Here is a 126,092-nt window from a genome sequence, read left to right as displayed (position 1 = left end):
AAAAGTTAACTTTTCTGTGGCTTTAAAACCAAATAAATAAAATTATATACAATAACTTTATGCTTCTAAGCACACACATATTTTAACTAAACGCACTCTTTTAATATCTAACATTTATTTTAAAATTACTTTACCATCGACATATGTTTTTACTAGTCTATATTTCTATATAATTAATGTACAGCGGGATTGTAAGTTTGCTTGCAGAAAATCAACTAAAAAATTGCCAGACTAGTTATACAAATTATTTTTCACTGTTATGAATTTACATAATTCATGCTGAACGAACAACATTCGAACACATAAATTTGTTCGTTACCGAGGTTAGATGTTACTGAATGTAATGCACGTGTTAATGATACACGAAACCACAGTAAACTCGTGGAATAAAATCATATCAGTGTTAAGAAGACTGCAAGTATCCGCTCTACCAACTCTGGTTCTGGGGGTAGAGCGCCTGCCTTGTGACTTGTAGGACCCGGGTTCGCGCCCCGGCTCCTCCAAGGCGGATTGCCCACACAAAATGGTGGCATTTTCTCTGGTAGGAATACAATCCCTTGTAACAAGTCAGACTACCAATGAAACGATGGGTGGAACAGAAAAACACCTTCCAGGTGGCTTCCAAATGGGGAGCCCGTTTCTTTTCTTCGGCTCCCCATGCGGTGGCCATTCCGGGGCTTTCTCCGGGGGAACGTAGTTTTGCAAAAATTTTTTTTGTAGTTTTGTAGCGTTTTAGTTTTTAGTAATGTTTTAAATAAAGCTCAAACAAAAATTTAAAAAATTTAAAAAAATGTTGCCTTTGTACAAAAATATTTTAATTAAGTGTGCATCAGTGAGTGAGTGGTTGTGTGTTCAACCATTTATCGGTATATTTTTTTTAAGTATTATTGACGGATAAATTCTAGTCAGAAACCTTTGTTTTGTAGTATTTTAGCAGTTTTAGACAAAAAATATTTATAGGCACATGAATATTATTCCTAAAAATATTATTTCTGTAAAACCACATAGTTTTCAATCAGGAATATCGTATTTAACACACGCTTCATATATATATATATATATATATATATATATATGTGTGTGTGTGTGTGTGTGTGTGTGTGTGTGTGTGTGTGTGTGTGTGTGTGTGTGTGTGTGCCAGTATAAACCCAGATGTAAATAAAATATTATATTTATTTCAACATGAGCAAAGCCTTTGATACTTTCAACATAATCTTATGATTAGAAACTGTCAATTTTAGGCCTCGTCAAGCAATGAGTGGTATATATGTTTTATTTATGCTTTTCAGTCAAATTTGCAAATGCAATTTCATTGTATTAGGTGTTCCACAAAGTAGTAGTTTATCTCAACTAATCTTTAATATTTAATAAATTATATTCCAACTGTAATCAGAATTGTAAAAGAAAAATGCTGATGAAAAAAAAATATTATAAGGTAATATGTTTGTGAAACAATTCAGCAAGATATTTCAGCTGTCCGGATCTTATTTTCAATTTAACAAACATCTCTGAATTACGATAGCATTTATTGTGTAACCTTTAGTAAAAAACTAATTTAATTAATTAAATTATCACATAGTAAGTAATGACATTAAACGTGGCGTCCTCTTTTAAGACCTTCGAGTTATATTGGATGCTAAGCTTTTTTTCACCAACATGTAGATAATACTATTAGCAACACATGGCGACTTTCAGGTCTTATTAAATTTAAAATTTTCCCTGCATCAAAATATTATAATTAGAAAAGAATTGGAAGTATGCAGAAAAAGTTCTTAAATTAATATTAAAAAATTTCAGGCATTTAAATTATTTTGAATATGCTACATTCCTATATAACCTATTTGCATTTTCTATTTATTAGACGTTCGATCAGTGATGTACTTTTTACTATAAACATTTTATTGCCATTTTTGTTGGTTCAGACATAATGACTCGGTTTGGATAATAATTCCAACTTGCAATTACAGAATTAGTGAAACTTTAAACCATTAGTAACTATAAAATGTGTAAAAAATTATAACTCCTTTTAAATAATATACAAAAATTCCTTGGTAGCAGCGAATTAAATTGTGGGAGAGAAGCTAATAAACTGGTGCCATTAAATTGTAACTACTTATCGTTGTCAATGATGACTTTCCAAAGTTCAAGAGCCTGGGAAATTATTCAACCACATAAAAAAATAGATACTAAATTAATGTTATTAATTTAGTGTGTTTTCCCCCATCATCCTCATCGTGTTCTCGTTCTCTCAGACAGCAATGCAAGATCGATATAAAGAGACGACGCTTAAGATGAGGTGGACTGATTTTAGTCTTTCACGCATTGGCTCGTAACTTGCCGTGAAAACTGGCAAAAGCATGAACCGACGTGTACATTTGTTTGGACTCGATATCCCAAGAGCCCGCACGCCTTTTTTTTTTTTTGTGCCTTTTCATCACTAGCATGACACAATACAGATTAATTTAGAGATAATGAACTAATCAATCACAATTCAACTAAAATTTTGACAATTAACGGATTCATTATTTTATAACGTAAACAGTGTGTCAACGGTGCTGTTTGACAACACATGCCGATCGTATTTGGAACCAAAAATGTTATTTAAACGCTGCTAACACGCACGTTACAAACCATATTTCTAAAAAAGATTTAATCCCATACTATAATGGTTATTATTGTAATTTATCCTTGTGCTCTATGGTAAAGTATTTGGTCTTCATTCTTTATGAATTACCATAAACGCTGATACAACTTACTTTTATTTATAAACAGCAGCCTAAACACCAATTTCCATATGTCTTACTTGAAAAATGTCCAACTTCCGTACAAACTTTCATCCCCTATTGAACCCACTTAGGGGGTGAATTATCAGAAATTCTTTCTTATTGCTCACCTACGTTACATAAGAAACACCTACGCTTTGCTTTGCGTTGTCTGTCAATCAGTCAGTATTTTATATATTTTATTAAGTATATACGTCTTATTTACGCCGAACGCGAATACTATCAAAACGTTCAGCACCAAAGCATAATACAATTTTCCTTGCATAAAATTTGCTTTAGTTTTGCCTAAATCATATTTCATTTAGCAAATTAGATTTGAGTGAAGTATATTTCTCTGTGTCCGGTTTTATCCACGCGTGATCTCTTCAAGGCTGTTAAATATTTGTAAATATTCACCTAGAAGCGCACAGCAAACGAAGATTAAGCAACGAACGTGAACTTCGCCTAAGTGTGCTCGTACAAGGTCGAGATTACAACGTGATCCATCAACGTCACCTTATCATCCAGTGATGATCCCTTTGTTTGCTATCCAGCCTGGCGCTGGAATGGGTTTAGAATCGCGGATCTCACGAACATCAGATAGCGAGTTATCTATCTCGATTTGCGGAGCAGCTTCTCAAGGCTCTGTTACCCACCTGGCGTCACACGCGCCATTGCAATCACAATACTAAGTAGAAGCACAGCTATTTATTCTTCGCGTTTATTCTTCACAATTGTGCTACAAACTCGCTAACTTGACAAATATTAACGTGTTTTTGTCACGCTTTTAATTTACAATAATCTGATTGTAAGACAATTAATTTTGCGTGTCATTCGTATCTATAATATACCTTTAAATGATAACATTATATGATAATCTACTTTAAAAATAAAACATTTCGAGGCAAAAGTTTGTACATTGGATGAAAATATGAAAACCATATTGGAAATGAAGTAGCTTTGCTTCTGGGTTGTAGCCGCGTTCAAGGCGAATATATCTCTGACGTTTAGGTCGACATTGCAGTCGTCATCATCAGTGTAAGACTATGCTGAAGGTGAATGAACAGTTTTGTTTCCGTATTTCGTTTTTGAACTTCGTTTTTAGAAGAGTGAGAATGCCTAACTCCGGTGTTTTCAGAATAATATTTAGTCATGAACACCTGTTTCAGATTTTTGAAATCATTCAAGGGACTTGGAATGCACCTTTATCTTAATTTCTCCACCATACACAGTTTTCTTATGCACGACGAGAAGATTGCGCGTCAGTCCACAGCCTTGCGCTTAGAGGTGACACCGCGCTAGAAGCACCAGGGAGCGTGGCACTTATCATCCCACCTCACCAACACAAATACACCCCTGACTATGTGGGCCCCGTAAGTGTTGTACCACAGTCTCACATGGAAAGGCTAATGTTCCATAGTCTGCTGTCTTCGCGGTTAAGTTTACCACTACAACTGCAGTCTCGACTGGAAAGACACGGATACCGTTACACGTGGCAGTGGGACCCAGACGATGTTTAATTCAGTCCGCGCGGAGGACAGAGCCAGCTGTTCAAACGTGCGCAGCTGCTGACGTGTGCTTGCTTCAGGAAACGTAGCGTCTACAGCCACTTCTCTGTCGGAGATATTAAATGGAAATTTGAACTCCAAGCAAGTTTCGTAATTTTGCAGGGTGTTGTGTAGTGGCCATGCAATGTCTCTTTACTGCACTTCCATCACGCGAAGCTTCAAAATAGACGAAAATAAATTATTTAAATTGTTGAGTACTTACATTAAATTTATGGTAGTATTTCATTAAAAGCCACAATTTTGTAATCGTTTCATAACTTCTAACGCATTTTTTTTTAATCCATTCCATTCGAACACTCAAACGTTTTGGGTAATTTCAGTCAACAAAAAACAATCATTAAAAATATTTTTAACGAGAAAAATCAAATTATTGATGTCAATCAATGGCCTATTACTGAGTGTCGTGAGCACAGGAACCTCCGCGGTGTTAGCCGTGACGTCCCTATGCTTGCTTAGGCACGATGATTCCGCAGTGGTTTTCCATTGCCTTCTACGGTATGAAGGTGAAGGGCAATCACAGCTAACAAGTCCTGAACTCAGGGAGAAGGTTTGAAAAAAATTTAATCGCAGAAGGCGAATAGTAAGGTAAGTGGTGGGGGAACCGGTGGAGGAGGAGAGTGCGTCAGCGGCGACGCCACTCCAACGCATGCGCTAGCGGTCGAAGGAGAGTACAAGGGGGAGATAGGTACGTAGCGTAGCATGCTGTATGCTACTTGTAACAGCCGGAAGGGGGCCGGCAGGGGAGAGGTGGAAATGACGCAGCAGTGATGATAAGAAACTCTCATAAGGTTGCTTGTTTGTCTACTTCTCAGTTTTATTTCATTTGAGTTCATAACCGCATCCTTACTATTCTCAATTATTATTTCTTGTTAAAAAAAAATACTAATAATTTATCTTTTTCTATACCTAATAAGCAAGAAGTTTCACTTCTGTGCTTGTGGACTCCACACAAACACTTTTTTTGCCTTTGATTTTATTGACAAATAGTTTTAGGCAAATGCCAAATGGTACACCTACATTTGTTGGCAGAGGCTCTAGCGCGCATGCCCAAACATTTCTCAATTGACAATCACAAGGGTTCGTAGTTATATGTACCTACAGATCAAAAGAAAAAATATATATAAGGCTTAAGCTTTCATTGAAAAGTTTTTTGGTTTTGATCATAGTCCATCGGACGTTAGACCAAGTGGACGGACATATTCCATTCATTATAATATAAACGTATGTTGACGTTCGATGGAGTGTAAATTTGTGAACTTGCGCCTCAAAATGTTAACTAGAGACATTTTTTTTAAATTGTATGTGGGATAAAAAAAATTAAGAACTTGTCTGCTTAAAAGAAACGCATGTGCAATTGCGTTATTATTTACTTGTCTGAGCGAGCTCATTGAGCGCTATCAAAAAATATATGTGGCGAGAGCAATATGCCAGTTTATCTTTAATGTAGCTATTTTCGCTAAAGAGTATCACGTAACACGTTAAAATAACATTTTGCAGCCACCTAAAGTATTGTTATGTGTTTTTATCCAGCTAAGCCCGTCCTGCCATAGTCAGGCACGCAAACACTATTTAATAGTAGTTGAATGAATGTTACTATTTGTGAAAACTTTTAAGTGATATTGTGTTATTTACTTGTGTTTAAATACAAAAATAATATCATTAAAAATCATTTGCACTTATAATTATTTTACGCCCTTTGTTTAAGGCCATGCCTATATATCAAACAGCAGCCAACCAACTGCGTAATTAACGTATCTGAAAAATAGTGAACTACGGTTATTTCACAGTTATTCATAATTTTTTAGTGTTTGTCTATAAGTATTCTCGCTGGGTCCTTGAATTCGTTTTCTTGATTCAATGCAAGTTTTAATAAAGCACGTTAGCTGAAGCGACCTTTTACGAGAACAAAGCCTCGCGATGCACGGAAAGCTGAGTATTCTGTGAGCTTATCTCGCCAACCAGAGCACGAGACTAGCGTTTCCCTGTCTTATTTGCGTCGTTCCCTTTCGTCCGCGTTCTTCCGACAAAGCAAGGTTTTGGATTTGTAACATCTCAGCTCTCGGCATACAGCATTTGGTAGGAGTAATGTAGTACGGAAGTCGCATGGAATGGAAATATGTAACTACAGTTCTGCCATCTGTGGCTGAAGGCGCGAACCTAAGTTCACAAAGCCAAGGGGAAATATTCAAGTATTAACTGCTTAGTGAATTTTAACATGATAGGCAGTGTTTTAGTAAAATTCCTTGTCGAAAATTATATCCAAATCTGGGGTTTAGTTTTTTTTTCGAGGGTTTTTTTTTTTTTTTTTTCACTTTTATCGGAGCCGTTTCTAATAGTTTAATATTGCCATCTGTTTCGTGCTGCTATCTGCGCGTGATGGTCCAACGTTCACGATTCAGCCAGCGAATTCTAGCGGCGAGCGCAGAAAGTACGTGAGTGATTCCTGTCCAGAAATGTTGATACTTGAAACGCGAATATTTAATTTATCAGCACATTTATCACACTCTTCGTTATTTTAAAGAGTTCTACGTTAAATTTTGTGTCCGAGTTTCGTATTATAAATTTATTTGCAAAGTGAAATACATGAGAATACACCAATTTGATCGATACCCAGGTTAGATGTTTACACATCACTGGCGAGTACTGGAAGAATTGCTCACAGTTTCTGTTCCCTTTCGAGTTGTGGCGACGCTTTATTGTCACACGTTTTTCGCCGCAATTGCCCCGACTTAAGGGTAAGAACCGAAAAACGCCATATTAGTTTCGACTGGTCTATTGAAAAAAAACTCCTTCGTTAAAGCATAGATCACTCATTAAGAGTATTCACAAAGCATAGTTATATCTAAAGTATTGTTACAGTTGTAAACATTCTCAAAAGCCAAAAAATCTTTACAGGAATAACTATTTTGGACATCCTTTATCTTCAGGCATTTTATAAACATGTTTTAAAGTTGGCAAATCCTGTAAATATTAGGAAAATATATATGGCCTGAAATCTATTGGAATTAAGATGGTGTCTTGCAGATTCTTTATTTCCCTTTAATTTAGTTTAATTTAGGTTTTAAGTGGTTTCTCGAAAGCATTTCGACTATATTTTGGAATGATTCCTAACGTAGCCGTTGTCACCCACAATTTTCCTTGATTCTTTTGTTACAAGTATCCTTGGCTAATGACGATGTTGCAAGACATGAAAACAATCTTTTTTATATCTAAGAGATAAAGGAGGCCATCCAGATACGTAATCAACATCGAATAAAGTCTTGTCTAGACGTTGCTAGGTAGACACATGGCTCAGCAAGCTAACTATGTACCGTGATTGGTTTCTTTATTCTCGTTCTCTCTCTCTATCTCTCTCTCTCCTTCCTTGTTGAAATGACCCAGCCACTTATATATTGTAGGCCTGTATATATGTGCCACAGTAGGTTTAAGTAAAATATTGTGCCTGATTCATGAGTAATAAAGAGTCACTACAATCTGAAAATATCAACAGTAACCTAATATATTAATACCCTTTATCTTCCGCGTATTACATACTTTTCCTTTATTGGTTACATGGAAAGACAAAACCAAAAACAGTATCAACTGCAAGATTCCATGGCTCTCTATAAGAATCGTTTGGACATACATGCGTGCGACATTGATGAATTTTGTGCTTGAGTCTCCAATATAAGTTGATTAAACTCTCATATTTTAAATATTATTCATTTTGAAAATTATTAAACCTTAGGGGCTAATTGCGAACTTTCTAAGCATCGGCAGATAGTATTAATTTTTACTAGTAGACAAAGTTGTCGTTATTATCTGACAAACCATACACTGCGGTAACTTACCGGTTGTCCCGTAAAGCTGATTACGAACTTGCTAAGTATCTAGAGGTGATAGTGTTATTTTTTATTTATTACGAAGAGCGAACTAGTGAAAATTTTCCATCTTCGTCTTATAAACTAGACTAAATCGTCGAACAGCAGACACTTATTTGATGGCAAGTCCAAAATATTGCAATCATATCATTGACAACTATATTTTTAACAACTATCCGGGGGGGCATGTATTTTTCGCAAAAACAATTAAACGGATGCTTTTGAGATTGCAATAAAATATTGGTGTCTACAATAGAAATCAATGCCGGCACAATATTGCTGATTTGTGTGTTCGTGTGCCGACAGTATCTATGGACCCGTTGGAAACACAACCTGTCACAAAACACAGACGATGGGGCAATGTTTTGACGCACAACTGGTATCGAAAATCTTTTCGCGACGTAAAGGAAACACGCCATCTTGGTTTCAACCATTTTTTCCAGCCATTTTTATATCATTTGACACTATAACATCATAAGCATATCAAGTAATTTAATGGAATGCCTTGTTATTAATAGTGACCAACTGCTATAAATAGTTTTTCATGTGATATATCAATTAGTATTTAACACTGAAACTTTTTCAGAATGACTACAAATGTAATAATATTGTCCATAGACACTATTTTAATATATTTTCTAAACACCCAGACCCCCAGAAACAGGTATATCAAAAACATACTCTTATAACTCACTTTGTACCCCCTCTTCCACAATCCTGGCTACGCTCGAAACCCATTGCGACTGAAGCGTGTTTGGTTTCGAGTAGTTCTCGTAGTTGTCCAACAAAATACACATGACGGTGCACATCCCTCCACCACTTGCTAATTATTATTATTTTTTAATTAGGAAGAAATAATATTTCGAGCTGACGAAACTGACAACACGTGCTCACACGTGAAAGCGCTGAGTTGGCAGAACAGAGACTCGGGCAAGCGTACCTGTCCCACGACCCGGCTAAGAGCTTTCGAGTCCGGACAGAGCTTCAGAACAAACCTCGCGACACAGTGGTGTCTGTTGACAGAAAATCATTTAGGAATGCGCTGAGAGCGGAAGATGGTTCTGTTTTTTTCTTCTTATTATTTTGTTTTTTAAACTGTGTTTTTATACGAGAGCGGAAATAGCATGAAACATTCGGTATGGATACATGAAAACACACAAGGGCCTTGCGTTGAACCTTCATCTTCATTTATCCGCCATCTAATGTTATGGCTGCAGCTCAGATCTCCTGGTTGTCCTATGCAGGACGAGAAGACTGCGCGCCAGTCCTCGGGATAGAATGTACTGCGCTAGAAGCGCCAGCGAGCGTCTCACTAACACAGATACATGCATGACTAGGCGGGAACCTTACTGCTTTTTTTTTTCGTTTCACTTTCGAACTCGCGGTTTTGCGGTGTCTGCTTGTCGGGAGGAATGTGCCTTTGGGACCGACTGCGCCTTGAACGGGGGAAGGGAGGGGGGAAAGTAAGGGAATTGCGTCATCACCGTGCCACGTGGCAGGCACGCGGACCTCCACGTCTGGTGACTCAAACTCAAGCCGCCGGCAGCAGGGAACGGCCATTGAGTCAGCCTACAAGGCATGATGATGGAAGAAGAGGGGGAAAGGGGGCCCCGGATGGAGTAGGGAAAGGGAAGAGGGAAGGAGAATGACAATCGATAGCGCGACTTGTCGCGGCTTCTCCTGAGGCGCGCTTCAGTGCGAGCGGCTGTCGCGCCGCGGGGATTTGTCGCGAGCGAGCCGTCGGCGAGGTTCGAGGATCGTCCTGAAGGTGAGTGATGACGTGGGCCCCGCGCAACCGCAGCGCGCCTCGCTCTTAGTCTGCAGGACAGAGCGAGTGGCGCACACTTAGGCCAAACTGATAACTGCCCGGCTTGTTGGCATTAGAAATATTACTGATGTGTAACATCTTAGCTTTCGGTATTAACGGCATTCTGCAAGAGTAATTTCTTGAATGGAACGGAAATGTGTAACCACGATGATGCTATCTGTCCAAAGTTCACAAAGCCAAAGGGAAACTTTGTAGTTTCAACTGTTTCATGAATTTTAACCAAATCCGTGGTTTGGCAATTTTTTTCGCTTTTATCGAAGCCGTTTCATTACATAGCGTTAAAATTTCGCTCTGCAAATCGAATGAGTCGGCAGCGAATTCTAGCGGCGTTTGCGGAGACTACGTGTGATTCGCGTCCAGTGTTGTAGTTGAAAACACAATTTGCGTTTATTTATCACGCTCGGCATTATTTTAAAGAAATTTAGTTAAATTTTGGGTCCGAGGCCCGAGTTTCTAATTATAATTGTATTTGCAAAGTGAGAACACATTGATTTGCTCGTTACCGAGGTTAGTTGTTACAGCGACTACTGTAAGACTCGCTCACATTTTTTAAACTTTCTGCTATTTGATGGGTTTTTTTCTAATATATTAAAATATTGTCTATGGACAATATAATAACATTTGTAGTCATTCTAAAAAAGTTTCAGTGTTAAATACTAATTGATATATCACATGAAAAACTATTGATAGCAGTCTATCACTATTAATAACAAGGCATTCTATTAAATTACTTGATATGCTTATAATGTTATAGTGTCAAATTATATAAAAATGGCTGGCAAAAATTGTTGAACCAAGATGGTGTGTTTCCTTAACGTCGCGAAAAGATTTCGATACCAGTTTTGCGTCAAAACATTGCCCCATCGGCTGTGTTTTGTGACAGGTTGTGTTTCCAACGGGTCCATAGTTACTGTCGGCACACGAACACACGAATCAGCAATATTGTTCCGGCAGTGATTTCTCTAGTGGCCACCAACACTTTACTGCAATCTCAAAAGCATCCGTATAATTTTTTTTTTTTTTTGCGAAAAATACATGCCCCTAGAAATATGTATTTTTTTTGCCCTAACTTTGAACGCCTTCATTTGCCTTCATAACTGTCATGAAACGTGTTCCATGGAGGATAGTTTTGGCACGTTGCTTGGGGTTTTTAAATTTCGTATCATGAAATTCCTCAGTTCGATTGCAGTACATATTGTTATTTCATTATCAGTATATTAAAAACTCGTATTGAGTTCAAATACAAAATGACACCAAGAGTCGATGTCTTTTGAGGAGTACCGTCTGTGAAAGAACGCACGTGCCATTGTTTACGCCGATTGATTTTGTCCGTTCTGTTCGCATGATGGCACCACGCGTAGAAGAAACTGATTTGTCTGCATCATCATTAGTCTATTGTTCGACTTGGGGGAAACGGCTGCTGCGCAAAATGGGTTCTTTCAACGACAATGCATGTGTCGTGGCCTCAACCTGGCATCGAAGACTTGAGACAAACACATCTCCCCTGATTTTAAACACATTTACTTATTTAATTTGGAATATCGGCAGTAATAAAAGGTGAATCGCCTATACATTTATGTATACTTAAAATTATTTAATTTTATGGCCAGTAGGTACACAAATCTACTTTGAACCATATTTTCAATACTTCTCACAATATAATATTTAATGTTTACACTTTTTCGGCAATGTAGGTACGTATAAATTATTTTCTAATGCTTGAAATCGTATTACAGTTGATACAACAAAAACACTTTTACAACCTTAAGCACTAAAATACTGAATTAGATTTTTCCAAAAGAACTGTTGCACACAGATGTAACACTTTCATAATAAAACTTTTTGATGCTGACTCAAACTACGGTGTTGGCATCAGAGACAAAGTTGGGTCCATACTGGTATTTAACTCTATAGTAAACGTATATCATGACATAATGGTTTTTTTTTATCGCTGGCTGGTTATCGCTTTTCTGCGTAGTCTTTGTGTGGTTTCCTGACTGATAGCACAAGTCTTCCCTTTCGCCTTTCAACAATTTAGCTTGAAGTATGTATTTCTCATTTGACCTAAATGACACTCACGAAATAAGTCTATTTAACATTACTGCTCACAATTTTAAACTAAATACATGTTTGATTAGTATACCTCTCGTTAAGCTAGCTGCTAATACAAGAAAACATTTCCATGTTAGGTACATATTTGAGTTTTACAAAGGTGTATTGTTCATATTTCTCTTTCTCTTCACTTAAGTCAATTTATTTTCGCTTTATGCAATCTAAATCAAGACATTAGGCTTGTCGACGGTGTCGCCTGAGCTCACCACAGTGTCATTTTTTTATTTTTATAAATGGAACAGAAACATTCATGTAAAATTACAGATATGTTTACATTAGCATATTTACTTGAAAACTGTATCGCTACAAAATAATGTTTACAGTAATACTGGCTTCGGATTCCCTCCCGGGCATTTATGCTTTGTTTTTTCCCAGTACCTCTAATAGTTAAAGTGATTTGTAAAACGTTCCCTAAATAGCTTTCCTGTATTCACTTACCGCATTAATAATCATAATGAAACAAAAAGTCAAATTATTTAGTATTCGAATATCTTTTCCATGATTTAAAATTATTTTGGTTGAATAAAACATCAATTAAAATATAAAATTATGGCCCAATTTTCATAATAAATACTCAGTATTATCTCAAAAGACATATTTAAAATATGCATAAATAACCATAGCCATGTGTTGTACAAAGTTATAATTTATTTCTTGTAGTATTACAAAATATTTCTTGGAAACTAGTTTCCAAAGGAATCATTTGTAAAAGTAGAGAAACATTTTTTCCTGTGTACCAGACGTAGAGTTAGGTTGCTGTGCAGTAACCGCCTTGTGGTCCCAACACTTATGTGATTGATTGCCAACAGAAATGTCAAAAGCACGTGTCTCGGAGTTTCGAATCTCGCAGCGAAACGTGACCGCGCTCTGCATCAAGTTACAATTGACAGCCTCAAAATTACATCTCTGAAGACGAGAACATTTAGCAGCATTAACGTAAGGCCGGGGTTATATGCTACGCAAGGGACGCAACAACGCAACACGCTACCAACGCAAGTAAATAATGGTCGTTTATGAAGCACGAAAGTCGCAAGACGTCACCAACCCTACAAACCCCACAACTTGAATTTGTAAAACAGCAGAAACAAATTTCTTCCACTAGGCTTGTTTTTGATGATTCCGATTTATCATGAAAATAAATTAAATTGTTAATAATTAGATTTAAAAAGGTTATTTTCTTTGACTGTGAGAAAGTTAAGCAAGTGAAAACGTGATGTACATAATAACATCTACATCGTTGCCTTCTATACACATAACGTCCGCGTCTTTAAAGGTTTTCGGAACACTCCACTTCAAATATGGAAGTAGAAAACGCAAGAAGTAAAGCAAGAATTTGAAAGTTGGATGGTTGATGGCGTAGTTTTCTCGAAGTGCATAGGGAATTTTTGAGATCTGAGAACGTAATATTTAGACTGTGTTACTAGTAAGTCCAAATACTAATGACATAGAATGACATAGCCCCTTGCACATAAGTTAGTTTGCACTCCAACCCGTACTGCGCCGCGGATGTAGGTTTGAATACCCGGAGGAAAGCCAAGCTATATACAGTGGGTAGGATTCTGACTTAAAAGGGGGGCGGGGGCGGATGTACGACTTTGCGGTGTACTAAAAGACCCCCACTTTTTTTTTCTTTTGTTCTTTCCATAAGAAAGCATTGATTGTATATCATGACCACAATGACAGGAAGAAAAAAAAATTCTGTCGTTGCCTAAGAACGGTCCGATTTGTTTGGCTTCGCTTTTACTCCTACATGCTTTATCCAGACTCTTCAAAAACATGACGGTATCAGTCGTAGTAATATAGTCTGTCTCAAATTTGACGGTTCTCGAAAGTAGTAATGTACAGTGGACGACACAGGAATTTCTTTCAGGAAGGGGTAATTTTTAAAAATTAGGCAAAAAATAAAACTATTATTTGTGTTTTCAAAACACGTCAATAACAGAGGGTTTGGTCAGTTATATTATGAATCTCAACATGAGTTACTTCCTGTGTAGTTTCCACGTAACTTAGAAACACACAACTCCAATTACACAACTTAGAAACGTCTAAACTTAGAAACGTCTTAACTTAGAAAATCATAACATAGTAACACACAGCTTATAACTGTCATCACTTAGAAAAACATAACTTTAAAACACACAACACCGAACGTATATCTGTCATATCTTGAAAACCTACAACGCCGAATCACATAACATAAAAACGTCAGAACTAAGAAAAACGCAACTTAGAACAGGCATAACTTAGACAATTATTTATTGTGTGTTTCTAAGTTACGTGTTTCTAAGTTGTGTGTTTCTTGTGCCAGGTGTCAGGTGTTGTAACCCTGCATTACTAAAAATAATATACCTCCTTTACAGAAATCTTAACAAAATTTTAATAGCTTCTGGGGAGAGGGGACTTATCTCCCCCACCCCTCCTGCTTGTGTCCGCCACTGAATCACGCATCCTTCTGTCACTCTGGTTCCGTCAACAGTTGTCTGTAAGCGACTTCACGTGGTTGTAAGTGTGCGTAAACAAACGTTGTGTGCTGCGTTGCGAGTGGCAGTTGGGAAATGGGGGAGCGCATTGGTGCTACTTTGAAAACTGTCAGTTTGAGGCAAGTTACGCAACACGGAGCAGCGATCGCGGTAGTACGTGGCATCAGTTGACGTTCGCAAATTTCCGCCAGTGACTGTTGATAGCGAGGCAAACAGTAGCAAGCCTGAAATAAGCACGAAACATCAAAAAAAAAAAAGTTGTTCCAAGGTCCCTTTTCTTCTGTTCGTTCAATGCGGAGAAACAGAAGGCGATAAGCTGGGTGAGTGGCCTCGTTGTAGGGAAGCGCAGCCTTTGTTCTAGCGGTTCTCTGTGACGTCACGACGTCGCACACACGCAGCTGAGACCTCGGCGCAGCCTTTGAGCGTTAGTCACCGGCGTAGGCATGACAAAACCACTTTTTCTCTCCCTCTCTCTTTTCTCTCTATTTCTTACTATTTCTCTCGCTCTCATTTCTCACTATTGCTTTTATCTCTCTATCTTTATCTCACTCTTTCCTCTCTCAATTTTCCTGTCTCTATTTTCCTCTCTCTTTCTCTTTTTCTCTCTCACTCCCCCTATCCCCCATTCGCCGTCTAGGACACACGGAATTTAAGAGGAGCGTGGAGAACAAGTTAAAAGCTGCAGCCTACAAAATACTCGATTTTTTTTATCGCTAGAAGTCTTCGTAGGTACTTTTTTTTCCTCTCCCGTGAACTATTTGTTATTACACCAACCAGTGACGAACGTGCTATAGTCTGCTTCGTGTAACTTGTATCAAGTTTGAAAGTTATCAAAAGTTGTACCTTTGGTGCCCATTTCACAACTCTCACTTGAAAAGAAACTCTGTTATTTCTTGCTTACGAACACTGACAACCACATCAGTGGTTTACAAACATAGAACAACAGTGACAGAAATATACGTAAACTAAACTGTTGGCACTGCTTTCGAGAAGTGTCAAATTTGAGACAAGTCACATGTCATAGACCATACCATAGTAATCCGTTTCTCTGAAAATTAATTACTGCTGTGAGAGTCTGTTGTGAGCGTGTCTCCTTCAAATAATTAGTAAACGTGGCGAATAAATACTGGCATTTATTTCTAAGCTTAGCTTCTATGCAACCCAAGTCAATGAAACCAACAAGCAGAGACCCGGGGAATTCGTACGAGAACAATCAATGTCCCTGGAACACTTTATTTTTGTACATACATACAACAACCAACACAGATACGTATACATGAATTTATTTTCGGTGTGGGGATTCGGAAAAAAATAGCGCGGCTAACTCAGTACACGTGATATAAATGAAACTGGTTTGGCATTTCAAACTTCGACTCCTAAGTATATTGTAAGGGGTAAAACGGCAAAGAGAGAAAGAGAGAGAAAGCGTGAACGCAGTCAATTTTCTAAATAAACATGATTTAACAAAATTATTACTTGTTTCAAAATAACTGCTTAGGATATCAATAATTATTGGTTATTCAATAATGATTAATTAATATAAATAATTATCATTCCACGCACAGGATTTGTTTAAGTTTTTTTTTTAAAACTAGAATATTCTTATTTGGACTTTACATATTTACACGCTCGTGGGCTCGTAATTATAATAAAGTGTGTGATTTAGTTGATCAAATAATTCGTGACAAATAATTACCCTGTCAACCTAAAGCGTGTAAAGCAATGTACCAGCAAACAATTTTAGTTCCCAACTAAAACAGTACGCGGTTTAACAATACTGATTTACACAAGTAATTAAAATAATGCGTACTTGAAAGAACACCATTTTCTTGTGAATATGGCCCACAATAAGCTCAAACCACGTTGTTTTTTCCTCTGCCCAAAGATTCTCTTACTAGGTGCCAGCAAGTCCGATAGCGTCATGCGCAAACGGGTATCTACGGCCGCGACCCGCCTATCCTTGCAGCATGGCAACTTTGCATTAAAATTCTGCCTTTAAATTTTACTCCCATTGCGCCCAAAGAAATTTCACTTCTAGAAAATTTCAAATTTGAACAATCATGTACAAAAAAATTTAAAATTACTCTTGGCACTAAAAAATTGACAATGTTCGCCTACAGTTGTATAGCAGCCGTAGGCGACGCGCTTCTCACACATTTGGAATTGCAGGAGTTGAACAGTTCGCCTTGCATCACCCAAAATAACATAATGCATTCACCGATGTTTTGCAAACATTTTGCCCAACTTCGGGGTTGGGAATATATCATCCTAGGTTCGTCACTGAATCAACATAATAAGTATAAACTAAAGAATGATTCGGAAATGGCTTGTGATGAGGAACTGTTCCAAACATTGGAAGTAATTTTGGACGACCATGTTGAAAATTCATCGAAATGGCTGAAACCAGAACACGAACCAATGTCTCCCAACTTTTTTACTGTTCAGATTCGTTCGGTCATGTTCTTATTTTCGGGAACATTCCGTGCTTATCGAAGCTAGTAATGAATATCTGTAATAGAACGAAGGAATCAAATACAACCTAATTCTCAGGAGAAGAGCAGCAATTTGTGGGAGAAATGGCAGTGGTTGACGGACGATACCTATACATTGTCAAGTCATATCTTTATTATTAAATGAACTTGTGATTTTACAGGTCTCAACTACAAATACCCAAACATATGTAAAGGCTGAGTCTGATTTGGACCGACAGACTTTAGCTGCAGGTTTATCATAATTTGAAGGGAAAAAAACTGTAGGACTAACGGTCTACAGTGCTTCCCAAATATGGTATACATCTCTGAAGTTGGGCTAAACAAAATATTTATTGTAAATAATAAAGTATTTAAGATAGAACACTGTGCGTCGGGATTATGTTTAATTGAAGTTCTAGTACTATCGTGAATTTTGTAGTTGTTGAAGAATTATTTCATTGAAATAATTGGGTGTAGTAAACACATTACAAAAATTTGCGGAAAACAAAGTCGTTACTTCCAATTATTTCAATGAAATAATTTTGCTAGGCCACAAAATTCTCTGTGGTTGTAGAACTTCGTTCATTTAAACATAATTCAGACTCTCGGTAGTCTATCTTAAATACATTCTTTATTATTTACAGTACATATATTGTTCAGCTCCAGCTTTGATTAGGGAAGCACTTTAGACCGTAAGTCGTATAAATGTTTTGTTTTCAACTTATTTTGTTGCCAGAAGTTAGTCGGTCGAATTCAGACTCGACCCGTGTATTCCAGAATGCCGCAAGTAAGCTATCTGAGCAGGTAAAAGCTCTGCTATTATAGGACCATGATGCTACTTGTTGCTCTCGATCCCGAGATATGATTAAACTACGTCACACGTGACCTCATTTCGCCGTGCTGCGCCACTGGGTCCAGTGACGCTAACGTTCGAGAAGGCCAACTTTCATCTCAAGGCCGGCAGACGTTGAGAGCAGAAAACACCAGGCGCACACGTGATTCATCATATTTCGTGAAATTAAAAGACGTCATTCCCTGGTAGTTTAGGTTAATGCCGCAGATTAAAACATGCAACTCGTGATTTATTAGGCCGAAAACGTAACAAATGTTTTTTTTTTCTGATGTTGAAATTTAGTGTTTCTTATCCTGTAATTTGTTATTTATTGTTATTCGGTACATTCATTTGTCTAGTTAAAAATCACGGATGCATGTCGTCCAAGCCCCAGCACAACTCATTGTAGCTCGCAAGTCGTCGTGACACCGGCATGGCGCCGGAAGTAGCATAGAACTATAAGTTAACACCGTCATATTGTAACAGGGACACCTAATAGTTATTTTTATCTCTCTTTGTTGCCATTTTCGTTCTTTCAAGGGTACCGTGGAGGATTGTTTGCATTTTATTAAGCACTTCTGGTAGATTATGTTAAGGAGTAGTGATCTACTAACGTATTGTTCAAGATAGTATAAATTCATCACGGAAAAAAGAGCCTAAATTTATATTCAGTTTAGATGTAGCAAGTATGTTAGAAAAATAAACATTATTGAGAATAAGTTAAAAGAGGTTTCTGAGCAGTAATTATATATAATTTGATATTTCTAATCAAAGTTAGAAATTACTTGCAATTAATTTTGGAATGTGAGCAGAGTTTTTATTTCATTCACAATCTCTCAAGTATTAGTGTGAATAAAAATAAGTTTCCAAAGCTTTATATTTTTTTTCGAAAGCTAATTACCTGCTTTATCATTAAGCAAAGTCAGGGGTGTGTCTGTGTTAGTGAGGAGAAATGATAAGTGCGACGTTGGCTGGTGTTTCTAGCGCGGTATCTCCTCTAAGCGCATTATTCTGAACTGGCACGCAGACTTCTCGTCGTTCATGGGGCAACTATGAAATTTCAGCAGTAAGCATACATTATATGGTGGGAGAAACAAAGATAAAGGTGTAATGCAAGGCACTTTGGTGCTTTCAAGAATCTTCATCGGACGTTTTATATCTAAAAAAAATGATGATGGAACACGCGTTTAAGCCCTTTTCACTTTCCTAATAACACAGTTCAAAAATTAAATACGAAAACAGAACTAATCTTCCGCCCTCAGCTCATTTTTAAACGCTTTTCGTGAACAGACACCACTCGGATATTTTGAGTAGTTTTCGGATTGCATGGTTTCATCTGAAACTCTGCACACTCTATGCGTGCCCAGGTAAGGCGGACCCTTGAGTGTTACGGATCGCTAAAAGTATCCATCATCGGTCGGAAAGTTGAAAGAAATCACCTTGATAACGTTTCAAGGAAAAATGGGGGCAAAGGTTAATACGTAGTAATTACCTACTAGTAGAATAAATATTTTTCAGTAAATTTTCTTGCTCGCTTCTAGAAAGTTTTTGCAGAGTGTCAAAATGGGAATTTTACTGCAATATTTCACCAAATGTTCTTCATTGGTTACTTTCTAGCAAGGGCTCTCGAATGGGTCGTATGGAACTCACTGCACGATGTCTTATTCGCACTGCTTTTTTCATTTTTTTAATCAATTCTGAGATGAAATTCTCGCATTGTACATTTGTTTGCACGAATAATTAGTGAAAGTGTTTCTCAAATCGCTCCGGTGGTTTGGGGAACAGTGAAGTAACGATTTGGGAAACTCAAATCTAAAACCTCACCAAGTCGGCGTATTTTTCTAACCTCTGACAGCTGTTCTGTCAAACTTTTGGGCGTACGCTACATCACTATTTCAGTTAATTTACTAGACTTGCCGTCCCAGTCCATTGTGACTGTATAAAAATTTGACATTTTTCGAAAGCAGCATCGGTGGGGGGGTACCCATTACTCTGCTGTCGCATAATTTTGTTTACGAACTTTGACAACCAAATGAAGTTGCTTACATACACTGTTGACAGAACAGAAGTGGCAGAAGAAAACGTGGACCATTCGTCAGGGGCTAAAGCAGGGAAGGGGGGGTGAGGGTTACGTCCCATCCTCCCCCGGGAATTCTAAAACATCTGTCATTCCCTCCACAAAAGGAAAGTGTCTGAAAGCAAACAGCGGGCAAAGTGGTTCTATTCCCCCTCCCCCAAAAGTAAATTTCTGCGTACGGTCCTGCCATCGGTATTACTTTTGAGAACTGTAAAACTTCCGACAAGTTACATGACACAGCGTATATTCACGAAGGTATACGTGCATGTTGTATGTGTGCGTTTATGCAAGTTTGTATGCATGTATGTGTGTACGTTAATGAATGTCGAACACAAGTATTCTGGTGGTAATTGTGGGAAAGTATATCGTTTTGAAACATGTACGTTTATTTTCAGATACGAACGGAATAGCTTTGCTTTATTCATCTACAGTTTACAACCCTGCTGACTGCGGTAGATTATACGAAAATTAATAATAACTTGAAAAAAATAATTTTCCTTTCACATTCTAAAATTATTATTTTTATGTTTGGATAAACTCTCGAATAAGATATTGTATCTTATCTACCTCTTTGAAACCTGTTGTGTTCTCTTTGTTCCAGGCACTGTTTTTGTACTTGGCTTAACCTTACATTGCACGCGTACATAAAATGTCCACTATACAGTAGAAGTAAGACTTAAGGAGCGGTTGTGCGCAAACTTTGTTGAGCTAATAATTGTAATGATAATGAGAACTGCCCTACTATCACCCAAAAGTGCAATGAATTTTGTTGTGGCTTGGTGACTTATATAAGTATTATTTGTATTCAATTTTGACGGTGAAATAGTTGAGCTTTTATGACTTTCGTAGTCGCACGCGTAAATAAGTAAATTACTTCCACTCGATGCATTTAATTTGCATGTTCTACTTACTAGACGTCCAATCAGTGATACACATTTTATTATATAGGTTTTTTTTTCCATTTTTGATGCTTTAGACATAATATCTCGGTTTTGATTAAGAATTCCAACTTGCAATTATAGAATTGGTGACACTTTTAAAACCATTTACAACTATAGAATTTGTAAAGAAAAATTATAACTCTTTTTGAATAATCTAGAAACATTCATTGGTAAAAAAAATTGGTTGTCTGTAAAGTCGGTTTACGGACGATAGTTTTACGTGACAACGTCATAACAAAACATTGATGAAATGATTGCATAATTTTATGAATAAAATTTAATCATTTTTATTGAATTATCACTATTTTGTATGGATACAAAGAAGGAGTGAAATGAAATCTACAATTTAATTGATAAATTTACTTTTATTTGCACTCATTAATTCAAATATCTTTATTACTTTAACGAAGAGATTATTTTAACTATAACTTTCATACATGTTTGCTATTTAACTTCTTCCAATCTGTGTTATTCTGTTAAGGATAGGACGATGATAGGAAAAGTAGGAAACGAATGGGAGTGTTACAAGTTTAATGTGCCTCGAAAAAGTCAAATCGATGGTTGTTCCAATTGAGTGAAAGAGAGATAGTTGCGGCACAAGTGTATAATGAGCGTAACGGGACAATGTGCGTAATGGGACACTTTTTCGTGCATGCAGCCGGCGTTCATCGATTTATTAGACGTTGTCACGTCAAAAACTTAAGCAATAAGTTATCTAAAACTTTTATAATCTACATATTTAATTTGTATACTCCATTTTAGTTTCTGTTTAAATTTTTTTTTAAAAAACCAAAGTAACCAATTATAACCAATTAGTTAATATGAACTTTATCAATCTTTAATTATATGTGCGTTGTATCGTTTCGTGTTTTGTCGTAAAGTTATTGATATGTATCAGTGTATGTCTTGTGTTAATGTGTTTTGGTTGTTATTCTATGTGATTTTATGGTTACTATTTTATGTATGTGTCATAATTCATTTATAAGTGTTGTAAGGCACGAAAAACTGAATTTCAATTTAATCCGACAGTAATATAAAAATACTTAAATTTCAGCAGAGTTTATTTTTGAATGACTGCAAGTCTGTGCAAAGCCCCCCAGCATTCCATGTACGAGCCTATGTCTCCCCTAGAGCGCCTGTGCTGCTTGCCCTGTGCCAACAAACTACACTACACAAAAATATTTCCCTCGCATTTCAGCATCTTAAAAACATTTTGTAGACTTTAAATAATTTAATATGGACATCAAAAATCTTAATATCTGAGTTTTTTGTGTTTTGTCACCCTAAAAATGAAAACATTACAGAAGAAAACCCGTGAATATTTGCGTTGGATTTGCACCCATTAAATAATGATCTACAATTACTTCAAGTACTCCAGTGTGCAAAAATGTAAATTCTATAAAGCTAGTTTCATTACGATTTTACGAGTAAGGCCGTTTTCCTCATTCCGTATAATGTACATATAAGAAATTTTGGCAGAATTCTCTTTCGTTATTGGAAAATTACCAATGTATTTTTTTTTGACGTGACAACGTCTAATAAATCGATAAACGCCGGCTGCATGCACGAAAAAGTGTCCCTTTACGCACATTGTCCCGTTACTTTGTGTCCCGTTACGCTCATTGTACGCTTGCGCCGCATCTATCTCTCTTCTACTCGATTGGAACAACCATCGATTTGACTTTTTCGAGGCACATTAAACTTGAAACACTCCCATTCGGTTCCTACTTTTTCTATCATCGTCCTATCCTTAACAGAATAACACAGATTGGAAGAAGTTAAATAGCAAACATGTATGAAAGTTATAGTTAAAATAATCTCTTCGTTAAAGTAATAAACATATTTGAATTAATGAGTGCAAATAAAAGTAAATTTATCAATTAAATTATAGATTTCATTTCACTCCATCTTTGTATCCATACAAAATAGTGATAATTCAATAAAACTGATTAAATTTTATTCATATAAGTATGCAATCATTTCATCAATGTTTTGTTATGACGTTGTCACGTAAAACAATCGTCCGTAAACCGACTTTACAGACAACCAATTTTTGGACGTGACAACATCTAATAAATCGATGAACGCCGGCTGCATGCACGAAAAAGTGTCCCATAACGCACATTGTCACACTACGGATGTCCCACTACGGATGTGTCCTGTTATGCTCATTGTACGCATGCGTGGCATCTCTCTTCGTGCTCATTGTACGCATGCGTGGAATCTCTCTTCCATTCGATTGGAACAACCATCGATTTAACTTTTCAATCATATTTTCGTCGTTTGAATTATTAATATTATGTAATTTACGATCGTCCACCGATTTTCAGCACAATTGGTACGGCTATTTAAGGCCGGGCTTCAACCAAATTCACTCCGGCCGCGGTATAGGCATTTACATGCAAAACAAATTCCCGCGCGATTTCTACAATTTTTGTGAAAACGGCGTCAAACAAAAGCTATGTTGTAGATTTTGAAGACCTTAACAGCGCTATATCTTTAAAAGTTTTAATTTTTTATTTCAAGATGGTGATATTATGTGATATAATATTCAAAGTATCATATTTTTCAGGCTATTCATTTAATCGCTTAAACGGCTGTACTGGAACCTTGACTGAGTTGAATTCTTTAAAAAAGTCAGCGGGACTGATACTCTATCTTTAAAAACATAGTCACAGGATGATTATTTGTAATGGAAACATTGAGGCCGCGAGGCCCAGCACGTGGTTGTGGGCGAGGGGTGCCAGGGGGGAAGAGGATGACGCGCTAGGTGGCGGAGACAGGCTGCCGTGTTGCCAGCTCCTTGGAAGGTCACCCACCCCTCGCGACTGTGAGCCAGGGAGACGAACACGGGCTAGTCATCTGTCACGCCTTGCGCGCGAGGTACTGACATTTCTGACAGTTCTGCATTTACAACTTCACTGGTTAGTGTTTAACTCTTTACAGGACAGAAAATAAAAACAAAAACTGATAGCATGATGGTCATGTATTAAAAACAGTATAAATTGTTCTCGCGCAGTTCGTCTTCACAAATTAAATTTGTTCATTATTTTAAATAGCTTTTTCTGTGGTCGTTTTTTCGTATATAATTTAGGAGGATTTTATGTCACACTGTTATGCACACCGGCGCTTCATCGAAACAATCCTGTCTAAACCAAATGTTTATTAAAATTTTTAACTTCACATTTATTGTGACACAGATCTCAAATTCCTATCTGAATATCTACACATACTTGATCAATTTTTATTTTAATAACGAGTTTAAAAAATAACATAGAATAGCTTTTGCTATCTTTAGGTTTAGGCTTCTCCTGAAAATGCAAATGTTTCTGAAGACGCACAAACTATTACATTATGAAGGTTTGCTTCAAACTTTGATATTATTGGTAGACCTGAGTAGATAAAAAAATATAGCGACACTCACATTCTGTCAATTAGAACTTTTTGTAATAAATTTTTTTTATGGCGTTGAGGCCCGTGGTTAGTTGCGCCCTCGGCTACCTTGCATGAGGGGAAGGGATGGGGAAAGGTGTTTGGCGCCAGCGTCTCACCGAGGTCACTCATTCTCTCTTTTTTAGTATTAGTGTGACGCTCGACTACGTATGACTTATTCAATGAAATTTATCAAGTCTTGGTACGCAGTGTGCGATTATCGGCAGCACAAAATGTCTCAAGAAACGGCCACAATTATCAAAGCGAAAGAAATCCGCAAAAAAAGAAAATGCTTCTGGCACGTAGGCCTACTGCTAAAAATAAAAAGTATGTACATGTGTTATATATATATTATATATACACGGATATGAGACATTTATATTTGACATACTGTAAAACTTTTAAAATATTATTGAAAACAGAATACTGGAAATTAATTTTTAACATTTGTAAGAGTTGTTAAATATATTTGCTCTAAAACCATTTCAAACGAATTTAACGTTTCATTTTATGCGTAAAAATAAGCCTATAGTTTGAAAATGTATTAATGATACATTACACATTTGTTCTAGTGACAATGTTAGTCGTAAAATTGCGGATGCATGCGGGGCAATTTTGATTTTTATATGCAGCTATAAATACCATTTTTATTAGGATGCAATTTTGTCTATAATTTTTTTGTAATCTTTACTGTCAATTTTACGAGCTGGCACTTATTTTCAGCGACAATAGATTATAAAACAGAAACTGAGAAAACAATCCCGAAATATTTCTGTAAAATATGCTTTATGTTATTCATTTTTTAAATTTTACCATGAATAAATTATTTTATACGTCTATGTAAAACAAACATTTTATTAAAAATTTTAATTTAATGTAAAAATCAATTTACGTTAAAAGTAGTAATAATTTAGAATTTCTGAGTTTCGGTGACGCCTTTGCCCACTCACCGATGGATTGCCATTGTGATTATACACACGTCTTATATTTACTATAATGTGACTGAAAAACGTTATATAATTAACGTTTATTTTTATTTAATAGTAATGAATAGTATTAAAAATGTATATTATTGTCATGTTATAATTGCATGTCTGACATCTAACAGGTGCACAAGTTAGTATATTTAGGAGTATTATTTCTGTGACAAAACAACTTATGTAATTAATGTTGATTACATCGAATCACTGCAAGTCACTTTTGGAGAAAGAACTAATATCGTGAAACGAACAAAAATGCTAGCTGATTGTGAGCTATGGCACAAAATGAGACGTGTGCGGTTAAAAGTCAGTAATTTCGGCGTTGTTTGTCGCCGGAAAGAATCTATGTCCTGTTCAAATCATGTTAAACAGTTACCTACTTTACATGCCCCCGTTTTCGACACTGGCAATGGAGTATGGTGGTCGCAATGAGCATATTGCCATTCAGAGGTTTCAAGCACAAACCGGATTAGTTGTACAGAAGTGTGGTTTATTTTTGGATCTCTAATACGGATATTTCAGTGCTAGCCCTGACGGACTTGACCAAGGGCTCCAAGAAACTGCAATAAGAAAAAGAAAGTTTTTTCCACGTGTCAATGAAACGGAAGTTTAATTATTAAACGTTCACACCTTTATTTTTATGAGCTGCAAGGGACTTTAAACATACATAGCGCGAATACTGTTACTTCATGGTAATGTCTGTTGTTCGTCAGAATTTACAAGTAGAAAGAGTAGAAAGAGATGAGCTCATGCGGGAAACAGAAATGTTGCCGAAACTGACTAGATTTTATCGTAGGTGTTTTCTGCCTGAGATAGTGGTGCCAAATCAAAGCATAGACAGAGCCATTAGAGAACCAGGCTACATTTTGGAAGCTGAAAGAAGCTTGGCAGAGAAACAGCAATCAAGACGTCAAAAACTGACCCGGAAAAAGCAAGGGATAAATGAATGTAAATATAATTGAAGTAAGATATTTTTGTTCTTTGAAACTCTAGACGATTGCTATAAAATGTTCTGTTGTGTTCAAATTTGTTCTAACATCGAAAACATTAAGTTAAACGAAAGAAAACAATTTTTTTGGAAGTAACTGTACATGAGTTTTTATAAGGTTATAATTTTATCTGAAGTTTATATTTTAATTCTGTGGAGACATACCTTTTAAAATATTGTTTACAATGAATTCCGAAGAACTGATTATAGTTGTTTATTTTGATTATAGTTATTTATTTGTTTTGTATGTTGTAGTAATATACGTGTCTTTTGGTCTCTATGCTGATATAAACTGTGTTTCTACTATCAGTTATAGCCTATGGTTTTTCTTCTCATTTTTCTATTTTGTATGATATATTATACTGAATGAGTAAATGTCACTATTATTTTGAATTCTTTGTAAAATATGAAATATAAAACATGATTTTCAAACCTAATGTATTTTCTTTAACTGTGGTTCACATTTCGCAACAACTTAAGAAGTGGTCATTCTACGTAATAACTATTTGTAGTATCGGTAAATGTAATAATTAATACACGGTTACCATTAGTTGTAGGTACAATCATTAGCATTAAACATTATGGCAGAGGGAACATACATTTTTTAAAGAAAAGTTAATCTAATATTGTGTTAATCCTGATTTAGACACATTTTTCACAATACCAATCTTTTGAGCATTGTCATAGCCACATCCTCTGATAAGATCCTTCATAAAGATTAACTCATATCGCTGAATTTACTGATCAATAAAGAAAAATATTTGTAAAATTTACAGCTTTGAAACGTATGGAACCGTATTTATGTTTCAAAAATACATAAAACATTTCTTGTAATTATTTTGACACATTCTCAGCTGATATTAATTGCCTGAAAATAATTTTTGAAAATCAACGCAAACAACTTTAATTATTATGTAATACTTTAGCTGTGAAGTTATATGTGGATGAAAATTATACAAATTCTGGCAGGTTTCATTAATGTTTTATTATTATGAGGTTTTTTTTCTTGCAGCAATTGAATATTAAAAACGTAAATCGGTTTCAGGTAAAAATGCCCTACACTTAACTGAAATTAATGATAAAAACATATAAATACGTTAATGTGTAGTTCTTACTAACTTATAACAAACTTCTTTATCTTGGAGAGATCTCAGTTTCGCAAAAAAACTTCGTTTTCAAAGTATAGTTATATTTCAATGATACATACAAACACACACATACATATATATGTATATATATATACATATGTATATATATGTATATATATAATTATTTTTCATGCATTAAGCACAATTTTACTCTACTGAAAATCTCTGTGTGTATTAATAAATGCTGATTTATCATTATTTGCTTGGTAATGGGAAACTAGAAGGAAATATATATTTTTTAATGAGGTTTGGATGGCCACTTCTAGAAAATTGAGAAAATGACAAAGTAAATACGAACCTTCGTACACACGTACTGATTTCACGTTACTTCTATGTAGGGACTCGGAAATTTCGTGAATTAATCTGGAATCAGGATAGAATTAAATGTTTTAAATGTGCTCAACCCATGTTTGCTTTTCCTTTGGCTGATTTCTTATCCTAGTTGATCAGCACTACCTGATTTACTTTTTTTTCTTCTCCTAGTTGGGCATCGCAGAGGGGTAGCTAATAACTATCGCCCAAAAATGAACTCAGTGGAACAGTATAAATGTTTTCATACTAGCTTGCGACAAAATGAATGCGCGAAATTTACCTATCTCTATTTATAGGCCTATACAGACTGATAATACTGGCTGTGATTCGATTCGCCAGTAGTATAGGAATGTATGTCCGGGCACAGGCGCCAGGCGCTGGTGTCGGTGCCGGGTCAGTGACCGACCGACCTCTGACGTCACGGCGGCCATCTTGGACTAAAAAATTCCTTAAAATTTCTCAGAAATGACTCAAAATGACTCAAAATGTCCCATTTTCCAGGGAAAAATTCCCGTCTCGAGGGAAAATTTACCGTTTTTAGATCTTAAAAATACCAGCGGGTAGAAATATCCATATTGAGGCTTAAGCATCCATGTATACAGCTTCCGATAAGCCTCTGACGTCATAATTTAATATGTCATCATGTAATATGACGTTACAGTTGCAATTTCCGTTACGGCAGCCATCTTGAAAATCATTATTTATTATCCTATTTTAATGAAAAAATTAAAAAATTAATAAAAAAGCTATTTATGAAAAAATTTAATTTTTTTCATTAAAATCGGATAATACATAATGATTTTTAAGATGGCTGCCGTAACGGAAATTGCAACGATGACGTCTTATTACATGATGACATATTCAATGATGACGTCAGAGGCTTATCGGAAGCTGTAGACATGGATGCTTAAGCCTCAATATGGATATTTCTAGCCGCTGGTATTTTTAAGGTCTAAAAACGGTAAATTTTCCCTCAAGACGGGAATTTTTTTCCCTGAAAAACGGGAAATTTTTACAAATTTTGAGTCATTTTTGAGGAATGTTTAGTCATTTTGAGGAACTTTTGAGTCCAAGATGGCCGCCGTGACGTCAGAGGTCGGTCTGTCATTGATCTGGCACCGTCACCAGCGCCGGCGTCTGTGCCCGGACATACATTCCTATACTTCTTTCGCCTCTTTTTACTTTTCCGTCCCTGTTTCAGGTAAGAGGTTTAACAGATTTGGTAACCAACCTTGTTTTGTCTAATCTGGTATTTGTCAGTCTGCATTTATTGTAGGTCTTGTCCGCACTGGCCTGTAGATCATAAAAGACCAACTATAAAAATTTCCATGTTTACATATTATATAGTTCGTTAGGAACGCTGCATCTGCAAAGTTGTTGACAGCTCGTCAAGCATAACTTTACCGTCGTTACAGCCAATATATGACTGAAACACTGTTGATTCTTATACTGGAAAGCTTAGACAGTACTCTGTAATTTTTTTTCAATCAAACTGAAATATTCATGCACACAAAATTACAGATATTTGTAAATATGTACATTTGCACGAAAGCAAATCGCTGCAAATGTGGGATTGTATTATTGCCCGGGCATTTATTCTTTGGGTTGTCCCAGTACCTGAATTAGTTACAGTTATTTATAAACATTTCCCTGTATAACTTTCCACGACTAAATGCGCACGCACAAAAGCACAATAAACAATTATGAAGTCCAATTGCTAAATATTATTACATTTTCCAAGGGTTAAAAATGTACCCTTGTACAAAAAAGTCGTAATATAATATTATATTGCAATATTCGTAAGCGCGACAGTAAATATCCAGCTTTGTTTAGAAAAACGCAAATCATAAATTCAAAAATAACCATAACAATGTTTTGTAGAAATTTACTATATTTTCTCTAGTAATATTACGAAATATTTCTTGGCAACCGATTTCTAAAGGAATTTTGTGAAAATGTCCAAAAACATTTTTTTTTCTGTGTAAGGAATACTATATTTAATTATAATAAATTATTTTTATACTACTAATTAACAGATTACTTCAGTTTACAAGTTTGCAAGCTAAGAACACATATCCATGAACGATACGGAGTACTTGATTTACCTATTGTACTTGCACTTGGCAATTCTTTTATAAACTTAAGTTTTAATACATACTTGTATTAGGTCCTCATTTTTTACATTTCGTTACATTGCCAATGTGTAGCAAGTATATGTATGTATGTACATCGTATTTTATTTCTTACGAAATATTTGTGTCTTGAAATAAATAAATATATTTCAAGAAACGCATCTCGACTACTGTTAAATTTTTTAATAAATGACAAATTGTTTAATGTTATGAAAATAGTCCTGCCCTATAACTCGTATATATATATATATATATATATATATATATATATATATATATATATAGAATCATGTTTATATATAAACATAATTCAAACCTTTGGTCACAAGTGTAATATTCGCATACATTATGTGGATAAGTTAAAATATTTTTAATTAAAAAAAATAGGTTTGTTCATAAAATGAAATGTGTGTGTAGGAAAACCCGCCAGAGTGACGGGGCTTATGTTATGGGACTTGTAAGTGCATGTCATCCTTGAACGTGACATGCAATAGATTTCAGTTTAACTGACCATTGGTTGTAGGATTATAATTTAAAAAAAACGTTATCAATGTCGTATTATCAGAATTCATCTCCAAAAAAATCCTGCTCTATATGATGCCTAATGAAGATTCCGGCTGTCCCGGGCACCGGGCTTCTAGTGCTGAAGCTCTGCTGAGTGGGTGTGCCTCGCCTAACCGTCCGCCCCTAGCTAGGCACGCGGCTGTTCTCCTCAGTTGGACACAGAGCTGGCAACACCGGATGAACACCTGATCCCGCCGGCGCCCCCCTTCCACCCTTCTGCTCACTCGCTGCCACGGTCTTATCTCTGTCTGCGATCTCTCGCTCTCAGCTCCACCCCAGAGCTATCTGGTGACCGTGATTCACAACCGCGACCTTGAAGCTTGCCCTTAAAAGTAATGCTAAATATTCAAATACGTTTTAAAACTTCCACAACACAAAACAATATTTATATATATGATATCTGAAACAATTATTACCAATATGGCCTCGTGGCCGTGCGGTTAGCATCGCTGACTACCCTTTCAAAGGTTGACGGTTCGAGTCCCGGCCGTGGCAATATTAATTTTTGTACTTGTAAAAATCAATACGGCACGCGCGACACTTCAAAAGTAATAAATATATTTGAATTAATGAATGCAAATAAAAGTAAATTTATTAATTAAATGGTAGATTTTATTTCACTCCTTTGTATCCATACAAAATAGTGTTAATTCAATAAAAAATTTTCAATTTTATTCATAAAAGTATGCAGAGGTAGATTGTATCATACAAAAGATAGAAAAATTTAAAAAAAATTCTTCCTCAAAGAAAATAATAATTTTAATGCCTAAATGGTTTGGTTGCAAAAACCTATTACGGCTCAGTCTCAGGCCGAATATGATATTTCATTTTCTTCTGGATCAATCATTTCATCAATGGTTTGTTATGACGTCACGTTAAACTATCTTCCGTAAACCGACTTTACAGACAACCAATTTTTTTTTTAATTTGATTGAATTTGTACTTTACCAAAAGCTTTATAATATCACTCCAGTCATTTTATTATTTTAGTTTTAGTAATCATTTTCATGCAAAGTTAAAGTTTTTTTTACGCCAAGTAAGTACATATAACTTCTAACGTACGCACATAATTACAAAACCCATTTTTTAATAGGGGGCTATTACTAGCCCCCAAGCCCCTCTCCCTGGTACTAGGGCTCTGAATAAGTACATGGCCCAGGGGACAAAGACTAGGCACTGCATTATCTATGCTTCACTTTAATGTTAATCAAAACTCATATTCCTTAGAATATACTCGAATGAAACCTATGTTCGAAGAAGCACATACTCAGGGCTCGGGGGGCTATAATGATTAAAATATAATTCGAACCCCAAACCCATCCTGCCTTGCCACGTTAAAAAAAAATAAAAAAAAAACTGTCACTGACATGATTCTTCCTCTGAATTCATCGTATCCTCAGGATTAGACTAACTTAGGAATGCTAGGTTAAAAAAAAAACTGCACACCGTAGCAATAACCTGTTAAATTCGTAAAAGTAAAATTAAACTTAAGCTAATAATAATGTGAATCTATTCAGCAAGATATTTCAGCTGTCCAGATCTGGTTTTCAAGTTAATCGTCTCTGAATTACGATAGCATTTATTGTATAACATTTAGTAAAAAAACTAATTCAATTAATTAGAATTATCACATAGTAAGGAATGACATTAGACGTGGTGTCCACTTTTAACACCTTCGAGTTATATTGGATGTCAAGTTTTTATTTTTCACCAACATGTAGGTAGTTTCCCATAATACAACTCTTCCGCGCTTCTGCAAACACGACTTTCCTCAGCAGCGTGCGTCACGGAGTCTCTCCGAGAACACACACGACTGGATCGCAGCGATACCAGAGCCAGCTGCTCGACAGTAACCTTAAAAACCAAGCGTACCACTAAGTCGTCTACGCCGTGGTTCGTTCGCGCTTGAATGAACGCTTTTTGAAAGCCCTGCTCGATACATTTTATTTATATTTTTTTTTTTTTGCATGATTTACACGATCCCAATATTCTTACCAGGAAATTTAAAACTTGCAAAATCAAGATTGTGTGTGGATTCTACTAGTCTATTTATGCTACGTGAGGTGTTTTTGACTTTATTAAGCCTATGATGAAAAAAAGGGGGCTCGTGTACTTATGTACGCACGTTAGAAGTATACTTACTGGGAGTAATAAAAAAACTTAATGAAATGTTACATTCAAATAATTAATAGAAATAAAATAATAAAAGGATTGGAGCGATATGACCAACACGGTTGGTAAAGTATAAATGGAATAAAAATAAAAATTAATAAATACACAGTATTAAATATTAACATAATCACATGTATAAAATTAATTATATATTTTAGTAAAATAATCAAGATAAATTTTAATTAATAATATAAATTAATAAATATTCTGAATATTTATTGTATTTTTTATTTGAAAAAAAGTAATATAATAATTTACCATGCAAAGGAATTATACATGCGGGAACGTAACCTCACTTATATAAAAACACTTGAAAAAGTTTATAAACTCAATATCTATTACTTATATTCACAATAAATATATATTTTTATTATGTGGTACAATATTCAATATTAATCACTCACTAAACTATATAATTAAAAAGCGCATATATAATTTTTATTGTGACTTTTTTTCATCCTGTCAATTTTTGTTGTATGCTGCGTGCGACCCGTAAAAATTCATTCTCATAATTTTTTCATAACGCGCCTAAAGATGTATAACCTAATTTTACTTATGTAAATACACTTGAAAAAGTTTATAACCACAATTTCTATCACTAATATTCATAAATAAATTTAATGATATGGACCAGTATTCACTATCAATCACTAAAGTATAAGATTTAAAAATCAATAATATATATTTATTCGTATTTAACTTTTTGAAGTTGTACTCCTTTAGACGCGTTATAAATAAATGGGTGCGTGTACTTATATGTACGCGCGTGAGAAGTTATACTACTTTGGCATAATTAAAAAATAGGTTTTAATTGCATGCAAATAATTAATTACAATAAAATAAAAAAGGGCTGGAAAAAGATAGTCAACAATGTCAATAAAGTTCAGTTTAAATTTGAAAAATTAAATAAATAAAATTTAGAGAATAATAAATATTTATGATTATTTAATATTTTAAAAGAAAATAAATAATTTTAATAATAAATTCAAAAAATTAATTTAACTTTATTAATTTTTAACATATTTCTTATTTTCTTATTTTAATATTCACTTTTCGGTTTATCAAAAAGTTTTTATTAAATTTGCTAATTAATATTTATTATTTATTAAATTTAATAATAATATTAAAAATTAATATTTTAATTTGATGTTTGATTTTAATTTTTATCACAATTTTTTATTAAATGTTTTATTAAATTTATTTTTTATTTTGTAAATAAAAAATAACCAATAATAAATATTAAACATTAATAATTTAATAATATTTAGTATTAATTATATGAAATAATATTTTAATTTATATCAATAAATAATACATACGGATAGTTAACTTCATTTATATTGGAGCACTTTAAAAAGTATATAAGCACAATTTTTTTTACTAATATTTACGAATAGTAAATAATATTAATCAAAATATTCAATTTAAATCACTACTGAATATAATTTATTAGCACATATATAATTCGCACTTGTATGAAACTAATACACGTGTTGTGAATGTAGAAACTAGAAACATGTGGATAAATATTATAAATATGAAAACAGTGATCAGAAGTAACGAGCGTGCCAACATGCGCGACTAATAGAGGTTCTATTTCTATTTTGTTGGTAGCTTTTTTTTCGAGACTTAATGAGCGGTTTAGCGGGCAGCTTCAACCTGTTAATTTTGTGTTACAGTGATGCGCGCGCATCTTAAATTTCACTCTCATAATTTTTTCAAAACGCGCCTAAAGAAGTATAACTTCAAAAAATTATGATAATTTTTACGATGCACGCTCACCATGCAACGAAATTTCCAAAGGCTGAAAAAAGACTACATACAATGCCTTTAATGCCTCGCATGCTAAAATTAATATTTCCATGAGTAATGTACATCCGTAACGAAATAAGTACCAATCACGTTGCTGCTATCTGTGGGGGATGGAGTGAAACAAAGTACACAAAGACAAAGGGAAAAGTTATAACATTAACTGTTTAATGAATTTTAACAATAGAGAAAGTATTTTAATAAAAATACTTAGGTTTAGTACTTTTTCTAGTCTTTTTCCATGTCATCGGAGCCGTTTCACTATATAGTTTAAAATATCAGTCTGCAAATGGAATAATTCAATAGTCGACGTAGCTGCTCCGGCAGAAAATTCTAGCGGCGGGTGCGGAAACTACGATTGATTCACGTCCAGAAATGTAGCTGAAAACACAATTTGCGCATATTTATCACGCTCGGAATTATTTTAAAGAATTCTACATTAAATTTCTTGTCTTAGGCCCGAGTTTCGTATTATAATTATTGCATTTGCAACATGAGAACGAGGTTCGATGCTACGTATCACTGGCGATAACTAAAAGACCCGCTCGCATTTTTTTTAGATAAAAGATAAGAAACCTGACTGATTGAACTGATAAAAATTTAGGCTTTATCTTTCCCTAGTTTATACAATAAAATGTTGCAATGCATACAACTTAGCTACCCAACCTGCAAACCAAACAATACAGCGAGGTCAGGCAGTTAGCCAATGCTACCAACGTCACACCTAAAGTACACTGAGCCAGATTGCATAACAGTTTGTCCAAAGTCTCTCTGTTAGCAGTGCAATCATGCCGGTGTTGTAGCAACATCGTGGGTGCACGGATCGTAGAAGAGGTCTACGAATGGCTAAGTACGAAAGAGTAAACTTACTTTAAAACCTGAAGATGCCTGTAAAACCTAAGTCCTGCAATTAGGAAGCTTAAATATCAGACGAAGATTATGCGAGTGGAAAGAACCAATGGCGTGGATAACGCATTATTGCCAATCTCAAAACTATTTTAAGCAACCTAATAAAAACTCTGCCTGTAATTAAAAATATTTTTAACTGTAACACTGCCTAGTCGGCAACGAACTTGAGAGAGTGAATGCTAATGTCTTATTTATAGGGGCATGTATTTTTCGTGAAACATTTCGAGACTATCTGAGAGTTAAAACACTGTAGCCTAAAATTTTAAAATATTAATTTAAGATTTTTTTTCTGCATACTTTCAATTATATTACAATCAAAATTAGTCATTTAATTCCCAATTACGAACCAATATTCTACTTCATAGCTAATCAATTTGAAGAACAAAGTATACAATCAGGTATTTATGCAGAGAGAGTTATAAATTTAATAAGACCTAACATCTTCAAGTCCAGCTAATAGTATTATCTATATGTTGGTGAAAAATAAAAACTTGGCATCCAATATAACTCGAAGGTGTTAAAGGTGGACACCACGTTTAATGTTACTTACTATGTGATAATTCTAATTAATTGAATTAGTTTTTTTTACTAAATGTTATACAATAAATGCTATCGTAATTCAGAGACGATTAACTTGAAAACCAGATCTGGACAGCTGAAATATCTTGCTGAATAGATTCACAAATATATTTTCCATTTTTTCATCAGCATCTTTTCTAGATAAATACTGATTACCGATGTAATATAATTTATTAAATATTAAAGAGTAGTTGAGATATACTACTACTTTACGGAACACCTAATACCATGAAATTGCATTTGCAAATTTGAATGCAAAGCGTCTATTTGTAGGATAATTAAAACATATATATATATATATATATATATATATATATATATATATATATATATATATACATACACATAATACTGTGTGTGTTAAAGACGATATTCCTGATTGAAAACTTTGTGGTTTTACAGAAATAATACTTTTAGATATAAAACACATGTATATAAATATTTTTTCGTCAAAAAATGCTAAAATACTACAGAACAAAGGTTTCTGACTATAATTTAACCGTCAATAATACTTCAAAAAATATATACCGATAAATGGTTTAACACACAACCACTGACTGATGCACACTTAATTAAAATATTTTTGTACAAAAGCAAATTTTTTTTAATGTTTTAAATGGTTGTTTGAGCTTTATTTATAACATGTTGGAATGATAAAGCTACAGTTACTAAAAACTAAAACGCTAAAAAACTACAAACAAATATTTTTGCAAAACTCCGTTCCCCCGGAGAAACCCCCGGAATGGCCACCGCACGGGGAGCCCAAGAAAAGAAACGGGCTCCCCATTTGGAAGCCACCTGGAAGTTTTTTTTCTGTTCCACCCACCGTTTCTTTGGTATCCTGACTTGTTACAAGGGATTGCATTCCTACCAGAGAAAATGCCACCATTTTGTCTGGGATATCCGCCTTGGAGGAGCCGGGGCGCGAACCCGGGTCCTACAAGTCACAAGGCAGGCGCTCTACCCCAGAACCAGAGTGGTAGAGCGGATACTTGCAGTCTTCTTAACACTTACATGATGTTATTCCACGATTTTACTGTGGTTTCGTGTGTCAATAACACGTGCAGTACGTGTAGTAAAATCTAACCTCGGTAACGAACCAATTGATGTATTCTTATGTTCTTCGTTCAACATGAATTGTGTAATTCCATAACAGTGAACTATAATTTGTATAACTAGTCTGGCAATTTTTAGTTGATTTTCTGCAAACAAACTTACAGTCCCGCTGTGCAATAATTATGTAAAGAGCTTGCACTGTCGATGGTAAAGTAATTTTGAAATAAATGTTAGATATTAAAAGAGTGTGTTTAGTTAAAATATGTGTGTGCTTACAAGCATGAAGTTATTGTATTTAATTTTATTTATTTGGTTTTAAAGCCACAGAAAAGTTAACCTTGTTATTTCACTTTTGGCTCTTTTTTTGTTTTTTTGTTTTACCGTGCTTAATATGCGCATCTAATACTGGAAAGCTATTCAAACAACGGTTTGCAAATAGGCATTTTCAAAATCTTAAATTAAGTACTTAATCAATGATAGTGTTGGAGATGTCAAATTAAAAGATACATTTCATACTGACATCGCCGGAATATTAGGTAATTATGGTATTGACCTTAAATCGATCATTTTCTGAGGATGACACTAGTTTTGTGAGATTTGCTTACTTATTGAGAAATTTTCGTTTTATTTGAATACAACTATATTTTATTGGAACTTTCAGTACTCCTGAGTACAGAATTCTTGGTAATAGCCTACATCAGGGTTAATAATTTCGTTACGAAATTAAATTCTCCATACATACTACACTTGATATTTTGAGATTATTACGAAATAATACAGTGGAATCCGTTTATAATGACATCGAAGGGAACTGACAAACTCTTCATAATAAGCGAACGTCATACAAAGCGTTTTGTGAAAAGAAAAAAAAACCTTTTTTAGGTGAATACGTATGTACTTAATAGAGAAACTTAGCATATAAACACGCGTACAAACATGAATCATCCTATATGTACATATTTTTAATTTTTAAATTAAGAAATCTGTAATTTTTGTCTGCTTCTGTTTTTTTTTTTTTAATTTTATTGTAATAACAGTCTCTAATACTATTGTGTATAGAAGACATTGTCATGGTCAAATTACTATCATTTTCAATATTGCTATGAACAAATCGTGATAATAATTCTGCAGCCTTTAATGCCTCTTCTGCGGTAGGTAATGTTGCTTCCTCGACTTCCTCTTCCCTTTCCCCATCACTTACGAGGTGTTCCCTGGCATTAAAATTATGGCAGTATTCAGTTATGGTACTTTTCCGCCTTTTTTTTTTTTTCGAAGAGACCAGGCGGAATACATCCATTATGGTAGTTTTCCAGTATGGTAGTCTTCCGTCGCCCCGCCCGGCTTGCCCTGCCTTTCCCTGCCTTGTAGCTGCCCCCCTGCTTGTATGGTCAGGAAGATTTGCGAGCGCCGATGAAGAGGGGGGGGGGGGGGTTCCTGGTCGTCGGGCGCAGATACGGGCCGGCGACCTCGGGGTCTCGTCGTTCCCGAAGCGCGTGACCGCTGGTGTTGGGGAGGGAGGGGAGGGCGGCTGACGGCGACCTTGGCGAGGAGTGATAATTCCCGACAGGTGGCGTTATCAGCGGCGCCGTCGCCGCTCAGTTCGCCCGCGGCTGCGCTCCTGGACGTACCGCGCAGCACGGCCGCTGCTCCGAGCTCTCGCGAACAACAGCACAGCGAAGAAGACCGACTGCTGCGGCAAGGTGGGCCCCTCGTTCATTCCTCCCTCCCTCGCCGACGCATTACGTCAGCCCCGCGCGCTCTCGAAGGAATTCCCGCATTTCCACTCCGCTGCTCCTCTGCCAGAAGGCCCTGTTCATGGCCTCCGCATTCGATTACGGGCCCTGCGTGGTTCTTTCTTACCTATACTCTTTTTAGAATGTTATTTGACCTGAAAACACAGGGTAAAAATTATGGTTACTATTTTACAAGTCCAAACTAAGCTTTATTTATAAAATGATTTTACTTTAAAATACCCGCAGCGAGTATGTATATGTATTTCACACGCTGAGATAAAAATAAACAGGTCTGGGTCCTGGACCCAAGGGTCCACCCAGCCCCACACTTGTGGGGGCAATGGCCCTGTCACATTGTCAAAACACTTGTCTCTAGCGCATCTGGCAACAGGGCTGGGCGGAATGTGTGGCTCCCAATTCTCTCCATCAAAAAATTTCGACACACAACCTCAAAAATGGTTTGAATCGTGTCTTTCTATCAGAGTTTATTTTTGGTCTGAGCTATCTCAAACTTTCAATTTTAATCTCAAAAGTGCTGAATGGAAATGGTTTTTAACTTGTTATGCTATTTGAGCATTTAAAATTGTTTTTCAACGTTTATAAAATTAATTCACAAAAATATTAGTTACATAATAAAAGTAAATGTTCAGTGATTTTTTATTGCGTCTTTAATCTCTCATTGTGTTCTTCGCCAATCGTTGTTACAGAAACGGGTGTCATTTCCGTTTTCTCTAGGCACGACTTTGATTAGCCTATGGAAACTCAGTCGTCTAACTTGTCAAACAAACATGGCTGCACTAGTTAATTTTTGGTGACGTCATAACATCCAACTTTATTTGACACAACATATTGGAAGATGTTGGGGCGAAAATTTGACAGTGTGACCGGCCCTAAGGTATTTTCTTTAAGAGATAGATAGCAACCGAAATACGCCTTCTTTGTTTGAACAGTTTCAAGGCAATGACAATTTTACTAACGTTTAATATTGAGAATTTGGTTTCGTTTAGGTATAGTGCGTCTCATGCCTATATTGCAGTACAGAGTGAATAAAGACCACTGTTGCCAGATTGATACTACCCGGCTTGCTAACTTTAAAAATCTTATTTTGTATACCAACGTTTATTATGTTATATTATGTTTATTTTATTATTTATTGATATACCTAAGCTCATTAAATAGTGTCTATTAGCAGTATTATTAAATTTGGTATAATTTTGAAAGGAAAAAAATAATAATTCAGTTTTAAACACGAAATATTTCACTGAAGAAACTTTCTGCAGCAGTCTATCTCTTAATACTAACAAGGCATGCCATTAAATTATGTGATATCCTCAAATGTAGCCAAATTTTTTAATTAATGGAAACGGTATAAAAATTTGTTAGCAAAAACATTTGAGATAAAGAAGGCATCATTCCAAATTTTCCTTTACAAAATACAATTTTGCAGGTACATTTTAATAAATTTTCTTGACATTAAAAAGTTGTGTCTAAAACTTTTGTCCTCTATGGCCTATATATCTGGCAACAGAGCACACCGAAACAATGACAGAGGTAGTGGCATAAATTGTGAAATGGGAAGAGATAGTGGATGTCCACTACACTGCACACTGCAAACAAAGGAAGATACAAGAGGTCACACATCATCATTACAGTTGTCATTCCCGAAGAAAAAACAATTATTTACTTAACGTCAGTGACTTCACAGAAAAAAACTATTTGTAGAAGCCAGTAGTAAACTATACCCTTTATCCCAGAGGAAACAACGAGCCACTAGCAACCAAGCCAACGATGACCGTGTAACGTGAAAAGCAAGAAATGGGATGATATTGTGGAATTAATTAGGATTCTCAATAAAGGGCGAACGAATGGGGACTATATCCTCACCCTCCCTCCCCCCCCCCCTACATTTTTCCCAAATCCTAAAAAAATATATGTTTCCCAACCAATAAATCGAAAGAATTTGAACGCAAACAACGGGTAAAGTGGTTCTATCCCCCATCGCCAAAATGAAATTTTGCGTGCGCTCCTGTTCCTAGTGTATCTTTATATAACACCGCAGTAAATGCTTTTTTTCATACGTGCGTAAACACTGTGTTTACATTTTTAACATAAGTGGAAGTGAAAAATATTAATAAGCCAAAAATATAATAACGAAAAATTTCAAGAGATCAATTAAATATTTAAGGGGTCCTACCCAGGCACACATGCGGTGTGCATAGCTTCAAAAGAAACCACGCATTTTAAAAACTGCTCAAGATATCTGAGTTGAGTCTGTTTACGAAAAGCATTTAGAATTCTCTGAGGACGGGTGAGTAGTTCTGTTTCCCTCTTCGTTTTCAAACTGTATTTCTAGGAGAGAGAAAAAGGCTAAAACCTGTGTTTCCAGAATAATTTTTAGACAAGAAACGCCCCGTAAAGATTCTTGAAAGCACCCAAAGGGCTTTGCGTTATACACTTTTATCTTCATTTATCCACCATATAATGTTATGGTTACCGCTCAAATCACATAGTTGTATTATGCACGACGAGAAGACTGCGCGCCAGTTCAGAGACTTGCGCTTAGAGGCGATACCGCGCTGGAAGCACCAGCGAGCGTCACACTTATCATCTCGCCTTACTGACAGAGATGGACCCCTGACTAGGCGCTTAAATGTAAATTATTTATCTTTGTTGTTATTTAAGTGAAAGAATTAGTTGGTAAATATTTTTTTTTACTTATGTATATCTTGGCGACATTTATGCGACGCAACTGAATAGACGTAATATGACCACTAAAAAAGGCTGTGCGGTTGAGAAATGCTAACATCAAAAATTAAGTTTTAGATTTAAAGGAAACATTGAAAATTACATAGAAATAATAACTTAAATAAGAAAATAATTTTCCAAACATCCTTAGATCAGAATTTATGGAATTGTGGTTTATTGAGTACATATAATGACAAAATATTATACTCTTGAATAATTTTTTATAAGTTTGATTTATCTTGGTAAGAATGAAAAAAGCATGGCTGCCATGTGCATCTGTGTAGACGTGTGCATGTGTTTTTTTTTTTAATTTAAACTGAGGTTATGGTTCTCAACAGTCACACTTTGCGGCTATGCAGTTTTTATTTTTATTTTTTTAAAACAACACGAAAAGCATTTTCACATATGTAGTGTTTTGGTTTTCCGTATTGCAAAATAGATGGTCTTAAAACATTTATGGTGAATATTCCCAGCAACGAACAACCACAAAAAAAAATTATCAAGCGTTTCAACATTTACTTTCGAAACGTTAACGACTTTTAAGTTGTTGGGTTGCCTATGAATACCGCACAGTCCGCAGATTATTACCAAAGAAAACAAGAGCGTGAACTGGGTTGCGACTCTTGTTAACTTCCTTGCTTCGTGGTTTTCGCAGCGGTAGCGCGTGTGGACTTGCGCTCCAGGCAGTCCTCTCACGTCTGCACGTCGGGGTCCGTTATCCCTGCCTCGCCCCAGTCCACTCGCGTCAATACTCGCATACCTGGCGGGCTGCCGACCTTCAGCCGAACGGCACCAGCCACGGTCACCGACAGAAGCAAAAAGCCCGGGTCAAATAACGCGTACATTATGTACCACTGCTTATGATTATATGTCCTAGTGTGTGGGTTTGAAGACATGACTACTCTCAATTTGCATGGTCAGTGACCAAAAATTAGGAAAATACACGAGTTATTACCAGATGGTAAATAAGTTGCATTATTAATGAAAATAAATCTGACTTTCAGGGCAGCCGTTGCCCGACCCTGCCCCTCCCAAACTATGTCCTTGCAAAGAGTTAATGAGCTTTATCGCCGAGCAGATTGGCGCAGTCGGTGATTGGCAGGCCAAACAGTGGTGTAGTTGGTGATCGGCAGGCCTTGCAGAGTGACGCAGTCGATGATCGAAAGGCCAAAAATTGATGCTGTCGATGATCGGTAGGTCGAACAGAGTGACGCAGTCGATGATCGGAAGGCGAAAATTGATGCTGTCGATGATCGGTAGGTCGAGCAGGGTGACGCAGTCGGTGATCGAAAGGCCAAAAATTGATGCTGTCGTTGATCGGTAGGTCGAGCAGAGTGACGCAATCGGTGATCGGAAGACCAAAAATTGATGCTGTCGTTGATCGGTAGGTCGAGCAGAGTGACGCAATCGGTGATCGGAAGACCAAAAATTGATGCTGTCGTTGATCGGTAGGTCGAGCAGAGTGACGCAATCGGTGATCGGAAGACCAAAAATTGATGCTGTCGTTGATCGGTAGGTCGAGCAGAGTGACGCAATCGGTGATCGGCAGGACCCGGGTAGACTCCCACTCCATCTGTCGTTTGTCACGTGTCATTTAATTATGTACAGCATGACGAATTATATTAATGCTGGTTGGATGTCTCGTGTGTAGAGGTGACCGATTCACCATTTTTTCTAAGTTTAAAAGTAGCTACAAATAGTTCAAGTATTTTTTATTTTTTTTGTACTTCCTGATTTAAGGATAACCCGAAATAAAGAATAATAATCTCAATGTACTACTTTTGTAGCAATTTTTACGAAACCGCTTAGAGGATTTTAATGTTTTTTTTATTTCCTTGTTTATATTCTACTCCAAAATGTAATGATTATTGTTAAGAACTTAGTTTCATGTATCGCCAACAACCAGAGTTCATGCTTTCTCAGAAACTGCCTACATTGTGCTCGTTCCATTTTTTTTTTTTATTCCTGTGTGTTCTGTAGAATCAGTTTTTTTTTCGATGCTAACTATTGTTAAGCATGTGGGTAATAGTTTCCAATGTGGTGTTTGTTTATTTTATTATTATATATTTCGGCAAATGAATGTAGTGGTTGCCAATTTGGTGTCCAGCTCAAAACTATAAAAAAAAAGGAGTCGGCATTTTTCATAATTTAAGCTTTTTCATAGGAGAGCAGAACGTATGGTATCATACGATAATAAACAATAAAAGAAAGAAAAAAAATACATTTATTTAAATAAATTTAACACCAAAATTAGAGGATTAGTTACAAAATGTATATCACTAGTTACATCTCCTACTCTTTATTTATTTTTATCTTTTAATTGTTACGCCCTTGGTATTAACCCAGGAACATCATCAGTGTTCACAATGAATCTAAAGTTGTAGTCAATGGTGATTCAATACAGGATGGCGCGAATAATGTAGGTTGCCCTCCGTCCTCAGTCGCGGACGCAGACAGATACGGAACTGGGTCCGCTCCGCTTCACAATGCTGGTTCACCTTGGGCGACGTGTCGAGATAAGCTCGCTTGATGTCGCCGCCGAGTGACACTTGACGTGGCCCACACAAGCCACAAGCAAGCCACAAGCAAGCCACAAGCAAGCCACGTGTACGCCAACCGAGCCGCCACAGTTCAGGGTGTCTGCAGGTCGCCAGCAAGTCCCGAAAGTCACGAAAAGGTCACGAAACTCAAGGACTGGTCACGGAATTCGCGAACAACTCCAGAAATAAACAGCAAAAGTACTGGAAGTTAATGAAACTTCTAATATCAAGCAGCCTTTGTGGTAATTTGCACTGTTGCCTCAATTCAGTCGCGAAAAACTCCAGGAATAAACATCAAAAGTACTGGAAGTTAACGAAACTTATGAAGTCAAGCAGACTTTTTGGTCATTTGCACTGATGCCTCACTTCATTTTACAGTCACATATTAAATATAAATATTTGGAGACTGTTCAGTTCATTCGTGTGTTAGTTTTCTGATATGAAATTAGGGACGTTCCTGCAAATAGTATTTCCTAATATGTTTAATTATGCATATAAAGGGGAGACTGAATTTGACCGATAAATTTCAGCTACAGCTTCATCACTACAAAATAAGTTGAAAACCTCTATATGAATTAGGGTCTAACGCGCTTCCCAACTCTTTGAAGTTGGGGATGAACATTTCCCAATAAAATAATACGTTTTTATCTGTTTGAATTTTTTTTATTTCTGTCGAAAAATATTATTCTATTAAAAATTAAAAAAATAATAATGTTTATTCTGATAATAAATAAAAACCAGTGTAGATAAATACTTGATGGAATTTTCGTAAATGTTTATTTCATTCAGAATCTTACCTGATTACGTAATTTAACTATTCAAACAAATTTAATTTGTACAATTAATAGTTTTATTTTGCGGGAAATATTAAAATAATACTTTAAAAAAAACAAATGGTCATCGAACCCGAACCCATAGATATCAGCCCATGCATTTTACCACTACTCCACGCCACTGGCCAAATATTGGTTAAATACAGTCTTTGTTCGATTAAAACTTTAACTGATAATTGCGGAAAACTTACAAGTAATTGCTAGATATTCAAACTCTATTAGGCTTCCAAATAAATTTAAAACCCTAAACTTTACCCGACGTTTAAAACGAAACTTTTTTTAAAAAAATATGCCTACTTTTATATGAAAAGCCCATTTAATCAAATGATAATGATGGGCTCAACTACTACTAGCGCCGTTAGTTCGCAGGCCACCGCGAGCTACACTAAGCCGACGAGACACGCCAAGGCAAAGGAATGGAAGTTGCCAGACCTAGCTGTGTGACCGTGGGAAGCCTTCTTTTCACAGACGAGAGAGCCAAAACCCGTAGTTCCCCGATATTCATGTTTTTTTACGTATCTTTAATGTAGCTATCCTAACCAAATCAACCGTCCACAATGTTTTAAATTATTTATAATTTAGCTAACTTAACCTAATTGACCATTAGTATCATTTTATCAACACCGCCATATTTATTTACAATGAACAAAAAAAAAACGAAGATGCACTATCGGGGTTTGGCTCTCTCGTTTGTGAAAAGAAGGCTTCCCTAGCTGTGTGACCGTGGTCGGACAGGGAATTCCCTCCGGAGCCCGGGTCAAGTGGCGACCTCGCTCTATGCAGTCTGGTTGTAGTGACGCGAGTTGACGCTTCGCCTCTGCTCCGAGGCAGGCAACACGGTGATAATCAACGCAGAGTCATCGCGCAAAGTGTGTCTGGGGCATCGAGTTGCCACGTGGGAGGCTGTGAGGAGCGAGCGACCAGATATGAGGGATATATACAGTAGCAAGTAGCATAAGGTCCGATTCCAGACGAGGGGAGTGAAGACAAAAGTTGAGGGGGGATTTCAATGTACTACACGTACCAACATGGCGGCTTTTATCAGCTTTACCTGTATTGGACGTTAAATTGAAGAAAAATGTCAACGCATGTCATTTATTACTTTTTTATCATCAAGATTCGTTTTGGACTAATATATATATATATATATATATATATATATATATATAATTTATTTATTTATTTATTAACCGATAATATATTGATCTAATTTTCTTCCGAACAGCTTAACTACAGCCGTTAGTAAAATCAGTCCAGAACAGCTGATACAAATACAAACAGTCGTCCGCCATATTGGTTTATGAAAATCAGAAAATAAAGGGGGGAAAAAGCGGCTTCACAACTGACCAGCAATGATGCATCTGTATCCTTTACTAATCTCCGCGAGCGACGCGACTGAAGACGTGCGCAGCACTATCTGGTGCCGGGTTGCGGAACTAGGTACTCGAGAGCATGCGCAGAACCTTGGTCCAAGTTGGCTCGCGACCTTGCAGCAGGTCACGGACACTTCGTGTCTTACCGACCGAACTTAACGGTTGTTTGCTTACGGTAGAGGGCTGTGTTCGGGACGGCAGTATTCTGTTATGTAGGTTGAACTGATATCCGATGTTGTCTCTCTTTCGGGTTTACCACTACAGTCTGAAATTTTTTGAATGCTTGATAAGAGATTTTGCATCCCCAAGAAGGCGATTAAAGACAAAACTACGTGACTTAGTATGACGTGAGTTGGAACAAGCGTCGTTGACAAGAGGCGAATCATGAAGAGAAGAGGGGAGCTACAGGGGCATATATTAACCCCCCCCCCCCCCCCCCCCGCTGTTAAAAGTAACATATGCAGTGGATAAAGACTTCTGAAGCTAAATTTAGACTGTTTTTTTTATATTAAACACTTATCAAAGACAGGTGTTTAACTATAAATAACTTAGACTGGTTCTAATATCTATACTTGGCTTTTAGTATTTAGATATTAAGCCTCATTCCCACCACTTTATTCGGGACGGGGTAGGTTTGACTTCCAGTGCCCCTTCCACAACTGAGGCAGACTACGGGTTTTTTTTTTGTTTAAATTTGCTTAGGTGTTAAAATAAATTAATATACTGTATGAAGTCGTTTACAAAATGTTAAGATTTTCTGGATTGCACAGCACGTAATATATTGGTTATCCGTTACAGAATAAACTGATTTGCTCTTTATGGGTGCTGTTATCCAAAAATGTGTATTTCAAAGTTTTCGTAAATGTCGTGTGACCTAAAGTAAGCTTTCACTATGAAAACTGAAAGGACTCTGCCCTGTTGTACACTGCAATTAAAGCCTCTTTGTTAAATATCGTTCTCTAGAGTTATTTCTTAGGGCCGGTGTCACACTACGGCCAAACCGGAGTGGTTGCTGCTTACTCAGTGTAAACGTATCAGATTTTGGTAAGGTAACTTAGTGCATTCTTGAGAGACCTGCATTGTCCACTCTTAAGAAAGGCGGTCGAAAGAATATCCTGCCCAAAATCGCTGCAGAAGTGTTAGCCGCAGCGTCAGAAACGCATAGCGTGACACCGGTCTAAATGCTGTCACTATCTAGGCACAACGTTGAAGATTCCCGAAGCGAAACTGATTAAGTTGACCTTGCAAGTCAATTTCGTTCCCTATTAACTATCTTTCTAAAATTTTAAACAGTCATCCGATGAATTTTTGGTACCATCTAAAAAAAAATATTTGATAAACGGTGATAGTAACACCAAACCAACAGAACTTCATGGTAAAGGTACTCATTACAACATTATTTTTTGTTCGGTTGCAATATAACTTTAAATCACAAATTTAAAGTTATCATTAATGAACATCTTATAACAGACAACAATGAAATACATATATATAATTTATACCACGGGGGTAAGAATTTAGGGATTCGGTATGTGCAATCTTTGTCACGTTAATAATTGAACTAAAAATTCAGAACAACCCTCCTAACCGCCTTCCTTCTTCCCCCGCCTTCTCACCCTTGCTAATGAGTTCTTAAATTTTTATTTAACAATACTCACATCATAATGGCTTTTTTACGATTCTTTCTATCCAGTTATTTTTGAGCTTTTAAAAATTCGTTTATCATTAGCCTCTGTAGAGCTACGTATTGTTTTGTTCACCAGAATGACACACTTTGGATCAGACACCCACTCCGTAGAATAAAAACCTTGTATTCTGCAGTTGTAATAACTTGCGTTTGTCGCAGTTGCTTAACAGTTCCATTTGTCTTTAGGCCTATAGGCACTGTTGTCGTTACAATCTCCTGCCGTTGACGTTGGAGCTGTATAGTTATAGTTCGTACAGTATGGCGTTCTCTGTTTCTAGTATATATAAAGGACAATCCTCTCAGAAACACTTCCAGCAATATTTAGACTGTTCCTGAAACAGTTGAAAGCGTAATATATTGCGGAAAAATTCGTTTTTAACACCCAATTTAGGGTTTTGCTACCCTCAAAATAGGGGTGGCTTTAGGGCTATCGCCCTCTCCAGCCCTTCTATTACTAACGCACTACGTTCTTTATATGATTCGTGCAATGTAAATTATTATTTAATACAATTTCTTGGACATACTACGTGGCAGAATTGCACTGTTTGTTATGGAAAAAATTTAAGAACATTAATTAAGAAATAAAAATGAAAACACGAACCCACAGAGAACAAGCTTAAATCATCTATGTCAAACAGATAAACCCAGCGATGTACTTAAACAGATATTATGGACAACAAAACGACGACAACGCAGACCAACACAGTGGGCTAACAACGAAGAGACAGTTTAAACAATAACAGCAAACGCAGGCAGACAACAAAATCTGGACAACGCAGCATTGTGTTGTGTTGTAATATCTGTTTATCTTCATCGATGCGTTCATATGTTTGCTGCGTTGTCCAGATTTTGTTGTCTGCCTTCATTTGATATTATTATTTTAAAATTCGCGTCGTTCTTAGCCCACTAATGTGTTCATCTGTGCTGTTATTATTCTTTTCGTCACTAAATATTTTCTCGGAATTCTTATTCTGTTTGATATTTAAGTGAGAATGTGTTCATCTGTGCTGTCGTCGTTGTGTTGTCCCTAAATATATGTTTAGGTACATAGCTGATAAAGGCTTGTTCTCTGTTGGTTCATGTTTTCATTTTTATTTATTAATTTGCGTTGAATTTTCATGACAAACAGTGCAAAATTGCAATGGCTTATGTCCAATAAATTGTATTAAATTACAATGTTTGTTATTAAATTGATCTTTATTTTTATTATGTATTATTTATATTTTTGAATTGCGTATTATTTAGCAAAACAATCGTTGAAATTTGAGGCGCTAGTTGACTTTAAAAAAAAATTGATAAAAATTGTTTACTTTTCTTTTTTAATTTTCCTATTTTTCTCTGGGTGTTAAGGTTACCCCACCCCCCACAAAAAAAAATAAAATAAAATCAGACCCCTTCATGAGTAAATGGCCCAGGGCCCAGCAATATTGTTCCGTTCCTCATTTGACTTGGTGAATGTCACGTGACTGATGTTGTGGAGGAGGGGAGGGCAACACTTCACTTCAGCTCGTTAATGAACGCGTCGAGGGAGCTCGGCGTCACCGCGTCAACACGCGCGCGCGGCGGGAGCCAGATCTGGTAAACAACTTGGGTCGTAAAACCTGCGGAGGTCGCCTCTCGCAACCACGTCGAGGGTTCTCGTCGACCTCCCCCAAGCGTCACTGACATTAACTTACCAGCACCGAGTTTAGACACTATCGTAGTATATGCGCACCCTGGCAGTATTGTCAAGTTTCGTACGTATTGTGCATATCGGTACATTGGAACGATTTTCAATACGATGTGTTGGTATGAAGAAGTTGATGTATCGCCCAGCTATCCTAGATTTGAGTTTGGATTTTTTTTTTCTCGAAACAATTTATAGTCTAATTACATTGTCACAAACAAAACGGTCAGGCCACATGGATGAAAAATTCTCTGTAGTGATAATTTTTGTATTATGATGTGTTGGATGTTTTTGTGAGTGATTTCTGACATTTTGTCAACAAATTATTTTTCTCTGCTGGAGCCGCCATCTTGATAAAAACCTCAATTATTGCGTGGTTTTTCTTATTTTTGCCCATTATCTGCCAAAATACGCATCTGACAAAACAATTTGTACTTGACGTTTTGAGTTTTAACTTATTTTGCTATATTTTGAGACCAAATTGTGTTCTCTGACTTGAATAGTTTCGGGAATACAGCTCTCCGAATTTCAGCAAAATTTTTCAAAATAATATAGGATTTTTTAACCAGTGTTTTTCCCGGTAGCATCTAACGACCAAACTTTCGGTACATTCGAAGGATACTTTTTAAACTAAAATAGATTTTCAACAAGTTTTTAAACTTTTGGAAACACTGATCACCAGATATTTTGCAGCAAAAATTGTCATAGGTACAGAAAAGACTTGACTTAATCGAGTTTTGCTTAGGAAATTCTATATGGTGATTCTCACAGTATAAACGTGTTTTATAACTTAAACTTCAACTTAAATTTTACATTCTAACTAACTTCCAAAAAAGTACTTGAAAGAATTCATAGTGATAAAAAAATCTAATTTGCAGAGGAAAAAAACAGTTTGCAGTGTCCTATGAAATAATTAGGTATTTACTCTATGTATTTGTAATAGCAGGTACGTTCCAGGGAAAGTGAATCATATTATTGGAGAAGTGGGGTTAAAAAACTTAGTCACGGCTTCGCATCTCATTAACTCCGCTTTCCGTTGTTTTCCCTCTTCCCAATGCCATTTTTGTGATCGTTCCTTCCCTTCAGTCGACTGCCGAGGTTGCACGAGTTCAATCGAGATTCGAGTACTTTCATTCGTGATCTGATGTCCGTTTTCACAATAATTTTGCTGTCGTAACTATGTTATTTAGTATCTGGTACATTAAATGCCACTGCCAAGCTGTGGGTCCATCACTTTCGTATGTTTACCTTAATTAATATGTTCGTAGAGGCAGAAAGGCTGGGAAACTGGCAACTTCATCCTTTTTGTGTCCAACAAATGTTACCATACGTTCATGCTGCAGGGCACTTCTTTTATGCAAAATGAGCTCTATTGTATCTGCAAGATATGTTAGGTTTATAAAGGAGGATTGGCCCAATCGAATACAATATTTTCACATCCTTTCGTCTATTTACTGTCAGGCTTTCAAATAATTTTGGTCTGGCATATGGCCATATCAAACCATAGAACAACAGATCGTTATGCGCGTGATGAAAACACCTCGTGAAGCGGTGAAAGGTTGGGGTATTACAGAGGGTAGACACTGGAAATGGTGTGCCTTCAAAATATTTGCTACGAAGTTGAGAAATACTATAGCATCTCATCAACAGGCTCTGAACAACACATAGACATCAGGCTGTCTACGAGGGACGTTCCGAAAGTAAAGTTGCGTCAATTTTTTGAAAGAGCAGATGGTAGACCAGGTAAAACAAACAATTGCCATAAGAATCCACGCCCGTTACTGATTCAACGACAAAAGTAGCGACAGTGGAGGAAGCAGAGCGCCGAAGAAGAAAGCGTAGCAGCAGACCGGTGTGCCCGAGGTTATTCGAGTACAAATGACGATGGCAGTCAGTTGTGTACCGACAACGTGGTCGCCAATGGAAGTGCGTGCTGTTTTCCCTGCATTGAAAACCGCACTCTCGTGACGTCCTTCCCAAAACAATGCTTAAGGTGGAGCAGGCTGTGCGACAATTCCTTGCATCGTGTTATACCAGAGTGGTTTCTTCAAACTTATTGCACGCTACAACAATGTCTCAATGTCGGTGGCGACTATGTAGAAAAATAGTGCAAGGTGTGTAGTTCATGATGCCATGGTGTATGTTTTTTGGCAATAAAGTTTCCACTTGAAAAAAATATTAAACTTACTTTAAGAACGTCCCGCGACACAAAAAAAAATGCTGCAAAGCTCTATGAGTGGTTTTGTCAAAACTGCCCATTCCCTTAAAATTATTCAATAATGTCCATATCATCAGCAATTATTGTTGGTAGGTGAGGCAGTGAACTGCCATCTAACTTACTTTGAAGAAGATGGAATAGGGGCAATAGCTGACAATAGATAAATTTCAAGATGTAAAATTTAAATGCAATAAGAAGGTTATCACCTTGTCACATTCCAGTACCCCCATGAATATTGGGAGCAATAAGATAAGTGTGAATCTTCCAAGCCCATTAATAGCCTGTGCATCGCCAAAAAATCTGATGAGAATTTGAAGGAACTTTTAAGGTTAGAGTTACCTCTGTATCCCATGTCTCTGCTTTCAGAAAAGGTTATGTGGGAGGGGATCAATTCGTCATTTTATGAAGCATTCAAACCACTCACAAATTAAAACATCATTGATGGAATTAAATATTTTGTGATTGATGGTGTTCATTTACTGCATAAAGTAGTATGACATCAACAAAATTATTTTGCATTCATTGCAGACATGTACTTGAAAATTTGTAAACCCATTATGACTCAAAGGGCTCAGTTATCTTCGATGGTTATCCTTCAAACGCTGATCAAACAAGTACTAAGAAAGGTGAAAAAAAACACCAACGGGCTACCGTTCATCTCCTGGCATCATCTTTGATAAAACTACTGTTTAACAAAATTAAGAAGAAACTTTTCTCGTCGATGATAACCATTGATGATAACAACAAGAGGCACTTCATAGGATTTCTGAAATAAGTGGTGGGAATTGGTAAAATCTGGAATACAAGTGAAACAGGCAATTTGAAGATGCAGATGTCCTAATTGTCGACACTGATTTTTCTTTGGCATCTCAATACTTCACTGTCTTTATAGTTGGGGAGGACATAGACCTCTTTATTTTCCTCAATACATTACCATTCCCTCACATAAAGAATAAATAACTCCAAAAGTACAGTAGAGGCAGAGTTGCAGACATCTTCAACTCAAGCTAAAAAAAAATAATTTAAATAGCCAGTAGAGATTGTCTTATAAGATGGAAAGTTTCAACCGTGGCATCTGTTAACTTCTCCTTACGGTAGGCAGACAGAAATTAAAAACTGGATATTCTGACAGGTAATTGTGCAAACAAATATGCGAGGGGAATTTTTCTTAGTTTCTTGATTAAAATGACGATTATAATAAGTCTACGAGTACAGCAGTTACGCGTAAATATTTAATGAGAGAACCGTCTTCAATCTGCAGTTAGCATCCAAGCTAAGTGCACGGGTACAGGGAAAGATGTCACGAAGCTGACAGCCTCTGGGTATTTATTCGGGTGGTGTCTAGGGTCGTGTGTTCGATCCCAGCAACTCCGGCGCGGTTGAAATCTTCGAGATGCGTGTCTGCGTCAGGTGCCTCGTAGCGCACTGTTCTCTCGTGTTCAAATACGCCGTACTGGTAGAGACCATGGAGTTGACCCGGGGGAGATGCGTGGGGGCTCGGGAACCTCCTCCCTGAAATTAAGAATCCCCTTTTCTTTGAGGGGGGGGGGGGAACCTTACCCGCTTACGCTTGCAAAATTGAGACTATGCAAAGGGTTTGATAAACATAATAATGTCAAAATTGTATTTTATGGAAAACTTTCTGTACATTTTATTTTATTTTGCTTATTTCATGCAGCTGGCCTTCAGCGTAGAAATGTTGCAACAACAGGAGTTATCGCAACCAAGCCATCTTCATCTTTTATTCTGCTTCCAATTGTATTATTATCAAATTTTATAAATACACGTTCAGGTAATTTCGCCTTCTTCGATTTGTTCTCTCCGCAGAGCAGGCCACTTTAATTTATTGACAATCCCCATTGACAAAGCCCGTCTGAGACCAACATATTTCGCTTTAGCATGACCTGGAATTATTTCGCTAACTTTAGCGTTGATAATAAACCTCCACAGTTATAGACATATTTTGGAACGACACTATTTGGTGGCGTCTTTCCATAAGTGGCTATTTCACGAGACTCATCTACAGCGTTCATGATATAAACTCTACGTGTTTTCGCATTTTCTGCTTTAATGGCATCGTTGCAAGCATCCACTTGTTTCACAGTGGGATGGATTCGAACTGTAACTCCGTCAGCAAACTCTCCTGTTAAAGAATTCCTGCGACGTTCACATAGCAATTGCATCTGATTGGTAGTTAATTCACCAACTCGCTAATTATTTAACAGAACCATGAATTCACTATCGTTTCGTTGGCACGTATTTCGCAGCTCGCAAAATGAAAACTGATGCCACAAAATAATTTCTGCTGCAAACATAATGGTTGGAAAAAACCACCATTCCTGTAGACGTGAATGGATAATTCTCAAATTCTCGTAGGAGATAATTGAAATTTCGTCTATGACTAGCCAATTTATATGACGCTACTTCTGTTGTTTATTACAGCTCAAGTTGCACGTGTTAAATAATTAGCAATTTCTTCCATGCAGTTACTCGCTGGAATGGGTTACCAGTTTTTAACAGAGTATTGAAGCTTGCGTTGACATACGAGTTTAATTTTATTTCGTATTGGAATAACTTATTTAATTACAAATTTTGCTTATGAACTACATTTGTCATATTATTGGAGATTTAGCGGAATAAATTCTTTGGGGTTTTCTTACTCTAGAGCAAGCTACATATAACTGACTGTGCGAAAAGCATGATTATTTTAAATTAATATCATAATTTCCTCATTTATGCCTTATTTATAATTATACTTTAGTGATCCTTCTGGAATATACCAGAACATTCCCTAAAATCCTGGAACATTCTAAAACGTTCTCGAAATTCTATAATCGTAATAATTTATGTCATGCCATACCAACTATCTGGCTAATAGAAATCACAGCATAAAAGGAGAGAAAGAAACCCAAGATGGTGGGATCTTATCCCTCTTAAGCCTCTGAGCATAACAGTGTGACGTAACCCCTCTTCCCCCCCCCCTTTTTTTTCTGTCTCAACCTCATTTTACGATTGTTTCGTCACGGGCGACCACGGAGCGGCAGCCTGCTCATGTTGACTCGAGTGCAGGTCGTTCATCACCGCTGAAATGCCTGATCCTCGTGGGACCGTCTTCTCCGGGGCCGGGATTGGTCGCGCGGGAGATTGACGTCATTGCCTTCCCTTCCCTCCTCCTCCTCCTCCTCATACCATTTCCTCGTGACATCGCGCGGGCGACACGGGAGGAATGTCGCCGCTGCCTGTGGCGGCGGCTCGTAAATCCATCATGTGAGCCCGCCTGTGTGATTTCCTCTTCGCCGTGTCGTGGACTCGCCCTCCTCCTAGTACCGCAACTTCCCGCGGCGCTACGGTCTCAGCAGTAAAGCCAGGAGGAGTACGTGTTCCTCTCCGGGGGACCGTTGCGATATCGCCTCACCATGAACCCATAAACCACTGATATCCGCGGGTGACGTTCGCCACAAGCTACGACCGGAGGCTGTTGCGCTCAAGAAGAAAGGAGTAAAGAAATCTACAGATTACAAGGATTCTTTGCGGTAGCATAAGCTATAGAAACAGAAATACGCCATATTGGAATCCACTGTTAATAAATCATGAGAAATGTTCAACTTTAAATGCGGAATTTTATTAGCCGTAGCCTCAGTCCATCCGTCCGTCCCTCTTTCGTCCGTCAACGCCTCGCAGTCAGTCAGAATATTTTCCCAAACAAGTGCAGCCAACAATCCATATTTTTCTCTCGGAGATTTATTTAAATGTTGTTTGCTATTTATGTAGCTTTTATATACGTATTCTATTAGCATTTCCTCGGAAAAATTCAGAACATTTGTTTTAATAACCGCATATGTTATTACGCAAAACATCTGAACGATCTATACAAACACCACATGCCTGTGGTCTGCTAACAAATGACTGCCGCGGCCAAAACCATACATATAATCCGTCCGTACCAAGCTTTTGACGGACGGATGGACGGACGGAATTTTTCGGGCCATCTGATTGGCTGAAGGTCACGTGATCGTTGGATGGATTACGGACGGACGGTGGCTACGGGCTGTTGTAATTCCGCCTTTATTGTTGGAATTTGGCCTTCGTCAGCCAAGAGAGCACGGTTGAATACATTTACTGAGGCTGCTAAAGAATGACTATTAATAATAATTTGTCATTATTCTTAAATATGAGTTCTTTACTGAACTGGGTGGTTGGGGGAGGGAGGATATTGTTGTTGCAGCCACGCATTGTCAACTTATCATTCCGTTAGATGCCGTGCTTTATAACGAAGTGAATTTTTATCATACAAAATTAATATGACCTAAAGTTTCTTTAATATATCACTTCCCCCCCCCCCCTCTATTTATTTATCAAACTTGGTCATTTCTTCATTAGATGTGAGCTTTTAAAATGTTTAAAAGGTTCACCAAACTATTGCCTAATTTATCACTGGTACTATTGTCGGATCTTCATTTTCGGGGAAAATATCACACAACATGGATGGAATATTTTTAATGGGTGCATGAAAATATACCAAGTGAAATTGTTGACGATCGCATTCAATATCAGAGAATTAGTAGAAATGAAGGGAAAAGAAGGGCCTAATTGTACTGTAGAGGTGGACACCAAGGCCTTGTATGTGTGAAGCAGATAATAGAGGAAGTTTGATCTGTGAGTTAACAGGGAGATAACAAGCTTATCGTACGATAGCAAGGCTGGAATGTTGGTAATGCGGGTAGCAGCGATTGTTGTCAGATGAAGAAAGCGTGTAGTCAAGCGAGACGACGCTATGAGCCTATCATGTGTTCACCTCGCGCAGTGATACGAAAGTGTTTTTTTTTTTAGATGTCAGATAAGAGATAACTAAGTTCATTCCGGCACAACTAAGTTCAGTCCGGCACCATTTCTAAGTATAAGACCCATAATACTGTTTTGGCGTCAGGTAAAAGGATATAAGGTTACATCATTGGCCAAATGTTGAGGATTTTAATGAAACAAAAAAAATTAATTTTGATCTTGCATCATAATATTTGAATTTTTCTTGTTATACCTCGTCTTGTTTGGTACTATATTTAAAACCTTTCACGGGATACTGAATTCAGTAATGTTCTTTCGAATGGAGTTAACATTTTTCCAGAGTTTCTGCTAAAAATGCATGCAATGTTTTGTGTTCTTCTAAGTTCTATGGGTGAGATGTACACATGTACATGCTCCTTTACTTCTATATTTTCTTTTAGAATTACTTAACCACAGGGACGCTGTGTACACTAAAAGAATAACTTAACGCGGCACTGAATGCTAAAACTGGTGTCACAATGCCACGACGAACACGACACGACAAATCCGATCAGGTGTCGTACATCATTCCAGCGAAGGGTTACAATACCACGACGACATTAACACGTGAGTATGGCTGTCGGCAAGACATCCCAAGCCAAATGCGTCCATCAAATTGCAGCATAGAATCCACTAAAACAGTGTAGACCCCATATGCATCTCTATTGCACAACGTGAGATTAAGTTTATTTTATACACAAGGAAGAAAGCTATGGATACGTTGATAAGCGACAGAAAATGATTACGCTGTTAGCTAAGCTAAAAATTAAAAATAAATATGAACATTTGAAGTCACGCTAAAAATGTGAAAGTTTACCCAAAAGTAAAACGAAATTTCGTTTTTCAGCATAATGATTTACAAAGTCGATATATATATATATATATATATATATATATATATATATATAATTTATATATATATATATATATTAATTTTAGTTCTGTAAGGTGTACATTTTGCTTTCTGTCGTGCGGCACGACACGACGAAATTAGAAACACGATATAATTACACTGTTATTTTCGGAGTTGCGCCTCAGTGGTAAATGTGTGACGTACACCTCTACCTTTGAATTTCGTGGAAAAAAAAGGAACAGGGCCGTCGACACATTACATACTTAATGGGCCGGGGGGGTAAATAATTTGTTTGGGCCACCCTCCCTTTTACTCAATGTAGAACTTTTCAAATCCCACAGTTAAAAAAAAAAATTAAAAAAACTGTAAACTTTATGTACTATGGCAATAGATTTAAACATGATCTGTGCGTATCGCATTTATTTAAGGTTTCTTATTGATACTATTGACTATATATTTGTAATTTTGGTCTAATCAGGGTAAACCCGGGCACTAAAAAAGAAATCACGGAATCCAACCACTTCCCCCTCCCCACTGCATTAGGCCTTGTGAAAACACGCGCGCATCTCGAGCCTCACTAGTGTACAGGGTCGAATCTTGCCCCATCAACCGTTGTCTCCCCGCCGCCGCGCCGATGCTAAAGCCTGCCCCACACGACACCCATTTCCTTAGCAGTTTTCATGTAATTTTTATGCTAGCGCGCCTGCTCCCGTGTGGGTAACATTTCAGCACCCTTCCAAAGGGTCTGGCTCTGGGTATAAAAGTTTTCATAACCGAAGTCTTAGCCAAAACCGTAATAGAACGTGTTCTATTTTTCTGCTATACCCACGAGCTGGAGCCGTCAAGATGGCGGACCCACGTGTTGCAATATAACCCCGTATATAGTCTGTATTGTCAACATTAAGGGACGTAACAAATGTAATGGTATGCCAAATGAAACTTTATAATAGTAAAACTACTATGGAATATATTTGTTAAGCTGAAATTGCCACAGAAAGAAGTAATAGGAAATTTTAAAATACGTTATGAAAATACGTTGCATTCTATATTACCCATTATCTCCTATTACATTCGTAGAAGTTGCGGCAGCGTAGTGACGAAGGGCACGATAGCAGTAGAATGGTAATTTTGAATGTGGGTCGAATTCTCATCAGTCCAATTTTTTTTAGTTTTTTTTAAATAACAGATAATAAAATTGTACATACTGTGCTTTCTGCAAATATAAATTATTAGAATTAATTTATGATATAATATTATTAACTACATTTAGGTGTCTCAGTCCATTGATTTTATTCATAGTACTACGTACCTAGATTTATTTTTACTTTTAAAAAAGTAAAGTAAAATCACATGTTCACAAATAATTTAAACCAAAAGTTAATTTTATAATTAAAACGCCAACGTTTATTAAGAAACGAGTGTCCATAAATTATTAATGAATAAACTGATACTTCATAGCGACACACCTGTGAGGGTAAAAAAAAAACATGCAAAATGTTTTTCTTCACCTAAGATTTAAATTTATTACGCGGTATGTGCGTGTTTATTTGTCTCACTGGGTTACAAAAAATATTAGTTACAATTCCTCTAATTATGTAGTTAAATATATAAGTAATCAATAAATCTTATATATAACATATATGAATCGGTAGCATTTTTTTACTATTACAATGAAATTAGCTTGATTAACTGTATAATTAAATTAATATTAGAATTTAAACCGTACATAAACTACATTTAGTAAACCCAATGTCCCTTGTATCATTTAAATTTATATATTTTTAGATTTTGAAATTAACCTACAACTTAAAAATATATTTGTAATTCCAAAATTGCTCTTAATTTGTTTTTAAATACTAAACCAATTTTGTTATTTATTTGCAAATGAAAAATATAAGATAAAATATCAAATAATATTTCCGCAAGTTACATAATTTTTAACACAAACAGGTGTAACTTTCAATTTTTTTCCAGTATTTTGATAAGTTGACTACGACAGGTTTATCCTCCCCTGATATGTTTGCTTTGGTCGGCAACTGCGTTGGCTGGTTTTCTGTTAGCATTCTAGGTATCGTGTGTATGGAGTTAAGAAATCTTTCTGCGGTTCTGCTATACAAATTTTTATGAAAATTTTTATACCCATGGGTATAACAGAAGTTATAGCAGAAAATGGGCATCGTGTGGGGTGGGCTTAATGGACAAGAGTGTTCGCTCGGCACGAGCCGAGTGCGAAGCTTCGGGGGAACAGGCTTCAGACAAAGCTGCCAGGGCCGGGTTCACAGCCTAAACTAATCGCACGTGACGGCCAGCTGACGGGCCGGAAGAACGAATCTCGAGACTCGTGAACCAGGGGCAGTTTGGTAACGAGATCAGACAAGTGCCTCTATGTGCTGTACGCAAATGTCGTTTAATGTTCTCTCTCTCTCTCTCTCGCCGTTTTTCCATGTAACACGTGAGCTTGTTATATCCCCGAACGAGTGCAGAAAATATCGCAGTGAATATGGAATCGGACAGCCAGGAAATTTTTAATGCTAGAAATAAAAAAAAAAAATTCGTCCGGCGTAATGACCTAGAAAAAAATCAATTGTATATTTTAATTGGGGTAACGCCATACTTAAAAAAAAATAAAAAAATAAAAATATTTATTTGGTTTGAGATAATTTAAGTATCTTGGAAAAGGTACCTATAGTGATAAATGTAATATCAAACTGATTAAACAGGCTGGCACAGGTGCAAGAGAGATACTTAGCGGCCATTAAAATTGGGTTATCTGTTTCCTTTACCACACGCATTCCACTAATTATCCAGTTCTAAACGTCTCGATTCTTGCCAAACCTTCGGGTAAGAGAGTTTTTCGACCCCTAAATAAAGTAAAACACATTCCTCTGACATAACCTGAACCATACCGTGAATTATCCAGAAGGAATTATTTTTAATCGGGACTTTTTCTTTTCTTTTCGATAATACTTAAGGTAAGGTACTTGAGACATTCAAATTTTAACATTTGGCAACACGTTATCTAATACATTGGCAAAGAGAAGAACAATTTTATATGAAGATTAATGAATAATACTCCGAAAAAATGCCAAAAACACCATCAAACGCTTTCTGGAAACATTACAAACCAGAGATAATGCAAGTTTGATCAGAAACGTAAAATAACATTCTCAAATACAAGCAAGGCAGTAATAGATATGTGCCGTAGGCAACGAGTAGGTACGAGCTGATAGTTTTGTTGGTGACTTCCAGGATCCAGGCGGAAGTCACAGTATGACTTGTCTTTCCTACCATGACGTGCTGAAACCCCTGGCCACTTTCACTATAAAATGAGCCGTGTCCAAGTGTTCCGTCCTTTATCGTCTCTGTCGAGGTCCGTGACTCGTTACGTAACGTCCTGCAGCTGTGAGCTAGCCGGGAAGCCTTCATTAGAGAGCCAAACGCCCGATCGTGCATATTCGGTTTTTTTTTTTTGTTTGTTCATTGTAACTCATGATAACTAATGGTCAATTAGGTCAGGTTAGCTACGTACATTATAAATACTTTAAAACATTGTGGACGGTTGATTTGGTTAAGATAGGTACATTAAAGATACTGTGAAATCATGTAAACGGTTTCCTAGCCCTGGATAGCTACATATTAAAAAGTTATTTGCTAAGCAACTATAAAATGATTTTACAGTATTTTTAATGTAGCTATACTTACCTAATATAACCAACCATCCACAATGTTTTAAAGTACTTATAATGTAGCTAACCTATCCTAATCGACCGCAAAATTTAATGCCACGCCGGTTTATACAATGAGATAGAACGGGAAAAAAAAGCTAGCTTGAACTTCGGGGAACTTCGGGTGTGGCTCTCTAATCTGTGAAATGAAGGCTTTCCTGAGCTAGCCCCGGCTGTGTACCGATCGGCGCACCTTTTATCTTGCCACGCCAGCGTCGTCGGGACGCGCTTCTGGCTCGGGCGTGTTTTGTTTATGATTAGTTCATTCGTGTTGCTGAAGCCGCAGTGGTACCAACCCCAGGCAGCCTGTCTCACAGGGCTATCGTCATCGCAAGGGCCGAGTACCTGAACTGCAGCGCCAGGCGACGGAATGCCGTCCATAACCTCAATCTTGGAATTAGAACAATGAATTTTTTTAATGCGGGTGAATACAATGAGATCGGTAAGCTGCGAAGCTTTCGTGAGTTGTATTTTCCTGAATGGCCATTTTTCTATCTTGGAATTTTAATTCTACTTAAAATTGTGTTGAGATTCAACTTTAATTTCTTAACGGCGGCGATGCGAAGATTTCTTTCTAACCAATCACGCTCGACACGTTTATAATGTCAGCGTGATTAAAATAACGAACGCGAAATATTTCCTTATTATAAAAAAAATTCTATTCCATCGCGTCGCGGGTGCAGCATTACTGAAATGCGTGTCAAAATTTTGTTTACAACTGGTGCATTGATTATTATATTATTATTATTGTTGTATTTTTTTAAGTTTAATTTACTGGGATGTGTTTTTCGCACGCCTTTTTCCAATTGAATCTTAGATTTTAGTTAAACATATTAATCTTTCAAACATATATTTAAAAAAAAAATCCCTTTCGGCTCAGCTTGCAGGCGTAGGTAGATTTCTAAGTACCTATTTCTTCTGGAAATGTTTTGGATTATTGTATAAACTCCTGGAACATTTTAAGAACTTATGTAGCTTACATAACATCATATATGTTCGCCAATATCCAAAAAAGGATCGATTGAACACTTTCTCAAATTCCATGCCACGAAAATATGTTGAATGTTTTTAACTAATGCATCGAGCATTGAATGTCTTACATATTTCATATTATGCCTACTAAGGTAGTTATGTAATATTTTTGATCTCCAAACACACATGCGTACAACATACACCCAGCTTTGTCCAGTCCTTTCACAGAGGTTCTCAATGGCGTCACGCTCATGTGGCTATGGTCATGGTTTGGACACCAATACCTCAGAAAGTCTCAAATTTGTGATAACTGTGTTGGTGGTATTCAAGTGGTTCGAGGCCCACAACAAGCTTTGAGATCCCATCACCTTTAGTGTCTTTAAAAACCGTGCGAATACAAATCAAAAGCCAGCCCATTCAGGTACTGTACTCTGTACTCTTTTGAAACCAACCTTAGGAATAGGTAGCTGCATATAATTCGACGCAATAGTAGCCTGTTTAACGCCATGCCAAGTTGACAGCGAATCAAATAAAAATAGTTACGTGACTTATCGTTTTATTGAATGTGTTACGTTCAACATTGCTGGCCTTAAAGATTTGTTTTTGTTTACCAAACATTACAATTTTTATTCGACAGTGTCACGCATAAATGCATAAACTAGGCCCATATGGTTATATGGATACTGTAAGTATTTTTGAAGCATAGATTACCAAAGTGTTCAATTGAGGTGGCCACCTGTCTAGGTCACCAAACGTCTTTCAGAGCTCTAGGGGTCAACGCGCTATTTACAAACCGCTCAAGATTTATTTAAACTTGTCTGATTATGAATAGTATTTAATAGCCGTTACACTGGTCTGTACAAGTTTCGTTCCATGGTTTCGTCTGTAACGTGTACCTTTTAGCAAGTGAAAAAGGCTAAATACGGATATTTTCACGGACATTTTTGGTATGAAAAATTCTATACTCAGTTATGGTATAAGAAAGTGCAGGGAGAGTTTGTCTTAAGAATTCCAGTTTAAAATTATAGGGTCATCACTTAAAAGTCCCACAGAAGCGTGTTTTCGAGGAGTCGGCGAGAGGACTGCACGCTAGTTCTGTACCTGACGCGTAGAGGCTTTGAGGCGTGTGATGAACGTGCCAGTGTCGCCCTTAGCTCCCCCGCGATTTGAGAGCCACCTTAAGGAGGAACCAACTGCCTGGTTCCAACACTACCTCTTGAGGTCAACATCTAACAGTTTGCGTGTGGCTTCTCGTTTAATGGGTTGTTGCAAATTTTGTGGTTGTCGTTTATTTTACATAACCTTTTTGAGTCTCGCTTCCCAAACGTGATCACACAGAATGTTCAAGCATCAACAAATTGTTATATTCTATAGAATAGAATACAGAAATATATAGATTTCTTTATTTTGCATGTGAAAAACTGTTCCTGAAATCGCAACTAGCTAGTTCTGTTGAGCTGTAAAGTAACTTTGTTGTTGTGTCATTTAATGTTTTGGAGATATCGTATTACTGTTATGATTTTGTTGATCTTTTGAGAACTTAACAGCAATTAAACTTAACTGACCTCAACTTAGTCTTTTTCCATCTCTACTGCCTTTTGCCTTTATTGCCCCTTATTGAGGTTGTGAAGAGCGACAAGGTAGTGACATAACTTAGTTGACAAATAACACAAAGCTCCCGCGCATGTCTCATTCATAGTTTGAAGCGTGCATGTTAATGGGCATTTACTATATATCTCTCTATATCTCTTTCTCTATATCTCTCTATATATCTCTCTATATCTCTCTATATATATTGTCACGTGCACCTAGCCGGTGCCACCGCCATTTCTGTCACGATCCACCTTCAGAGGGGGGGCGAGAATCGTAGCTCTTTACATAGAAACAACTCGCTTGGCATCAACTAGTCTTAACTTCATAAAATACTTTACTGTACCTAGGACCATAGGTTCGTCATCCCGTACAGGATGTCTGGTGAGAGCTGAACTAAGGAGATTTTGCAAAATAACATAATACTTAATTAAAATTATTTTATTCTTAAAGTCAAATACTCAACATCATTTTAAAGAACATTTAAATAGCGGGATTACAATTTAAAACAATAATCTCTTTACTTCCTTAACGATTGAACGACCTTACAAGAGAGAGAATGAGAGAACTTCACTAAACACTTCCCTAGTCCTTCCGAATACCTCAAATCATAATTAATACTTAAAATTAAAACAAAGATAAGTCCATACTCACATTTTCCGAAAAGCCTTTCTTGATCGATTACTTTAAAAAAATAACGTAGGGGCCTCTCCTGCCCTTGAAATCCCGAACGAACATTACATTTTAAAAACTATGACGCGTGACCCCTGACGAGGGCCATAGCCTCCGCCCGAAAGCTTGACGACTACATTATGACCTAACTTAAATTAAACGACTCGTGGCCTCTGGCGTCGACCATAGCTTCCGCCCGAAAGCTTGAATTCCTACATCACGAACGAACTAACAACTCGTGACCACAGGTGAGACGCATAGCCTCCGCCTGAGTGAGCCCCGAGTCACCACTCACTTGCGCTTAAATTCGCGCGCCCTGCCGCGCCTACCATAACAAAAGCTCGTTATTGAAGTCAAATTTACTAAACAACTAACTAGAACATCTGGGAAGACTACCCCCCCTCTACCCCAATGTGCAGGCCACACCGCGCGGCTTGTTACGACAGCGCGCCCCAGTAACTGCGGCCCGTGGCTGCGCCAGCGCGCGGCCAAACAAACAAACAAAATTCTGCAAGCCCGCAGCAAGCCGCGCCGGCCCCGTGCCCCAATTACATGGTCACGCCACTTGCGCTGACGAGTGAACAGAGCAGCCAGCCCAGAGTCCCGTCAGTAAAGTCCCTAAATTTGATTTCAACAACCCTGCAAAATTTCAACCCGCGACATAACCCTCCCCTCACAGAGCTCGAGCCCCATCGAGCTACCTCAAAATTACAAATTGTCTTTTTCCATTAAACCATAACTATAAATTCCTCATTTCACAAAAATAATAATTTTCTTAGTTCCTTGCTGTCTGAACATACATCTAGATTCTGCATAAGATTTATTTTAAAACAACAAGTATTCATAAAATTAAATGTAAAACTTTTATCTGGTTTGTTCTCACAGGAACCTTCAGAGGCTCGAGTTCTCAATTCTAAAAAAATTGTTCTGTTAGTGAAGCTCTCTTTACAAATTAAATTACTGTTCTTAGTTTCTCAGTATTCGTTAAACAATGTGCAAATTCTTGATAATTATTATTTTTTTTTTTTTCGGTTTCCGTTTATTACCATACTTCTTTCGTTCTTCAAAAAAAATTAAGTGTCCTTACAGTGTTTCAATTAATTAAACTCTTATCTCGTGAAGGTTGGTGCAACTCCTCGAAGTCAGTGTTGTCGAGAAGAGTAGCTCCCTGGGCTGGCCATCAGCAAACACCACTCAACTCCAACAGCTACTGGACTGGCTTCCAGGGCAGCTCACAACTTCTCCCCACATCTGCTTCGGAGTTGTGCCATCCTCATCACGAACAGATTACAATTCTGAAACATCATCAACAGGCATTACCATCACGCCTGACAAATACAAAACTAACTACTAAACTGCAATCGATGGGCAAGGATGCAAACACACAAAAAAATAAAATTAATTAATTCAACTGCTAACATAAAGTATCCCACCCTTAGCATAATCTAATCAGGCAAATAATTTGATAGGAAAAACTTAAGGAAGGGAAACATGACCTCCAATGATTTTCCCTAACTCTTGAGTCTTGATCTTCTCTATACAGCAAATAGTCCCCACGAAGTAACTGGGTTGAAGGTCAGTTCACATGACCCACCCATAACCTCTTCTACTCTTCTTTTCTTCTGGGGGCAACCACAATGCCCACCAATCTCTCTCCATGGTGCCAAACCAGCTATCCCATGAGAGTAAACAACGTAGTCAATAGAAGCGCAGAGGGGAAACACCAATCTCTGGCTTGTCGAGTCATAAAACTGCATTATCTTCTTCTTCTTCTGAGTAAAACATCTGATTAATCTTGCTACTATTCTTCCCAACAATAAAAAAAAGTTCATCAGGTATCTTCATAAAAAAACATTCTAACTAATAATTCTTCATTTTTCTTCTTCTTTATTTCTGTTAGTTGTAATAGAAGGCCATGTTAGGGAGGTTATAGGGAAAAAGAGTGGCCAATTCCCACCCCATCACCCACCTAGATCATGACTAATTAACTTTTAAACTTTCTATTTCAAACAAATTAAAAAAAAAACATTTTTTTTTTATTCAAACTTTTAAACTATAATTACTTTTACTTCATAACCTCAAAAGCTAATCAATAATTCTAAATGAAATTGTGATTTACTGCATCCTTGTTCCATCCGATCTGTTTGTTTATAACCTTTCTTGTTAAGTATAAAATTTTCAAACATTACTAATTAAAAAAAAATTAAATTCTGGTGTCCTTTGAGTTACAATTAACTTTACTATTTCTTAGCTTGAAATAATTTAAGTTTTCAGAACTATTTCATTGTCTAATTCACAACACTTAAAAATCAACTCAAAACAACAAATCATCAAAATCAATAAGATCATCTGACCTACCTATCAGTACTGTGAACTTGAACTGTTCGTACACATTTATAATAAGCTATTGTATTTAAATTCCAACCTAAATAAGGTTTAAAAAAAACTACTAATCCCTCTGTAAATTAAGAAAATTAACTTTAAAAATTAAACTTAAGGTATTAGTTCTTTTTGACAGCTACCACAACTCACTAGTTCCATTACATTACTATAACCTAAAAAGTTCTGTAAATAATGTTTATAACAAAAAAAAACTCCAGTTACTGTCTTCCATAAAAAAATAAAACTTTACATGACCTTATTAATCTCCACTTGTAAGTCCATGGCTGCCAGCTTTCTCTTCTCTTGAATCTTCAGTCTTGGCTCTTGTTTCAGTGATCTTGTATCTTGTCTCTCGAACTCTTGTCATCTTGTAAACTGGACTGCTGCTCAGCTCATCTTAAGGAATCTGTAACAGTTTCAAAAATACATGTTAATTTAAATTACATAATTCCTGTTCTTTGGTCCTAAAAAAAATTGTATTATTAGTACACATTACCCTGAAACAACATTATTATTCATTGTTTATTACTTAAAAAAAATGCTTTACCATAAAATCCTTTTTTGTTCTTTTCATTAGGCCTATTTATTTTCCTTCTTCTTAATTAAATTCTGCTTCAAATGTTAATCCTAACTTAAGACCTACCATCTATTTATTATTCATTACCTACATTATTTATGTTACCCTAAAATTCCCATAAGTTTCTAATACTTCCTATCAAAGACATTCTCTCTAAAAAAAAAATTACTTGTGACTCTTAACTTAACAAACTTAAAAAAAACTTTTACACTAGACTTAACTTATTATTCATTCTTAGTTACTAAATTTCTATATGTAAACTTTAGTACTTACAAACAAAAACTGCCTATTTCTCTCTACCTCTTAATCTCTTTCAATTATTACAATAATAATGTTACCTTGCATCTTTAAACTTTCTTCTTTTCAATTAAATTAGACATCTCATAACAATAAAAATTCTGCCTATACTCTTCTTATGGGTGTACAAACCAACAACAAAATTTCAAATTCTCAAGTTTCCTTATATTTAAATTATGCAATGCACATAACCTCTGTGGTGCCTGTACCCTTTTAGGCCTACCACCTTCTCCTCTCACAGCATGACAACTCTTATTCCTCGGGGTCTGTATTCACTGTTACAAATCAAATATCTCAAATAAATTAAAAACAAATTTATTATTTTAAGAAAACAAAAATTTACATTGACTTTACTATGGAGCCTGGAAATCTCAATGTCCCACAGCAGCTAACATGACTAAATCCCATGGAACCCCAGGTTTACATAACCTGTGCCCAAAAATTTAAGCATACCAGGCTTTCCCTGCACTGGTTTTACAGCATCACACACTATTTAGGGCCCCTGATCTGCCATCAGTCCCAAGGAGCTTTCCCACAACCCCTCTCTACACAAGCACCTACCGCATTCCTCTCAATTGGCTATCGGTTTTACGGCATTCTTTTGAGATCCGACCATCAAGTTAGGGCTAATCGAACACTAAACCTCCATACTTCCAAACTAATGTAAATCAATTAAATTTTCTCTGTAATTTCTTAAAATCCAAATAAAAATTATTCAAACATGCCCAAGAAACTTTCAAAAAAAAAAATTCATAATCTTATCTTCAAACCCTTAAAATAAAAATAAATAGATTACTCTGTTTTCTCCTTAATAACTGTAAACTGTCAACAAATATTATGTCGTAAATTTAACTATGCTTACTGACTCTAAATCATAAAATCTCATTCGTCCTAATTAATAAACAACCAATTTCCTTGAAATCTCACTGTATCTCTCATACTCAAACTCCACTGGCTGAATATCTCAATAAATTCAAAAACAATTATCTAAACTCTTAAAGAAACTCCTCCCCAATTATTCAAACTTACTTCACATTATTTTATTTCATTACTTAAAACACCTTACTCAAAAAAATTAATTAATTATCTAGCTATCTTCCATTATTATTTATTTACCGAACAAAACTTTCTCCTAAATTAATTTAGTAAAATTCAATTTCACATTAGGCAAGTACACTAACTCTCTACAGCAATGTTTCTCATTTCCCTCCTTCCTAACTGAATCCAATCTTACTTAACCTCCAGGGAATTTACCTCACAAAATAACCAAAAATTTCACTGTAGTGCCTATCTGCTATAGGCCCACTACACAGGGGGCTCTCACCCCACCAACAAACTTCATTGAAATGGTACCCTATCCCATACAGGATAGCCACTTCGGTACTACCATGGGGAACTCCTGCCCCAAACTACTCACAACTCTCAGGATTCTCCTGACCCTTAATTCCGTAGTCAGCCCATCTCCTATGGTCTGCGCTACAATTCCCTTTCTTCCCAGGGACACAACGCCTCACCTTAGGGTCCCTCGCCTTAAAGAAAACATTAATTTTCTCTGTTCCCTTGGAGTAAATTCCCTCTACACACAAAAACTATCCTTCCACTTTTATCAATGCTTATTGATTTTATAGTGTACCTCCTTATTACTGTTTACAAATCCCAAAAAAATATTTTTAAAACCGAGGTAGAATTTAACTAACAAAAACATAAACAACTTACAACGAAACACTTCTAGCCTATACATCATACACTTCTTAAAATAAATTACTTACATACTGAAAGTTCCTCTTCTCCTAAAACACACTTAAATTTAAATTTATTTAACCAATAGTCTATTTTCTTATCGCTAAGTTACCGTACAGCTGATCAAAACAAGGTCACGGCCGTCCACGTCTCTGTACGTGCTCGTGACGTCACCGAATTCCATCAGGTGCGCCAACCCTCGCTTGCGGTTCCTCCGTTCTCCGCTAGGTCTCAGCACCTCCCCGTCACGTGTTCATTCTGCCACGTCCACTGACGTGTCGTTCTGAAACAACTCTCAACATTTTTCTTATTAAAACAAAACATCACTATAAATTCTATAACTCTCTTTTAAATAAACTCTCGTTTTCTCTTTAATTCCTTTTTACCGTCTATCCTTCCCTCGACTGATTTAATTCGTACGTCTCGTCTCCTAAGCGCACGACAGCAAAACAAACTTGACTTGAAAATAATTCCTATTTACGAAAAAAACTTTATTTTAAATTTTAACTCTCTTAACCTACAATCTTAAAATGAACTTCAATTAAATTAAACCACTTGCATTATCTCTAATAAGCATTTAACTTATAACGTATTCTCCTCACGTAATAATCCCCGATATAAATCTACAATAAATTCAACGACTTAAAACAACTTATCACTATAAACTTTATCCTTACAAGTATCCTCAAATAAACATCTGTTACGTCAAAAAAAAAATCTCAAAGACTTCCTCCAATATAGACTAAAATTCCGTAATCCTCTCCTCAAGTAAACTCTTAATAACCTGCTATCAGAAGCTGAAACTAACTTAATAATAAACATAAAAATCTACCTCTCTCTCTCTCCAGAAATAGAACCTATCCGGCGAACTCTACCATTTCTGTCTCGTGCACCTAGCCGGTGCCACCGCCATTTCTGTCACGATCCACCTTCAGAGGGGGGGCGAGAATCGTAGCTCTTTACATAGAAACAACTCGCTTGGCATCAACTAGTCTTAACTTCATAAAATACTTTACTGTACCTAGGACCATAGGTTCGTCATCCCGTACAGGATGTCTGGTGAGAGCTGAACTAAGGAGATTTTGCAAAATAACATAATACTTAATTAAAATTATTTTATTCTTAAAGTCAAATACTCAACATCATTTTAAAGAACATTTAAATAGCGGGATTACAATTTAAAACAATAATCTCTTTACTTCCTTAACGATTGAACGACCTTACAAGAGAGAGAATGAGAGAACTTCACTAAACACTTCCCTAGTCCTTCCGAATACCTCAAATCATAATTAATACTTAAAATTAAAACAAAGATAAGTCCATACTCACATTTTCCGAAAAGCCTTTCTTGATCGATTACTTTAAAAAAATAACGTAGGGGCCTCTCCTGCCCTTGAAATCCCGAACGAACATTACATTTTAAAAACTATGACGCGTGACCCCTGACGAGGGCCATAGCCTCCGCCCGAAAGCTTGACGACTACATTATGACCTAACTTAAATTAAACGACTCGTGGCCTCTGGCGTCGACCATAGCTTCCGCCCGAAAGCTTGAATTCCTACATCACGAACGAACTAACAACTCGTGACCACAGGTGAGACGCATAGCCTCCGCCTGAGTGAGCCCCGAGTCACCACTCACTTGCGCTTAAATTCGCGCGCCCTGCCGCGCCTACCATAACAAAAGCTCGTTATTGAAGTCAAATTTACTAAACAACTAACTAGAACATCTGGGAAGACTACCCCCCCTCTACCCCAATGTGCAGGCCACACCGCGCGGCTTGTTACGACAGCGCGCCCCAGTAACTGCGGCCCGTGGCTGCGCCAGCGCGCGGCCAAACAAACAAACAAAATTCTGCAAGCCCGCAGCGCGCCGCGCCGGCCCCGTGCCCCAATTACATGGTCACGCCACTTGCGCTGACGAGTGAACAGAGCAGCCAGCCCAGAGTCCCGTCAGTAAAGTCCCTAAATTTGATTTCAACAACCCTGCAAAATTTCAACCCGCGACAATATCTCTATATCTCTCTCTATCTCTCTCTCCCACCCCTTTCAATGCACGATATCTACTATTAGTGCTGTCCTTGTTTGAATGTGCTCTGTTGCAAGATATACCCAAAGAGCACAAAATTTTTTAGACACAACTTTTTAATGTAATTAATATTTTATTGTATCTAAAATATAGTATTTTGTTGAGGAAATTTTTGGAATTGAAAATTTGTCGAACATTTTCCTGTTATATTTCATAAATAGTATAATCTGATGATATAACATTCTACTTTTAATAAAACTTAACTTAAAGATGCTATCTCGGTTTTAACTACTCTTGGAATCAATTTTTTTTACATTATTATAAATTACAGAAATAGGTTATGTTGGTTGTATTAAATTATTTAATAAAATGTCTTGTTATTAATAGTGACCGACTGGTAAAATATAGTTTTTTTCTTTAAAATTATAATTGGTGTTTATCAATTATATTTTTTCTTTCAGAATGTATACAACTTTAATAATACTGTCAAAATATACATTATAATAATAAATAAAAAATTGCATTTCCTCCATTATTTACACTTTGACTTCAAAAAAAATATTTAAAAAGTACAATTGAATAAAATTGAAACTTATTATATGTATCGATCATAATACAAAATAAGAATATTGTAAGTTTAACAAGCCGAGTAGTACCAGTTTGGCAACAGTACAGTTGTTCTGTGCTGCAGTCTAAGCGTGAGAGACACTACAGATGAAACACTCAGGGAGCTGTCATAAATAGGTCCTCGTAGATCTCAGCCTAGAGCGCTAGGAGTTCGCCCAGTTGTAACGACTGCATGAAGTCGCAGGGGAGCGGGTGTTGGCGGGTGCTGACGCGTGTTGACTCGTGGTGGTCTGCGCAGGCGACATGAGCTCCGCCGAGGACGCAGACGCGCAGCTGCTGGCGGCGGTGAAGGCGGGCCGGCGCGACCAGGCCGCGCGCCTGCTGGCCGACTGCGCGCGCCCCGAGGCCACGGACGCCGACGGCGAGACGGCGCTGCGCGTCGCGGCGCTGCAGGGCGACGCGGCGCTGCTGGAGCTGCTGCTGTCGCACGGCGCCGCTGTCGACGCGCAGAACCGCCAAGGCGTCACGGCGCTCTTCAACGCCGTCATGCACGCCGAGCTGGCCTGCGTGCGGCTGCTGCTGGACCGCGGCGCGCGCGTCGACGTGCAGGACGTGGAGGGGGTGACCCCGCTGCTGGTGGCCGCCTACGTCAGGAACCAGCCCTGCGTGGAGCTGCTGCTGGACGCCGGCGCCGACCCGGGGCTGCGCAACGCGCGCGGCCTGGACGTGGTGGACACGGTGGCGCAGAACGGCGACCTCGCCTGCCTGCGGCTGCTGCTGGACCGCGGCGTGGCGGCCGACCACCGCGGCTCCGGGGGCTGCACCCCGCTGCACCGCGCCGCCGAGCGCGGCCAGGCCGAGTGCATCGACTTCCTGCTGGCGCGCGGCGCCGACATCGACGCCCTCACCGACGACGGCTCCTCCGCGCTGCTGCTCGCCTCGGAGAACGGCCACGCCGACTGCGTGGCGCTGCTGGTGGACCGGCGCGCGGCGCTGGGGGTCCAGAACAAGGACGGCAAGAACGCCATGGACGCGGCGGCCGTGAAGGGCAACCTGGAGTGCGCGCGCATCCTGCTGGGCCGGGGCGCCAACGTGGACGCGCGCGATGACGCCGGGTACACGGACCTGCACCGCGCCGCCGAGGACGGCAGCGTGGACGGCGTGCGGGCCTGCCTGCGCTACCGCGCCGCCGTGGAGGCGCACAACGCGGACGGCCACACGGCGCTGCACCGCGCCGCCGTGCGCGGGAGCGTGGCGTGCGCGCGCGCGCTGCTCGAGGAGGGCGGCGCGTGCGTGGACGCGCTCACGCCCATGCGCAACACGCCGCTGTACATCGCGGCGCAGGGCGGCGACCTGGAGATGGTGCGGCTGCTGCTGGCGCGCGGCGCCGACGTGTCGCTGTGCAACTCGGGCTGCTGGACGCCGCTGCACATCGCCGCGCAGCACGGCCACGTGGACTGCGTGCTGGAGCTGCTGCGCGCGGGCGCCGACCCCAGCGCCTGCAGCCTGGAGGGCTGGACGCCGCTGCACGTGGCGATGCACGCCGCCGACCCGGAGTGCGCGAGCGCGCTGGTGGACGCCGGCGCCGACGTGACGGCGCCCAGCCGCGAGGGCTGGACGCCGCTGCACCGCGCCGCGCAGAGCGGCCGCGTCGACTGCCTCAACATGCTGCTGCGCCGCGGCGCCGACGTGGACGAGCGCACGGACGACGGCCGCACGGCCCTCTTCATCGCCGTCCGCCACGGACACCTGCAGTTCGCGCGGCTGCTGCTGGAGCACGGCGCGCGCTTCGACGCGTGCGGCCGCGACGAGGAGTCGCCCCTGCACTCGGCCGCCGAGGGCGGGTCGCGCGGCTGCGTGCAGCTGCTGCTGGACAAGGGGCTGGGCGTCGACCTGAGGACCAAGCGCGGCTGGACGCCCCTGCACAGCGCCTCGCAGGCCGGCCGGCTCGACTGCGTCGACTACCTGCTGGAGAAGGGCGCCGACGCCAACCTGTCCTTCAGCCTGCTGCTGTGAGGGCCGCTGGCGTCGAGGACCCTGCCGAACTGCTGATTGCCTGGAGGTTTGGGATCAACAGCTGTAGGAGCTTGGTGCAAACAACCCTGTGCCTTCTTATCTACGACCGTTTCGGTCACTTCCACTCTTCAAACTAAACATAAGTATAGACTAGAGACGAGAACAGTGTGGCCTGCTACCAATCTGACATTCGTATGCTGTTATGTATCGAACGCTGTTCCCATGTCATCAGTTTTCAAACAGAGCACGTATTTTTTGCTGTGCCCTTGCCTGCAGATTTAACGGTCCAGGAACGCGGGCACATTGAGAAGAAAATATATATAATATATATTTTTACAGAAATCAGCTTTCTGAAGTGCGTAGTGAGCTTGACAGGTGTAACACTGGTCGGAATATCATCCTTGAGAACGGAATACGTCGATACGCAGCAGTATAAGAAACGGAAGTATGCCGATAAAACCCACTGGCAATACTCCACAATCACACGGAAACAGATTACGGGCCCGAAAGATATTTACGTTTTACTATCAGTCTGCTGCTTCCGCAATGCACGGAAACGTAAGAAATGGTAACCAAGGAGATTGATATCACGATAGTAAAAAATTAATTAATTTGAAAAAGGTTTTGAGGCACGAGAACATAACAGTGTAAGAATTTTCATATGCATTAAAAATAAATGAGAAAGCGATAATAGACCACTAGATATTATTGTAATTGAAGCCATTTTTAACGTATTTAAAGCGTAAACAAACATGGCTACCACGGCGTCCAAATACCTGGCTTCTATTGGTCGCACGGAGTAACGTAAACCGAAGAACTGGGCAAACTGGGCATTGCCGAACTCATCCGTAAGGGTCCGTGTTCGTATGCGTGTTATTGTAGTTATCCAGCTCCGCGAGATCCTCTCCACTTTCGTGTCATTGTAGAACGGACCTTAAGTTTCATACTCTACCCATCAGGGACCAGGCAGGCTTAGTCCTAGTCCTACTTTAGCACGTGATTGCCATGTTCCGTTCTATTATAGATAGATTGAAGTGGAAATTGTTGTGGCATTTGATGATTTGATTTAACTTGTCAACTTGAACGCCTGAATGATAATCGGGAAAAGTTATGCCATCTTATTCACTCCCTACGGTGAATGATATTTTTCTGTATCGTTTCGGTTCCATTTCACTTGACGAAGTGATTAACTATAAACAGGCGAGCATATACGTTGGTAAATCATTATTAGTCTCCTGTAGTGGAGTATTTGCATGATACCTGTGACCGAATACTTGGAACAATAACATTATTTGTAAAATAAGTGAAAGACTTGTGAGATGTGATGATTTTAAATAAGTCGTCGTCATTCACACGTGGAGGTAATCTGTTTCTTTACCGGCCCCCAATCAGTCCTTTTTGTGATAGTTTTTGTTACCATTAGCATATCCTCAACATGTTTAAGCGCCTTTACAGCATCATGTCATGTTAAATGTCACTCAGCATTGTTTACGTCGTGCCTCTAACACTAAAGAGGCCTTCTTAAAAAGCAGTACTGAATTACCTGATAAACTTTTAAAATTCAATTTGTGTGAATTTTTTTTTATGAAGACCTGTGCACACGAACTCTTGAGTTAATTTATTTATTCACTTTATAAAATATGTCAAAATAGCCTACAAATAAATATATTTCAGTGCTCTTACTAAAAATACTGATTTGATTAAGATAACATTAAAATTACATCCTAAAAAATTAAGCTAGTCAATTCGTAATTTCAAGATTGTAAATTTATTGAATTATAAATTTTGTTCTATCATAATGACCTATACATAATTTCGCTTTGAACAGCATGTAAACTATACAGATTTTTCAGTTTCATAAGCATCTTCTTTCATGATATTGTGGAAGAGTTTTTATCGTGTTTGTGTAGAATATAATTCTTATTTTAGAAAATTAATGTAGAAACCTATTTCACATTCATCTCAAATCGAAATCTGTCTTCTTGTACTGGTATTGATATAGTTAGTGGGAACATTTGTGATAATATTGTTAAGAATTCGTGAAGAAAGAGGGCTTCAGTATACTGCAAAATATTTATTTTTAAAATTTAAGATTTTTGACGTATTATGTACATGTAACAATGTGATATTTCAATTGAATTGTTAATATCACTCAAAATAAGACAAAGTTTTGTGACTTTGTAAATTATGTTTATGTCCATGCCTTGTAAGTACTTTGGGAGATAAAATTATCCATAATTTTGGGTTATGTTGTAAACTAAATATTTCACCAAACATATCATGTATCATGATTCTTCTTTTATTAATTATGAAAATAGTTTTCAAAAGCCTAACCCAATACAGCTGAGCACACGACAGCAATCAGCCAGGGTCGGATGTTATCATCTTGACAATATTGTAGACCCATGACAAATATTACAGTCCCTCTTTTACCCATCGATTAATAATTGTTTTATTCCCTTACGATATGTTAAAATAAGACTTAAGTCACGATGAACACATTTTGCCACAAGTAATTAAAAACCTAACGGATGCAACAGATAAAAAAAAATACCAATTCAAGTTGTTTAGAAAATAAAATAAAATATTTATTGCAACTGTAAAAGCACTTTATACTGTTTCCACAGCCGTGACTAAATATATCCGCACTCCACCACAGCAAGGGCATAGATACGCGACTTATGAATATCCCGAGACTAACACAAATTATAACAGTAATAAACCACGAGCTAAAATTAAGGGTAAACGCCCAAACCACTCTTAGGATTATCCTAGCTTTATCTCGAAAATGTAAGATTTCCATACGTTTCCTTAACGAAAAAAAGAACACGTGAATGCGGAGGGACTTCAAATGCTGTAGAAGGGGCGCCCCTATGAAAAACAGTTAAGAACATTTAACACGCAACAACTCGTACAAACACTAAACCAAGTTAAAATAATTTTTAAAAAATAATATTTTTCCTTGTTCCTTCAGAAAGCAAATGCTCGAATTTATACTGAATGTTTTCGGGAATTGGAAATGCAGAAATTGCTTACGATAAAATAAGACGAAAACCTATTTATAAACTTTTTCCTTCGTGCGACTGTTAAGGGTGTTGTATTACTTGTATTGCCTTAAAAATCAAATTTTAAAACACTATTTTTGAATATCGAAAACTACTTGTAGCTGAGCAACGAATAGGCGAATAACGGAGATCTTACACCTTTGAACAGGTTGGGGTATCCTAGTTGTATTTCATGACAGTCACAAACAATGTCACTACGATAAATGTGCTCTGTGAGTTACCATGTCCACACTAAACAAACTTAATGGGAAGTATTTTCCAAGAATGCTTTAAAATTTGAAAAGGGAGTAAAAATCAACACGATAATATGTTTCTTCCAACTTAATTAATGAGTATCTTTTCGAAAGCTATTGAACATAATTTACAATAGCATACGATATTGAAACAGTTTATAGCGCGAAATAATAATATTAACGTAAAAATAAATAGCACGCAACGCTTTGAAATATATTAAAGTTCTAAAACGACTGAACATTCAATCCTTGGAAAATAAACGTTACTGCTTAAAGGTTACTGTGAAATAACTGTTACATATCTTATAATAGACGCTCGTGTGAATTAGTCTTAATATCAAGGTCACTAACATAGCGAAAATTATATAAGTCAGAACTGGGTTGCTGCTAAATTAACACATCTAGAATACATCAGTTAATTACCAAACAAGCTAAGTGCTGTCCAACTCCAGACCCAAAAGGTCATAAACATCAGAGAACATGTTGCATACACTCCTAATTTACACAAACGTACAAAATCCAAACAAGAATATGACTTGGCCGCAGTCATTACGATGTTGTGTTACCTACTCTCCTCGCATTGGGAGCATCAGGCTTCTTCCTGAAGAAGAGCATTTTAAAATTTCGTACAATCTCGTCGACTTTGGTGTTAAACGACCGGTTTATAACTACACTAATGTTTAGTGGTCGGCTCCCCTATCAGAAGGCGGGCACCTTTTGTAGGAGGGCTCCTGACATCACGGCAGCAAGAGGGGAAGATTCTCAATTCCAGCCCGCAAGTGGAGCAAAGTGGCAGCGAATGAGACAGCAGGCTGTGAATCAACAGGAGACTCATAAATTGCTAGTAGGTGCCTATGACAACATCCATTAAGGCCCTGTCACACTGTCAAATTTTAGCTTCCAACACCTTCCAATATGTTGGATACAATATCTTTGAGGGTTGTGACGTCACGTTAAACGTCACTATCGCAGCCATGTTTATTTGAGAGATTGAATGTCTAGAGTTTCCTTCAAATATTTTACGTATAGGACTGGTTCTAAAATATGTTGGATGTTGGATGGGATCAGCCAATCAGAGTATTCTAAAATAAAGCGGCCGCTTTTGTTTCCGTTTCCGAAGTGTAATAGTTTAAATATCAGCAATGGCGAATGGGAAATAAATGCAGTAATTGAATTAATACTATTTTATTTCCTGCTGGAATATGTAATTGTTATTGTATATTTTCCTCCAATTGAATCTGTATCTACGGAAGTGCAGGTTAATATATTTGACTAAAAGAAGTTACTGTAGTTTTGGAATATTATGGTCCTTAAACCAGAAAACATCTATTCAACTTACGATCATTATTTGACTGCTATACCAGTTTTGCTTATGTTCAGGTATTGTTGATACACTAAATTAAAACAGCAAGCATTGCGTACAAAATGTGCCATCAGGAATGAGGTATCAAAACTAGGATATGCATTTCGGAACTTTTACCTACAAATCCAAATTAATAACACCTAAAATAAATTTTAAAATATCTCAATTCAGAGACTTAATGTAACTAAAATTATTTTGGCTTACCCAATCAATCTTTCTTATAAGTCATTGTTCTCCTTATTTCACAATAGCTGCTACTCTGTAAGTATTGTCAGGAATTTTCTGGAATATAGACTCATAATTTCCTGACAATAGATGGTACTGACTTATGTTAAAGCAGCATCTCTGAGTAAGCAAGTAGCTCTGGTGATTTGCAAGAAAGGCCTAGAAATATTAAAATTCTGCCTACGTATCCAATTATTATTATTTAAGTTTTGAAAGTAATACCATTTTTCGTGAATGTAAATATTTGTGTAGCAGATCCTTGTCAGTAAGCCTATACTTCCCAGGCTGTACGAAACAAGCATACCTGGTCTAATATCTCGTTAAAAAAATATTTTAAAAAGATAATGTGACTGAGGTGAAGTTAGCTTAAAGGCTCATCAGGTTGAGGTTTGTAACAGTAAATACACTTAATTCAAAATAAAACAAAATTGCCAATTTCTAAACACAGCAAAAATTAACACATTCACTTTAAAGTATAGGAACAATTTTGATGAAATACAAGTGAGTGTGTCCATACAACAGCAGCTAGTTGGGTGAGAAAATAAGCGGGAATGAGAAGGGATATGCCTACTTGCAGATTTACATTTAATTATATGTTTTATCCTTACAAAACATACCTTTAAATATAGTTTTTGAAGAGCACTATAAATTGCACTACAAATTTCAGGTAAAAATTTTGAGATGGTGTTGTGTGGAATACTTGTAGAGAACTTAAATGATTCCCCTGTCGCCAAAAATCTTAATGAACTGCCAGCCTCTGCTTTGCTGGTATAGACTGGCACAAATGAGTATCCTTCTTTGCAATGCGAGACTCCACAATTGAATGAAGAAGATCAAAACTTTCAGAATCCATTATTACATAGTTCGGAAATGAATCGGCATCTTCGTATCGAAGTTCATGACAAAAAGGGGTAAAACACCATTTGTTTGCCGGGAAAGTATCCACTGTCTCGTCCACCATCTGCGTTTCCTTTTCTTAGATTTCTCTTCTAGTTTACTGAGACTTGCTACAAATGCAATTACAGCTACAGCTTTTGAAACACTTTGATGCTCTTAATGCAGGCATTGCAAACAACTGGAAAACGTAAATTTTAAACTGTGTATGATCACAATATACCTAAATTGGAATATAACCTACTTAAAAAAGCCAGTGTTCCTTGACCCAAAATTTGTTTTTGATTCTAAATACTGTCATTTACAGTTCTCTACAGAATGTTTGGTAAAACGAGCTCACTCAAAGAAAATTGATAGTGTGAAATGACTTCAAATATATTTTACATCGCTCGTCAAATAATATTGAATACAATATATTTGAAGACGTATTTCATCCATTATCACCCTTCAAATTTTGTTGTCCAATTTATTGGATACAATATATTTGACAGTGTGACAGGGCCTTTATCATTACCAGCAGCCGAAGGCGGCAGGTTGACAAAGCTTTATAAGTTCACTGAAAATTATATAAATAAATCATAATTGATACTTCGCCGCACAACACTGTGCAGCAGCTGGCAAAAAATGCTGGCTATAAATATTGTTTCATTGAAGTGGTACTTCCCGAGGCACTAGCAAAGCCCAAGTCCCAATACCCTCCGCCTATGTTGCAGTACACACTGTAATGCCATTCCCATTGACCGCCAGTGTTGTGTTTTATAGCATTTGCTTTAAAACTTTAACCAGACAAATTAATTGCATTATATATTTCGTTGTAATTTATATGTTATTTTACCACCACCCATGTACAGACTGGGACCTACTGAGATCTCAATTACTGAAGTTATTGTTGATGCGACTCACAATCCTGTGGGGTGGAAGCCACAGCCTTGTAAATCTTGCTCCAGTCCTGTGCGACCCACTGGTGGTGTCAAAACGAGTTTAATGGAGCTATCATCATTGTCTTGCCTTAACTGATTAGTAAATGCCCTAGTTCTTTGAATATTGTTTTTAACCTTATTTCTTACTTCTGGAGCTCCACACACATCTCGCCAGTTGGGGGCCTAACACACCCCCTATAGTTATTCGCCTCGCACCATAGGGCGCTTATTGTACCGGCCGACTCCGGTGAGTGTTTTCAAGTAATTTGTCATCATGGAAGGGTGCTAGACACAAATTATCAGAATAGGAGTAAATGATATTGTAACCATCCCAATTACTGTTTTATCAAAGAGTGAGAAGTTTTGTGCAGTTGTAAGTAAATGTGGGCACTGCATTTAAGTCGGACATAACTACAACCTAACATGTGAGTACTGTTTAACCCTGATAATTACCCGGTCCCAGTGAGTGTATAGTCTAATTTAGGTCATACTCACGGGCATGAAAAAGTGAGTCAGTGATGATTTAGGCTAGGCTGCATAGCATCATTTTGCAGCATATGTGACGCCCCTAGTCAATGACAGACCTCCCTGCAGGAAAGTTCTGTTTCTGAGAGGTGGTGCCGGGCAACAAAATTTGAACATGAAGCTAACGCAGGAGACTGGTCTATGTAATCATCAAAACTGAAGGGCAATAAAGTTATATTTTCATATATATATATATATAAGCTATGACTTCATCACAATAAATATAACTTTGCTAAAAAAAATTCATATTTGGAACATTAAGAAATCTCATTTTGTTTTGGCATTATGCATTCTGCTACAGCATGTCTGGATATTATGGTATGCCGAGCACCAACTAGCCAGTTTATCAGCTGTGCACTAGTACAAAGAGCATGAGACTCTCTCCTTGGCTGTGATGTCTCCGCATGATAAGCAAGTGGTAAAGAGAAGTGCAGAAAAAGTACCCCAGGGTGTTATAGCACCACATTCACACAGGTCACTATATTACTGATAAATGAAACATGGTTTCACTGGCAAAATGTGTTTATCAACATTCGTAACTTATTGGTAATTCCCATTACGACCGTGTCATGTCCCAGTCGCAGCAGAGGCTTGTCATTGTGTGCTCCTAAGATGATTGTGTCACGTGTGGTTGAATAATGGCGACAGGTGCCTAATGTGACAGGTTAATATTTGTCAGTTACAGCTTAGGTTTATGTCGTCCCGACCATGACCTCTAAGCCCATGCTCCACACCGCTAGTACCAGATCCCATTTTCGGAGCGCACCCCTAGCCCAGCGAGAATGAGTCAGGCGAGCGCCTCGGACGTGACCCCACTAGACTCAAATAAACTTCAGGGCACGAAACCCCGGGGGCTCAACCCCATAAAACAATCAAGGAACACGACATTAGGACTCAATTATTAACTATTATTAAACTATTATTACACACGGAGTAGACAACGAACCTCGTTACCAGTCACTGCGGCCACTGGCCTAAATTAAAGTGCCCATGACAATGATTGAATCAGCTTAGGAGAAATCCAACTAAAACAGTTCACAGTGAGACAATATGTTAATAAATTTACAGTCGCCAACTTGATGCCACAATTCAAATAATTAAACACTATAAAACAGTTGTTAAGCCTTAAGCACCCAATTACCCTTTAATTGAGCACCTGGAACATGTTTTTAGCTTATAATAGAGCAAATTAAGTTGATATACGTTTTTGGCGCCGACTCACAAAGGAGATGAAAGTTTCCCTCCATTGCGAGGCGGCCATGTTCTGCACACTCCAACCACTCCGCGCTGGGTCAAGAAGTGTGTCCGTGAACAGCCTTCACTTTTGTTCCACCGATCGTTCACTCTGCACTTGATTTAATAACCAAACCTTTTTAATTCTTTGCTGCTCATGTAGACTTGGCGTGTATTTCGCGGACCCGGGCTTATTTCGACCATTTCCTTGGTGATTCCGCACCGCATCGCGGACCATGCAATTTACGGCACTGGCCGGCTCCAGCCAGCTCGTTTTCGTTAAGATCGCCGCACATACGCCTGCCGGCTACAACCTCACGTAAGTGTAGAATATAATTTAGGATCATGCTCATTGAGCCCTCCTAAGACAATTAACTTTCGGCGCTGGCCATCTCCGGCAAACTAGTGATCACGTCCCCGCGAGACTGCCGCGGCAAATTCACAGTGTTATGTTAGTGTCGTGTTTTGTTTTGTAATCAGCGTGTGTTAGTGTAATTGTACAACGGCTCAGACGCCGCATAGCGCATTATCATAGCTTTTGTAGCGGTTCTGCCACCGCGTAGTGTATGTGTAGGGAGTACAGCGTACCCATGCGTACCACCAGAGAAGTTCTTGGATTAAAGCCAATTTAATATAATCTGTGTCGTCTACGATTATTCCGCACCATTCTGTCCTCCACATGGCCGAGCGGCCTCACAGCCAAGTCGGGAGTTTCAGGGTAGATTTCCAGCCACGTACCTGGCATGGCATGCGGGGGCAGAGTACCCGCGACCCATCACCAATGGCCTAGTGTCCCACTAGCCAGGCGCCCCCCCCCCCCACGGACAACAGCAGAACCGCGACACCCGTAGCGCCCGACAGGTACTTCCCAGGCCTTCTACAGAGGCCGGGTGACTGCAAGGTATCACTAAGGCTTGACATGTGACTACTTATGTGACACATTACACTAAATGAAAATAAGAAAAACACCCAAAAGCCCGGAGGCTGGGTTCATACACAATGCCATGTGGGTAGAAATGTTACTGTTGGGTCTTTTCCAAACTGGAATCAAACATAAATGTTCTTACACGTGTTTATTTATGGAATATACTACCCTACATGTTACACGAAGAAATACATAAAAGTCCAGAGGATGAGACCATACATAAGGCCACGTGGGCTTAAATGTTGTGAGTAGGTTTTGCCCAACCCAGAATTGTTCGTTAAACTCAGCAAATTGGTCCATTCATTGGCCACATCAAAATACACATTACACAGAATGATGTGTGTGCTGAGGTGCTGTGGGTGGTTTCTGCCAACTCAGAAATAAAAATAAATTAACATCCTTCAGGGACGAAGCTGTAAACACAGTTAAGGATACTCAAGGCTGAGGTGAAAACTAGGACACAACACATTCTCAGATAGTGCTTAACTAGACCTGATCTCAATATATATCCCGACAGAGAAAATAATATATATAAATAATGGAATGGATGATATGTGAAACCCACTGATCGACTAGCCATGATTCCTTGAAACAAAGTTTTGGTGAAACTGTTTCAGTGAAAGGTGGTTAAAAATAATTATAGGCTCCACAGGACGAACTGGTGTCTAGTCTGAAGGCAGGTGATGGCAGAACTGGACGAACCCTTAGCTGTCACATGCTGTTTAGGTTGTCTTCGAACACACACATATATTGAAAAGGAAATTAAACTAGGCCAAGCAGCAATAAGGACATTATAATATAGATACATTATCTGTGTTAGATAATGAATACATTACATTTCAAAAGATTTATGAAATGCCTAAAAACACTAGAATGTTAAAACACTTGATCTACTACTACTCTGTAATAATAAATAGTTGAAATATAGCACTACACAGAATGTATTCTGCACAGCAGGACTAAATCAACTGGCCATGGCAACCAACTCAGTAGCAAGTGTATCAGAAGCATCTCTGGAAGGTGAAGTGGACATAGAACTACAGAAAAGACAGTGCTTGTTCAACATGTTCCTGACCTGGAATACCTACAAGTAGCACCTGGATACTGCGAGTAGTCCTGCCACCATAACTTCAAGGCGATGTTAGCATGGACGCCCCATGAAGACGCAGATCCAGGAAGTGATAGGAACCCCGGAGGATCAAGTGGCCGAGAACGAAGTCCCACCCCTGGTACTTGAGCCGGACAAGTCGGCCACATGAAACTCCCACTTCCCCCGCCCTCATGGCGGCTGGGTACACTGGGCCTCCGTGGCAAATGTAGAGTTCTGTCTGTGGGTGGAAGAGCCGGACAAACAGAGCAGCACAGACAGCACTGACATCGCCCCCACACCTCCTTACAGACTATGTTACACAAACAATGCTAAAGGACCAGGAGGTAAGTCGCATGGGGGACGAGTCCCAACATGCTGTCCCCGAATGAGAGACAGCCATAGTGTTTGCGACTTCCTGTAAGAAAGCGCCCCGATACTGTGGCCTTAAATGGGCTCTCAGATAGTCTTAACCTGAATTTGCTCAGGGAGGCATCTGATATAGTACTGCCCTGACAGTAAGCAAAATCCAGGTCTTAGTACCATAAACTGTTGTTGAAGAGTACCCTGTTACGTCACAGCAAGCCACCATCAGTGTTGTATTTTAAAGATATTGCTTTAAAACTTTAATTAGCAAGTCGAATTGAATTATATATTCCAGTGCAAATTTTATATTCATTTTCAGTGTTTCATATATAGACTGGCAGCAAATGAGATTTAAATCAGTGATATTGCTAACGCGACTTCTACTCCCGCAAGCTAGGCCGCATAGCATTGTTTCTCCAGCGCGAGTGACATTTCTCGGTAAGCCACATGGGCAGAATGGTCAACGACTCAACTCCCTGTGGGAGGGTGCTCTTATTGAAAGAGCTGGCGTAGGGCAACAAACTTTTTAACTACGACACTACCACTGGCCCGCATCAAATTAGATGTTAATACATTTTAATAAATAAATATTTAAAGTGTAACCTTTTTCTGAGAATTTGTAAATTTTTAATCCAATAACATTTAATTTTAAGTAATGGCTGATACAAGCCACTAAAACCAACTGTATGTTAATAATCAATTTTTAAATTGTATGTGATTCTAATCATTCTTGCCGTACTTCTCGCACGGAGGCCTACTATCGTTTTTCTGCTGATGGGCGCTGCTGGCAAGACTTGTTTATCTAATTGACAGTTGAGAAATTCGCTAGTTTAGAAGTTTAAGAAAGGAATATTTCTGTAAGACTTCAGGTTTATTTCGCAATATTTTATAGCCATTTATAATGGTAAGTTCTTATTAACAGTTATGATTTTTTTTAAACATTTTTTGATACTTTTTTAATCGGCTACTAAAAGCATACAACTTGATTACTTCACAGTTATCCCAGAAAGTTTTTTGTTTTGTAACTCCAGCATGAGAAAATTTCTAAAATACTGGTTATAAGCTAATGTTATTTCACTGTCCCACAAACCGATGTTTATATTTTTAATGTTCTTACCTAACCTAACCAAATCAACCATAACATACAGTTCATACGATTTTACAGTATTTTGAATTTAGTTAACCTAACAAACAGTCCACCTTATTTTATTTTACAGTATCTTAAATGAAGCTAACCTACCGTAACCAAACATTTAAAGTTAAACTGTTTACTAATGGTTAACCTTTTTTTAATATTATAGTGCTAACTATTAATCCTTAGGTCTTCTTACTGTGCCCTGTATTTATATTTACAAAGTATTATTGTTTATTCATAAAAACAAATTAATTTATTTAAAAAATACTAATATTTATGAGCATTTCACACAAATTAATGCAGATTTTCATCTGCAAAGGGTTCACAAGAAAAAAACTTTACAGTCAGTTAGAAATGTTGGTATTAGATTATTCAATAAATTACCATCAGTTCTAAAAAATATGGACCAATATAATTTATTTAAAAAGTAATTATATCTTTATTTATCACATAAGGCTTTTTATAATATAGACTAGCTGCCCGACCCGGCTTCACACGGCTATACTAATGGAAAAAAAAATAAGCCACATCTCCAATTTACAGTAATGGTAACTAAAAAAAAAATTCAGTGAAAATTTATTACAATGCTGTATAATGTACCGGAGAGAAAATGAATAGCACCGATGGTTTCCCGTCTCGTGCACGCAACGTACAACTGATGTACCCGTACTTCGCTACGGCAGTCTACAGGCAGATCACTCTTGCGCCGCTCATTATACATGCCCCTCCTTGTGGGTACGCCACTGCCGCGCGATGCCCGTTGCCATGGAGACGCAGAAGGCATGAACAATGCAAAATCCTGTTCTCATGCAGACAAAGTACCCACTGTTGCCTGGTTTTAACCACCCATTAGATCTAATTTTCGGAAAATGTCATCCTGCGTAACATAAGGAACATTACTGTGAAGTTTCAAGTCTGTAAAATATATATACTTGAAAAAAAGGGCAATTTTTGATATTTAAAGTACCCGCAAAATTTCAACGGTGATGAGGACTGCACTATCAATGAAATAGTCGTTGCCATAGAAACGAATGAAGCATCAACAAAGCAACAGCCGTTGCCATGGTGATTTCCTACCAAAAATAGAAATTAAAAATTTAGTCTAAAAAATAAAAAAAAATTTAGTGCAACATTTAGGGGGATGAAAAATAGATGTTGGCCGATTCTCATAGATACCGGATAAGCACAAAAAATTTCATCAAAATCGGTCAAGCCGTTTCGGAGGAGTATGGCAACGAAAACTGTGACACGAGAATTTTATATATAAGATGACTATGAACAGTAAGTTAGGTAGCTTCGTAATTTTTTTTTATAATGACTTTTCTTTTATATCTAATTTCTTTTATATATAATAGTTGCTTATTCATGGAAGAGCAGCTGTTATATTTTATTATTTTAATTTTGTAATGCTTTTAATACTAATCTTGTACCTGTATATGTGTTTGTATTTATGTTTATTTGTAATTTTTCTTTTGACATATTCTATACCATTGTATGGTCTATTGAATGAAATAAAAAATCAATTCAAGCAAATCATTAATAATATGAGATCAAAGAATTTTTTTTTTTTATGTTATAGCAGCGATAATAAATTATCCTCCATGATTATTAACACAAAGCTATATCTAACCAAACCCTTTCAATTTACTAACATTATTTTAAACCAATAATGTGATCACTGATACCAGGAGTTTGGCTCTTGCATATCTTAATTTCAGTACTCTCTTCTTTATGGTAAAGAAACTCCGCTTGTAACAACACAAAACAGCTAACGGAACCTAACAATTTATCAATGGTTGTAAACTTAATATTTCCTACTGTTTATACTAACAAGTTATTTAGCTTTTATTACACTTTTTAGACATGAAAATGCTACTGGTCGAACCGAATAAATACCACACACATGTTGTGTACTAATTGTTTTCCATTTATCCTTTTCTTGGACTCTGAGTGAGTTGTCGCAGTGATAAGAAACTTAATTCACATTCTGAAGGATGGGTTCCAAACCTGTTCAGCCCATCCTGAATATGTTTTTCCATGATTTCTTGAAATCACTCCAAGCAAATGCCGGGATGGTTTCTTACTGTAGGTCATGGCAGATTCTGTTTTCAATATCCCTTCAGTTCATTGAGTGTTACAATCTGTAATGATCTCATTGACAAGTTATCAAGTCCAAAATAAATGAAAAAGTTTTACTATCATCAATGACTAAAATTATTTTGACATTCCGTAAATTCTTTTTTAAAAAATGTTTTCACTTAACTTTGTTCACTAATTACCAATTAAAAACTGAGTCCACTATTGTGAGAAAAAATATTTCTGATATCTTGATATGTTATAATCCAAACTATGCTTTTAACTGAATTTTAGAGTACTAATTTCTAAAAATTGGCACAGAGAAATAACAAAAATATCTGCAGAGGTAATTTTTAATAATATTTCATTTAAACTGTTCACCAATATATTATGTTGACCTTTTAAAGCTTAAAATCAGACAGACGTCAAAGGTCATTTGCAGCCTGGGGTAGATTATGTTTATTTCTCCGGGTTTTTTTTGAAAGGTGTGAGGGGGTTATGTAAAAGGGCTGGGGGAGGGACCGCCGGTGGCTGACTGTTGCTGCTCGCAGTTGGTCCTGGTGCTGGGCGACCTGCACATCCCGTACCGCAGCAGCAGCCTGCCGGCCAAGTTCAAGAAGCTGCTGGTCCCGGGCAGGATACAGCACATCCTCTGCACCGGCAACCTGTGCACCAAGGAGTCCTACGACTACCTCAAGACGCTGGCGAACGACGTGCATGTGGTCAGCGGCGACTTCGACGAGGTGGGTCATACTAAGTGGTTGTGGGCGATGTGGAAAGAAACTGCTACCGATTCATTTCTTCAACAGATCTGATAATCGTTACAAAACAGATTCAGTACTTTTTGTAAATAATCACAGTGAAAGTCTCCAGAAATTCAATATTTTTACCACACTTTTATTAGCTTCACCGTATGTATGAATGGACTATGAAATAAAATATTTCCATTCAATTTTTACCCACTTTTTGAAGTCAGAATGGGTAAAACTTTGCATACATATTTTAAGAACCTCTGACAATACAATATTTTGATAACTTACGACCTTTTGGTAATAACCAGGCTTTTTGTGTATCCTTGAGGTCGGGATATGGTGGGAATTAGCCCCAGGGTCAACTGTTACCTGGGGGAGAAGGGTGGTTAAAGACTCGAAATTACGAAAATTATAAAAATTAATGCTTTTTCTATTTGGAGTGTTTCCAATTCAAAAGGTAGGGTTATGGTGGAAAATGTGCCCGGGTAAGGGTGGGTGGGGGGATAAAGGGCATAATACCCCTAAATTTTTAAAAGTACATATATTCTTTTCTATCTAGTGTGTTTCTTTGCTCGGGGGGGGGGGGGGGGGGGGGGATTTTTAATGCTAGGGTTTACCTGATTCAACGAAAATTTAAAGTTTTTTTTTTAATAGCCCTTTAAAATGATGCTAAATGCGTAAATCTTGCTAACTGTTATATCCACTTATTAGTCTTAATATATATATAGCTGTATATATATTTTTTTGTTTTTTTAAATAATTAGTACATTAAAGAATACGGAGGGGGCTTGACAAAGTTATCTATACATTCCCCTGGGTCTTTTGTTTCTCTCAATGGCCCGGAGCGGTAGACCCAGCATTGTATTTTTGGTAGGGCAAAAATGATTGGAGGGGGTTTAGTTGCTATGGAATGAATACCTCCCAGTTGCAAATTCACATCAACAGAAGTTAAATTAACCAGAAGCACTACAAAATGTAGACAATACAGTTTTACAAAAAAAAAATTGTCTTCATAGGTCAGGTATGGCTCAAGAGTAGATTTTTTTTTCATCCCACCAGTTAAATTTTTTTAGTTCTGTGGAAGTTATAGAGGGGAACTATTATACCTGTTGCTGTTCTGATTGCGTCACCACTGTGTAAAAGTCAACTTGTATTGATTGCCACAAGAAATCAATGCCTCCAATTTATCCCAAGCATGGCCTTATTATGATTCATACTCAAAAGCTGGGTTGGATTGGTGTATAAAATAAGCAAAAATTTGAGGTAAAACACACTTAAAATGGGAGAAAAAATTGAGGTACGAAAATGTTTTGTAATAAAAAAAACTATTTGAATTTTTATATTAAATATATGAACAGAAGTTTTTTTATTTTCCTAAACAAATTTTTTAAATAACCTTAGTTAGGTATAGATAAAAAATTGTAAAAAAATTGGTTGTCTGTAAAGTCGGTTTACGGACGATAGTTTAACGTGACGTCATAACAAAACATTGATGAAATGATTGCATACTTTTATGAATATAATTGAATCATTTTTATTTTAATAATAAAAGAATAAATATTTGAAATTATACTAGTATTCAGATTTTTAAAATGCAAGAATAATTAACCTTAATTGCCGAAATTGTTGTTGTAATAAGCAATGAAAACCACATTAACTTTTCACTTCACTTTATAAACAGTCGAGGAAACAGTTCACGTGTAGATGACTTGTAATTAATTTTAAAAACTGGTGTTTAGCTATAAAGTTTAAATATAATTATGAACAAGTTTTCATATAAATAAACTGTAATCAAATATCTATCATCAATTATATGAATCACCATAATTCTTTAGTCAATTGTAACATAACCTATTATTACTGCACTCGCCGACAGATGCTACTTTTTGTAATAATAAAGGAATAAATACTTGAAATTATACTAGTAATAGATTTTTAAAATGCAAGAATAATTAACCTTTATTGCCTAAATTGTTGTAATAAGCAATCAAAACCACAGATTAAAATTCGTCGAGAACAGTTTACGTTTTTATGTCTTTCAGTGCTCAACATGATATGCAATTGTGGCCCCGGGCACGAAATTTTATTTATAATTCATTAATAATAACGCCCATCGCGATAAACAAAGGAAAATATGTATTAACGAGTGCCTGGTTGTTGCGGAAGTGGATAGATTGCGCGATTCGTTCGGTTCGCGTCCGTCACAGTAGTTGGCAGCACCGTAGAGGAATAATATTATTTCGTTTTTATAACAAATACGCATCCCAAATACACCAAACTTATTTATAATGTTTTACAATATTTTTTAAAACATTGTGCAAAAGATCCCGGGTGTAATTTGAATCATTATGTGTAACTGTAAACCACCATTGTTCGTACAAAAATGTATTTGAAAATTCAACATTACTTTTAAATAATTGTACCGATTGTGCTGAAAATCGGTGGACGATCGTTAAATTATATAATATTAATAATTCAAATGACGAAAGCATGATTGAAAAGTCAAATCGATTGTTGTTCCAATCGAGTGGAAGAGAGATACGCCGCATGCGTACAATGAGCGTAGCGGTACACATCCGTAGTGGGACAGTGTGCGTTACAGGACACATTTTCGTGCGTGCAGCCGACGTTCATCGATTTATTAGACGTCACTTCAAAAATTTTGAAAATTTTATGTTCAATTTCTTCACTCTGAACCTATAAATTCAGTATATGTAAGGATATTTAGGATAGCAGATATCTGATTAAGCTGCACATCCTGTATCTAAAATGTAACAAATAGCACTGCACTACCTGCTAAAAATCCAGTTGATTTGTGTGTTCTCTTTGCACTGACAAGCAAAACTGTACACTCGTAGACGTTATTGGTGAAATATGAGCAGGTGGCCACGATATATTACATATTTAAGACAACCGACCGATCCTCGAGGCAGTTTGTGAACTGGTTGTGTTCCAGAACCTGAAGCACCCAGAGCAGAAGGTGGTGACAGTGGGCCAGTTCCGCATCGGCTTGTCGCACGGGCACCAGGTGGTCCCTTGGGGCGACCCGGAGTCCCTCGCCTTCATCCAGCGCCAGCTGGACGTAGACATTCTCATCTCTGGCCACACCCACAAGTTCGAGGCCTACGAGCATGAGAACAAGTTCTACATCAATCCGGGATCGGCCACCGGAGCGTACAGTGCTCTCGACACGTGAGTGCGCTTCTCTTTCAGCTCCCGGCGCCTTCATTGCAAGAAATAACCTTTTACACAGTAGTGTACTGCAAGGCCTTCAGGGCCTATTGCCGATACGTAATTCATGGTCGTGCGTTGCATTAATGCTACTCACACATTGAGCGATTTGTATTTTAGAAAACAAAAGGAATTATGTAGTTCTTATTTTTTAAATTATTTTTGCACCATTTTATTTATGACTTAAAATTATTTTTTTATACACAGGCCATTGGTGGTTACACTGTATGTCACACAGGAACTTTATTAAATGACAAAAACCAGAAAAGGCACAGCTTAGATTTTTCATGAAATTGTCGGAATGGAATCATGTGTTTCATATTAATATGTAACTTAAGGATCAATCTCTTTAATCCAATGATTACTCAGAGTAATGTACCGTATTTTCCCGCAGAAGGGTCGCCCCTTGGTATGGGTCTCACCCTTAATTTTAGGCAAAATTATCTAATATTTTAAGGACCACCCCTGTGTATGAGTTGCATCTGTCTTCACTAGAGTTCTGTGGATGCAAGCAAAGTATTCCTTTTCTCAGCTTATTGGTGCGTAAGAAATACGATTCTGGCATTAACCCTTTGCTCTTCGTCAGCAATTTACCGCGAGGCTAAGGAATATAAAAGGTGCTCTTATAAACGCCGCCAGCGATGGTTGCAATGGCTGCAGTTTCGTTATGATATGTTCAGTTGAAATGAAAGCATGGGAAATCTCATTCAAAAAACAGTAACGATTGGGCACAGTTGCATCATGAACACCTTTCAAGATAGACTTGTTAATTGTGTGGGTGCCATTTCATGGGACATTTATAAAGAAGAGAAGGAGGAAAAACTGTCAACACTGCAATGTGACCTCACGCACACACTCTGTTGCTCTCTCTCAGTCTTTTTGGCTGGTAAATTTTTAGATGTTCCTCTCTTCGTCCTCACAGCGCAACAAACACTTCACACACAGATTGGGTGGCAGACACGGCACACATACAATAAGTGCGCTGTTCATGGAACTTCACGCGACTGCTGATATATTTTGATTTTACACTTAACTGTGGAGTTATATTTATTATAAACAAACTTACCGTAGGTTAGTTATTTACGCACATATTCAACCACACAGAACAATATTATTTTTTTGTAACCCAAAATTAGCATATGGGTCGCAGTACATTTTTTTGTCTGGTATTGATGTTTCTGGATGACGTATGGGTATACAGGGTTTGTCCGGAAAGTAATAGGACTGATTTTCTTCCGCCGCGACTGTACTTCAGAGCGTGCGCACACCGACTGGATTCGGTAGAAGGGGTTCCTAGCTAACGAACGAGCGGCTGGTCAGTTGTCTCCGAGCAGCTGGAGAGTCAGGACAGGCCTTTTTCGCGCGACGTGTTTCTGTGAGTGGTGCAAGCCGAAAATGCAGCGTTCGTTAGAGCAGAGGTACGCGATTAAATACTGTGTGAAACTCGGTAAATCTGCGACAGAGATGTTTGATATGATCAAGCAGGCTTACCCAGATGATGCTTTAGCAAGAAGTGGTGTGTTTCAGTGGCACAAGGCCTTTTCGGAGGGCCGGGAAGAGGTCGCCGATGAAGACTGTGCTGGAAGACCTTCGACTTCGACAAACCCCGACAATGTGACTCGTGTGCGCAAAGTTTTTAACTCAAACCGTCGACTGAGTATTCGTTTAATTGCCCAGATGTTAAATTTACCAAAATCTGTGGTTCATGACATTGTGACGGAGCATTTGAACATGCGCAAGGTGTGCACGAAGATGGTCTCAAAAGTGCTCACAGACGACCAGAAATTGCGGCTCACACCGCCTTTCTTGTGAACAGCTACCTGACCAAGGCCGGCATCTCAACGCTTCCGCAGCCGGCCTACAGCCCAGATGTGCCCCCCCCCCCCCCCCCCCCGGGCCTTATTTTTGTTTCCTCGCTTGAAAAGGCCGATGAAAGGCGAGCATTTAGAGACGACAGAGGGGATTCAAGCAGCTTGCACCGCGGCTCTCAAGGCTATTCCGGAGAATGCCTTCCGTGATGTCTTCAATGCTTGGAAATCGCGGTGACAGCGCTGCATCGACGCAGAAGGAGCCTACTTTGAAAGTTTTTAAAGAATTGTAACGATTGGCTCAATAAATTTTTTTAAATCGACTCAGTCCTATTACTTTCCGAACCAACCCTGTAGTGTAACCAGCAATCATGTATTTCAAAAAAAAAATTTAATCAATCTTCCCCATTGCAAGAATCTAAATATATATAACTCAAAGGTGACTGACTGACTGACATAGTGATCAATCAACGCTCAGCCCAAACCACTGGACGGATCGGGCTGAAATTTGGCATGCAGGTAGATGTTATGACTTAGGCATCCGCTAAGAAAGGATTTTGATTAATTCTACCCCCAAGGGGATATATATATATACACACACACACACACACACACACACACACACACACACATATATATATATATATATATATATATATATATATATATATATAAGCGAAATACCACTAACTGACTCACTCATAATGAGATCTATAAAACTATACACCCGATTGACTTGAAATTTAGCATAGTTACTCATTTTGTGATGTAGACGCTCACTATAAATGGATTCTGCGGAAATCCGATCCCAAGGGGAGTTTCGGGGGCGTAATGTATCAAAATTTCCAGTTTTTGGTAGGAAATCACCATGGCAACGGCTGTTGCTTTGTTGATGCTTCATTCGTCTCTATGGCAACGACTATTTCATTGTTAGTGCAGTCCTCATCACCGTTGAAATTTTGCGGGTACTTTAAATATCAAAAATTGCCCTTTTTTTTAAGTATATATATTTTACAGACTTGAAACTTCACAGTAATGTTCCTTATGTTACGCAGGATGACATTTTCCGAAAATTAGATCCCATGGGTCGTTAAAACCAGGCAACAGTGGGTATACTTTGTCTGCATGAGAACAGGATTTTGCATTGTTCATGCCTTCTGCATCTCCATCGGTGCTATTCATTTTCTCTCCGGTATATTATACAGCATTGTAAGAAATTTTCACTGAATTTTTTTTTTATTTACCGTTACTGTAAATGGGAGATGTGGCTTAATTTTTTTCCATTCGTATAGCCGTGCGAAGCCGGGCAGCTAGTTATTCATAAAATTCATTCTTCAAATGATTCTTGCATTGGAGTCTGTTGGTTATGCAATGATGTAAAAATGAGTTATGGAAAATGTGTAGTCTTTAATACACACACACATAATTACTAATATTATACATGTGAAAGTGTGTTTGTTGGTTTGTCCTTCTTTCATGCAACAATGGAGCAATGGATCGACATGACTTTTTGCATATAGATATTTTATGGGTCTCAGAGTTACATAGGCAACTTTTTATCCCTGATAAATGCATGGTGTGGAGTGTAATTCTGTAATTACATTTTCATGCTAAAATGGCTGAACCATTGCATTACCAAAAGTGAGTGTTTCTCTATGTCTGCCACCCGGTCATATAGTAAGATCTGGCAACTTCTTATTTTTCACTTTGGCGAGACCTGACCACTTAGTGGTGCTTGTGATGGCTAGCTAACCAATAGCACTAATAACAGTTTAGTTTTGAATATCCTCAATAGATGGCATTGCCTTGAATCTGAAATGCACTATCATTTAGGGCTTCCATCACTTCTGGCCCATGGTTGACCTGTCTTCCTGCAAACTGGAGCAGAAGGTTGGTGTTCCAGTTAAGCTGATGCACAACCTTGATGCACTGAGATTAAGCATTGGTACCAGGCTGTGCATCACAGAGCTGGGGAGAAACATATTCTCACTGGAATAACTAAAGGAGAGAGCGTGTTGATTACCTGCATTCCAATAATTCACAATAATTGGCCATACAGTTTAAGATGCTGCAATTCTTGCCAAAGTTAGCATTTGCAATGACAGTAAGTCACAGAGCTAAACATTGAAAGTGGCAGGAATTAATTTGGGCACTCTATGCTTCCTAGATGATGAAATTGCTCGGAACATTATTTTGTAAAGGCACAGGACTGTGAGTAGCTATCTGCAATAGTGTTAAGGACATGTAAATTTTTTGCCATGAGAAGAATGAACAGTCAATGTTCACTTCAAGCTCATTATTTCAATCCAACCAATATCAGTTTTTTTGAACAATTTACCGTATTTAATCGCATAATGTCCGCCATCGCAAAATGTCCGCACCTTTCTTTTTAAATATTTGAAATGGAATTTTTTAAAATCCGCATAAAGTCCGCACCAGACAAAGCAACCTTGGCCACCCCTGAAAGGCACAGTAACGGGATGGAAAATTACCGACGCTGTCAACAATGCTTTGACCTTGAGTTGTTCATTTCTCCGGAGCGGTCGCTGAGAGGGTTTTGTAGCGTGGTGAAACCGTCCGGACTCAGAAACTCGCATTCCACTGCGCAGCTGCCTGCGACGTCACGCAAGTTGCAAGGGGATGGGCTACATATAGCACAAGCCAGTACACATCAACTCACACATCACAAAGTAGGGGAGGTAGCGAAGAAGTGGTGGGGGTACATGCGCACAGTTTTTTTATACACACAGTGGGCAAGGGACAGGGAGGGAGGCTCACCGGTGCCGGCTAATGCAGACATTAGACATCTGCCCCGTGCCGTCAGTGGCCATCTCATTGAAAAATTAAAAAAATTTCTTTTCACGCAAAGCGTTTATTTTGTGTAGGCTGGCTGCGGCTTCTGAATGTAGGAGCGCACACGCGAGTGAGAGAAGAAAAAAAATATGAGTTGCATCTTCCACTAATCGCCGGCACCCAATTATCTCGTCACCTGTCACATTTCTCACGTCCGCTGCGGAGGGTCGCCAGTCACCAGCACTCTGCTAGTAAACTAATTATGAGAGAACAATTTTTTTACTCTACACAAAACATAAAATTATGAGGAAAAAATTTTTTTTTCCGACTTCACCTCATAATGTCCGCACCCCATTTTTTTTGTCAAAAATGTAGCCTAATTACTGCGGACATTATGCTAGTAAATACGGTAATAGTTTGTTAAAAAAAACTGGTATTTTTAAAAATGAATGAAATCTGCAGTCGTGGTGGATTAGAATGACTCATGTAACACTACTCGGGTTACCCACCCACCTAGATGTGTCACACCCTGGCACAATGGCTTCTTTTTTCTATACTCGCCCCTTTCTTACCTTGCAGTGCTGATTTGTCTGTCTGCAGTCTTCTACTGGCTTGTCACACCATCTCTCCGTTCCCACACTTACAGCTATCTGAGCTGTGCGAGCCATGCTCAGAATGCATAGCTGCACACACTAAGTTGTCCAGGCCCAGCTCTGTTTAACTTACTCATTATTTTTCTCCTGAGGAGTTCCTTGTTTACTTTTTTATGGTATGATTTAATTCCAAAGATGTGTTTATATTGAAATAAATTTTTACCTCAATAAAATATTCTTCACCTTCATTATAAGAAGCCATGCAGTGTCTGATACTCTTTGTGCTTTACTCAGTAAAGGATATTACTACCAAAATTATTTTCTGTTTCAGTAGTGTACTTCTTATTTTGTAGTAATGAGCCACAAAAAATGGACTTCATGCTTGCCCAAATCATTATTTATAATTTTTATTTTGTTCACAATTAAAGATCATATTTGCCCTTTTATGAAATTGTTTTATTTGGGTGATGTGTAGCTTCTAAAAATAGTGTATATTTCATTAAAAATTCTATGAATGTTACATTTGAAGCCTTTTAAAATGATTTCACACACTCATTTCTCTGAAACTTGATCGTAACTGGGTGTTTTTTGCTCAGTTTTTGCAACAAAAATACTTTTATATGCAACTTCAGATGAAATATTTTTTTTCTTCAAGTTTTTATATACATGCAAGGAACGATTGTCATCTTAGCCGGGCACAATATTAAAATGCAAATCATTTTACATAACCATTTTCTTAATTTTTTGTAATTTATGTCACATCAGATGTACATTAAAATATAATTTTACATTTTATCTTATTAACTGATGAAACTTCATGTGTTGCAAATACTTTGTTTCAGTGGTGTGTGGCCGTGTGTGAATTATGACTTAAGACAATTTTGACCATGTCTTGTATTTGGCTTGATACATTTGGTGTGTGGCCTGCCTATGAGTGGAGTAACTTTTTTCTCCCAAAAGTACAACTGACATTTTAATATTTCCTGAAATAAGTAGTAAACTGTCAAATTTTGAAACAAAATACATACCACATATGCTTGTTGCTCTGCTCTTTTGAAAGAAAATGTTTTGCCTAGTAGTGTGCTGATAAAGTAAAAGGTCTTGGGTACATCCAGCAGTCCATGGTTCAGCCCATTCTGAATTCAGTACCAGAGATGCTCCCATTCAAAGTTTTCGGGTGGATTCCGGCTGTTGACCTTGGCTGAAGGTAGCATCATTGCGCTGTCAGCATTTTTTAAAGTGAAACTTCTTTACTAAGGGGGTAACAATTTTGAGCGTTATGAAAATTCCGATCGCATGAGGGGAAGTAGGTACGTGGTGGGGGAACCAATAGATGAGACGGCAGGAAAAGGTAGAAATGACGCAGCATACTTGTGCTGTTGCTCTCTTGCGCACTTTCATATGCACAATTGTTTCTTGGGAGTGGACGTCGCGCTATCCCCACTCTTGGGACGTTGACGCAGTCGGTGATCGCTGGAGCAGCCTTGAGCGGGCTCCACGTGGCGGCATGCGGCTCAGGTTGAACCCTGCCATGCTGCAGGGATAGGCGGGTCATGGCAGTAGGGACCCGCCTGCGCCCTACGCCACCCCGACTTTAAGAGAATATGGGCAGAGGGCAACACAACGGGGTTTGAGCTTATTGTTATGCACCGTGCCACAGGCCATATAAGAAAGAAAATAATGTTCTTTCATGTATGTATTATTAATTTTATTACTTGTTTAAATCAGTATTGTTAAACAGTGTTGTATTGTATGTAACTAAATATTTCTGCCGGTATAATGCTTTTCATGCTTTAGTTTGACATGGGTAATTATTTGTTACAAATTATTTGTTTAACTAAATTGTGTGAATATTTCTCAAATCAGAGTGTAGCTGAGGATGACCGTGGCTCAGCAAAGTAGCATTGAGCTAGGTCCTATTCGCATGCCATGTTGTCACTTTCACATGCCAGATACCTACCTCAGACTACACATGTCCATTTGGACAATTATTTAAGCTGCATAAACTTCCTAATTATCGGCAAGTTTCAAGTCTGAGAATTATTTAAAATCATAGTTTGTTTTAAATGTACGAGAAAAAATTTTAGTACATTTTTTATTAAATAGAATCCACAATTTATTTATTTATGTGGAAAAGAGTTATTTCATTTGAAATCATACCCGCATCTTACTATTCTCATGTTCTATTAAAAAATATTTTAATTTATCTCTATCTGTAACTAACAAGCAAGAAGTTTGTTTTTATTTATAAATTTATATGTATGTGTGTATATATATAAAGTGAGAGAGAGAGAGAGAGCGAGTGTGTGTGTGTGAGCGTATGCGCACACAGGTGCATGTTCAGAGTTTATTGTTAGGTAATGTATTTTCATTTCAGTACCTAGCATATTACATTTCACATTTGGTACTTTTAGTTAAAACGTATTTACGTTCGATAATCTGGAAAAATTGCTAAACTTGCCAGACTACAGACCATTTATTATTATGTGTATTCCCCTGAAACCGAATACTAGGAATGAATTATGAGTTAAGATTTACGTAATGGTTGAGGTCTTAGAAGAGGTAAAGGTGGTATGTATTGATACCTGTACATCTCTTTTGTTTGTTTAAAAAATATAACTTTTGCTATGTCTGTATAAGTGTTTGTTAAAAACTGCAACATTAACTTAAGGCGAGTTGTGTCTATAAAAAATTTGAATTTGTTCTTTTTATTACAGGTCCACAATCCCATCTTTTGTATTACTGGATATTCAGAGTGGATGTGTTGTCACCTACGTATACCAGTTGCTTGGAGATGACGTGAAAGTTGAAAAAATTGAGTACAAGAAGATCTGATGAAAGTTAATGTAAATTGGATGAAAACTCTTTATCTCTGTGAGATAATGTGAACAGTGATATTTTGTGGGGGTGATTGAATATTCTCCACAGTGTAAATAATGAAATCTCATGATTTATAGATTATTTGAAACATGATTGATTATATATATATGTATGTATTATTGTTCTCTGTATTCTACATGCATTGCAATATGTACCTACATATTTAATGTTAACTTTACGCAATAAGCATTTGATACAAAACATCTTAATACACTGTTTTAGTAATTAGAGATGACAATTTTTTTTAAGCTCTTAGAATGGGCTTTTGTACAAAAGCTATAATTTTAAGATATTGTAGAGTTATAACAAGATTTAGCAAAAAAAAACTCCTATATTGTAATAAAGTTGTTATGCTTATGTTGTCTATAATTCTATTTTTACCATAGTTGGTATTTATATAGCTGATACAATCGAGAATATTTCGTGCAGGAGGGAAAAGCATTTTTTTTTTAAAAAAAAAAAAAACTTTTTTTTTTTTCGTACTTAACCATGTTAATTTTTTTACTAAACACACATTAGTTAATTATATTAGGTATTTTGGTTCTGAGCATGTTCAAATGAAAGCCATACAACATCCCGCTTTCTGCCACTCCTGTTGAATCAGCAAAGTTATAACATCAAAGAACTGAAGTCTAGCAAACCTGCACCTCTGTCTGGGACTACAACACAAAAAGGGTATTTGCCCACAGGGGGAGGGATTCTCCATAGTAAGGGGATTTACAGTAGTAGATTTTTCCCAAGGAATAGGAATTTTTTTTAAATAATAAATTTTAATTTTTTTAATACTTTAACTACAATTCATTAATTTAATTTTAGAAGTGTATTTAGCTGGGTATAATTTACAGCTTGTTCAGATAATTAAAATATGATCTTGATTAGTGTATAATTTTTTGTTCCTGTAAATCAAAAGAAACATTAATGAGCAAACTATTGTTCATTAATGAGCAAACTATTGTTTTTAGAGTGGAATCAACCTTTCATTAAAATTACGATATATTAAAAAATACATTATTTAAAAAAAACATTTTTTAAACTTGTTTAAATCATTCATTTCAGCTAGATATAGTACATATTATTTAAGCAAACTACCAGAAAGTTAAATGTAGTTTTATCCTTAAAACTTGTTATTGAAACTAATTAACTATTGAAACTAATCAAAACAACTATTTTTTATTAATTTCATTATTATTACATTTGGTATGCTTAAGGTATAATTTATTAATAAAAAATTAACAATGATAAGAAAATGATAAAAATAAGTGATTAAGAAAATACCCAGGGTGACGATTGGTCGGGAAATTCGGGAAAACCTGGAATTACCCAGGAATATTTTGCCTCTGGAAAAATACTGGAAATACCCAGGAATTTATTCACCCCTCGGGAGATTTGCTATTCTTCCATACTGTAATTATCGTCTAACGTTAAAGTTGTTGATTATGTACATCTGCAATTAAAATCGATATTGAATATATATATTAAATAGCAATGGATTGTGTAATATTTATTTTTAGAATAAGAGACGACATGGGAGAGTCAGCATCCACAAACGAAAGCATGATCGGCAATCCTGACGCCATTCATGTTTACGTGTGTGACTGTGACACTCAGAGAAACATTTTCAGAACCTGACGCCAGAGCGCAGCAGAATTAAGATTGTTTACCGTGCGTAATTCCAATTTTCTTTAAAAAAAAAAAAAACAATGTTTAATATTATATTCATTTGATAATTTATGGATTCAGTTTATTAAATTTTCATACAGTATATCTTTTAACTAATTGTTGTTTGGTTTTATAACAGCTAATACTTTTTTAGGTGTAAACTTTTATCTTGTCAATAGTTGGCAACACTTCATCTAATGCACCAATATCATTGTATCTGCAATGTGCATTTGCACGGAAAGTAACGTAATTCGGCATTTTGTTAGGATATGTTTACGTAGGCAGGCTTGGAAGTAAATTTATATTTTAAGTATAATTTAGTATTACAAAGAACGCGTAGACTTAGTATAGAAAATGAGTTAAATATTCTGGAAAAATGAAAATAAATTTCTGGAAAACCTGGAAATACCCATGAATTTTATTCTAGGGTTGGAGTAGTCACCCTGATACCATTTCAGGGGGAAATAGAATTTAAACATTAAACATTTGCTTTTATGGAACAACAAAACCAGAGAAACTGGCATCAAATTTTAATTTTTTTTTGATTATCTTGTAAACTTAAGCCTCATTTAAAATATTTACCTCATTTATAACATTTAGCGTAATAAACTGTCACTTCATGCAACGTTGAAAATATTTTGTTAAGTTAGCAAGAGACATCTGCAATTAAATGCGATGGTAGCCTGAAGTTTTCTATCTCAACATGAAAATGCCAACACTTAAACAAAAATTGCGGAAAGTGTTTAGGCATGCTTTGGTATGTTCCTTTTGAAATTTAAGCCTTTTTGGATGTGCTGTTGTTTTTTAACAATAGTATGTGTGTCAGTGAGCATTTTTTTTTGTGAAAATTGAAAAATGTAGTAGTGAGCTGTCATTAAAATTTTTTTTTTAAGGCAGAACCCCTACACAAGAGTTATTCCACACCAAATCAACCAATGGTCAAAACATGATGTCTTAAAATCTTTATGATTTTTTTTTATGTGAGATAGTGTTAGCTTAGCGGATAAATAAAAAGTTTGAATTTTTTATCATCTCTGGTTTTAGAGTCATAAATTTTTGAAAAATTAATAAACTCAAGTTTGTAGGAACATTTTGATATATTAAAAGCATGTAACTCTTAAAACCATTTGCCCTAGAAAGCTAAAATTTGTACCATTTTCTTAAAATGACAAGGGCTTTAATTTAACTTGAGTGTATCACATCACTTTATATTTTATACCAAATCTCTTTAGTAAGATGTGTACAAAGTTTTATGATGGTATTCCAATGGTATCATATTGAAATGATTTTTTTAATGTAAATTAATGTGTATGGAAATTCTGTCAATTCATTACTTGTTAGCCTAAATAAAAATTAATCATTTAAAGAGGCCTTGATTTTATTTAAATGTAAAATATATTTTACCCATTTTATTTATACAAAAAATTCAACTTACTTTACAATCAAAGAACAGTGTTTTGCCCCTTCTTTTAGCACTTCGAATTAGTAAAGGTGAGTTTTCTTCATTGCCAAAACTTGTGCTGCTTCGGCCATCTCATCTGCTGGAACTTGGTAGGTTCTACCTGTTGCTGTGGTTGGATGTAATTTGCACAAAATATAGTTTATTGGCAGTGTTAAGGTATCTGCTCTCCTAGGATATGTGAATGATGGTGATGGTCCTTTTGGGTGAAGAAAGGAAACAAAATTTTTTTCCATCATCATCTTGTGAGTCAACACGCTCCAAACACCGCTCCTTAATCGTAAGCACAAGTGACAAAACCCACAATTTCTTCAAATGGAATGTCTTCGTCACCAGAGCTGATCTGTACCCTATGTGTTCTTAAATCATCAGAAAATGGGTAAATTTTTGTTTAGACCCTATTTAGATTCTGAGAGATGAAGGCATCGAATTTCTGGGACCTAGGGAACTCCAAAGCTTTTTGAAACCTTGGTTTTAGAATCTTTTCTTCATTTATATACTCTTCATTGGTTACATAAAAGAAAATGTAAAAGCTGAAAAGGTGTTAGAATTTTTTTCTTCCAATGGATTTTGTAGGTTGGCTTTGTTTCCCCCCCCCCCCCCCCCCCCCCCCAAAATTTGTAGATCAAAAATGAAAGGTCAAAAAAATTTTAACTTTGTATTTTTGGTCATACAGACGAGTAAGACACAATCACCAAATATGATACATTGTGAAAATCTCAAATTTTAAAATTATTATTTTATCGGTTGATTTAATATGGTGTGCCCAACCAATTAAAAATTAGTTGGAACCTGTGCAAAGGGGACTGCACCACCATTTACCATAGTGACATTTTGGGCAGCTTTATTTAAATTGGCCATACCAGCTTGGGTGACAATGAATGTTTGGGACGGCCAAAAACTGCAACCACTGACGATAACATTGCTCAAGTTCACCAAACGGTGCTAGACATTCTTCAAATTAAGGTTAGAGAGATAGCAGAGGTTATGAACTTCATGTCCAATGAACGTATTCGTCACATATTGAATTAAGATTAAGGCATGAGAAAGCTATCCGCACGTTGGATACATTTGCTAATAACAGGAGTGTACTGTGCATAATTACCTGGAAAAGCTGAAGGAAGAAATTGCAGAAAATTGGCCACATTTGCTGGAAACTTTGTTTCACGAAGACAATCCACTGCCCCACACCTCAGTAGTTGCCATGGTGAAAATCTACAAATTGTGGTTTGAACTGCTTGACTACCCTCCTTACTCACCAGATCTAGCCTCATGTAAATTTTCTTGTTTCCTGGGCTAAAAGTTGCACTCGGAAGACCTAGATTTTCATTGAATGAGGTGGCCATCACCTTCGTAAACTACTACTTTGCAGAGAGAGATGCCAAATACTATTTGGAAGGGTTGAAGAAATGGGAGCATCACTGGGAGAAGTATATCTACCTACAAGGAGATTGTTGAAAAATAAAAATTAATTTGAAGAGTTTTTTAGGTCAGACACTTTTCATTCAAAATTTTTTGAAAGTGCAGAATTCAGCAGAAGTTTGTGAAATTTTTCATTGCAGAAGAAAGAAAGCAAATACTACTTTCTCCAACTTGCCTAACTTCATCACCAGGAATTGTTCCCATACTGCAGCCACATACTCCAGGATCAGGGATCAGCCCTACTAATATGGCGTACACTTAGCCTTCACGTTCCTGCCCATCTTTTGCAGTATCCTTAAAGTAATCTGACTGAGTTTAATCAATCCCAGATCCTTCTGCAAAGACAACCCCAGATATTTATAACCAGCCAAATCCCCTTTCTCCCTGTGGTACTGTTCCCTCACTACTGCTCTTGAAATTTCAAAACATCACAATTCTCATCTTGCCAACATTTGATTCCATTCACTGATCACCTACTTTTCTCCTTCCAAATTCCTCACTTCCTCAGCTCGTCACATATCACATAATCCAATATTTGCAAACACCCTTAACCAATATCATTTTCTACCAAGTATTCATCACAATTGTGAACATCAAGAGGTCCTAAGACACTTCCCTGCAGCACACCAATATCTTCCTTCCCCCCCCCCCCCCTCGTCAAACCCACTGTATACTCTTCCACAAGAAATCTACCATCCATTTTACTACCCTCTTGTTATTCACTTCATCAGTGTACCAAGTGGCACCTGTATGGCTGGCTTATAGCTATTATAGCTCGGCAAACAAGTATGTGTGTCCATGTTCAACTAGAACTCAAGGAAAAGCACACAATACACCTGAATTCAGATATGGCATGAATTTCAACAGCCCACAAAGAATGCATGTGATTCCAAATAGAATATTAAGCCTCAATTTATTTCAATCCATTTAATAGTACATCTGCATTTGCTACAAAGTATATTATCAATAAATGCACAGTGTTTCACAGCTGTAACATTTGTATATTCCTATATAAAAAAAGTGGGGAGTTTAGGAAATCAGTCAATAACATAGCAAAGATCAAAAAATAAATAATTACCAGATATTACCTTGTGCAACAACAAAATAATCACATGAGCGAATCACAAAGCGTTAGTAACCTTCATCTGAACATGTTACACTGTACGTCGGGAACTGTTTTTTTAGAATTGCACAAGACACTTCATGATCAGCCTTTCCAAATCCCACAGAGTACCCGTAAACCTTAATCAGCTTGGAGTTCGGGTCGTGCTGAATACGTCCTCCACCCAGGCACTCCGTGTCCAGCCCTAATTTCTGCAACTGACTTGACGTGCGATCATAAATATCAGCATGATACTCTGCCCACTTCCAACCACGCACTACCTGTTTGCTTTCGTCCGAATCGTAAACTTTTATTAAAACATACTTAAAAACACCTTCCGGATCAATGTCGACATCTGCTACTGTTCCTAGTTTCTCTGAAGACATATTTAATCGGCGTGATGCGTAAATAAATTGCTTTCCTATAAACGATTTCGGGGTTAGAATTATTTTCAAAATCATAACAAACCAAGGAATATACAAGTTAGGTCTGTTTTACTCGCTGTCTCATTTGCTCCCTAAGATTAGGAGCAAATGAAAATTGGTCTGGGACAAAAAGAGTTATTATAGTGGTTAGGAAATTTTTGTAACTAAAGAGTACATAAGATAAAAGGTTTATATTTTAAATAAAACTTAAAATCAGGGATAATTTGGAAAATATTCATTATTTACGCTGTTGGTACAATTGCATACTTTTTAAAATGGACAATTTTGTAAACATTGCGATGGTTACGTGTTACGGAGTAATGCTCGTTGCGCGTTACCTATGTGTGTTACGTGGATGGCATGGAACGTGGCGCTATGGTAGACAATCGTAGACTTGATTGATAGAAAGTACGCGGCAATAAAATATTTTTAAGGTAAGAAAATATTCTAAATTTCGCTTGCGAAATCACCATCAAAGTTCATTACTTGAACCTTATTTATATATAAGTGTCATGATATTTCAGCGACCTTACAGCCTCTAAGGTAATTTTTTCGAGCTTCTATTATATCTCACTATATGCAAAATAAATACATTCACAAACAAAAAAAAAATACTCCTTCACCACCCACAGCATACTTGCAAAGAAAAAAAATCATGGGTAAATATGTATTGTACGGATTAGCGCCAAAAAAAATCGTACAAATATGAAATAACTTTCATTATATGCTATCTTACGTCCTCTTTTCAGAACCGCCTGCGGAGATAAAAAATTCCAATTACTTTTGGAGATATCGAATTTTTTAATATTAATTTTTTGGCGATTTTTTTAAAAAATGTTTTTAAAAATCCGAAAATACCTTTATTCTGTGCTCTTTAACTTCTTCTTTTCATTAAACCCGGCGGAGATCAGAAATTCCAAATACTTTAGGAGATATGGAATTTTTTAATTTTCATGTTGTGCACTGATGCGGCGTTGAGCTGGAAACCTACGATTCACACATTTTTCTGGACATACCCGAATACTCAAGTTGGCAAGCCTTCTTTTCTTAAAATTAGCAAGAAGTCATTAAAAATACTTTAAAACATTGTAGATGGTTGGTTATATTAGGTAAGTATGCTACATTAAAAAACTGTAAAATCATTTTATGGTTGCTTAGCAAATAACATTTTAATATGTAGCTATCCAGCGCTAGGAAACCGTTTACATGATTTCACAGTATTTTTAATGTAGCTATCCTAACCAAATCAACCATCCACAATGTTTTGAAGTATTTATAATGTACCTAACATAACCTAATTGACCATTAGTTTTCATGAGTTGCATATTTATTTACAATAAACAAAAAAAAAAAACCGAAGATGCACGATCGTCTGTTGAAAGAAGGCTTGCCAACGTGAGTATTCGGGTATGTCTAGAAGGATGAGTGAATCGTAGGCTTCCCGCGTTCACCATTGTTGCTTGTTTACAAGTATTATTATTTATTTTTTTTGCGACGTAGTTGAACGACTACATCACGTAAAAAGAAAATTACGTGAGTTCCTACTGTTCATCCTTTTTCCCGGTTTGTTAGGTCAGGTCAGCTACATTATAAATACTTTAAAACTAAACAACCATTAAAATTAATTTTTATTATTTTTAATGTCCGTTCAGTTTCAAAGTATTTATACTGTAGCTGACCTGACCTAATCTACCTTTGTCCCGTTTTGTTAGGTCAGGTCAGTTACATTATAAATACTTAAAACTATACAAGTAAAATTAATTGATATTATTTTTAATTTCCGTTTATTTTGAAGTATTTATAATGTAACTAACCTTACCTAATGGAAAATTTCTGTTATTTAGGCATTCACGCACACACGGCAAAATATAAAATGGCGTCTGTTGAATGATTACATAGGGCTTGTATTGCAAAATAAGAACGGCGATATCTCCAAAAGTAATTGGAATTTTTAATCTCCGCAGGCGGTTTTGAAAAGAGGACGTAAAAGAGCATATAATGAAAGTTATTTCATATTTGTACGATTTTTTTTGGCGCTAATCCGTACAATACATATTTACCAAATCATGTACTGCCATAGTTAAAGAAGGCTGCACCATCTCACTTTTGGTTACCTTAGAGACTGTGAGGTGGCTTAAATATAACACTTCAAAATAAATATTTGAAAATAAGTAAGGATCAAGGAATGAACTTGGATACGTAATATGGAAACGTTTACACCATATGCAGGATAAGAAGACTGTGCCAGTCCACAGCCTTGTACTTTGAGGTTATACCGTGCTAGGAGCATCAGAGAGTGTCGCACTCATCGTCTTGCCTCACTAACATCTTTGAATATATATACTGTATAGAAGTCGCGAGTGGATAGGATTTACTCTACGTTTTTCAGAAGCATATGATGAGCAGCTTGGGAACTTCACCGCTGCAGTGCGCTGCCGTAACGCCCTGTATCGTCTTAGTTGTTAATTACACGTTAAAGCGCAGCTGTGTCGCCCGCTGTCATTCCCCGCACACCCCATCTATCATTCACTGCAGATCCAGGTCGTTCAACGGGAGGGGGAAGGGGTGTTAGAAGAGTTCGACACTTGTCCGCTAGGGACCACCACAAGTCGATGCCCTAGAGATGGTGGCGATTGCGGCGGTGAATTAACCAACTACCTCAAAACCGTATTAGAAATTTTAACCTGCGCTGGCGACTTCTATACAGTATATATATTCAAAGATAACACAAATACACCTCTGACAAGGCAGGTGACCGTCCAGGATGCAGCTGCTGTGCGCGGTGCAGCAGTACCACTGGGGGAAGCTGGGCAGCGCCAGCCTGGTGGCGCGGCTGGGGCGCGCCAACGACCCCCGGCTGGCGGTGCGCGAGGAGAGCCCCTACGCGGAGCTGTGGATGGGCACGCACCCCAGCGGCCCGGCCGTGGTGCGCGCGACGGGCGAGGCCCTGGGCGGCTGGCTGCGCCGGAACCCGTGCAGCCTGGGGGCGCGCGTGCTGGAGCAGTTCGGGCAGGACCTGCCCTTCCTGTTCAAGGTGCTGTCCGTGCGGCAGGCTCTCTCCGTGCAGGCCCACCCCGCCAAGGTGAACCCCGGACTAGTCCTACATTGGCTTACCATTTGTCAGCAAATACATCAAATTCAGCCTATTTTTCTACACAAACACTTTTTTTGTTAAATGTGAAATAATGACACTTGTCAGCAAATTACATACGTTTTCTGTGTATGTTTTGTGATAGGGTGGATGTATTTAATTTTTAGCTGCTTTTTTCTTTGATAAAATAATATTCTCTATTACATTACTTTTCCCAGATACACATTGTGTGTGTGTGTGTGTGTATATAATATGTTTCGTTTTTTGAAATGTATTTTTAATTTAGTCTATTTTTTACAGTGAAGTAGTTAAACCTGGTGTTTTCATGATTTATTTTTAAGCAGTTGGGTAAATATGCAGAAAATGTTGAGGAACCGGAAATGTCAACATAGGTTGGATAATGCTTCTCGTTACCAGTAGAGCCATTTCTGTGTACAGTGAGATAGACTGGATTTCTGTTATTAGGTTTGCCACATTAGGAAAGTTCAGGTTTATCACGTATTTGTAAGTATGTTGGGTTCCCAGCACGCAATGACCGATGTGGTGTTCTACGTAATAGGAATCAAATGTACCTAGCTTTGTCTACAGTAGCAGCTTCAGTTATAAACAGAAGCATTTGCGGACCTATGTCCATCGACTTTTCTGCCTGCTCTGCACGACTACAGCTTTGATGAGTGTTCTAGATACCTCCTGTATTTCGAACCCGTTGTTGGAACAGGGACATGCAGAGGAGCTCCACCGTCTTCGACCTGACTTGTACAAAGACCCGAACCACAAGCCCGAACTGGCCGTGGCTCTCACCCCGTTTCAAGCGATGTGTGACTTCCGCCCGGCCAAGGAGATCAGGAGCTTCCTGCAAAGTAATTACTTCAAGTTTCGTGTTCTGTAAACTTTCAACACGCAGTTTACTAAAGCAATGTTACTTTAGCTTAGCCATACAACTCCTGCTCTTAGTGAATCCAGAAAAGGGCATTGTGTGGATGGTTTTGGTAAAATAGTGAACATGGCATTTTTGATGTATCACAGTTATTGCCATTTGAATGTTAAGTAAGTGTCTTTGGATTTAATGAATTGTAGTATCTGGATTGGGCGTGATCAATGATTCTTATGTTGTCACAGTTATAAAGCAAGGTAGCTGGAACGATGGAACTTGAGTCATTCACAAATTAAATAGTTTGATTCCCTTCGCAATAAGGAATTTCCTTTCATTTCATTGCATTGCCCAATAAAAAAAGTCAGGTGTGATAAAATTTTACAAAGTGAGCTCATAGAATCCCTTGTTTGCATTAACTCTGTAACAGAAAATTTGTAGCATTGCATCATATGTAATGAACCAATTGATTATTAATTCTCTGTGTTTATAAATAATGGTTAGTTAATCTTACCTTGGTAAACAAGGAGTTTACTGTTCATAATACGTATAAATACACTTGTATTTTTGTAAATGCCATTTTTACAATAAAAAGCTCTGTCATTCAGGAAGTGGACTAATGTGGTGGGCTAAACTAGATCACGGTGGCCTGCAGGCAGGTTTTCTCTGTCGAATAAAAGAGGGGCGGGCAGATGAAAATGGCAGAGACTGTCACAGCTAGTGCAAGAATTAATCATATGTGGCCTTAATAGACGATGAAATACATCAAAGTCATTCTTTGACATTCTCAAAAAATCAAAAAAATTGTTCATTTAATGAATTCAGTTAATCGTAAATATAATAATTGCAGTGATGATTATATTCCTCCAATTCCATCTCATGCATCCAACTTTTCAGAGCTATAGCATGACCGCAATACAAATAAACTTTGTACATTTCTGTCATTGCATCATGTTGAAATACTTAACATGTATGTGGCTTGAAAAATTCAATGCTCTCCAATAATCATCTGGTGACTTACAACTCTTGTGTGTAAAACATATTAGTATCCATAGATCACCAACTGATGTTGTTCTATACCCAGGACTTAAATTGTTGCCTAATGTTTCATTTTAGTGCATCATAATTTTTATCACTAATGGATATTTGTATGTTTAATGTATGAACTATTTTAATGCCAAATTTTATAGGGACTAGGGAGTATAATATAAAATAATTAAACTAAATTTGTTTGCAAGACTAAAAGTTTTAAAGCACTTTTGTGCTGAAAAATACATGTGTCAACTTAACGGGACAAAATTAATACGTACTTGTATTTTATGTTCAGATATCGCAGAACTGAGAGAAGTTGTTGGTGAGGACGCAGCGTCCAGATTCGTGACGTGTGATGAAGCAGGTCAGCAGGAGGCTCTGAAGGCTTGTTTCTCTGCTTTAATGATGGCAAGCAGCGATTGTGTAGCCTCTCAGCTCACTTGTCTGATCAAGCGGGTTTCTACACTTGGTACGTGGCATTCATTGTACAGTGTTTAATTAAATTAATTTTGTTTGGTGATTCGTTTCTTCTCATTGTATTTGTTTTTGTTCATCAGTTACCTATTGGGGAAAGTTTTAAAAGTTACTGGACTAAAATTAATCTTAGTTAAAAGAAATGTTCACGAGATTGTATTAAAATCTTACAGCCACTAGAACACATCTAAAAAATGATACATTCATGACAAAGCACAACTCATAAACAGCAGGGTTGGGAAAAAAATGAGGTTTTTTTAAAAACAAAAGCCTGGTTTTTTTATTTTAAAAAAATTTCTTGAATGAAGAAGCACATACTGTCGTTTAAATATGTTAAACCTTATACCAAATAAAAAAAAAATAGTTTAAAAGTTATAATTAAAAACAAAAATCATCAAAAACAATTTTAGCAATAACTACGTAAGAAGTAACAAAGCCAGGTGAATAAATTACAAGTCTCAATATTTGAAAAGAACAGGAAGGACCAGATCACACACATCAACAGACTATACAAGCAGACAATACTCATTGTGATAAATTTTCACTGTTGGCTGTTGGCAGGTGAAGCTGATCGCAACTTTGTTCTGGCACCTTTGCTGGAAGAGCTGGAGTCCCAGTTCCCAGGAGATGTCGGCTGCTTCGTCATCTACTTCCTGAATGTGATGACGCTGCAGCCGGGTGAAGCGTTGTTCCTGGCCCCCAACGAGCCGCATGCCTACCTGTCTGGAGGTGAGTGAAGCATGGCATATGTTCTTGCCATTTCAACGTCTTGTTACTGTCCTGAAATGGTACTTACAGATAGATATCTTGCCAAGGGGTAAGTAGTGCCCTTAAAGAGTTCCAAGTAGACGCACACAGCGACAACAATGATACATCATCGTAACGAGCATGTGAGTTGATGTCGAGAGACGTGCGGATGTGGAACGAGGTGCATACAAAGAACGGGAGAACGAGAAAGCATGCGTAATGGTGATGCAATGGGGGAGAGGGGGTAGGAGCCTCCTTCTCAGGCACTCGCAGGCTGCGGATGTGGTGCACCCGTCAGAACAGCTCCGACGTGTTGAGCGAGGTTAGAATATAGAGCATCCCACTCTTAGATTGCAGTACTTTCTCTCTTTCTAACACATGCTGACTGCCTTTAGTGCTGTCCTTGTCTATTTCTGTGCTGTTGCCATACATCATACAAATTTAAAACTGTATTTTTTTTTTTGGCAAATGTTTTTGCATATTGTAAAGCATCAAAATATGCATCAGGGAATCTATGTTGGTAATGAGGACAGTTTTGTTCAAAATGCTGCCCTTTCTTGTGCAATAAGAACACTGCTGATGCTCACAGTGAAATGATTGCAGAAGGGGATGAAAAGTCGTTTGTCTAAAAACTTTTGCCAAACACTCCAGAGGTATTGGTTATTGTTTTAGATAATGCTTCATACCATAGCAGAAATTGTGAACCGATTCCCATGCAGCAGTGGCGTGTGGAGGATATAAGACAGTGGCTCACGGAAAAAAGCATTTCTTATGAGGTCAGTATGATTAAGCGGGAATTGCTATACATAGTAGGTTGGGAAAGGCATAAGTACAAAAATGACGCACTTGAAGAATTAGCCAAAGCGTAAGATGAACTGTACTTTGCTTGCCCCCATATCATTGCGAACTCAACCTTGTTGAAATGGTATGGGCCCAAGTGAAATCTTTTCTAAGACTGCATAACACAACTTTCAAGGTGCATGATAAGGAGTCCTTAATAACACAAGGTTATGACCCCATATCAAAAGAAAACAGTAAAAATTGTGTATAAAAAGTGAAAACCAAGAAGAAGAAACGTGATCTTCAAGATGACGAAGAAATGTTTTTGATAAGTTTGGCCTCATCAAGTTCATCTCAATTATCTCCACCACCCCAACCTCATTCTTCTGGTAAGACCTGTGCTACTTTTATGGATGGGATATCGACTTTGGTCAGCGGTAAATGCTTCTGGTGCAATCAGAATTAAAAGAAGTATCTCCTGAAATTTGTAATGTGTGACAGATTTGGCAACAGGGCACGCTATAACGTAGAGAGGATGAAAAATCGTTTTAACAATATAGCCACGAATAAATGCGACAAACCCGTTTACCAGCGATAAAATGTGATAAACTAACAAACTTGCGAATTCGCGCTACATACTAAACTACCATTGTGTTATTTTGAGCTACTGGAATTTTTTTTCCCGTCAGAGCACATGTTTTGTTTCCAAGCGGCAACCGGCAAGGCATTTGTGTGTGTGTGTGCGTATGGTGTGAGTGTGTGCGCGTGCGTGTGTGTGTGCAGCGATAAGCCAGCGTAAGTCTTCAAGGCCAACCAGTACAGTCTGCACTAAAGTGCTGTAAACAACTCGTGTGCCGGGCGATGTGTACAATCAATTACTATGGCCGGCAGTTATCTTGGCGTCTCTCAGCGCGGGGTTGCGGGGACAGCGGGACCGGAGAAAGTGGAGGGGGTAAGCAGGTGACGTGTAGCCGAGAGCCGTGTAGTGGCTGTTAGGAAAATATCGCCCTTCAGTGTATACCCGAAAATGGAAGGCGAAGGTGGCAGCTCGCAGAGGCGCGGTAAAGTGATACATAGCGGAGAGCGGGAAACAATAAAAACCGTGATGCAGTTTTGTGATGAAAAAGCGAAAAATAAATGTCTGCTCGAGCCTTTACAGAGACAGACAGCAAGAGCAGCGAAGTACACGGGTGTGAGTGAACGGTCCATAGTCAGGATTCGTAAAGTCAGCAAAGAACAACCACATGACCCACAGACTACGCCAGGAAAAAACAGATATTTTAAGTATTTAATAAACAATGGAAATATATCTTTACTACGTTACTGTTACGTAGTGTATAGTGGAGTAAAATATTTGGGCAGTTAGGGTGTTTGTGAGTTGGGCGGCTATTAACAAGTAAGGTCTTGATAGCCTATTGTGGAGAAATGATGAGTATGAAGCGTTGACGAAATTACAGAACGGGGAAAACGGGAGTACCTAGAGAAAGTAATAAGAATAGTAATAATAGTAATTAATTTTAACTTAATTTTGTTTTTCGTCACCTAATACAATAAATTATCATGGAAAGAGAACTTCATACTTACATTAAACAAATCATATAATATATATGAGGTTTTGAAGGTTATAATATGCATTCTAAAGTGGAAGTACAATGCAAATTGTATTTACATTTATAATAAATAATCGATTATAGGGGCATTAAAATATAAAGTCACACATACACAAGCATTTTTTAAATGCCATTAACGTTGGTAGTCAGGTGTTTCCTGAACGACTGAAATGAAGTTAAAGCAGCAAATATAACATAACAAGCTCCATGTTTACTTAAATGTACATCCAGCGCTAAATTGAACGTTTTAGGTACGGAAACCGGAGAACGATAAGGGCTAGACTGGCTCCTGCGTCATCAACTGTGAGATAGCTTTCGCGCGGAGAGCTACAATTGCGTAATGTTTTGGTCGTTTGCTTTTTCTTGTAAGACTTTTGTTTTAATTAACTTTGAGAACACGATGAATTGAGAAGCATAGTTTTAAATTTATTTTACATACTAAGTGACCTAGCTTTCCAAAATAAATCGTGTCTGGTTTTTGCTAGTTACTGAGTTAACATTTAAATTAATTTTGGTTAGCATAATAATTAGCAGACACCGTAAGTATATTTAATGGGACAAAGTAAAACGTTGCAGGTTTAGATAATAGTTTGTTACTTTTCCTGACAGATGAGTACAAATATTCGAGCACAACCACTGCAATTTACACAATGTTACACTTATGTAATACAAGTACAATTCATAGGATTTTTCACTTTTGGTTTGGTAACCCAGCGCTCTTAGCCAAAAGGCCTTACCGCCCTGGGGCCCCCAGGGGCGTGGATACAGACTTACGTAGTGTAGGAAGTCACGCGCCGAATGTATTCTGTTCTGCTAGTACAAACCTGGCCGCTGACCTTGACAATAGGGTATCGCTTCCTCTTCGCCCTCCCCTCCTCACCAGACAGGACTAGGGAGCTCAGACGCCAAGATATCTGCCGGCCATAGTACCTTACCTTATCTCTTTGCCTGTCACTCACGGTCACGGCCGCTTCTATTTCTGGATATTTTATTTGTTTCATCCTTCGAAATGCTCACTTATCTTTCGGCGCCAGCTGGTGTTATGTTTGGCTGTACCAGTCAGCACTTAACATTGATTGCTGCCGTATCTTATTTTCTCGCCGCCACATTTTTTCCGTTTCATTCGGCATACTTCACAGCTTTCTGTTTGAACTCAGCTGTATAACTTGTTATTTTCCTCATAAACACTACCCGGTAACTGTAAAACAAACTTCCCTTCCCCCCTCTCATTCCTTACGAGCAAAAAAAAAAGTCTCTCGCACCCCTCGCCGTCCATCATTCAACATGCCACCCTCCGCCTCTCCTCCATCCTCCCGCCATGCGTCACAACAAACCACCCACGTTCATTGGACAAGGAGGACAAGGATGACCGAGAATACCATTGAAATTCAATGCTTTCATTTAATCATGAATTATCATGAACATGATGTGTAATTTTTTTACTGTGTCAAATTTCTCTGCTACAGTATGTTGTGTTACTAGTGGTCAGAAACAAAAATTTGTATGATTGATTGTCCCATGTAGCTGTATTTGTTATTTGTATTTTGATTCAATTCTTTATTAGTTTATTACTATATGTAATTACAATGTCAGTATTGTTATATTATATTCCTATATTTTTAAAAAGCATTTTTTGAACATCACACACTACGGGACTTAAAAAAAAATTATAAACGCTAATAAATGCTACAGAATAAAAAATAAATGCTATAAAGTAGCTTTTTAAATGCTATTTTTCATCTTCTCTAGCTATAAGCAATGTACTGCAATCTAAGAGTGAAACGGTCGATTGTCATCGTCGCTCGCTACTGAACCAGCTTGCAGCTTGAGCAAGGTGCCACCCACCGTACTTCGTTCTTCTCCTGTCTCCAAGTTTAGTGCTGAAGGTGAAACAACAATTCAAAAACATTTTTGAAATTTATTGCTAGTTTTCCATGAGAGAACAATAAACTCTTTATCACAAAAATATTTGTATATACGTGTAACTAGTCTTAATATGTAACTCTTTTACATGACTGCAATTTGATTTTAAAAACTTATGTCAGAGACTTCTTTCAGTGTAGCTTTCACCGAAATTAGACACCTGCGAGTACTCGAAATTCGAGTTTCGAGTCGAGTTTTTTAGTAATACTCGAACTCGAGCTCGTGTCTTTTCAACAACTCGAAATTCGAGCGAGCTCTACTTGCACTGTGCCTATAAAAAAAAAGACTCTCATTATATCGGAATAAAAGTCTTACAACACTATTATCCTTTACTTTATAATGTAACATGATCGACCATTTACATGAACACATCATTTTTACGTACCCGGGATTTACGAATTTCCGTGATTAATTTTTTTTACTTCTTTAATTTTCCGCATAGCATTAATGTATCACTTTACTGCTTTATGCGGAAGTATTTCCCGCTTTATGCGGAAAGATTTCCCGCATTTTACTGTAAAAAGCGTTTAAATTGTCCGGGGTCTCATCATTTACGCCATTAAATGTGTGATATAAAGTCCCGTTTAAAATTTTTATGAAAGTTCCTGCCAGTAATGGCGCACGTAAATATAAATATGAAGAAAAGACAAATGAACAACAACTTACGAATAAATATGGATGATGTACCATAACTACAGTACAATTCCAATAGTTATCTTAAGATAATTACCATAAAAAGAACTAAAGATTCTTTGTAGATACCATAACTACTGCAGAAGCATGATAGTTACCACATTTGCACTATAGTTGCCGTAATAACCGAGATGTGTATTTACCGTGATGGTAATGTATTTATTTAGGACATATTAAAATTAAAGAACATTATTGAAAAAAAAAAAGGATGTTAAATATTGATATGTACGGTTGGCACATGTTGCTAAGAAATAATGTGATCTGAAAGAATGCAGTACTACTACGAAAAGTGAAAAGGGTACTCGTGGATTTTTAGGTTATGGCAGTCTCTTTCGTTTTTTAGTAATATCGGCCGAAAATTAACAAGAGTATTGGAAGTTGGCAGAAATGCCGATTCAACTAAATATTGGCAAAATCGGCTTCTTCAGTACAGCTCTACATTTGATGACATGAGTAAACATATTTCAGACTACAGGACATTGAAAAAGACTTTAATTTCCATGTAGGTTTATTGTGCGTAAGTTTTTTTTGCATGTGTAAATTGAATTAAGTAAAATGCTTCTATTTTTATTACTTTAAATTGATTAAACTTAATGACAAGTTACAGATATTTGACACTAATTTTGAGGTTAAACAATTTGGTAAATATGTAGAGTAACGGTATATGCGGAAAAAAATGCTAAAAATCCGAAAATACTTTTATTCTATGCTCTTTCACTTCCTATTTTCAAATCAACCGGCGGAGATAAGAAATTCCAAATACTTTAGGAGATATACAATTTTTTAATTTTGAACATGTAGAGTAGCAGTATTTGCGAAAAAAAAATTCTAAAAATCCGAAATTACTTTTATTATATGCTCTTTCACTTCCTCTTTTCATTAAAACCGGCGGAGATAAGAAATTCGAAATACTTTAGGAGCTATAGAATTTTTTAATTTTGCAATACAACACCTGTACAACCATTAGACCGACACCATTTTTGTTATTTTGCCGTGTGTTCGTGAATGTTTAATAAATAAAATGGTCGATTAGGTCAGGTCAGTTACATTATTAATACTTTCAAACTAAGCGGACATAAAAAATAATGTGAATTAATTTCAATGGTTCTTTAGTTTTAAAGTATTTATAATGTAACTGACCTGACCTAACAAACCCGGACAAATGATTAACATTAACAACTCACGTAAAATATTTTTGTTACTTATTACTTGCGCAACAATATCCAAATAAATAAGACTTTAAAATTAGAAACGTTAAAAACCTACCTAAGTTGGAGGCGGGTACATTTCCTTTGCCATTAGAAGGAAATGATGTAGTCGTTCACCTACGTCGCGATACCTCCGACGGAACATTAATAAATAAATAAATAATCACGTATTGGTTCATTTGAATACTGGCCAATCACGGAACTGTCACGTGACAAAATTGTCCAATAAGAAACATAATAGATACTCGTAAACCAGAAACAATGTTGATCGCCGCATGAATACCCAGGTATTGTGATGAAAATTTAAAAATTCGATATTCCTAAAGTGTTTGGAATTTCTTATCTCCGCCGGTTGATTTGAAAAGAGGAAGTGAAAGAGCATAGAATAAAAGTATTTTCAGAATTTTAGCATTTTTTTTCCGCTTATACCGCGACTCTACATATTTACCAAGAATTTTACTAAAGAATTCCAGCCACACAGGTTGCCAGCGAGAGACGCTTCTGTTCTGCTGTAAACACCATCTCCAATCGTAGAGCTAATTTAACTCCTGAACGTGCAGAACAAATTATTTTTCTGCATGATAGATTGAAGAACAGAATTTAATACTCTATGACAATCTCTCTCAGAATTTTTGTGCCGAAAAGTGGAAATGTTGAAACAATGTGAATGTACTTTTCAAACAACATGATTTTTGGTGCTCAGTTAGTTGAAGCTCAGTAAGGACTCCAGAAAAATTGACAAGGATGAAATTATTCCAAAGATATGTTACATTTACACAAACATATACGTACTTGTAAACTGTGGTTATGTTAGTTGGATGATATCAGTTACTAATGAACCAATGGAAAAGGTTAGATTCAATGGAAAACATGTTTTTTTTCCTAGCAGTGCAAATTATAAAAGCACTCTGTAAATAGTTACCCAAAATTAATAAGCCCACTTCATTTTAATACTTTATTCAAACATTATACCTACTAAGTTTAAGGTAAAAATAATTTCCCAAAAGTGTAACTGTATCACAAAAGCTCAAGCTTCGAGAACTTTCAAGTAGGCTCGCTCGAGCTTGGCTCAAAGTAAAATTCTTAGGCTCGCAGACCTCTAATGTAGGTCTATCTATTTAGTAGGCAAACAATGATAATGGTTTCTTTTTTTATTTCCATATTTTTCTCAAAAGTTCTCACATTTTATTACTCCATCACAGTAAATTTATGTGCAATAAACTTAAAAAAAAAAAAAAAAACTCGAACTCGACTCGATACTCGCGAGTATTTTAGCAAACTCGCTCGAGCTCGACTCGAAGTGAAAATCTTCTGCTCGCAGACGCCTAACCGAAATACAACTTGCAATGTTGCAAACATTAATCAGTTTGATTTCTACAAAACAAGTGAGGATTATCGTTATCTACTCACACATAGCTCACCCATTTAAGACTTCAGTGCAAACCAAAATAAATGTTGCATCATTTTACAATTAATTGTAATATGGTTTAAACTAGGAAATCTTTAGAGCAATTCTTTTCCATCAATAAAAACCAACTGCAGCAAACCCAAAATGTCTTTAAGTATCCTAAAGAAAGGCAGTTTTTATTTTGTCAAATTTGTACTGTCCTTCAAATAATCTGCTAATAACAAACATATGGTAAACCTTTTCTTATTATTATTATTTTCTAATAAACCATGTAAACACATCCAAATGCAATAATCTGTAATAAACCTACCTACGCCTCGTTCTTTTTCATTATAACATTAATTCTAGCTCTACAAAAAAATTTAAAAATTCTCAAATGCTTGTATACTTATAACATACTCTATATGAGAAAAAATTTTACTTTTTCTTTCTAAGAAGTTTTTTCAGCTAAAACATTCCCTCTTGACTATGTCCCTGCATGACTTCTTGTGCATGATTGTTGACTGATCATGTTTTAGTCTTGGTCCTTGGCCAGAGGGTGGGCATTACTCTTGCCTTAGACTAGTTTTAAAAGGTTAAAGAGTGACTGTTACTGTTATTCAATTTTTCCTTGTGCTGTTTGAAAACAAGTTTGTTGACAGCTAGTTGGTGCGTACTCGTGTTCCAGATTGCGTGGAGTGCATGGCATGCAGCGACAACGTGGTACGAGCGGGGCTGACGCCCAAGCACAAAGACATTAAAACTCTCTGTGAGATGCTGACTTACAATTGCCAGCCAGCAGCAGATAAGTTGTTCGTACCCAGTCGTGAAGACGACTGCACGCAAGTTTTCCTTCCTCCGGTTTCAGACTTTGCGGTGGCCCACATAAATGTAAGTGTGGTTGTGTTTTAGTATCATTTCATCTTACTTGTTATGTAAATTAAGTTTTTTACCCCAAGATTGATATTAAGACTTGGTTTCATCTCCCACGTTGGGTGACTCATACAAAATTGCTTCTATAGTCTCATATTATTTGTTCACAAAACTCTAAATATGGGAGACAAATTTAAGTGCAGTGTGGGTATATTTACTTTTACCTGCTAGCAGAGTTGAGATAAACTATAACATAAGTTGTTAGTTGCTTTTAAGGTTTTAATGGTAATTTCGTAGTGTTGGTACTCTTATAAAATAAAAACTATAATTTCGAAAATGGTGTATTGTGGACTACTGATTTTTCTAATCTTTCTCCTATAGCAGCATTTTTGAAATTCACACAGGATACCTAAAAAAAGTCAATAGCTGGGAGGGATTTGAAGACCAGGGAAATTGAGGGGTGAAAACAGTTAAAAACTAAGTTATTTTTAAACAAAAATCAATAACATGGTTAAAAAATGCATTTCAACCAATTTCAATATTCAGTCAATATTAACTGGCTAAACACCACAGATTTCATCGTCTATACCGAGGGCAAAGGTTCTATAGAACTACGGGAACTGCCAGTTTCCCTACTTTCAGGAGGGATAGTATTACTTTTTAATTAAATTTTGAATCAGTTATTCAAGTAAATTTTTTCAGTAGAATTTCTAGTTTTCAAACACACACCTTAATTTTGAGACAAGATTTTTTTCTTCACTCAGCTCCTGAATGCTGCGATCCATTGTCTGTTGTCTGCTCCTCACATTGAAACTCAGAGTTCGGCAATCCTGATTGTACCCGAAGTCATCAGAACAGCGTTCTACTTCCCTTGCACCAACAGTAAATGCATGTTTACTACGAGTTAATCTGTTGATAAAGTCTGGCGTGTTGTAAAAAAATGACGACTTATGTTGCAACTTACCTATTACAGCAAACCTGTTTTAGATCCTCAATACGCAACTGGATTGTTGAAAAAAATGTGAACTCCTCCCTCAGCAGATCTAGAGCATGCTGGCTGTACAGTGGAAGGGAACCAAGGGCTGGCTTAGCTTTCTCCAGCCATCCAGGCAGTGGAGGGGAAGTCGGAGAGGGAACAGGGTGGGGGGACGAGGGGAGCAGTGCGAGTGGGCAGGAGGTAGACAGAGAGACCGAGGGCCAGTGCGGTAGTGATTGTATTTGAAAAGTTTGTCTCTAAATATTATGGTATTTGAGACATTTGAAGATGAAAATTCTTTAAGTGTAAGGACCACCTTCTGACAAGAGGCGTATGTTTACTAATGCTCAAACTAAAATCGGAGATTTAAATACACATTTTAAAATTAAAATTCAGCAGCTCTCATGAATGCTGTACGTGTTGGTAACAAATGTTAATTTCATATAGAAAGCCTTGTTTAATGTGCACGAATGAGAAGAGGGGTATAGATTAATGTTGGTTTAGTTAGTTACATATTACAATAATTCTTATTGTTGCATTATGTAATGCTGACATTGTATTTGTATGTATGTGTAAATACATGTGCACTTGCACGCACACACTTATAAGATGAGGTTAGCTTTTCTGTAATGAAAATTGAAAAATGTTTTTGCACCTCCATATAAGACATGAGGCTACTTGACTTGGTCTTGGGCACAACCTTTCGTATCCACATGCAATTTAAAATATATATATATATATATGGGTGGCATTTTATAAGTTTAGAGAAGCTATACAACTGACTGCTTTCTGTTTTGTTACTCTGAGAGAAGAATACATATAGGCATTTAGAGCTGTAATGGAAGAAAAGGAAGGATGGAAAGAGAGAGAAAAAATAGGTATACTATTTGTTTGTAACTGGACATAATTATAGCAAAACCTCATTTTTATGTACCCGGGATTTACAAATTCCAGTTCTGCAGTATAGACCCACAGAAACATCTGTAAATAAGCCCTAATTATTATGCTTATATTTCTATTAAGAATCCAGAAAGTTTTTAAGTGTATCAGTTTGACATGATTCTATAAACAATAAACAGAGCTACATTGTTTTGTTAAGATGCAGTGTAGAGTGTGGTCACAGCCATATATGGACGTCTGTTGACATATTGTTTAATTTAGATATAATATATTTATGTGAACTTTAAATATGTCAATAATTCTTAAATTAAATTTTATATTGGTACAGGCATTAACTGGTTAATTTATGATTTTTTTCTCATATTGAAACTTAATTGAATAATGACGTCTAATCGAAAGTTCCTTCCAGGCCAGTGTCCATATTGTGTGATACAATGTGACGCTACAGAATAATCCAGCTTATATTTATATGTAGTGTCATGTCCACCAGTTTGGCCTCGGCTGGTATGATAGCACAAGCCCCAAGTGCGCCACCCATCCTACATAATCTATGGGGAGAAAAGTTAGTTCGCCACCCGCCCCTAGATGGCAGACAAAGGGGAATGTAAATTAAGGAAACTTTGTCTACCTGCCCAGCCTAATTCAAGACAAATATGTAAATACCCAGTGTGTATCAAGAAGCCTTTAAATTATACAAGTGAAGGTAAATAGTATTGTAATTCGAATATGTATGCACAGGAAGGGTACAAATGTGCCCTCCCTGATGAATATGTACATACATTGTATATTTACTCTGGCTGAGCTAAGCCAGGCAGAAAGCTCTTCCCAGTATTTTCTGGGTTAATAAAAGTGACAGAATACTTGAGCAGTATTATTAAGGCAGCGACCTCTCTGGAGGACCGCTCCTCCTTCCTACCTCTCTCTGCTCTTGGGCAGCGACCCCTGCTCGGGGACCGCTCCCGCTCTCTCCCTGCTCTTGGGCAGCAACCCCTGCTTGGGGACCGCTCCCGCTCCTCCCCTCTGCCCGACCTTCCCCTGCTCTTGGGCAGCGACCCCTGTTCGGGGACCGCTCCTGCTCCTCCCCTCTGCCTGGGACAAGTCAGTAGCTAGGAATGTAGGAATCAGTTATTTTAAAATGAATTATGAAATATATAGGAAGATGTGTAACAATATTTAAAATAGAAGTTAATGATCTGTGTGTGTGAATGCAGCTCTGTGAGTAATAATAATAACAGTTGCAAGATTTAAAAAAAAAAAAATTTCCCATAAATTATGGTACAAACTTCTTGCCAAATAAATTACTTTCATTGAATTAACATTTAGAAGATAATTTATTTTTCATTAGAGCTGACCAGTTTCTTTATTTTAGTTGCATTTCTGTGCTTTGTGGCGTGATTTTGGTGTTAGGTATTTTGGTTTTATCGGAATTCACTATGTAATCTTGTCCCTACTTATAAAATACATATTTAATACAGACTGCTGCTCCTAACCACCAACTCTTATTTTATTTTAACAAACAAGGTGTGTAGTAAGAGCATACGTGTTTGCTAATCATTTTTTGTATCTTCCGTGGATGCGAAGGTTACTCTGCCCAAGAAGCGGTACGCTCTGCGACAGAGGTCGACAGCCTCCATACTCCTGGTGGTGGAAGGGAGTGCTTCGACGAGTGACCCTGAGCTGCTCCTGAGCCCCGGCTCGGTCGTCTTCCTCCCTGCTTGCGCGGAGCTGTCGGTGCATCCGACCGGCGACGTCGCTCTCGACATATACCAGGCCTTCGCCAATGTCTAGGCACTTCAGCGGCTGTTCGGAAACATCTCCTCCATAATCAATTGTTTCTTCTGCAAACCCCTCTTTTTTGTGAGTTTGAATTTATGCACATGCACTGTAAAAATTATTATTTTTTTTATGAAATATGTTAAAATTAATTGGTTTGTTGCTGTTGTAGTAGTATTGTTTTCAGTTCTGTCCACCTTTGAAGTTTTTTTTATAGTGTTGTGCTGGAGCAGTACAGATTTGTAGTGTTGGTCAAGTGCCAGAATAACTTGACACCCAGATCTTTTTCCTTTTTTTAATAAAAGGAGATGTGCGATAGAATAGGCCAGTAGTGGTATTTAAGACCAACAACACATTAAAACAACATCCAATTAATATTTTTTTGCATTACTGGTACTAGTGATCGTGGAATGAGATAGGAATTTGAGAGGAAGAAATCTTTAAATCTCTTGAAGTTACTCTTAATTGCATGTGTCCTCAAACCAGCTCAAATGATACCTTGATGACGTGTGTAACTTTGATGTTATTTTCATCAGACTTCAAACAAGGTGATAAAGCATTAGATACTGAGAAAGCCCAATCATCCATGTACATATTGTTATGTAAACCACAATAGGGAATGCAGTTAATACAAAGATTTTCATGCCTATCTCAGTTTATTGAAACTTACATTTTCTGTTGTCAAAAGTGAATTCTGTGTGTGAAAACTGAAAGATTGTGTTCCTATTTTACTAACCATATAAAAGAATAATTGTGAAATACATGTGTGTTTACATTGATAATAAAGAACTATAATTTTTATAGATCGCTGTGTTGTATTTAACCTGTTGGTATTGTACTTATTGTATTTACTCGCATATAGGTCGCGGCAATTTTACCAGATTTGATGGGGAAAAAAATGAAGTGCGACCTATATGTGAAGAAAAATTTTTTTAAAGGTAAATTAGCCTCCTTCGCAAAACAATTAGTTGGCAGTAATATCCAAGACACTTTGCACTGGTATTTTTTGATTTCAAATACCTAAGCTGGTGGCATGATTTTACAAAATGACTAAACTCTTTATAATATAATTCTATTTACATTTATTGAAAGATTCACTTATACATCCAGTAAGACTGAGTAACTGAAATAACCTTTGCAGCAATAATTTTTATTGATTAAAGAATATTTTAGGTAACTTGAGGCTCTCTTGACTATTGGTGCAATGAACATTTGGACTGTGTTGGTTTTGTTTATTACTTCCCAGTATTTTTGATCTGTCAAAGTCTGAATACTCTTTGTAGCACTGATAGGCATATGTCCTGGGAGGGGGGCAGGAAATCCTTCCTCCCCCTTTTTTAGATTTAAAAGTCTCTCAATGTGTGGGCCTACTTGAGCTTAAAAAATCATAATTGTGAAACACGGGTGATTAGCTGATTACTCAAAGAATATTTTCTATTCGTGAATAATTTTACATTCGATTTGACAGTACAAATTAAATTTTTTTTTTCAAATGATTTTGTTTTTAATAGAACTACACTATGTCTGACACATTC

General features: G+C 37.3%; 3 protein-coding genes across 6 annotated transcripts; all 3 read left to right on the top strand.

Annotated features, from left to right (window-relative positions):
* Nucleotides 1-9,813: 9,813 nt before the first annotated feature.
* Nucleotides 9,814-76,288, top strand: LOC134533785 (ankyrin-3-like). 2 transcript variants are annotated; one of them, XM_063371440.1, is made up of 3 exons: nt 9,814-9,958; nt 38,580-38,712; nt 72,331-76,288. In XM_063371440.1, the coding sequence occupies exon 3, from the start codon at nt 72,336-72,338 to the stop codon at nt 74,046-74,048; it is 1,713 nt and encodes a 570-aa protein (XP_063227510.1). In that variant the 5' UTR covers nt 9,814-9,958; nt 38,580-38,712; nt 72,331-72,335; the 3' UTR covers nt 74,049-76,288. The 2 variants fall into 2 exon arrangements, with proteins under 2 accessions (XP_063227510.1, XP_063227511.1); XM_063371441.1 differs by lacking the exon at nt 38,580-38,712.
* A 9,311-nt stretch (nt 76,289-85,599) lies between these two features.
* On the top strand, nt 85,600-103,171 carry LOC134533784 (vacuolar protein sorting-associated protein 29). The gene is made up of 4 exons (XM_063371439.1): nt 85,600-85,788; nt 88,647-88,838; nt 91,804-92,039; nt 99,990-103,171. The coding sequence occupies exons 1-4, from the start codon at nt 85,786-85,788 to the stop codon at nt 100,105-100,107; spliced, it is 549 nt and encodes a 182-aa protein (XP_063227509.1). The 5' UTR covers nt 85,600-85,785; the 3' UTR covers nt 100,108-103,171.
* A 3,331-nt stretch (nt 103,172-106,502) lies between these two features.
* On the top strand, nt 106,503-125,378 carry LOC134533783 (mannose-6-phosphate isomerase). Of its 3 annotated transcripts, none has more exons than XM_063371436.1 (7): nt 106,503-106,653; nt 108,983-109,301; nt 110,029-110,170; nt 111,509-111,682; nt 112,249-112,416; nt 120,724-120,926; nt 124,366-125,378. In XM_063371436.1, exons 2-7 carry the CDS (start codon nt 108,984-108,986, stop codon nt 124,570-124,572), a joined length of 1,212 nt encoding a protein of 403 aa, XP_063227506.1. In that variant the 5' UTR covers nt 106,503-106,653; nt 108,983; the 3' UTR covers nt 124,573-125,378. The 3 variants fall into 3 exon arrangements, with proteins under 3 accessions (XP_063227506.1, XP_063227507.1, XP_063227508.1); XM_063371437.1 differs by having other exon boundaries at nt 108,971-109,301; XM_063371438.1 differs by having other exon boundaries at nt 108,967-109,301.
* Nucleotides 125,379-126,092: the final 714 nt, after the last annotated feature.

This window comes from Bacillus rossius, chromosome 7, assembly GCF_032445375.1.
Source record: "Bacillus rossius redtenbacheri isolate Brsri chromosome 7, Brsri_v3, whole genome shotgun sequence".
NCBI lineage: Eukaryota > Metazoa > Arthropoda > Insecta > Phasmatodea > Bacillidae > Bacillus > Bacillus rossius.
This window is presented reverse-complemented; position numbering and strand designations above follow the sequence as displayed.

Excerpts from the sequence above, each read along its gene's own strand:
- LOC134533785 (XM_063371441.1), top strand. The coding sequence starts at position 72,336 with ATGAGCTCCGCCGAGGACGCAGACGCGCAGCTGCTGGCGGCGGTGAAG.
- LOC134533783 (XM_063371436.1), top strand. The coding sequence starts at position 108,984 with ATGCAGCTGCTGTGCGCGGTGCAGCAGTACCACTGGGGGAAGCTGGGC. Across the intron at positions 109,302-110,028 it reads TGCAGGCCCACCCCGCCAAG|GGACATGCAGAGGAGCTCCA; the intron begins GTGAACCCCGGA and ends TTGTTGGAACAG. Across the intron at positions 120,927-124,365 it reads TTGCGGTGGCCCACATAAAT|GTTACTCTGCCCAAGAAGCG; the intron begins GTAAGTGTGGTT and ends GTGGATGCGAAG.
- LOC134533784 (XM_063371439.1), top strand. Across the intron at positions 88,839-91,803 it reads TCAGCGGCGACTTCGACGAG|AACCTGAAGCACCCAGAGCA; the intron begins GTGGGTCATACT and ends GTTGTGTTCCAG. Across the intron at positions 92,040-99,989 it reads GCGTACAGTGCTCTCGACAC|GTCCACAATCCCATCTTTTG; the intron begins GTGAGTGCGCTT and ends TTTTTATTACAG.